Source organism: Monodelphis domestica, chromosome 6 (genome assembly GCF_027887165.1).
Source record: "Monodelphis domestica isolate mMonDom1 chromosome 6, mMonDom1.pri, whole genome shotgun sequence".
Classification (NCBI taxonomy): Eukaryota; Metazoa; Chordata; class Mammalia; order Didelphimorphia; family Didelphidae; genus Monodelphis; species Monodelphis domestica.
This window is the reverse complement of record NC_077232.1, coordinates 141,750,670-141,894,848: the sequence shown is the minus strand read 5'-3', so window position 1 is coordinate 141,894,848 and position 144,179 is coordinate 141,750,670. Positions and strand designations below refer to the sequence as shown.

The following is a 144,179-nucleotide window of genomic DNA, read 5'->3' as shown; positions in this document are numbered from 1 at the left end:
AAGAGTACATAGTTGAGCATGGTCTGAAAGAATGGGTAGAATTTCAAAAGGTGAGGAAAAGAGAAGGGCATTCCAGGTGTAGAGAAGAGTGTGAGCAAAGGCATAGTGGCAGGGAAGACTAGAGATTATTGGAAGACCAGCTAGGAAGTTATCAAAATAGGCCAGGAGATTCTCAGTGAAGGTTAGAACCAGAACAATGGCAGTGGGAATGGAAAGGAGGGGATGGATTTAAGAGGTATTGTGGAAGTAGAGCCAGCAGGGCTTAGTAACTGATTGTCTCTTCTTGCTCCCTCTTGTCCCATATCAAAACACTCAAGTTTCAAGCCTGAGGAAGAGGGGAATCATTTTTCACCTCTGTGCTTTGCTTGTGTCATTCTTTCTGACTGTATTGTTTTCCTCCCATCTTTGCCTATCCAAATCCTTTTTGTCCTTCCAGGTTCATGTCTCCTCCATGAAACTTTCCCTGATCATCCCAAATAGAAATGCTCTCCCTCTCTTTCCAAACCTTCATTCACTAACTGAACCATTCATACCCTTCAATAATATAGCTTATGAAATTCTGTGTGTGTGTGTGTGTGTGTGTGTGTGTGTGTGTGTGTGTGTGTGCTCTTGCCTGTACAAGATTGTAAGCTACTTCAGGTCAGAGCTAACGCTGTATAAATCTACTGGTATAGAAGCAATCATACTGGACTTCGGAAGCAGGACATCTAGGTTCCAGTCCATGCTCTTGCCCCTATCAGGCAATCTGACTTTAGGTAAGCCATTTAATATGGCAAACTTAATTTTCTCATTTGTCAAATTGGTGAGGGTGGCTAGATGATCTCTTGTTCTTTCTAGCTCGAAAACTCTGATTTTCATTATCTTTGTTCCTTTCAAAGTACTTGGCATAATATCTTGTTGATTCTTAAGGGAGATTTATAAAATGAATTATTATAGAACGTATATACATACATAAATATACACATACACACACTCGGTGTAACAGGAGTGATCAGGGAAATACCCTGATCTTCTGAACTGTGGCACCTTTCCTAGAATTGGGCATGTATATTTTGTCTTTGGGGGAAGAGGAACATCCCTAACCCCTTCCTAAAGGATGTAGACAACCTGTGGTTTCTTGTTAATTCTTTCATAACCTTTAGCAAGGAGCCAAGACATGCCTCTCCTCTCTAGAGGGAAGCTGGTGGTACATTGGATAGAGCACTGGGCCTGGAGTCAGGAAGTTGTCATTTTTCATTCCCTTGGGTCTGAGTATATTTCTTGGAAAAGGTGTTGGAGTGATTTGCCATTTCCTTCTCCAGTATGTCTGGCCTCTAGGTCTAGTGCTATACCCACTGAACTACCCAGTTCCCTGGAGTTAAGAAGACCTAAGTTCAAATCCAGCCTTGGACACTTACTAGATAAGAGACCTTAAGCAAGTCACTTAACCCCTATTTGCCTCAGTTCCTTCAACTGTAAAATGGAAATAATAGTACCTCTGTTACAAGATTGTGAGGTTCACATGAGATAATATTTGTAAAAAGAGCCCTTGGCACATAGTGGGTGCTATATAAATGCTCATTCCTTTCTCTACCTTCCAGAGCCAAAGTGGTCATACACAGCTCCAAGGCAGGGAACAAGATGTTCCCCAAATGACACCTGTGCAATGATTTTAAAGTAGGTTGAGAGTTATCCCATTTTCTGAGCTTCCCTAAATCAGTAAAACAGGAGTATCTCCAGTTTCCTAAGTCAATCAATCAAGAAACACCTATTAAGCACCTACTACATATCAGGCGCTGTGCTTCTCACTAGAGATACAAATAAAAATCTCAATGAGCTTATATAACACATATACAACACATTATAACACATATGCAAGGTGTCCCAAAAATCTTAGTGTAATTTAAAGCTAAATAAAGCTTGTCTCAAGTTATGTGACCTTGAGCAGGCTACTAACTATACTTCCTCCAATTTCTCTTTCCTCTTCTGCAATAAATAAAGCCTAAAATGGCATGAAGACTTTTGGAATATCATTCAAAGTATAAATGCAAAGGAGTTAAAAAGAAGATAAGGAGGGGAGTTACTACAAAATGGGAAAATCAGGAAAATGTCACTGTACAAATGGGAACAGAACATCTTACCTCAGCTACCAAAAGAGGGTAAAACTTAAAAAAAAAAGAATAAAACTGCAACTCGCCCTTCTCATGGATCAGGAAGCCTGTTTTTAAGCCTGCGCATGCTTTCAGATGATTTTATTAGAATCACAAATAAGCATACTTCAATTTCCTTTGTCTTAGATTCCTGTCTGCTTTGACTTCTGGTGATCAGAAGTAATTACATTTTTTTAATTGTTCAAAAGGATGAATTAACTAGAGAAGTAGAAAATATATCTGCTTGTAGCACTATATTATAACTATCAAGCTGACAAAAAGTCATGAAATCTATGAAATACAACATTATCCTGTTGGGAAGTTGTTCAGTCATTTTTTTGTCATGTCTGACTCTTCATGACCCCATTTGGGGTTTTCTTGGCAGACATTGGAGTGATTTGCCATTGCTTTCTCCAGTTAATTTTACAAATTAAGAAACTGAGGCAAACAGAACTAAGTGACTTGCCCAGGGTTATACAGCTAGGAAGTACTGAAGCCAGACTTGAACTCAGGAAGGTGAGTCTTGCTGTCTCCAGGTCTGGCACTCTTTCCACTGTCCTACCTCACTGCCCCACCTATTGGAAAACAGGTGCCCATTTATGCTGTTTGGTGGAATCATGAATTAGCAAAATCTTTTTAGAAAGTAACCTGGCAAAACTGACCCAGTTTTGTAACTGTTCCTTTGTATTGACAGAGATCACGTTTTAAGAATATTGCAACAATCCACAACTCCACCAAAGGGTGTAATGGTTGAAGCAACTAACCAATTACAAGCAGTTATTAAGTGCTCAGTATGTTCCAAGCCCTGACCTATGCAATTTAGATACAAAGCAAAAATGAAATGGTTTCTTCCCTCAGGAAGCTTCATTTTCTAATAATAACCAAAGTGCACACATATAAGACTGTGCAAAATCTAGACATCACTTATTTCACAAGGTAAATAAAATGTACTTTCAGTGTAGAGCAACGAGCTGCTGAGGGCTGGGGAGGGAAAGGTGATCAAGAAAGACTTTGTATAGAAGGTGACTTGGGTCAAACTTTGAAGAACAACATGGATTCTGCGACAGCTGGTGGTGTAGTGGATAGAAATGTCAGATATACGGCCAGGAAGACCTGAGTTCAGTCCTTCAGATACTAATTAGCTGTGTGACCCTGAACAGTTAACCTTACCTCTATTACCTCAGTTTCCTCAATTGTAAAGTGAGGACCGTAATATCACCTACCTCCTAGGGTTGTTCTGAGGACAAAATGAAGAAATATTTGTCAAACATTTACACTGCCTGGTACATGGTAGGTGTTACATAAATGCTGACTATTATTGTTATTATTAAGATGAGGGGGAAAGAAGGGAATGTACTTCAGCCAAGAGAGAGGGAATTTGCGCAAAGACACTGAGATGGGAGATAGAATACTATGAGTGAATAACAACAAAAGGACAAATCTCTCTGTACTGTGGAGTGCTGGGGGAGTAATGTGTAGTTACTGGGAAAGAATTACCATCAATGGAATGGAATATTGTTAGGTCATAAAGATAAAATAGGAAGACTAGAAAGAAATATGGAAAGGCAAATAAAGTAGGAGAATAGCATACTTACTTACAATAACTATGCATAAAACAAAAGTAACAAGTACCTAAATCTACCATGGGCAGATATGAAAGAGATCCAAAGGGAAGACAGAAATGACATCATTGTTATTTTGTTAGTTTATTAAGACTAGCTGGGTAGTACAGTGGATAGAGCACTTGGGCCTGGAGTCAGGAAAACCTGAGAGCACATCCAGCTTCAGACAGGGCCTCATTGTGTAACCTCGGGCAAGTCAACTAATCTCTTTTTGTCTCAGTTTCTTCATCTGCAAAATGAGATGAACAATAGCAGAAGAACTTGGAGATCTTTAACTATCTATCTTTTGGGGAGGGCATATAGAATGGTGTTTGGACATGGTACTTGCCTCAAGTCATATGATCATGAGCCTATTTATTAAACCTCCTTCAATTATAGTTTCCTAATCTGCAGTATTAGAGAGCTGAATTGTCTTGGTACATTCCATGTCCATTTCATCTCTAAATCTATGTACTTTGAAGTATTTGAGGGAAAATATGAGTAAGATGGACATCACATCAGGTGTGGAGGGTTACTGAATCAGTAGTAGCTGAGAAAGGCACCACATCACAGAAATCACGGATCCTTCAAAATAGCAGAATTTCAAAATAACCACAATTTCTGTTTTGTTTTAGAGAGATTTGGGAGATTATGTCTAGAAGGGTTTTGTCTTGAACCTCCGCATCACAAGTTTAAAAGATAATGCAGATAAGCGCTAGCTCACTGACCTAAAATTAACCATGCTAAAAAAAATCAAACATCGTCCATAACATGAGAATGTATTTATTCAGTTTATTTATTTTCATTTATATTAGATGCATTATCTTTATGCTATACATCTTTCCCCTCAATTTTACTTTGCTATTCTGAACTTGATAAATATCAACAAAAGAGGACATTTCTGAATCCAAGGAATGGAAAAGGGTGTATTTTATATGGAATAGTATATAGCTTTATTATTTTTTAAAGAGTATATAATAAGGGTCAGGTAGGTAGCGTAGAGGACAGAGTACCAGGGCTAGAGTAGAGAGGACTTGAGTTTAAATTTGGCATCAGGCACTTCCTTGCTGTGTGACCCTGGGCAAGTCTCTTAACCCCCATTGTTTAGCCCTTGCTGCTCTTCTGTCTTAGAATTGATATTAAGATGAAAGGTAAGGTTTTGTTTTGTTTTTTAAGTATATGATACACTAAATACATTAATTCCAAAGTTGTGATTGTGTATGTTTCCCTCTCAACTTCTTTTGGCTCTTTATAAAAATTTTTTTGTGAATATTCCATTAATACTTTTAAAAATTCTTTTTTTTTTTTTGGTGGGAGGGGACATTACTAGTGCTAACTCCTTCCTCTATCAAAAAGAGATGAGGGGAGGCTCCATTCAACAAATAAGCAAGTCAAGCAAAAAACAAAAAACAATTCATGGACTGATATGTCTGAAAACCTATGTGTCATTCCCCAAATTTAGTCTATCATCTCTGGGCTAAGATGCAGAAAATGTACTCCATCAATTAGCTTTCTGTAGGCATAGTTGATCATTTCTTTGATCAAAGTTCTTAAATCTTTCAAAGTTATTTTTTCTTTATAAAATTATGTAGAAAAATTGTATTTTCCTGCTTTTGCTTATTTTTATTACATTCATGTACCATCACTTGCCTAACCATTCCCTGAGTAACTGGTCCTTCCTTAATTTTAATTTTTTACTATAATGAAAAGTACTGCCATTAATATTTTTGTATATTTGAGTCCTTTCCTTATTTCTTTGATCTTTTAGGGGTAAAATCAATATAGTGGTATTCCTGGGTCAAAAGACATATAAGTTCATTGATTTTTTTATTTTTTTGTGGCATAGTTATAAATGGTTATCCACAATGCCTGGACTAACTCATAGCTTCACCAATAATATGCCCATCCTGCAACAATTGTCATTTTCCTGTTTTGTTTTGTTTTTTGTCATTTCTGCCTGTCTAATGGTGTTTAATTTGCTTCTTTTTTTCCTAGTTATTTCAGGCATATTTTAATATGGTTTTTGGTAGTGTGCTTTAAAAAAAATAGCCATTCCTTTGACTACTTACCTATTTAAGAATGACTTTTGTTTTTATATTAGTTCCTTATATATCTCAGATATCAGATCTTTATCAGATAAATTAGCTACAAATATTTTCACAGTTACCATATTATCTTCTAATTAAATTAAGTTCCTTTGTTTGTGCAAAAAATGTTCAATTTTATGTAATTGATATCATCCATTTATTTTCCTGCAATCCTCTCCGTTCTTTGTTTGGTCAAGAACTCTTCTTCTAACCATAATTGTAAAAGGTATGTCCTTCCCCGCTTCTCTAATTTGTTTAAAAAGAGACCTTTTTATTTCTATGTGACATAGCCATTCAGATCTTAGCATGCTATATGATGTGAGTTTCTGGTCTAATCTTGATTTCTGTCAGAAATTTCTTACCAATTTTCCAGCAAAGCCTTCTCAAGTAGCTGGAGTCTTGGCTTTTATCAAACATTATGGTAATATATTCATTTGCTTGTTTCTGTTGTACATCTAACTGATTTCACTCATTCTATGTTTTAATCAGTGCCAAATAAATTTGTTGAATTCTGCTTTGTAGTATAGTTTAAAATATGGTATTTCAGGGCTCCTTTTGTTACCACTTTTTTCCAAGATGATCTTTGGGATTCTTGACCTTTTGTTCATCTAAAACAGGAATACTTAACCTGGGGTACATAAACTTACTTTAAAAAATATTTTTCTAATGATTATATTTCATATAGTTAAAGAGTTTCCTTTGCAGTCATAAATGTATATAAAATTTTTTATGCACTTAAAACCATTATTAAAGCTCTATAACCAGATCATCAAAGGGGGGTCCTGAAACAAAAAAAAGGTTAAGAATCTCTGATCTAAAATGATTTTATCATTATTTTTTCTATATACAAAGAAATCCTTTGGAAATATAATGATTATATCACTGAAGAAGGAAATTATTTTAGGTATTATCATTTTTATTAACTTGACATGACCTATCTTTAAGGAATTAATATCTCTCCAATTATTTAGTTCTATTTCTGTAAAGAGTATTTTCCAGTTGTGTTCATCTAATTCTCTTATGTGTCCTAGTAGGTGGAATCACATAAGTTTAATACATTTAATCATTATTTTGAATTTAGTTTATTTAGAATCTTCACACAGCCAGCTCTTAAGAATCTAGGCTTGAAGGCTGTCAATCAACCTTTGCAACTTCCCTTGCTACACTGCTAAATCCCTGTTGTTCTTTCAATTAATTGTTGCACTGAATTTCTAGCATTCTAGACTATCGCGTTATCTGTAAAAGCGATCATTTTGTTTGTGATAATAATAATGATCATGATACCTAGCATTTATATGACACTTCTAGGTTTGCAAAGCACCTTACATGTTATCTCATTTGATCTTTATGACTAGCACATAGAAATAGAAGCGGTTGCTTAATAATTTCTAGACTGTTAACTATGGCAGTCTCAAAGGGATTTTTAAAAAATTGATTTTTTTTGTAACCAACAATTGCCTAGATGTTTGTTGTATCTCTTGCCAGATTTCGCATTGTGGAGAATGGGGAGGGTTTGAGGGAGGCTTCATGTTTTACCTTAGATTGCTGTGATTTTGTGAAATGAGCTGGCATCTGTAGAAAGACAAACCACAAAAGTAAAAAAAAAAATGTAGACTAAGAAGCGAGAGACTTTTTATCATCTCTGTTTGTCTTTCCCTCTCTCACTCTATTCATTAAAGTAATTTGTTTTCTATTTTTCTGTCAGAGAGAAATGTCATGCACATATTGTAGGCTTACTGGCCTCAGAGACCTAGTGGAGTAAAAGCCCAGTTCCTTTCAAATGGCCCCACATTGTCTTTCTTTGCTCTTATCTACTTCCTGGCCAGCTAAAACGTTCAACTGTTGCAGTGTTACAGCTGAGGAGCTGGTCTACAAAATACTTCCAAATCTCCTTTTTTTTCTTTCACCCTCTCTTGTACTTTTATATCTGAAGCAGAGTTTTTATTTATTTATTTTTTTTTATAACAGAACAAAAGATAAAAACCACATTCTGAAGTGGTAACAATTAGCCAAGTCTACATTTAGTGTTATATGGCAACTTCCTCTAACATAGCTTATTGTTCAGAGCTTTAGATTGCTATGCCTTCCTTCAGCCCAATAAGTGTGATTTATGCATATGACCATTTCAGTTACTTCACTTGTTTTTTAAAGTGCAGGTTATTCTCTCTCTCTCTCTCTCTCTCTCTCTCTCTCTCTCTCTCTCTCTCTCTCTCTCTCTCCTCTCTCCCTCTGCCTCTCTCTATCTGTCTCTGTCTCTCTGTCTGTCTCTTTTAAATGGTACTTTTCATCTTGGAATTGATACCAAGTATGAGTTTAAAGGCAGAAGAGTGGCAAGCACTAGGCACTAAGCCACACAGCTAGGAAGTATCCCCCTAACTGCCCCTATAGGTTATATTCTGCCTTATTTGCTGACTAGTAAGTAGTTTGGGGATCAAGACTGATGAAAACTCACTGAGTGTTGGGATAGGTAGCCCTATGTAAGAAAAGTTTTAAATTGCATCATAGATTTTGAACTAGAAGGAACCTTAGGAGTCATCAGATCCAAATTCCAACTCATCAAGTCCTCTTTTTTTACAGATATGATACTAATGCTTGGAGAGATTAAGTGATTTCCCCAGTCACAGAGCTACCAAGTATCAGCAGCAGTATTTACATCTATTCAGTTCCATCACATTATCTCCAATTCTTTTGGCTACGCTTTTTCTACTGCCTATTCTGCTGGAAACATAGTAGTTGCTCCTTTAAAGCTCATTGTTAGGAAATTCCTAGACTTCCTTCAAGGCCCCTCTCCAGTGCCATTTCCTACAAGAGACCTTTCCTGATCCTCCCAGTTGTCACGACCTGCCCTCTCTGACATCCTCTCCTTTCCCCCATATGACTTGGTATTTACTTTTATATATTTTAGTTTTTACTTATGTGTTCATGATCTTTCCTCTCCCCTCAGTGGAATGCCATCATCTCAAATACAGGGACTGATTTAATTTTTGTCTGCTGGGCACACAGTATGTCCTTTAGAAATAGTTTTTGAACAAATGAATGGATCCTAATCAGCAGGTTCTCCAGATCTCTAAGCCTTACCTGGCAGATCTCCCTCCACATGGCCACTGCCACCTCCCAGTTCTTGCCTGCCTTTCTCTAGTTTAACAAGATTTCCCTGGGGAAGGGGTAAGACGATGGCCATATCTCCTATCTTGAGCTTGATTGTCAGGGAATTGAAAAAGTAACTTCTCTCTCCTCCTAATACCAAATATCCAGGCTTTAGCATACTTAAAATCTGGAAAGGATATTAGAGTTCATCTAGTTCAAATAATAATTTTAAAGGGGGAAGAAACTGAGGCCATATAGGTAGCAGAGGTCTTCTGACTCCCAAACCAGCAGTTACTAGCTATTAAAGTATAATTTCTGTTATGTGAGATTTTGTTTGAACACTTTTCATTCTTGGTTTTCAAAATAGCTCTATTCATTTTGTCACCCTTTGCCATCCTGACATGGAAGTCATTGTGAAAGGGAAATTGCTTATACTTAAAATGACTAGCAGGCACCCAAGGGATCTTGAGACCCAGCTTACCAATGGAACACAAAGACAACAGTCTAAACATAGACTTCTCCATATCCGAGCTCTTCCTGTGAAAACTTGAAGGAAAAAAAAGCTTCTTAAAATTGTCACCATTCCCATTGTTATTCATAAGCATATTTGGGATCAACTCAAAGGAGCTGCCAGACATCTGATGTTTAAGCAATAGAGTGAGAGGAAACAAAAGGGAGTGGGAAGGTCTTGAATTTGATGGATACTTCCAATTACAATACAAAATACTTTTTATTTTTAAGAAAATTTGAACCCTTACTTTCCTTCTTAGAAGTAATACTATGTATTGTTTCTAAGGCATAAGAGTGATAAGGGTTAGGCAAAGGCAGTGGGTGTGGGTGTGTTAAGTGACTTACCCAGGATCACACAACTAGGAAATATCTGAGATCACATCTGAACCCAGGACCTCCTGTCTCTAGGTCTGGTTCCCTATCCACCAAGCCACCTACAAAATAGTCTTATTTTTAAAATATATGCATATAGTAATACTGTTTATTGAATTTGGATGGTTGTTCTCCCTGAAAGTGATCTCCATTATAATTTACGGGATTGGGAACCTGCATAAACACATACAAAATTAAGAGAGCACATAACTGGACACATTGTAGAACACTAAGCCCCATGTCATCAGTTACTGAGTGCTGTGACCTTGCCTGGAGAAGTCTTAAGTCTCATCCAGGGATCTCCCAGATCTGAACCAGCAGGATGTCCTTTCCCAATTGAGTTCCCCTTTAAAAACCACTGTTTGAAACTGGGCTTGTGCCCCATTCTGAATTTGCAGCCTGTTCATTTATTTTCCTCCTTGAGACCTTTTCCAAAAGGATTTCTAAAAATATTCGCTCATGACACTGAACATGCATTCAAGAGCCAAATGGAAAGAAGGTTGCAATCTTATCGGAGCATCTTGGGGAGGGGTTGTGTGTGGGGGTTTCCCAAGAAGGATGGAGGAAACTTGATTCTATCTCATTAGCTTGACATTTGATCTTCAGAGCCATCTAGTGGCCAGCGTTTCAGGCTAGCCTCTGGATGTGCTCAATGACCACCAACCAAAGAGGGGTTGCTGTCAAAGATGCCTAGCAGTTTGGGTCAGTGATAGTTTTATAGTAAGACACCATTAGCTGCCATTAGTTGGTGGCAGTGGGGGCACCGTTGTTGTTGCTTTAGTTGCTTTATGATCACCCCGATGGTGAAACTCTTGTGCACCAGCACAACCCAGCCATGACTGCGCTCTTCTTGTCTGAGTCTTCCACGATGGTTCTTTGGCCATGTATTAGGCAAGCAATAAAAGATGCTTGATAGTTTAGGAATAGGTGGATAGAGAGATAGCTCATCACAGCCATGACTTTTTTTTTTTGGCACTACAAGCAAAACAAGAAATGAGACCAAATCTCTGTGACACATAAAATAGCTTCTCTTCTCCAACAGCTATAACTTGACTGTAAGAATGAAAAGAAGGAACAGTAAGAGAGAAAGAGGAAGGGCCTGGCACTACTTTAATTATAGAACCAAAGATCTAGAAAACAAGTGAGATGAAGGGAAGGAGGAGGGAGGAGTGGGCAGAGCCTAAACTTGAGAGACCCTGGTATAGTGGGGGAAAGTGCTAGGCTTAGGGGACAGGAGGTGAGTTTGAAACCCAGCTTAAATAATTACTAGTGCTGGGAATCTGGCATTCTCCTGTGATTCCTGGTAGTGACAAAACTGAAGTGGATGATTCTCTTGAGCTTATATACGTGATGGGATTTGGGGAAAATTTTTACATTAAGTAATTTGTCAAAGTCTGAGGACAAAATATAGAGGTAATTAGTATATATTAATATTAAGAACCATTCTTCAAAAGACAAGTAGTCCAAGGATTGGTGCAATTATTAAAATTATTTATTTTTGCATTCATTTTTATGTTAAGTTCCAAATTCTCTCCCTCACTTCTACCCTTTCCCACCCATTTAGAGAGCAAGCAATATATGGTCAATTATACTTGTGATATCATACAAATCATATTGGGCTTTGCAAAAAAAAATTGCAAAAAGTACAAAGAAAGGGGGAAATTATGACTCAATCTACATTCAAATCTCATCAGTTCTCTCTTTGAATGTGGTTAGCATTTTTCAGTACATTGTTGCTGAGCCAACCAAGTCTTCATGACCCCATTTGGGATGTTCTTTGCTAAGATACTAGAATGGTTTGCTATTTCCTTCTTCAGATTGTTCTATAGAGGAGGAAACTAAGATAAACAGGCTCAAGTGACTTATGAAGGGCCACACCAGTAATAAGTTTCTGAGGCTGGATTTGAACTAAGATCTTCCTGATTCCAAGGGATCCTGGATAGAGGATCCTGGTGCTCTATCCATTGTGCCAAGAATTGTCTTGAATCATTGTATTGTTGTACGGTTTCCAAAAGAAAAAAGCAAACCATCAACAACAATTTGAAAACTGTTTAAAGTCATCCCTAGACAAAGAAATGCATATGAAAGTCACCCTGAACTATGTGCCTCACATTCAATAAGTAAATAAATGTGGGACAACTCATTGTTGGGGATGGGGTGCAGGAATACAGACATGATCATTCACTGCTGGTGAAACTGTGAATTGATTCAATCACTTTGGAAAACAATTTTGAGTTCTTTAAATCCTTCTTCCACTTCAACCTAGAGATGCCACTACTGGGAGAGTATCCCATGGTGGTTATTTACATTAAGGAAAGTCTTATAAAGTATACACATATGCACATATAAATGAATACTTCCGTGTTCCTAACAGCATTATTTGTGATAACAAAAATCATAGAAGCAAAACATGTGCAGACAACTGGCTAATAACTGAATAAACTACGATTTATGAAGGTAAGGAAATATTGTATGATAACAAGGGAAGATTATGAAGTCTGAGAAAAATAGGAAGAATTGTATAAAATGATGCATAGTGAAGACAGCACAGGCAAAAACCCAGTATTTGTAATGACTACATCTCGTAAGTAAAGTCAACATTGAGAGTCAACACAACTGATCAATTACACCAGTAAGTGTAGGCACCACGCTGTCAGTGTTAAGCCTGCATCCTCTTTTTGTTGACAACTGATAAACTAGTTTTTTCAGAGCATGCTTTCTAGGGAGGGTATTGTTTGGGTATTTGTGCAGAAGTGTAATTTGTGTTAAAACAAAATATATAATGTTTTTGAACCCTTACCTTTTGTCTTAGAATCAATGCTAAGTATCCATTCAAGTAGAAGAGTACTAAAGGCTAGGCAATTGAGGTTAAGTTTTTTGCCCAGGGTCACACATCTGGAAAGTGTCTGCGGCCAAATTTGAACCCAGAACCTGCCAACTCCAGACCTATTGCTCTACCCACTGTGCTACCTAGCTGCCTCTGTATTTTTTTTTTTAAAAATCAGTTTAAAGAACACCACCCTGGGGAAACCTTGCTCTAATTATTCCAAGCCATGATGATCTGTCCCACCTCTGAATTCCTGAATTACTCATTTGATACCCCATCAACTCTCCCTTTTAATATACATATCCTCTTTTCCCTATTAAATTGGAACCTCCTTAAGAACTCTGTATTTCCATGTATAACCCAGATTGAATTGCTTGTCAGTTCCAGGAGGGGCAGGGAAGAAGGGAAGGAGACAATACAGATCATATAACTTTAGAGAACTTAGGTAAAAATTTGTTATTAAATTTTAAAAATAAATAAATTTAAAGAACTCTATCTCCAGGGTCTGGCATAATGCTTTGTATCAGCCCAATGTGTATTATACTCAAGCAGTAAATGTTTGCTGCTGGTAATGCACTTTAAGCCTTCTCTTACACACAATATATGTGTTTATTTAATTGTGTGTTTATTTGTTAGTGAATATTGTAACAGAGAAGCAGCTGTGATATACTGTAAAGAATCAGAATTTGCCAATGGAAGTCCTAGTTTCAAATCCCAGCTCTTCAATTTATATTTCTCTGACTGTAGGCAAGTCACAACCTCATTAAGCTGGTCTCATCAGCTACAAAATGAGAGCATTGAGCTGTTAAAGATTCTCAACGTGGGGTCTGCAAACTTATAAATTTCAATGTAAGTGACTTTCTTTGTCATCCTTTGTATTTTATTATACGTATTTAAAAGCATTATTCTAAGAGTGGGGTTCATAGAGCTTCACCAGACTGCCAATTGGGTCCATCCTACACACACACACACACACACACACACACACACACACACACACACACACCCCACTCACACACACAAGATAATCTCCAAATTCTCTTCAGCTATAAATCCCAGAACTCTATGATGTTTGTTTAGCAGTTTTCACAGGGCCCAGAGCCAAAGGGGGTAAAGTAGTATTAAAAAATGGGTAAAGTGGTATATACCTCTAGTTCCTGCTACTGGGGAGATTGACATTGGTTTTGCAGTGTGGCTCCATTGATCCTATGTCCATACTAAATCCAGCACTAATGTGCTGACCCCCTAAGTAATTTAGGGGATGGGGCATCAGACTGCCTAAGAACCAGTGAACAGGATCAGATCAGAGACAGCAGATCAAGGGTTCATGCCAATCAGTAGTGGGATCAGGCCTATATGTGGGCACTGTATTTCCAGCCTGGGTGATTCAGTCCAAGGGGGATGGGGAGACCAAAAGAGACAGAGTCAGAGGCAGACACAGAGACAGAAACAGACAGAGACAGAGAGAGAGATATGAGAGATGAGAGAGAGATGAGAGAGGATAATGATAAATACATAAATGAATAAGTTAATAAAATGCAATATTAACAAGTGCCCCATAGCAATCTTAAAACCCCATTCAAGTCCACTATTCCAGCCTATATTTTGATTGAGGGTGAGAAGGATGAAATTTTGTGTTAAATTTCTTCAATCAAAAGGCAATAGGGCATAGTGAATAAACAGCTGGATCTGGAGTTAGGAATATTGACAATCTGATTAATTTACTATATAGGTGGACTATGATCTGCTTTCATATAGGAACTCTTCATGATGTAGCAACAATTTTTTTATTACTGTCCCCTTTAAACTTGGACATAGAATAGTTGTCTTCCTTTTCCATAAATATGACCTTTTCTCTATCTATGATTATTGTAATCTATCCTAAATGAGGGGGGAAGAGGGTACCAGATCTCTTTTAATCTGCTTGTATGGCTGCTAACACAAGGTTAATCACAAAGAGGTGTCTGGCAGCTTTTTCTGGGTCTTAGCAAAGCCCAGGAGGTTTCTCAAGGCTCCCAGGGTTCTTCTCCTTATAAGATCTGCATTTCCTGCATCTGTAATATTTTCAGGTTTCAGAACACCAAACACCATCATTAGCACTACTTGGCAGCAAATTTCATAAAGTGGTTTCCTTTCCCTCAGGGCCCTGTTGTGTAGACCCCAAAGAACAATTATAAATTGAACTTGATAATTACTCAGTGTTGGCCAGGGTCAAGGTCTTTTCTTAGAATTCATTGTTGGACCACTCTGCAAAATAGATTTCTGTAGATGTGATGCTGAAGGAGAGAGAGAATAGCATCACTTCAGAAAACTTCCAACTCCTATTCCACTACTTGCTAGATGTATGTATACACATGCATATATGTGTCTGTGTGTGTATATTGCTAGTTGTATATATATGTATATCTGTATGTGTGCAGGTGCATATAAAATATATATGAACATATATACCACCAGCAAGTAGTTGAATATATACACACATACATACACACAGATATAGATACATATATTATTTGTGTATGAACATGTACATACATATACATATATATTTGGTTTTTATATAAACTGAATTTTTAAAAATGGAATATTTTATTTCAATTAACTTAACTATATTATTGACTATGCTCTAATCCTCATTTAAAAGTTTCTATTTAAAAGTTATTATTTAATATTTTAAAGTTTTAAAAGTTATTTAATTTAAATGTTTATTTAAAAGTTATTTATTTAAAATTTAAAAATTATTATTTTAATTTTTATTTATTTAAAAGTTATTATAATAAATTTTCTTAGGAGCCTGAACAGGAAACTTCTCTTTCAAAATTCTTTTTTTTCTTTCCTTTCCTTTCCTCTTTCCTTTCCTTTTCTTTTCTTTTCTTTCCTTTTCTTTCCTTTCCTTTCCTTTCCTTTCCTTTCCTTTCCTTTCCTTTCCTTTCCTTTCCTTTCCTTTCCTTTTCTTTTCTTTTCTTTTCTTTTCTTTTCTTTTCTTTTCTTTTCTTTTCTTTTCTTTTCTTTTCTTTTCTTTTCTTTTCTTTTCTTTTCTTTTCTTTTCCTTTCTCTTCTCTTCTCTTCTCTTCTCTTCTCTTCTCTTCTCTTCTCTTCTCTTCTCTTCTCTTCTCTTCTCTTCTCTTCTCTTCTCTTCTCTTCTCTTCTCTCTCTGCTTTGTTTCTTTCTTTTCAGGAAGGAAAGAACGAACTATAAGATAAGATTAAAATATTCAAACACTTATCCTCAATCTGTGATTCCAAATTTTTATTATTGGGTTGAATTTTCAGACCCATTTTCCATTTAAACACTAAGATTCTCCTCATCTTTGTTTTCCTATACTAGTTTTTCATCCCTCCATTTCTCACTCATTTTTGCTTTCTATTGCTCAGATTTCATGCTTCATGTAAACTCTGGTAAGGTCTGGAATCTTAAAAGACTGTCCTTGAATCTATTTTTTCCTTTAATGTTTCTGTTTCTACTGATGGCTTGCACAGGAAGTTTTAGACTAATCAGACTGTAAAACTCTGACCCAGAGGAGCTGGCAATTTCAGCCACAGACTAAAACAGATAAAGGGAGGCTATTCAGTAGTCAGAAAGATAAGCAAATGAGTGTGAGGCCTCATTTTAAAAGTCATTTTGAGACTTAAAAAACAACCACTTTTGTTTCCATAAACAGGGTGAAGTGTCACAGGGAGAGTGGAAAACTCTCAGTGAAGACCTGTAATTAGAAAATTTCCACACCAAGAACAAAAACAATGACTTTGGGCCACTTCCTGACCCCACTCATCCATAGATCAGAAGGCTAAGTTTAACTTCTCATGGAGGGAGTGTAGGTAACATAGATAGCAAAACACCCAGGAAATGAAATATGAGCCAGCTCTGTGTTTTCTCTAGCTTTCTTCTGAGAGGGGCTCTCCTTCATATTCAAGGTATACTCCCTTATGGTTTCCACCATTCTTAAGGCATTATAAACTGGAATAGCAATCTTTCCGTAAATTCTAATGGATAAGGAATACATCTTATTTTCTACTTTTATAAGGGGTGAATAAATATCTTTTTAATGAATGAATAAAAAGTTTTTCTATGAGTACCATAAAGTATTGTAAGATCACTAAAGAAAGTCTAGTTTTTCTCTGAGGGAGACAATTTCAGTGCACATGGGTCATTCATATTCTCTCATAGGTTCATCAATCTATTACCCTCAAACACCATCTAGTCCACATTTTACAGATTAATAAACTGAGGCTCAGAGAGATTGTGACTTTTCCAAAGAAATACATGTAGTGAGTGTTAGAGGCAGGATTTGAATCCAGGTCATCTTTGATTAAAAAAAAATGACTGCTGAACACCATTGCTCATTGGTTCAGGGTATGTTCCATCAGTTGTTAAGCAACAAGGCATGGTGCTAAGCTCTAGGAATGTAAATGTAAATAAAAAGGAAGACAGTTCCTACCCTTAAGGAGTTTGTATTCTAACTGGGGAAGAGAAAAAACATAATAGGGAATTGAATCACCTGGGGCAGGAGAAAAAGGGAGTTGAAACCCCCTCTTGGGGGAGAGGGGGCTGATGGGGAAAAAAAAGGATACTTATGAAGAGATCAAGGTGGAGAAGTCAAACAAACTGAAAGATGAGCACTTTCTGAAATAGAGATTTTTGGGAAGAAGCTCAAATGTGAGAGGCAGGGCATCTTGCAGGGTGAGATGCTTGCTGGGTACAGGTAGACTCAGGAGCAAGGTAAGGGAGAAAATCCTGAAGATTCTTTCTTCCCTGCTTTTGCCCAGTGCAAATGTTGATATAAAGCAAGGTCCCTGTACACATCAATGATTCTTTACGTGACAGCATTCCATCGACAACTCATTGTGAAAATCAGAAGAATGAGACTTTTGCCTACATTTATAGGATCATAGCTGCTAACGCCCCAACGTACTTCCTGGTTACTTTGTACTTACACTGTACATTTTGTATTTATTTATTTTTGTATATTTTGTATCCATCCAAATAAAATGTAAGCTCCCTGAAGGAAAGAACTTACCAGTTTTTATCTTTGTATCCTCAACACTTAATAGTGCCTTACATAAAGTAGGGATTTGTTGAATTGAATTGTAATTTTATCTAGACTAAACACCCTAGTTTTATAGGGGAAGAATCTGAAACTTAAAGGAAATGGTTTCCAAAAGAATCTAATCACATCTTAATATTATCAGGTCTCCTCCATATTTTCATTCATATTTACATATACTAAGGAAGAAGGTGACAAAGTAGAGATACTACTAGGTTTAGAGTTAGGAAGGTCTGAGTTCAAATCCAGTTAGATACATACTAGCTCTGTCCTCCCAAACAAATTGCTTAACCTCTGTCTGTCTCAGTTTCCTCAGCTATAAAGTGGGCATAATAATAGTACCTATTTCCTAGGGTTTTTGTGAGGACCAAATGAGAAAACATTTATAAAGCATTTAGCATAGTGCCTCAACATAGCAAGCACTTAATAAACTTCCCCAAACCTGGCTAGTTAGGGCTAGAGCCATGTGTACAACCTTCAGAGATTAGAATTGTAGAATTATAGAAACATTGAATTTTAAGATCTGCAAAAGAAGCATAGAGATGGTTTAGTCCAATTCCCTCGATTTGTAACAGGCAAGTGAACTGACTTACTCAAGATGGCAAGTCAATGGCAGAATCAGAACTATAACTCAGACCTCCAGGGTCAATTCTATACCACTCTTCTCCCCGCTGAAGCTTGGGTCCCTTGAACATCTTCAGTGGTGATAGGGCTTTTTCCTCTGAAGCTAACTTTGACCTGTGGAAATAATTCAAAATCGCCAAGAGTGAAGTCTTCTGAACATGGTTCACGGGTTTTATTAAAAAATAGCCCTGAAGAGGGGTGGCTAGATAGCACAATGGATAGAGCATCAGGCCTGGAGTCAAGAAGTCCATGGTTCAAATCTGACCTCAGACACTTCCTATCTGTGTGACTTTGTTCAAATCACTTGTCCCCAGTTGTCTAACATTAGACTGCACTCTCCTGAATTAGAATTGATACTTAGTATTGATCCTAAGACAGAAGGTAAGGTTTTTGATCTTTTTTTAAATAGCTCCAAAGGTAGTGCCAAATGAGAGAACTCAAAGATCTCTTCTAATCATTGTCAATGTCTTTTGAATAATGACATTCTTATACCCTCTCTTTTGCCGTGGAATTATACTGAGATTGTCCTTTCAGATGTGTTGGTTTTTTTAAAAAATCAGTTTAAATACTTTATGGTAGACTGTCATCACATCATTTTACTAATACTATTTAGCAGAAGTTGGGATAAGGAAAGAAATCTTCTGTCTTGGATTTGGTTATTGGCCCTCCTTATAAAGTATCTTCAATTAAAGGCAGTCCTAGATGGAGAATTATAGTGTGAAGGAAGTATTCTAGAACTAAAAAACCTGAATTTGAGTCTTGGCTCTACTGTTTACTGGCTATGAACATACGGCCATGCTTGGGGCTTCAGTTTTCCAATATGTAAGATGAGCGAATTGGATTCATTATTTCTAATCTCCTTTCTAGCAACTTGGTGTTGCTGTTCAGTTATTTCCCCAGTTGTGTCCAATGCTTCCTGACCCCATTTGGGATTTCCTTGGTAAAGATACTGAAGTGATTTGCCATTTATTTTTGCAGTTCATTTTACAAAAGAGGAAACTGAGTCAAACAAACACATAAATGTCAGAGGCCAGATTTGAATTCAGGAAGATGAGTCTTCCTGAGTTCAGGCCCAGTGTTCTGGCCACTGGCCACACGTGACTGTGTGATCTAAAGTATCAGAATCCTTCCTTTTCTTCGAGGTGCTGCCTCCTCCATGAAGCCCTCTTTGATTCTCATATGTGATCTAGGGTGCACCTAAATGGATTGGATTGACAGCCAAGCCTAGAGACAGGAAGTCCTGGGTTCTGATTTGACCTTAGATATTTCTTCACTGTGTGACCCTGGGCAAGTCACTCAATCCTCATAACCTAGTCCTTACTATTCTTCTGCCTTGGAACCAAGATTCTAAGATGGAAGACAAGGGTGAAAAAAAAAGATATGTGACCTCTTCCTCCTTTAATTTTTCATATACATTTATCATGTTCTAACTTTATAGATTTTGAGACACATAGAGTTGTAAAGTTAGAGCTGAGAGAGACTTCAGAGACTATCTACTACAAGACTCTCACTTTATGGATGAGTATTAGAGGAAGCAGTAGGTCACTCTGAGGGAGAAACATAGAGCAGCATGTGCCAAGCAAGTCAAACCACTGCCATCACCTTGACTGCCCCTTTTTCTCAGATTCAGCTAGATGGTTCCAGACTGTGAATCCCAAGAGCCCTAGAAAAACCCAGGCCACATGCCCTCCTTTCAAGCTGACCCCCACAGTTGTCACTGAGGGGAGCAATCTCTGTAAAAATCCACCTTCCCCACCACAACTACAATGAACTGCTAACCAACTGCCATTGATGGACAGGTAAGCCCTGGACCCATTTGGCAAATGTATGGCATGCATGCCAGGGGGTGCTGCTCCCCTCCTCCTCTCCATGTTCCTGAGGACATTTCTCACATCACAACCCCTCTGCCTAGCAGCCCAATGGGACTACTTCCTCCCTCCCCTGTCTGGGGTAAGGGGCAGCTCATATGCAGTATGACAGTACAGTTTGGGTACTTGGTCTCTAAAAGGTTCACCATCACTGCCCTAGGCCCTTAGGTATGGCCATCCCCTTCATATCCTACAAATTGCTTTCAGCCAGATGCTCTGGCCATCATCCTGGGAAGCTACCCCTTGTCAACTGCTTCTGTAGGTGCTAAAACCCCTGCCTCCCCAGCCACAGAACTACTAAAGACCTCTGCTCTGGAACAAAGTTCTGAATGCCAGTCTTTGGCACTGTCAGATCATCCAAATTCAGAAAGTGATAGAATTCATTTTAAGAGATGCATTATCATGTGTTTTGCTATTGTACTCTAAGGACCATGGGACCTTGCAGGTGAAATCTCCTGTAATTGTTTTATTTCCATTATAACTTGAACTAATCCAAACATTTTGGAGAGCAATCTGAAATTATACACAAAGAGTTATAAAACTGTGTTTATCTTTTGACCCAATAATACCACTATTAAGTTTATTTCCTGAAGTGATCAAGGAAAAAGAAAAAGAAACTACATTTCCTAAAATATTTAGAGCAGCTCTTTTTATGGTGGCAAAGAACTGGAAACTGAAGGGATATCCATCAACTGAGGAATGGCTGAACAAATTGTGGTATATGATTGTAATAGAATACTAATATACCATAAGAAATGACAAAAAAGATATCACACACACACACACACACACACACACACACACACAACCAAACCAAAACTGGAAAGACTTGTATGAAGTGATGCAAAGTGAAATGAGCAGAACCAGAAGGACACTGTACACAGTGACAACATTAGTGTATGATCATCAACGCTGAATGACTTAAGTATTATCAACAAGGCAAGGATCCAGGAAAACTCTACGGGCCTCATGATGGAAAAGGATGCCCATTGCCATAGAAGGAATAGACGGAGTCCAAATGTGGATTGAACATGCCATTCTTCACTTTATTTCCTTCATGAATTTTTCTCTAGTAAACAATATGTAAGTTATTTTACAACATGGCAAATAGGCAAATATGTATGTATGACTATATATACATATATATAATATATATATTACCTGCCTTCTTGAGGAGGAGGGTAGGGTGGGAAGGAGGAGGGGAAAAGAAGAATAAGGCATGGATTTTTTGACATAGCCAATGGGAAAATTTGTTTCTCTTGAATAAGAATATCTATTATAACTTATTACATATTTATGACAAATCACATGTATTATATTATTATACATATTATCATATATTAAAAAAATAAATGGGAACTCAAAAAAACCTCTTTGAATTCTTTGACAGCAATGAGTAGCTTGCTTTTCTGCTTGTATACTGAGTGCTTAGCACAGAGCTTTGTCCATAGTAAGCATCTAATAAATACTTTTTAATTCATTTATTGAGAAACCTAGGTCTAGAAAACTTAGGTGACTTACTTAAGGTCACAATGGTGGTAAATGACAGTCAGGATTTGAATGCAAGACCTCAGTCTATGTTCCCCACTTTTTCCTATGCACCTTTGAAGGAAAGGAAGCATAATCATGTTTCCCTGTGGCTCCAACACACTGCAACTGTTGCTTAATAAATATTTGTTGAATTAGGGAAAACCACTATCTGTCAGCATCAGGCTTACTGGCATGGCATAAACAACCCACAAGAAACATTGATAGATGGCCTGTTTGGATCGAGGCTAAGGCTAGGGGAGATGTGGAGTGAAAGAAGGATGCAAGGGGAACTGACATACTGTCAGTGTTTTGATATCGTCTCACCCCCAAAGGATAACAGCAGGATTTCTGGCCTCTCTCTTCATGCTGTTTCCTGCTCAAGCTGGCCTTGGTGCTCCCTGAGAACCCCAGAAGCAGCCTCTTGTGGCTCACTAGGAAGCTCTCAGAGGAGTGAGGGGAAAAATATGGGGCAGATCCCTCTTCCCTCTAGCTGACCTCTGATGCTACTCTATCTCATAGTTCCACTATAAAGGTGTTTAGAATGCTTCCTGGTGGAGGGGCCAAAAGGTTGATTTCTGTTTATGCAAAGTCAGCCTGGGCTGCAGAGCTACTCATCTCTCCTCACCTGCCCTTCCTGCCTCATTCTTCCTGTCCCTGTCTTCCTGTCCACTACAATTTACCGATCTGCTTCCTGTCACAGCTGGCTTCTCCAAGGCAGAGCAAGGGAGGCTAATTTAGGAAGAGTTCTTCCAGGTGGACTTATTTAAGTAACTATGAAACTCCATTTCACAAATTCCACAGTCAAGAAATAATTGTTGTGGCATCATTTTTTTTAGTTGCATCTAACTCTTTGTGGCCCCAGTTGAGCTTTTCTTGGCAAAGATAATGGAGTGGTTTGCCATTTTTCTTTTCCAGCTCAATTTACAGATGAGGAAACTGAGGGAAAGAGGGTGAAGTGACTTTCTCAGGATCACACAGCTAGTAAGCATCCAAGGTCAGATTTGTACTAAGGAAAAAGTCTTCCTGACTCCAAACATAGAGCTCTATCCACTGTACCACCTACCTGCCCCTTATCAAGAAATAATTCCCCAGCTTTCTCAAGCCTTCTTGGACCTCAGAGTAGTATCATTTCCATAGATTTATCCCTTTCCATTCCTACCTCTAGGTACATCCTTGAGAGTAAGGAATCAGCAGCCAAGAAGATAGGGAGTTGTTCATTAATCAGTAAACATCTTATGCAAAAATGTATAACTTAAAAAAATCCAAAGTATAAGAATCTAAATCATAAGGATATCCTAACTATATTTCTAAATGGTCAGTTCTATATTTTGTTTTAAGTTGAATCATTTGACAGTATATTCCAGGGGAAAGAGAGGTATTGAACTTAGAAGACTTGTATTTGAATCTGGGCTCTTCTAAATTATTCCCTACATAATCTTGGTCAAATTACTGGGTCTCAGTTTGCTCATCTATAAAATACTGGACCATATGATCCTGGGGATAACTTCCAGTTCTCGCTCTGTGAATCTATGACTCATTGACTTCTCAGAGGAATTAGTACTTTCCTGGCAACTTGTTTTTATTGGTTGATTTACCCACTGGGAAGTATTTCCACTCTTTCTTGCCCTTCCTTCTCTCCCAGGAACTCTTTCGCCATTTTCTGGCTCTTGGAATTTTGACTGGCTGTCCCCCACACTTAGAATGATCTTCCTCCTCATCTCCATCTCCAACTTCCTTCAAATGCCAGCTGAAATCCCACTTTCTGCAAGAAGTTTTTCCTGATCCCTAGGTGCTTCCCTCTGTTGATTAGCCCTAGTTTATCCAGTATATCACTTAGTTGTCTATAGTTGTTTATATATTATCTTTCCCATTAGTCTGAGGGGCTTCTTTTGGTTAGGGACTGTCTTTTTCCTTTGGATTCCTCACTCTTAGCACAATGGCTAGCATTTAATAAATAATTAATAAATGTTTATTAACTAACTTCATATGAAACCTTCATATGAAACACACACACACACACACAAACACACACACACACACACACACACACACACACACACACCCCTACCATGCAGGAAACCTACTGTCTTCATATTTGAATACCTCCAGATGCTAATTTAATTCTTTTTTAAATCAGGTTATTAATAAGGTATTCTTTTAAAAAATATATTTATTTGTTTGTTGCACCAAAATTCCCAGTTAACTCTCTCCTTCCTTCTTTTTTGTCCATAAAAAAGACATCATCCAACATAAAGATATATGTATATATAAAACTATGCCTTCCTGATTTTTATCAGTTCTTTCTCTGCCCAAACAAACCCAGAAACTATATGACCATAATTATAAGATATTTTTATACAAATAAAGTCAGATTAAATAATTGGAGAAATATCAATTATTCATGGGTGGGCAGAGCCAATATAACTAAAATAACAATCCTTCCCAGACTAATCTACTTATCAATGTCATCCTCATTAAGTTATCAGAAAAATTATTCTAGTAAATGAGAAAAAATAATGACAAAATTAATTTGGAAAAAAACCAAAAGGTCAACAACAACAAAAGAATTAATGATAAAAAAGTAAAAGAAGAAGGCTTAGCAATGCCAGATTTTGAACTATATTATAAAGCATTAATTACCAAAACTATCTAATAATGGCTAAGAAATAGAAAAGTAAATCACCAAAGCCAAACACATATCAAACAAATAATTATAAAAGACTCTAGTAACCTCATATTTAATAAAAGTAAAGATCCAAGTTTTTGGAATAAGAATTCATTATTTGGCAAAAAAATTATTGGGAAAACTGCAATGCTAATTTGATTCCATAAACATTTATTAAGCACCTACTGTGCCTGGCACCAAAGATACAAAGAGGAAAAATAAGACAATTCTTTCCCTCAAGGGAAAGAATTTTCCCTTAGTTCTTGTGGAGGACATAGGTAATGAGATACATACTTCCTTGAGATTTCGGTAAGGTATTTAGAAGAAACCAAATATGACTAAAAATATGACTGAAAACATGATAATATTGGGAGGTAATAATTGTAAGAATTAAATTTTAATGGTTTCACTAAAATATCTGAAATTTAGAAGGTAGTCACCAATACAAAGTATTATTGCTTCAAAATTGAAATGACTTTAATACCTTTTATTTACAAAAGAGGTGGAAATTGTGAAAGCAGAGAAATACAAAAGGGTAGAGAAGACATTAGTTTATCTAACTAAATATTGCTCTGGTGCTCTTCTCAGTCAGGACTTGTTGACCTTCAACTAGAATTTAACTCTCTCCAGAAGACACGAAAGGAAAGGAAAACCAGCTATCCATTCACCCAAGTTCCCTCCAAGGGGCAGGTCAAGACAATGACCCAACCTGAAGGTGATTCCTGAGGCCCACTTTCTTTCTTGAGTCAACCTTCTTTTTTTCCCTTCAAAAAATTAATTAATTAATTAATTTAGAATATTTTCCCATAGTTACATGATTCATGTTCTTTCTCTTCCCACCCCAGTCCCACAGCCAACAAGCAGTTCCACTGCATTTTACATGTATAATTGATCAAGACCTATTTCCATATTATTAATATTTGCATTAGGGTTATTATTTAGAATCTATATCTCCAGTCATATCCCTATTGACCCATGTGATTAAGCAGTTGTTTTTCTTCTGTGTTTCTACTCCCACAGTTCTGTCTCTGAATGTGGATTGCATCTTCCTCATAAATCCCTCAGGATTGCCCTGGATCATTGCCTTGCTGTTAGTAGAGAAGTCCATTACATTCAATTGGGCCACAGTGTATCAGTCTCTGTGTAAAAGGTTCTCCTGGTTCTGCTCCTTTCACTCTGCATCAATTCCTAGAGTTCATTCCAGTTCACATGGAATTTGTCCAGTTCATTATTTCTTTTAGCACGAGAGTATTCCATCACCAACAGATACCTTAATTTGTTCAGCCATTCCTCAATCAGAAGGCATCCCCTCATTCTCCAGGTTTTTTTTTTTTTTGCCACCATAAAGAGAGGAGCTGACCTTCTTCTTGAAGCTGACTTTCTTCTTAAAATCCAACTCCTTCTTGAATCTGACTTCTTTCTTGGAGTCAACTTCCCTCACCCCAGAAATTCAGGGTCTTTTTATAGTGGCTTCTCGTCTCTTCCCCTTTTCACAAGGGCCAATCACAGCTTCCAAATTGTCCAGCACTGCCCAGGGGGAAGTGTTTGTGGGAACCACTTCTCACCTTCTGGAGAGGTATGAATTCTCATTTCCTGGCTGATTGAGTTGAAAGGGTGGAGAGCTCCTCCACCTAATGCTAAGTAGGGTGTTAAAGCTTTTGTTGATTCAATTCAAAAGTAGACAGAGGAGAGTTAATCCTGTCTTCACAGTCTTGTGAGGTACTAAGTAGGGGTACTTAATTTATTTTTAACCAGAAAATCAAAATGGACAAAGGGAATAAAGGATTTCCTTTCAGGAGGGAGTATAAACTCAAAGAGAACAAAGAATTCCCTTTTACATTATATACATGTTCTTTGGAACTATGATTTCACAAACAAGAAAATCTGTAACCTTTAAGGTAGTTAGATGGCAATGTAATAGAGCATTATATCTGGAGTTAGGAAAACTCAAGTTTAAATCCAGCCTCAGACATTAGCTATAATCATCTGAGAACATGATATTGGGATACAATCACACACTCTTAGGAACCATGATTTCTAAACAATAAAATCCATAGCCTTAAAGTCCACTAACTTAAAAGCTAGCCTCAACCTGCCTGAGTTTCCAAATCTTTTAACTGGAAATAATATTAATAACTACCTCCCAGGGTTTTGTGAGGATCTTACATAAAGAACTTTTCAAATTTTTTAAAGTGCCATATAAATGCTAGCTATGATTATTATTAGCTTTAAGCACACTATGGATGTTCAAAAGTCAAGCCAATCGATTACAAAACAGTTAAAAACCTGATCCTGGGGTAGAGCCTGATTAAATGTGCTTTTAGAATGGTCTTTATTCTTTCCTTTATGGAAAAAAATGAAGGAAGTAGTTGATGAGGAAATGTAGAAACAAAAGCCTTTTCCTGGAAGAGTGTCTCTGCAGTGATGACTAACGCACTTAGACTGAGTTCATGGAATTGGCAGAGAAAGACTGTGCGAAACTGATCTGTGAGGCAGAGAAGTGGCCATGTGTGAACTCTGTGAGAAATAAGGAAAGACAGGCACGTTACTATTGTCAGCGTTGAACTCATTGATTTTCTGTGGTCAAAACAGTAACGCTTGGCACTTTACCCAACCCATGCAATCCTGTTACAATGAAATAGAAATTAAAGGCTAGTTTAATAGTAGAAACTAGTCCTGGAGACCAAAAAAAAAAATGCAGAATAGAGGATTTAACTTCCTTATTATCAGGCAGAAGCAATAACTCCACATTGCCTCACACTTGCTTTGATCTTGAAGACTTTGGGGAAGCTCTCAGATTCAGAGATGGCCCTGGTGTGGTGGAAGGATTTACAGCCAAGAGACTGAGATTCAAACTAAGGCTTTTGCACTGATTATCTTGTGGAACATTCAGGAAATCACCTTGACCTCTTCAAAACAGTTTCCTCATCTATAAAATGGGGACAGTGATACTTGTTCTGCTTACTTAACTAGGTGGTGAAAAGGATAGGCTGGCCCTGGAATCAGTCACACATGAGTTCAAATCCACCTTCAGACATGTGCCAGCCAAATGGCCCTGGGAAAGTCACTTAACTTCTGCTCTAGTTTTCTCTACTGTAAAATGGGGATAATTAATAGCACCTAAGTTCCCAGAGTTGTTGTGAGGATCACATGAGATAGTATTTGTGGAGCACTGTCCAAATCTTAAAGCATTATTTAAATGTTAGTTATTATTATTACTCTTTGAACAATGTGACCAGCCCATCCAAACTGCGCTCTCTTCGTTCTCTTTGGTAGAGTTTGGAAGCTTGGTGTTCAGTTGGAGAAGAGACCTCAGTGTTCATCCCCTTATCTTGCCAAGCATCTTCAGAAATCTTCCCAAGACTATTCAAACAGAAATGATTCATTTTCCTGGTGTAGAGTCCAGGCTTCACAGGCATATAACAATGAAGTCAGCACAATGGCTTTTATAGATAACTCACACAAAGCTAGCACCCACATGCAGGTCAGAAGAAGTGATACAAAGACAGTCTCAAGGTCTCGATACAGAATTTGCTAGCAATTGTGAGACATGGGAGATATTAGCTCAGGATCGTGCATCATGGCATGCCTGCATCAAAGAAGGCACTGAAGTCCATTGGCAAAGCAGAATGGAAAAAGCTCAAAACAAAAGTATGAGGTGTACAAATTTAGAGGCATCTCTGTCTCCAATGTTTACACGGGCTATTTGTGCCTGACCTGGAGTAGAGCCCCAAGCTCAGAGTGATTTGATCAACCAGTCAGACACACTGTACCTTGACCTGAACATAGTGATCATTTTGGTCCTCTTTGAGTACAAAGGACAACAACCAGCCAACCAACCAACTATTCCTATCATGAGATCAGGCCAACAGGTAACCCCTATAATTCCAACCTGGGCAAGATGAAATATATAGTCTTTTAAAAAAAATCCTTACCTTTCCTCCTTGTGTTAATACTGTATATTGGTTCCAAGGCAGAAGAATGGTAAGGGCTAAGCAATGAGGGTGAGTGACTTGTCCAGGATCACACAGCTAGGAAATGTCTGAGGCTAGATTTGAACCCAGTATCTCTTTCCTCTAAGTCTGGCTCTCAATCCACCAAGCCACCCAGCTGCCACCAATACTTAGTGTAGTAGTCCACCCCTAGCTATGGGCAAGGGAAACAGTGTGTACAGATTGTCTTAGAAGAGAGCATGCTCAGTCTTGAGCATGCTCAGTCTTGCACTTGGCTAGGAAAGCCTCTGACCCTTGACCCCAGCTTCCTCCAGGTTGGGCGGGAAAATAGGTTTCTTTGTGTTCACCTGGTTAAGAGAAACCACACCTATACCTTGTCATTAACCAATGATAATCATTCCTATGTATTGTGTATATTTGCATATCAAAGAGATTAAATACAGCCACAGCAAGCTCTACCTTCTCTCTTCCCTCTCTTCCTCTCTTCCCTCTCTTCCTCACTTGGATCTCAGCTTCCACTAATGTCTCTCCTTGCTGGAGCTTGGCCTCTGGTCAAGCTCCATCTTTAATCCTTCTCTATCTCTCTCACTTGGGACCTGGCCTTCGGCCAGGCACTTTCTTTTCTCTATCATCTCTCTGACCTGTGTAGCATTAAGTTTGGATCACTGGACAGGTACAAGCCTTCTGAGTAGTCCACTGATCGGAGTATTGCTGTGGCTCATTGATAATTAATAAGGCCTGGATTTCTGACTCATTCCTGCCACTTCATATCTATAATTTGGATCCACCATCCCCCTCGTGGTATCCAAAACTTCTATCCTTCATCTATCTTCCTACCTTAAAGCTTCTCTCCCATCGGGAAGCTTTACTTAGTCTTTAAAAAAAAATGGGCAGGGGTTCCATATGAAACTAGTTATACTAATAGCATCTCATTGAGGGTCTACATGATGACAAAACTTTTATCAAGTCAATAACACTTTTTTTTTTAAACCTTTACCTTCCATCTTGGAGTCAATACTGTGTATTGGCTCCAAGGCAGAAGAGTGGTAAGGGCTAGGCAATGGGGGTCAAGTGACTTGCCCAGGGTCACACAGCTAGGAAATGGCTGAGACCAGATTTGAACCTAGGACCTCCCGTCTCTAGGCCTGACTCTCAATCCACTGAGCTACCCAGCTGCCCCCTCAATAACACTTTTAAAAAGATTTGTGCTTTATGCATGGCAACAGCACTGCATATATATGGAAAATAACCTACATCTGTGAAACATTTACTCAGGCTGTAGACAAGTCTGTTTACTTATCTACTGCCCTGGGTCATGCTTCATATTTTGCTACAGAAAAATGAAGATCAAGCAATTGTGCTTGGTGTGCACATAGATTCTCAGCCTTGGACAAACTCTATGGTCCTCCCCAGAGGTCCTAGATCCCCAAGATGGGAAAGATGAATTTAAAAGCAATAAAGGAATCTTCTAGTTATAGAACAGAACTCAATCAAGGTGAATGAAATTTAAAAAACAGTTGTAAATGATGTAAAAATTGATAGACCATAAAATCAGAGAATCAAATCTTGTCAATTTTTCCCGAGTCACATGTCACTTTTCCCTTTAGGGGCATCGGTGTCTTCATCGTTCTAGACAACTTTGTAAAGACCATAAGTAGTAAAGCAGATGATGATTTGCTGTGAAAGGAACTTCCTTATCTGAATTTCTCAATACTAATGAAATCACACATCTGGACCCCAGCATCTTAACTCCATCTATCAGAAATAACAGGTGCTTAATAAATGCTCATTGAAGTAATGCGTGCATGCTTCTCATGAGACACTGCAGTGGGGGAGATACAAAGATAACTGGGATATAGATCATGGGGGTGGTTACTTACCATGAAAAACTTAACTGAATTACTTGTAAATCTTCTTTTGGTGTTGGAACTATTGTATCAATTCAAGTCCATCCCTATCCCTAGCTCCAACAAATTGAAGGTGTTTGCTTAAATGAAGCTTTCTTTCATTTCTATTTCAAGGTATGATACAAGAATCATAGATATTAATAGCTGAGATGAGCCCCAATCACCTCTACATCTCTAACAAGTGGTCTTTTAGCTCCTTATTCCAGATCTCTAGTGACATGGAGCTTGACATGGAGTCATGTTTGAAGTCAGGCACTGAGTGAGATTGCCAAGAATAAAGAGAAAAGAGGATTAAGAGCAGAATTATAGAAAACCTTTATGTTTAGGAGATGGAAAGAAGCCCCAGGGAAGGAAGCAAAGAAAAAGATATCAGAGATAAAGAAGAGCCATGCATTCTCATCAAAGTCACTTTACTTTGGTTTCCAGAACTTTATTATTACTATATAAGTATATAGCCGATGCTGCTTGATTATGTTTTTTTATGAGCTCTCTAGAACTTCCTGATGTTGTTTCCAAATGCCAGCCATTTAACCCTGACCATCCTAGGCTAGTTGTGTACTTCCTGGATATCCTCCATTACACACTGACAACAGGTTCTACCATTTATGAAGCATCTTTGGAAATCTATTTTCATATAGGAACAATCTTTGAGGGCCTTAAAGAGCAAGATTACATTTAAGTAAATAAGAATATAACGATAAATGAAAATACATATATATGTGTGTGTGTGTGTGTGTGTGTGTGTGTGTGTGTGTGTGTGTGTGTGTGTGTATTTCTCTTAGGAAAGGACTAGATAGTTGAAGATTTTGGAGAGCTAGATCAAGAATGAAAGATGCAGGAGTTTAACCCCCATGAGTAAATATAGTATATTTACATAGCTAAAGACCCTGAAAGATGATGTAGACAAATGGAAAATAAAAAAACTATTTGAGTATCATGAGAAGGTTGGAGAGATGATTGTGAGTCTGGGCCAGCTATAGGTTAGACCCTAGGGCAATTAGAAAGTCTATCTGAAAAGTTTTTTGGTCTGTTGACTTGCTTATGTTTAATATTTGAAGTTTTTCAAATTGACTTTACCAAGGAAAAGATGCATTTCCTCCTTCCTTATGTCTGGATTAACGGGAATTGGTCACAATCTTTTAGAGCACCTAATAGGATTTGGCTTACAACTTCATCTAAGCATGTTTAGGAGTAGAACATAGGGCAAATAATTCAGTATTTTTTTCATCATTCTTTAAAAAAAAAAGAGTTCTGAATTCTCTTCCTTCCATTCTTCCTGAACCCACTGTGAAGCCAAGAAATGTGATATCAGTTATACATGCAAAATCATGGAAAACATTTCTACATTAGCCTGTTACAAAAAAAAATTAAGTGAAAAAATTATATTTCTATCTCTATTCAAATTCTTATTAGTTCTTTCTTTGGGGGTGGATAGCATTTTTCATCATAAGTCCTTCAGCATTATCTTGGATCATCATATTGATCAGAATAGCAATGTCATTCACAGTAGATCATCTTGCAATATTGCTGTTACTGTATATAATGTTCTCCTGATTCTGATCATTTCACTTTGCATCACTTCATGTCTTAGGTTTTTTCAGGATATTCCATCACAATCATATACCACAATTTGTTCAGCCAGTCCCCAAATGATAGGCATTTCCTCAGTTTCAAATTCTTTGTCACCATAAAAAGAGCCACTATAAATATTTTTATACATATAGGACCTTTTTCTTTTTCTTTGATTTCTTTGGGACACAGATACAGTAATGGTGTTTCTAAATCAGAGTAAGCACAATTTTAATTTATTTTTATTTTTTAACAATTACATGTAATATCAAATATCCATACAAGTTTTCCTAAGTTATATGATTGAACTTATTTCCCTCCCTCCTTCACTTGCTCCTCCCAGTACTGGCAGGCAATTCAATGTGGGTTATACAGGTATTATCATGTAAAACATATTTCCATATTGTTCATTTTCATGAGTAATCTTATAAAACCAAAACCACTGAATATAACCCAAATAAACAATTGAAAAATTGTTTGAGAGATTGCACCGAGAGATCTTCTGTCAAAGCTCTAAGAGGGGAGACTGACAGAAGCCCCCCAAAACAAAAAAATGAGAGGAGCAAGAGCATAGACAAATATGGGGAGCAAAGAAGGGGTGAATATGAGCAAACAACAGAAAAAGAAGAAAGAAATTACAATAGACAGCTTCTATTCAGCAAATGGAACAGAGGGGGAGAGATCAGTAAACAATAAATCAGAATTCCCAGCAAATTGGATACAGACTGTGGAAGAACTCAAAATGCAGTTCAAAACACAATTAAGAGAGGCTGAAGACAATTGGGAAAAGAACTTAAAAACTAAGATAAGTCATCTGGAAACAGAGGCACTTGAACTAAAATGAGAAAATAGTGTCTTGAAAGCCAAAATCAAACAGCTGGAAAATGAGGCAAAGGAGATGAAAGATGAGGCAAAAAAGATGAAAGATGAGACAAAGGAGATGAAAGATGAGGTAAAGAGGATCAAAGATGACCTTCAAAGAAAATCAGACCAGAATGAAAAGGATGACCAAAAAGCCAGGGATGAAATCCAGTCTTTAAGAACCAGAATATAACAACTGGAATTAAGTGATCTCAGAAGGCAGCAGGACACTATAAAACAAAACCAAAAGAATGAAAAAATTGAGGAAAATGTGAAGCATCTCATTCACAAAACAGAGGATTTAGAAAATCGTTTGAGGAGAGACAATTTAAGAATCATTGGTCTACCAGAAGACCAGGACAAAAGAAAAAGCCTGGACATAATACTACAGGAAATTATTCAAGAAAACTGCCCCGATATCCTAGAACAAGAGGGAAAAGTGGAGATTGAAAGAATCCACAGATCACCTCCTGTACTTAATCCCCAACTGACAACACCCAGGAATGTTATAGTCAAATTCAAGAACTATCAGACCAAAGAAAAGATATTACAAGCTGCCAAGAAGAAGTCATTCAGATATCATGGAACCACAGTGAGAATAATGCAGGATCTGGCTGCATCCACACTAAAGGATCAAAAGGCATGGAATATGATATTCCAGAAAGCAAGGGAACTAGGTCTACAACCAAGAATCAACTACCCAACAAAACTGACTATATTGTTACAGGGGAAAGTATGGTCATTCAACAAAATAGAAGAATTCCAAGAATTTGCAAAGAAAAGACCAGACCTGAACAGAAAATTTGATGTCCAAACACAGAGCTCAAGAGAATCATCAAAAGGTAATTTAAAAAGAGGGGAAAAGAAAAAAAAAACAACAAAAAATTTTTAAGAGACTCAATAATTTAAAATTATATGTATCCCTATAAAAATAGAGGTCATTGGTAACTTAAAAACTGTTGCTATCACCTGGGCAGCTAGAAGAATTACACTTAGAGGGAACAGTGACAAACTGTACTGTATAGGATGAAAGGACAAGACATAAATAGGTATATAGATATATGCATGCATAAATACATATACGTGTGTGTGTATATATATATATATACAATTTGAGATAAAAAGAGGTTAATACTAAAAGAAATGGGAAAAGAAACAAATGGGGGTAAATTTGTGTATCACAAAGAAGCTCATGGAGGGAGGGGGGTGAACATCAATACACTGGAAGGATAAAGAGGTTGGAGATAGGAAATACTCAACTCTTACATGCTTTGAAATTGACCCAAAGAGGGAAGAACAATCCAATACATTGGGGCAGAGAATAGATTCGTGCCCTATAGAGGAGTAGAAGGATAGAAAATGGACTGGTGGGGAGAGAACCAGTACAAGGGAGGGAGAGGGTGGGGGGGAAATTTTAGAAAGACTATAGGGAAAATAAGGGGGGGAATAAGAAGGGAGGGGGGTAGAAAGGAAAGTAAAACAAGGGTGGGATTAGGGGGACTGATTAAAAATAAACATCAGTGTAGAAGAAAATAGTAAAAGAAGAAAAGGCAGGACCAGGAGTAAAAATAAAAATTCTGGGAAATACATAGCTAGTAATCATAACTCTGAATGTGAATGGAATGAACTCACCCATAAAACACAAGCGAATAGCAGAGTGGATTAGAATCCAAAACCATACCATATGCTGTCTACAAGAAACACACATGAGGAAGGTAGATACACATAAGGTGAAAGTAAAAGGATGGAGCCAATTCCATTGGTTGCAATCATGATATCTGACAAAGCCAAAGTAAAAATAAATCTAGTTAAAAGAGATAGGGAAGGTAATTACATCCTCATAAGAGGCAGTATAGACAATGAGGAAATATCTGTACTCAACATGTATGCACCAAATGGCATAGCATCCAAATTTCTAAAGGAGAAACTAGAGGAGCTCAAGATGAAATAGATAGAAAAACTATACTAGTGGGAGACCTGAACCTTCCTCTATAGAACTAGATAAATGAAACCAAAAAATAAATAAGAAAGAAGTAAGAGAAGTGAATGAAATATTAGAAATATTAGAGTTAGTAGACATGTGGAGAAACATAAATAAAGACAAAAATGAATATACCTTCTTCTCAGCAGCACATGGTACATTCACAAAAATTGACCATGTATTAGGGCATAAAAACATTGCAAATGAGTGCAAAAGAGCAGAAATAATAAATGCAACCTTCTCAGATCACAATGCAATGAAAATAATAATTAGTAAGGGTACACGGAGAGATAGATAAAAAATTAATTGGAAATTAAACAATATGATTCTCCAAAACCAGGTAAAGAACAAATTGTAGAAACAATTAATAACTTCATTGAAGAAAATGACAATGATGAGACATCCTTTCAAAACCTATGGGATGCAGCCAAAGCAGTACTTGGGGGGAAATTTATATCCTGTTAGATTTAAAATAGTTTTGAGCGTTAAATAGTTGTAGATAAGAGAGTGGGAGCCATAAACTGTGATAATTAAAATGTTTGGGAGCAAGGGAAATATATAACAATTATTACCGCTGAAATATGTTTTCTACTGTGTCTTGGTTTTATATAAATATAAGATGGTCACCAGGCAATATATTCCCAATTTATGAATATGCTCAAGCCAACCGGGTTTTATAGAGAAATTTAATTTATAATATGCTGATTAATCAATAGAAAAAGAGAGAAAGTAAGAAAGGAATAAGAATGAAGGGCCTCAAGCCAATAAGGCCTAGACCTCAGTCCTAAGAGATAAATCAGTCAGTTGGTTTTATCACTCACCCAAGATCTCTCTAGGTAAGGCTTCTCATGCCAACCTCAGGCTCCACCTTCAAGAGAGCCTCCTTTCAAGAAATGTTTCCAGAGAATCCTCCTCCTGACTCCTCCTGAGTTCTCCTTCCACAGCCTCCTTCAAGACCTCTCCAGGAGCTCTCCCTCCAGGAGCTCTCTCCTCTCAGCCCTCCTTCAGAGCAACCTCCCTTCAGACCTCCTTCAGAGCCAGCCTCCTCAGTCCTCCTTCAGAGCAACCTCCTCTCCTCCCAGTCCTCAGACCCCACTATCTTTAAGGAAACAATCTAAGTTCCCTCCCCTCAGTTCTCACATCTACCAATCACTGTCGATGTCTCCCCTGTGCCAATGGTGGCTCTAGCTTAAACCAGGACCGCCCAGAGGTCTACCCCCTTTGCACATGTCTGTTGGAGGTCATATTCTCAAATAATTAAATCTTGATCTTTGCTGTAGCCCTTCCTAAATCCTGTTACTCTGAGTAGGGTGGAGATTGTAGTTTCCAAGACCTGGTTCTGTCATTCCAAGTATCTCTATTGTATCAATTCTAAAATCAATCATGACTCAAAGAACTTCCTGTTCTATGCTTAAGTATAGGTCAAAGCCCTTTCCATTGTTTAGCAAAAGGTTTCTGTCCTAAAGTAGTCTTAAGTAGGGAGGAGAAGGATCCTCCCATGCCAAGGAGTTTCATATTCCAATAGAGTTCTTACTATCAGTAGGAGATTTTTTCAAGTATGAAATTTCCCAATGGGGAAATTTCCAACATTCATAAGTCTAAGAAATTTTAAGGTTTACAATCCCCCCTGATGATCATGGGAGACCAGTCTCCCCATTGATCAAACAACATAATCAATTTTGTAATTCTGAATTCAATTCTAACTATAGATATACACAATATTCAATTTTTTAAAGAGAATTAGAATAGTGAGAGAGAAAATAGAAAAGAAAAGAAAGCAAAACCAATGTTTTGCTAGGCACATTGAAAGAAACCCAAATTAGGGGCAGTCCCTTTTGGCATAAATGTCTACAATTACAATAAATGTTCAATCAAAAGTTCAGTCCAATCAATCATATCCAAAGTTCATTCTTGATCTTCTTGATGAAGTGTAGGTTTTCGGCATCTTTCTGCAACAGTCCATTCTCTGGATATAAAAGTTTTCAAGCTTCTTTCTTGAAGATCTTTTCTTGAACAGAATCAAAATCTTTGATTTTTTATAACAGTAAAATCTTAAACAAAATTCAAAATTCTTTGATTTTTATAAAAATACAATCTTAAACAAAAAAATTCAAAAATTCTTACAATTTAAATTAAAATACAATCCCCCCTGAAGTAAGTATTAAAAAATATAAAGTTTAGCTCAGAATGCAATGTTCAGTTATGGGGGTGTATGTGTCAATTATCAAAAGAATAGAAAAATAATCAAAAACATAAGAAAAATTCAAAATAGGCCTTGTATAGGTCCAGTTTAAAGTAATTTCTATCCCACAAGTATGTAGGACAGAATGCAGTAATATTTCACTTAGCCATTTGTAGCCAGACTACAGGAAGTTGCCATAATATAAGAAGAAAAGAATTAGAATTATATTTTGATGGGGAAATGTCATTCCCTCGTCTGATTTTTCCCCCCTCAGGGATATAGGGAGCCAGCATGATAGTCAAGCTTTGTACTTGTTTGAGTACTTCGTAAAGAGTGTAGATACAAGAAGTCCTACGACTTAAACATAAGTTAAGCATCGCAACCTCAAGTCTCACTTTAATATTTCTTGTGTGCTCTATTGGCACTATTCAGGTTTAGTCTGTGCTCCTTGTTTTTATCCCTTTTCCTGGAATCAGACACAAACATTAATCACAGTCCTATAATATTTTATCAATAAATGGCAGGTTCCCATAGTTTAAAGTTTTTAGGCATATATTGATATTATAGCAAGAGTATATATATTAACTTGTATTACTGCAGGAAAAAATAATATTAATATTAATTATGTGTACCTTCAGTACAAAAAATGAGAAAAAATCAAATATTCTGATCAAAAAAGAAAAGAAAAGAAATAAGAAAAATAAGAAAAAAATCAGTAATTCAATGTGTTCTTGAAAAAACAGCATCCATTTGTCTATGGATTATTATCTCCAATTCATATGATAAGATATAGTCACAATTCATATGATAGGATAGAGTCAATCAGTCTCAGCAGAAGATGCTTTCTTCACATGTGAGCAGTGAATCCAAGAGTCTCTTTCTCCAATCTTTATAGATGTTGGAGTAGTTAATAACATTTGGAATGGTCCTTCCCATGAAGGTTGAGTTGCTCCAGTTCACTTGAAATTCTTGATATAAACTTTATCTCCTGGGTTCAGGTCATGCAGAGAAAAGTCTAATGGTCCAGCTTGTACTGCAGCTCCGGATTCATGAAGTTCACGTAGTTTGTGCTGTAACTCCTGTATATAGGAAGTAATAGTAATATCTCCCCCCTAATAGTGATGTATAAGCCGGGGAGAAAGGCTTAGCCTGTATAGGCGGATGTCCAAAAAGCATCTCAAATGGTGAAATATGTAAGTCTCCTCTAGGCCTGCTTCTAAGATAAAATAGGGCCAGAGGGAGAATTTCAAGCCATTTTAAATGGGTCTCAGTGCATAATTTGCCAATCATAGTCTTAAGTTCTTTATTCATCCTCTCCACTTGGCCTGAGCTCTGGGGGTGATATGAAATATGGAATTTGGGAGTTATCCCCAAGCAAGAATATATTTGGTTTAAGACAGAATTGGTAAAATGACTCCCTCTATCAGAGTCAATACATGCTGGCAGGCCAAAACAAGGAATAATTTCCTTTAAAAGTATCTTTGCAACAAAATCTGCTGTGGCTCGGTCGTTGGAAATGCTTCCCCCTCCTTCCCCCCCCCCCCCCCCGGTCATTGGCATTGTTATGAAATCTATCTGTAGATGTTCAAAAGGTGTGTAAGCCAGAGGACGTCCCCCAAAGGCTTTTCCATGATATGCATGTTGGTTATATGCCTGGCAAATAGAGCAGGCTGAACATACTTTAGAGGCTATAGTAGTTACACCAGGGGCTATCCATACTCTCTTGACAGAGTCCACGATGCCCTGGGTGCCAAAATGACCATTTTTATGAATAGATTGGCAAATTTGGTTATAGAAACTTCTAGGGAGCAGGGGTTTTCCTTCAGATGACACCCATACTCCATTAATCTGTTTTGCTTTAAATTTTTGTTTCCATTTTTCCACTTCCTTTTCATTATAGGAAAGTGGTAAATTTAAATCATTAGTAGTTGTTAATGTTAAAATTAATTCAGGTCCTTCTATGGCTGCTAGCTTTGCAGCAGCATCTGCTCGATCATTTCCTCTAGAGACAGGGTCAGTGCCGCCTATATGGGCAGAACAATGAACTACAGCTAGGGCTTCAGGAAGCTGGAGAGCAGAAAGAACTTCATTAATGATTTCTGCATTAGCTATAGATTTTCCTGCTGAGGTTAAAAATCCTCTTTGGAGCCATAGCATCCCGACTGAGTGGCAAATGCCAAAAGCATATCTAGAATCCGTATAAATTGTTGCCTTTTTATCCTTGGCAATTATACTAGCTTGTTTTAGAGCTATGAGTTCTGCTCCTTGAGTGCTAATGTTAGAAGGTAGTGAAGCTGACCATTCAGTGGCAAATTCTGAGACTACGGCAGCTCCAGTGTAACGTATGCCATCCCTCATAAAAGAGGAACCATCAGTAAATAAAATCAGATCTGCATTGTCTAAGGGAGTGTCCAAGAGATTATCTCGAGGCTTTTCTGCCATGGACACTAATGTTTCACAGTTATGTAATGGTTCTCCTGAAGTAGGTAAATCTGGAAGCAAGGTGGCAGGGTTAAGAGTTGAACAGTGTTTCGAGGTAATATTTTCACTATTTAATAAGGTTATTTCATACCTTGTAATTCTCTGATCTGAGAATACCTGTGTTCTATGTTTTATCAATAATGCTTCTATCTCATGTGGGCACATTATTGTTAATGGACATCCCAATACTAAATCAACGGTTTTTGTTACTAGTAAGGCTGTAGGAGCTACTCCTCTAAGGCATGGTGGTGCTCCTGCTGCTACTGAGTGTAGTTGGGCAGAATAATAAGCAATTGGGCACTGAAAAGGTCCCAAAGTCTGAGTTAACATGCCAGAGGCTACTCCTCTTCTCTCATGCACTTATAAAGTAAATGGCTTGTTGTAATCTGGGATGCCTAGAGCAGGGGCAGACATGATAGCCTTTTTTAGATCTGATAGAGCTGACAAGTGTTCAGGCTCTAATTTGAGGGGTTCAGGAACCGAATCCTTTATTAATGCTATAAGGGGTTTAGTAATTTCCCCATAGCAAGGAATCCATTGTCTGCAAAACGCTGTTGCTCCTAAAATTGCTCTCAGCTGTTTCCTAGTGGTAGGAGCACTCAATTTTTGAATATTCTCAATTTGTTTTAGAGAAATATAATGAGCACCTGCAGTCAAGATGAATCCCAAATATTCTACTTTTTGGAGACACCACTGAACTTTATCCTTAGAGATTTTATGTCCTCTTTTGTACAATTCTAAAAGAAGGTATTTGCTATCTTCTTGACATGTTTTTGCATCTGTTGAAGCCAAGAGTAGATCATCTACATATTTGATTAATTTGCTATTTTTAAATGTTATATTGTCTGTGTCTTGGCTCAAAATTTGCTCAAATAAGCTCGGACTTTCGACATAACCCTGTGGCAGCCGACACCAGGTATATTGTGAGCCCTTCCAGGTGAAAGCAAAGATATGCCTGGAGTTCTCATGTATAGGTATGGAAAAGAAAGCTGAACACAAGTCTACTACTGTAAAGTATGTAGCTGTGCTAGGAATAGATGAAATAATAGTATGTATGTTAGAAACTATGGAGTGTCTCTTTATAACATGATTATTCACTGCCCTTAGATCCTGTATGAATCTATAGAGGTGCTTGCCATCGGGCCCTCTTTTTGGTTTTTTAATTGGCAGGATGGGCGTGTTGTATTCAGATTTGCAAGGGATTATTATTCCCTGTTCTATTAATGAGTTAATAACTGGTGTAATACCCTCAATTGCCTCCTTTGAGAGGGGATACTGAGGGATAGAAGGAGGTGGGCTAGATTTAGTTTTTATCTGCACAGGAACAGCAGATTTAAGTAAGCCTACATCAGAAGAAGATGTGGCCCAAAGAGACTCCGGTATATCTTTAGGTATTTCAAAAGTGGAAGGCTCTTTTGCCTCCTGGTTTTTCGAGAGAAGTACAGGGAATAAATTTAAAGATTCCTCTGGTACTTCCAATGATAAAGAACCATTTGGTGAACAAGTTATTGTGGCTCTGAGTCTGCATAGAAGGTCTCTCCCCAGCAAATTTAAAGGGGAGTCAGGCATCAAAAGAAAGGAATGTTGTACCTCTAGGGGTCCTACAGACACCATTCTAGGGGCAAGTTTTTCAACTCTTTGGGGTATTCCTGATACTCCCATTATTCTTCAATACAGACCTGGTAGTTCCAGTGTCTAATAGGCAATCATAATAAGTGTTACCCACCTTCAAGGTAACATGGGGTTCATTAGTATGGGGAGGGCAGTGGATAGGGACAACGGGTAGTAGGACATCAGGGTCAGGAAAACCAAAGGTTGTATCCTCTGATTCCTGTGCCCCAGCCCCCACCCCCGGACACCATCATTGTGTTTGGGATATTCCTTGGGCACCCCCCTGAAAAGCACCCCCCTGAAGGGCACCCCCCTGAGGGGCATTTGCGCCTTGAGTATTTTTTGGACGAGCACCATTTCTCATATATTGTTGAGTATTATCATTTTCTTCATTTGGAGCATTGTCATTATTTTCCCAATTTGTATTTCTATAATTCTGGTTTCTAAAGTTCTTATTTCTATATTAATTATAGTTATTTCCATAGTCATTATTAAAATTTCTAGAATCTCTAGAATTCTGGTTTCTATGACCATTATCATCATTATAGTTGTTCTGGTTTCTATGACCATTATCATCATTTCTATAGTTATTATTTCTAAAGCTATTATTAAACAGTGTATTCCTTCCAATTATCTTAAGAAAGGTTCTACATTCCATCATTTTGTGGCCCTTCTTCTCACAGAAGTGGCAAGTTACTGATTTATTTGTGAATTCCCATAAAGGGGCTATAGTCTCTCCCTTGTTTTTCAATTGTCTCTTTAACATTTCAATTTCTTTCTTTAAATCTTCCACTGATGTATCATCTTCCTCAGGTCTTTTTACACTACCTTTATAAATATAGGTTTCTACTCTCCTTAGTTCATCTAGGTCCATAGAGTCCCAATAAGGGCAGCTAGTTTTAAAGTAGTCCTTTACCACTGAACAACAATTCTTAACAAATCGCCTACGTAGTTGTCTAATGTCTCTTTCTCTGGACAAATCAAGGTCCATATATGTATTCCCTACGTCAATAAGTCTGTCCATAAACTGGGAGGGTGTTTCATCAATATGTTGTCGGGTTTTTTCAAATTTTGACCATTTTTCAGGTCTATCAGAGCAAGCTCTCATGGCTGTCAATAATGCTTCTCTGGCCTGGTTTAGTTTTGTGTAATCTAATTCAACATTGGGGTTCCAATGTGGATCTTCAGTTGGCCAATAATGTCCTCTTCTACTTTGTTTTTTATTAGCCAGAGAGACGATATTATTTTTCTCTCTCTTTGTTAATAATTCATCTAATATATTCTCAACATCCAACCAAGTTGGGTCAAAAGTTCTGAATATGTTCTCTAATTTTTTTATAATTAATATTGGTTCATCCTCAAATGGTGGCATTTCTTCCTTCAATTTTTTTAAATCCTCAGGGCTAAAAGGTGTATGATGCCTTATAGATATTAAGTTTCCATTTTTATTAAAAGTGGGTACTTCCCTTAAAGGAAATAAGCTATCTGAATTATTTGGCACTCCTGTTTCTAGGCATCTTGCTCCATTTTCAATTGGGTAAGTCTGAGACATAGAAGGGTTGGGCACATTAAAAGGAGGGGTTTGTTATAATCCCATTGTGCCAGAAAATTCAGAGGTAGGGTGTGTACTTAAAGTTGATTGTGTTGTGTTGGAAGCCTGGGTGGGGTATGAACTTAGAGTTGATTGATTAGAATTAGAGTTTTCTGAGGCCAAGGGGCCAGGGGAAGCAATTGGTTGGTTTGACTGAGAATTGAGTTCTTTAAGGAAATACAATATTAAAATTACAATAATCAAAATTTCAAGGGAAAGTAGTATGTTGATTAGTTTTTGCCATAAGATCCATGAGATGAGCCCTTTCAGAGGGACAAGGAATTCTGTATTTATAAGATTGGTCATGTGGCTGCTGAGCCAGTTGCTAAGCAAGTTGCAGACCAATGTTTGTATTAAGAAAAGAACAAAGTATTTACTGAAGCTCCAGTTGTTAACTAAGTTCTGAACTGTCTGTGACTCCATATTTCTAAAGTAAAAAATGTGGGAAGCAGGACAAGGCCAAAGAAGTTTTCCCAGGTTTTTCTAGTCTTAATTTAGGCAATTGCTAGCCAGGACCTTAGGGACCTGTTGCTAAGATCTAAAACAGCTTAATTTAAGGAGAAAAAAGGTTCTTTACTCACCCATTCTTGCAGCTATAAATTTGAAGTCAAGTTAAAAAAAAAGCCATTCCCCAATTGATAAATGGGCAAGGGACATGAATAGGCAATTTTTAGTTAAAGAAATCAAAACTATTATTAAGCACATGAAAAAGTGCTCTAAATCTCTTATAATCAGAGAAACGCAAATCAAAATAACTCTGAGGTATCACCTCACACCTAGCAGACTGGCTACCATGACAGCAAAGGAAAGTAATGAATGTTGGAGGGAATGTGGCAAAGTGGGGACATTAATTCATTGCTGGTGGAGTTGTGAATTGATCCAACCATTCTGGAGGGCAATTTGGAACTATGCCCAAAGGGCGATAAAAGACTGTCTGCCCTTTGATCCATCCATAGCACTGCTGGGTTTGTACTCCAAAGAGATAACAAGGAAAAAGACATGTACAAAAATATTCATAGCTGCACTCTTTGTGGTGGCAAAAAATTGGAAAATGAGGGGATGCCCTTCAGTTGGGGAATGGCTAAACAAATTGTGGTATATGTTGGTGATGGAATACTACTGCACTCAAAGGAATAATAAAGTGGAGGAATTCCATGGGGACTGGAATAACCTCCAGGAACTGATGCAGAGTGAGAGGAGCAGAACCAGGAGAACATTGTACACAGATACTGATACACTGTGGTACAATCGAATGTAATGGACTTCTCCATTAGTGGCAATGCAGTGATCCTGAACAACTTGGAGGAACCTACAAGAAAAACCACTATCCACATCCAGAGGAAACACTGGGGGAGTAAAAACTCAGAAGAAAAACAACTGCTTGAATACATGGGTCGAAGGGATATGATTGGGGATGTAGACTAAATGATCATCTTAGTGCAAACATCAACAACATGGAAATAGGTTCTGATCAAGGACACAAGTAATACCCATTGAAATTGCATGTTGGCTGCAAGAAGAGTGGGTGGAGGGGAGGGAGGGAAATAATGTGATTATTGTAACCAAGGAATAATGTTCTAAATTGACTAAATAAACTTATTCAAATGGAAAAAAAAGAAAAAAGAAAAATTGTTTGTTTTCATCTACATTATGACTCCAACAGTTCGCTCTCTCTGAAGGCAGTTAACATTCTTTGACATAAGTCCCTCAGAATTGTTCTGGGTTGTATTGCCAATCATAGCTAAGTCTATCACAGTTGATTGTTCCACAGTATTGCTGTTACTGTATATAATGTTCTCTTGGTTCTGCTTATTTCACTCAGCATCAGTCCATGAAGGTCTTTCTGGCTCTTTCTGAAATCATCCTGTTCATCATTCCTTACAGCACAATAATATTCCGTTACCATCACATACAATAATTTTTTCAGCCATTCTGCAATTGATGGGCATCCTTTTAGTTTCCAATTCTTTGTCAACACAAAAAGACCAGCTAAAAATATTTTTGTACAAGCAGGTCCTTTCCAGTTTTAAAAATATCTTTGGGATACAGACCTAGTAGTGGTATTACTGGATCAAAGGGTATGCATTATTGTATATCCCTTTGGGCATAATTCCAAATTGCCCTCAAGAACGATTCAATCAGTTCGCTACTCCACCTGCAATGCACTAGTGTCCCAATGTGCTGCATCCCCTCCAACATTTATCATTGTCCTTTACTGTCATTTTGGCTAATCTGCTAGGTGTGAGGTACCTTATAGTTGTTTTAATTTGGTATGCAGTTTTATAACCCTTTGGCCATAGTTCCAAAATGTTCTGAATGATTAAATTATTTCACAACTTCACTAAAAATGCATTAGTGTCCCAATTTCTCCCCATCCCCTTTAAACATTTGTCATTTTCCTTTACTATCATATTAGCAAGAATGATAGGTGATGAGGTGATACCTGAGTTGTTTTCATTTTAATTTCTCTAATCAATAGTGATTTAGAGCACTTTTTCATATGACTATAGATAGCTTTGATTTCTTCTTCTAAAATCTGCCTGTTCATATCTTTTGACAATTAATTGGGGAATGGTGTATATTTTTATAAATTTGATTCAGTTCTTTATATATATTGAGAAATGAAGCCTTCACAGAGAAATTTGCTGTAAATCATGCCCCAGCTTTATGCAATTTCCTACTTCCCTTCTAACCTTGGCTGCATTGGTTATATCTGTGTAAAACCTTTTCAATTTAATGCAATCAAAACTACTCATTTAAATCTCATGATCTTCACTATCTCTTGTTTGGCAATAAATTCTTCCTTTATCAGGAGATCTAAAAGATAAAAAATTTAAAGCTTCCCTAATTTGCTTATGGTATCACCCTTCATGTCTAAAACATGTACCCATTTTGACCTTATTTTGGCATACAGTATGAGACGTTGGTCTACACCTAGTTTCTGCCAAACAGCTTTCTAATTTTCCCAGCAATTTTAGCAAATAGTGTGAACCCTTATCTCAAAAGTCTGGATCTTTGGGTTTATCAAACACTAGATTACTATGGCCATTTATTGTGTACCTAATCCATTCCACTGATCTACCTCTTTATTTAATATGTAAGAAGTCAGATGGATGCTGATTGGCAGCCTTGGAATCTATTCTGTCCTCCCATTTTCCTATTATCATGAATCATCAAGAATTAATTCTTTTAAAAGTAACAATGGAGGAACTTCAGAACTGATAATTCCTTGTACTTTTTGGCTACTAAAACCTAGTATTTAATAAATATTTTTGAGAGGTAGTGTAATAGCTGCATGTGCCAAACCAGCTTGGGAATCTCCTGGAAATAGTAGGTCTCATGAAACATCTCCTGCTCTTATCTGCTTCAAATAACCCATGACAGGAGATATTCCCACTTTCTTTGGTCAGATTTGGACTATCTCCAGAAATTCAGAAATGATGAAAAATGAAGATCAATGAGTAAGGAGGAGAAGTAACCAACCCCCTGAAAATAAAAACCATTACAGTAAGAATACCCCATATTTGGAGACTAGAGAATATCAGTTCAAAATTTCACAGCTACAGGGAAGGAAATGGTGGGACGGAAATGTTCAGAGTTTTTTTGTGTTTGTATGTGTGTAGCATTGGATATGGAATATGTTTTAGTGATAAGCACTATTTTCCTATTGGACAGCCTCCAAAATGTTTCAGAATGAGATATAAAATTCCACTTATTCTCATTCCCAAAATGTGTTTCTGACATTTGTATTTTGCTCTTGGACTCAGTCTTCTGACAGCCCACAATCAGAGAAAAATCATTCAGTCACTTCATGATTTGTGTGCTCATCTATGGTCCCATTCTCACATTACTAGTCAGCCTTCAATGAAAATTTGAGGAGGTGAAGACAGGAAAGGTATGTAGATGATGGTACAAGGCCCAGATCAAATTGCTTGCCTTTTCTAGGAGGGGGAAGGGAAGGGAGGGTGGGAAACAATTTGGACCATATAATTTCAGAAAATTTCTGTGGGAAATTGTTATTACATGTAATTGTTAAAATAAAACATCTTTATTAAACTTAAAAAATTTAAAATGAACACCGGTCAATGACCAACACACACACACACACACACACACACACACACACACACACACACACACTCACAGAGTTATATAGAGAAACCCTTTTTTCATCTATTTGGTCTTTTCTCTTTCCTTCTTCCAAAGATTGAGTTTTTGTCTATCCTGCCCCCATCCTGACCTCTGTGCTCACCCGTTCTTTTTCTCCATTTTCTGCTTCATGAATTGAGCCCACTGGCAATGTGGGACAAGATGGGGTATAGTTTTCTTATCCACTATGCTTAGATTATAGTTGTATGTCTATCACCCTGACAGAGTAGATATATTCAAAATTGAATTATAGCCATTTATTGAGAATCTGTTATAGAAAGAAAATTATTGTATGCTAGAAAAGATTTTTTAAAATAGTTAAATGAAGTAGTATCATCTAAGAGAATTTTCCTATTAACATATGCATTAGATAGTTTACATATATTATATGGACAGTGTATATATGTACAATATAGATATTCCCCTTGAAACTATTTTTAAATGTTTTATTGATGCTTTATTCACTTCCTAATCTCCTTTTTCTTCCCTCGACTTTCAAGGGTTAGCTAAAATCTGACCTCCTGCAAAAAGCCTTTTGTAATCTTTGTGCCTTCCTTTTGACCCTCTATATAGCTTGTTTATATATAACTAGTTGTATAATGTGTCCCTTATTAGATTGTGCACTTCTTGAGGGCAGGGACTATTTTTGTCTTTCTTCATATCCCTAGCGCTGAGCAATAAATCTGGCTTTTAGTTGTAGATGTTAATAAATGCTTGTTTACTTGTTGGCTTCAGTCTCTTCCCTGCCCCACCTCCCAAACCGAAGCCTCCATTTTGACAAGGAAAAACAATTAAACAAAAAACAGCTGATGCCATGACTGAATGTGACAATATGTATGTTGTATTCTGCACTAATATTCCTCTGCCTCTCTTTCTTATATGGGAAAACTATGTTTCATTGTCTATTCTCTGGGACTTTTTTTTTCCCCAATGAGTTTGCTTTCTTTTAGTGATGTTTTCTTTTATGTTACCCTAGTCATGGTTTATATTGTTCTCTTGGTTTTATTTATTTCACCAGAGGTCATAGAAATCTTTATATTCAACGTTTTCTACTATATGGTCATATATATTCAATACCCAAAGGAATTCCACTAAAAGGGAAAACCCCAACACAAAACTTAATGAAAATGTCAATAGATTTTCACTTAAAAGGATTCCAATTGATCTATCCATTTATCTACGGATATAACAGACAACTGAGATTGTGTCCACTCAATGTGAAAAGGTTCACAATGTTTACAGAATTTGGTGAGGTGTCCTGAAGGAAAGAGTTCCATGTTCTAATAAAAATTATAATCAGATTTGGTGTTTAGCCCTGCTTTGCTTTGTAACTTTGGGTAAGTGCCTTCATTTCATGTAGGATCCATTTCCTCATCTGTAAAGTGAGGCTTTTTGGACTAGAAAGCCATGTGGGCAAGGAGTGCTGGATGCAAAGTTAGAGAATCTGAGTTTAAATTTTCACCCTGTTCTTCACTAATTCTGGAACTGATCACAAGCAAATCCCTTTCATTCTCTAAGTCTCATTTCTTTATTGGTAAAATAAGAGACTTGGACTAATTGTCCTTTGAGAATCTTTCCAACTGTCAATCTATGCTGTCTAATCTCTTTCCAGCTCTACAGTCTATGAATCAATTCATCTTCTTTTTCCAGATTGGTTTTTGGCTACATTGTCAAACCATTATCTCTGCTATTCACTTCTATGTTGCCTGTTACTCATTGTCAAGCTTTCATCTTTTATTTTCAATCCTGGGAAAGTACAGGTGCTAAATTAACAGCATCGTTCCCCAAACACAATTCATGCACATTTAGAACTGTAATTTTAAACAAACCAACCACTAAGCAACAACTGGATAGAAGGGGCTGAGAGCTCAAGCTTAGCCTCTGCCTAATTGAAGTCAAGATCAATGCACAAGAATAAATCATGGGGCAGATGCTCCATGGAACTGTGGGATATTGGAATATGTAGTAGTTGAGAGGAGACACTAATTTTTGGGAAGATAATTTAAAACCCTGGAATAAAATTTATTATTAAAACTGGCATTATTAATACTTATGACAAAAATGTATTTTTTAAAACTGGTAAATAAAATTGAAAACAACATAAAAGAGAAAAATCCATTACATGTAACTATAAGAAAATATAGGGTTTTGATGGGATAAGAATTGTTCTAAGCTGCATTTAATGTACTTGGACCACCAGAGCAATTTAAGGAATTAAACAAACTAGAGTAAATCTCTGAAATTAGAATTGCTCTTGTCAATGGAAGTTTCCAAATCCAATTGCACTGAAATGAATTTCAAGGGATAGATTCTCATTTGTATTTGCAGTTGTCATTGTTTCGGTCATATCCAATTCTTCATGACCCCATATTAGAGCAGTTTACCATTTCTTTCTCCAATACTTAGAGTTACAGACATACTACTGAAGATTTAATTTCATATTCTTTTGTTACTCTCCCATTATTTTACATGTTAATCTCATTCCTCTATCTTCTTACATAGTGAACTTCCTGAAGGTGGGACCTAAAAACATGCACTTTTAGATCATGAGATTACTGCCAGAGAATCCTAGATCACCCAAGGCCCTCATTTTACAAATAAGAAAACTCAAGTGTGGAGAGATTAAATGATCTGAGGCAGAGCTGGGGAAAGAATTCGTGTCTCCTGAATGATTGTCATATTCTCTTTCCATTAGGACAAATTATGTCTTATATGTTTCATCCTCCTCAAATTATCTATCATGCATATACTTATCTGTTTACTTGTTTTACATTCTGCCCTCCTTCCAAAATGTAAGCTCCTTGAGGGTAGAAGTTGTCTTCTTTTCCCCTCTCTTTCTCCCTCCCTCTCTTTCTTCTTTATTTTCTCCATTTCCTTTGTTCCTTCCTCCATCCCTCCTTCCTTCCTTTCCTCTATTCCTCCTTCCCTATTTCTTTTCCTCCCTCCCTGGATCTTATCTAACCTTGTTTGACAAATGAGGAAACAGAGAAGTTAGAGAACTGATCCAAGGTTTTACAACATAGCCAAGCCTCAAACTCCAATTGGACTCTCATCCAGTGCTGACTTCTGAAATAGTCATTTGCTATGGATGCCAACTTTAAAATATTGACCCCTAATTTCAATCCACTTAGAGTCTAACCACATGGCAAGGATGCTTCTTTATCCATGGATCACTGTGAGTCAAAGTATTAGGGCAAAGGTTTTACATGGGTCCTTCATTTACTTTTTTTATACCTTCCTTGTCACTCTTCATAAAACTTATCTTGGAAACCAGGCACTATTTTCCAAATCACAATAAGGTGTGTATAATGGGGCCTGTGATAGGTTTTTGTTGATAGTGCAATTAAATGGAGGTGGAATTGAAACTTTCTATCACAGAGACTATCTTAATCAAGGACTATGGGCCTTGGCTTACAGTCAGATCACTTTATATAGCCTTTCTCTTTTTACATAATCTTTATCTTCATTCATGGGATCTCCATTCCCCCCCACCCCCCTCTCCCTCTCTCATTTTCTCTTCTTTTCTTGGTCATCTTCACTTAAACATGTACTTTATTCTGAGGAAATCCTTTCAGATTTCAGGGGAAAGAGGTCAGAAGAAAATAAAAAAGCAAGCTGTGGAGATAACCCTGGGGGATTTAGGACCCCTTTGTTATAACAATCCTTTTATGTGTGAAATATTTATTGGGCCCCTTCCTAGTCCCTATTTGAAGGTAAATCCAAATGGGTGCCCCACAAGCCACTCAGGAGGACAGAAGAGGGAATGTTTACAGTTTAGATGGTGCTTGATCTCAGAATGACAGGAAATGATTTAGCAAAGCTCAGATAAACCATTTTATCATAGAAAGCATATGTGCCAAACCCAATTTAAAATAAACACATCAGAGTCCTTTAAATGCCTTTGGCACCAAAGACTCCACCATGTCGTCTCCAGAGGGTAGAGTGCTGAGGTGGGGGTTGGGAAGGATTTCTTCAGTTTAGGAATGAGTTTACCTGAGACTTCATGTTGCCAATAAGTGATCGGATGCCTTTGCAGATTTTTTCAGGGTTTTTTCATTGAAGCCAACTCCAAGATTTTACTACCAACAGAGAAGGGGAAAGGGGGATAGCATATAACTATTCTCTAATCAATCTCAGCATTACCAATAGATCTTGTACTAGTAAAAAAGGAGTGATGGGAAAAACTAAGGCAGGAGGGGATGAAGGATATTATCTTTTTATTTTGCCTGGCCCTAGTACCCTTCTTATGCTGGCACAATTAAGTTCTTCTGGGTCCATTCTTCCTATAGCCAATATCCTAGGCTAAATTCTTATCTCACACCTGGACTACTATAATAACTTCCTAATTAGTGTTCTTGTCTCCACTCTCTCTTTTATCACATCCATTCTACACAGTACCCCCAGAGTTATCTTCCTCAATCATAATGTATATAGGAGCACTGATTTAAAATTGAAAAGGAACTCACAGGTTGTTGAGTCCAGCCTCTTCATCTTATACATGAAACTGGTACTTGAAAAACTAAATTACTAATAATGCCAATGGTTTACATGAATAGAAAAGGGCAAAATTAAAATTTGAATCCATGTCCTCTGATTCTAAAGGTAGTGTTCATGCTGACTACCATAATTTTAAGTAGGAAGTTATACTTCAAATATGACAGTTTAAAAACTAGAGGTATCAAAGCTAGTACTCTGAATATGATATAGTAGGAAGAGTATATCAGTAAAAAGGTCAGTCCGAGTTCTCCAGTGTAATTTCACCCAATTTTATTCTGTTCTATCCTCATGGTGACCCCATTGATTTCAGGTCCCCAAATACCATGCTGTTTGCCTATTTGTATTTTCTTTGTCTTTGCATATATGTTCAAGGGGATTGGGGAAAGGAAGAAATGAAGAATTCCCAACTAACATTTCCTATTGATAAGAGGGAAAGTGCAAACATATAAAATTTTTTAAATTTTCTCTTTTATTACTATGAACTTGGTAAGCATTAACAAACATGATCATTTCTACATTCAAAGAACAGAAAAAGAGGACCAATAGAAAATTGTGAATCTCCATTAAATACAGTTTTTAAAACATATTTATTTCAAATTTAACATGATAGCTTCAACACTAGTTGCTTGATTAGGTGCCATTCTGCATTTTCTTTTGCTCTCTTATTTTTATTTTTAAATGATTCATCAATGTTCTTTTATTTCTTTTTTTAAAAATATGATTATCATTAGCCCTATTTCTTTTCCAAACCCTCCTATTCAGCAAGAAAATAATAAATTTTAAAAATTTCCCTCCCTCCCTATTTTTTCCTCTCCTCAAGAAGGCAGGTAATATGATATACATTATACATATATTATAATATAATACTAATTTCCCTATTTGTTGTGTTGTGAAACAAGACATATTGCTTACATTAGAGAAAAATTCATGGAGGGAATACAGTGACAAAAATGGTATGTTTCAATTTGCATTTGAAATCCATCTGCTCCTTCTATGGCAGTAGATAGCCTTTTTCATCATGAGTCCTTGTCTTGTTGACAATAGTTAAGTCATAGTTAATCCTTATATATTATTGTTGTAACCATGTACAACATTCTCCTGGTTCTGTTTACTTCACTTTGCATCACTTCATATAAGTCTTTCCAAGTTTTTTTCCTTTGTCATTTCTTATGGCACAATAGTGATCCATTACAAGCATATAGTACAACTTGTTCAATCATTCCCCAATTGATGGACTTTCTCTTTAGTTTCTAGTTCTTTGCCACCATGAAAAGAGCTGCTATAAATATTTTAGAACATATGGTTTCTTTTCCTTTTTTCCTTGTTCATTTCAGGAAATAAACCTAATAATGCTATTGGCAAGTCAAAAGATATACAGTTTGAAAAATTATACTTTGAGTATAATTCCAGATTGCTCTCCAAAATTTTTGGATAAATTTTGCCATTTTGGACAATCTGATAGGTGTGAGATATCTCAGAGTTATTTTGATTTGCACTTCTCTCATCAAAGATTTAGAGCATTTTTCATGTAATTATCTATAGCTTTGATTTCTTCACCCCCAAAGTGTCTATTCACTTTTTTAAACTATTTATCTATTATGGGATGGCCCATGTACTTAAGTTTTTGACGAAGTTCTTGATATAATTTAGATATGAGATCTCTATCTGAGAAACTGGCTATAAAAATATTTTTAAACCCATAATTATAATTGATGAAGAACCTGTTAATCTACAATGGCAAAAGTTGATAACTAATTCCTTCCATTTATTCAGTTACTGACTGTCAAAAGAAATGCAGAGATTGAAACATCCCTTAGGCATATACACACCTGCTTCCTACTTGCAACCTGCTCTCTAACACATCACTATTTATTTGTTCTTTTCTATCCCACATGTGGAGTGGGGCCTAGATTATATGAAGCCAGTGACCAAGTACTCCAAGAAAAATGCACCAAACAATCTATACATGAGAATGTAAATGATAAAAGAATTAATTGATTATAAAGCAAAGAAACACTTAGGAGCACTAGGTTTGAAATTGGGAAGATTCATATTTCCAAGTTCGGATTTTACCTCACCCACTAGCTGTGAACCTGGGGAAAATCAGTTAACCCTGTTTGCCTTGGTTCCCTCATCTGTAAAATTATCTGGAGAAGGAAATGGCAAATAATTCCAGCATCTTTGTCAAGAAAATCTGAATTGGCATTCTGAAGAATTGGACATGCTATAGACATCTCAACAACAACAACAACAAAATCACCCATATTTTAAACCCAAAATTAGAAGAAAAGATCGATGATTGGAGGCAGGTCTACTTTTTCTAATCAATAAATGAGATGAACTAGAAAACAGTTTGGAATAATGTGAAGGAAGCAACTAATATGGCCATACTCTTTGACCCAGAGATCATATACTTCATAGAGATCAATGATAAGAAAGGAAGAAAGGAAGAAAGGAAGAAAGAAAGAAAGGAAGGAAGAAAGAAAGAAAGAAAGAAAGAAAGAAAGAAAGAAAGAAAGAAAGAAAGAAAGAAAGAAAGAAAGAAAGAAAGAAAGAAAGAAAGAAAGAAAGAAAGAAAGAAAGAAAGAAAGAAAGAAAGAAAGAAAGAAAGAAAGAAAGAAAGAAAGAAAGAAAGAAAGAAAGAAAGAAAGAAAGAAAGAAAGAAAGAAAGAAAGAAAGAAGGAAGGAAGGAAGGAAGGAAGGAAGGAAGGAAGGAAGAAGAAAGAAAGAAAGAAAGAAAGAAAGAAAGAAAGAAAAAGAAAGAAAGAAAGAAAGAAAGAAAGAAAGAAAGAAAGAAAGAAAGAAAGAAAAGAGAAAGAAAGAAAGAAAAGAGAAAGAAAGAAAGAAAGAAAGAAAGAAAGAAAGAAAGAAAGAAAGAAAGAAAGAAAGAAAGAAAGAAAGAAAGAAAGAAAGAAAGAAAGAAAGAAAGAAAGAAAGAAAGAAAGAAAGAAAGAAAGAAAGAAAGAAAGAAAGAAAGAAAGAAAGAAAGAAAGAAAGGAAGGAAGAAAGAAGGAAGGAAGGAAGGAAGGAAGGAAGGAAGGAAGGAAGGAAGGAAGGAAGGAAGGAAGGAAGGAAGGAAGGAAGGAAGGAAGGAAAGAAGGAAGGAAGGAAGGAAGGAAGGGAGGAAGGAAGGAAGGGAGGAAGGAAGGAAGGAAGGAAGGAAGGAAGGAAGGAAGGAAGGAAGGAAGGAAGGGAGGAAGGAAGGAAGTTAGCAGAATTTTTTGTAGTAGTATAGAATTGGAAACAAAGGAGATGTCTAGCACTTGGGGTGTTTTTCTGCATCTCTTCCTACCTCAGTAGTGGCTCTATTACAAAGGGCATAAAGTTCAAACTCTTTGTTCTGGCAAATGTCACTCACCCATGAAGCACCATGTGATGTCTGATGAAATGAGATCAAATGAGATAATATTCGTTAAGCTCTTAGCACACTGCCCAGGCCATTACAGGAGCTTAATAAGTGCATGTTTCTTTCTGTTTCTCCTACCTCTTCTTATATTCCAGTTAGAAATGTTAGAATAATTTAGGAAAGTGGGAAGAGTTTATACAAAGGGAAAATCACATATAACTAACTGAGTTTATTAACAGAGAAGGGAAAAGATAGGGGAAGATAAGGGAAAAGGTTTGCATCTGACTATTTACTGCAACCCACTATAGTTAATTTCTAAGATTAATCCTTTTCTAAACTAAACTAAAGGTTTCTAAGGGTTACTAAAGTTAAGTCGTCCTAACAGGGAGCCCAGATTCTCACTTAGAGTCCTTTCGTGGGTCAGGTAGCAGGAATTCAACTTACAGTGTCCTTATATGATCAAGGCAAGATAGAGATTCTCTTCCCCAGTCAATATGAACACCAGGATGACTGGAGATTTCCTCTCCACCTCTTCTAGTTGATCTTCACAGGCAGGCTGCTTGATAGATGGTTTTTCCAGGACAGTCTCAGATCCACAACTTTAGTCCTTACTTCCAGCTCCAGACTGATTGTTGGAAACCTCCTCCTTCAACAGCTTAGAACTTTTACCCAGCCAGTTCTTGGAGAATTCTAGGCTGTCACTCAAATTCTTGCTATAGTCCCCCCTTTACACAAAGCTGAAATTGTGTTGAAAACACTATTTTGGCATTTGTGCACTAACTTACTTACATATTATTTAAACTAAAATATCTATCTAAAATAACAAGCAACCTACACTCAACTATCCTAACCCATCTAATACTATCTTATTCTAGAGATTTTATCAAGGAAAGGAAAAAAGGGAATTAAATAATGAACAATTACAAATTTCAAACACAGATCAGGCATATGCAAAAGCACAACAAGCAAATAATATCAAAAGCAAAAGATAAACTCAACATTCATGCAAAACATTAAACTTGTAGATACTAGTCTTATCAACCAATATAAAACATTCTACTAGTATTGTAATGCATAAACATCAAACTTAGGGAAAATTTTTTGAAAATTACAATAAATACAACATTGCATAAATTTTACAAAGACAATTAAACCAAACCAATAAACTTACTTATGCAAACTACATGTAACAATAGATAAAATTAAACATAAGTGATCTATTTACATAAATGCTATATATATTCATATAATACATGCAACATATAATGCATGCTATATATACACATATACAATTCCTGTTTATAGATGTGTTATACATATGTTACATATACATATACACACAGTATAATAAATTAATTTTATAATCCTAACCATAATACACGTGTTTACAGTTTTGTGTGATATGTGATGTTATATGTCTGTCATGTTATGTAATGTATGTTGTTATGTATGTTGTAATGCAATTTTGTAATGTAAGTCAGTATCTTACCTATTCTTATTTATCTTAAATTCTAATCTAAATAAATCCTTAACTTCAAAATTCTCCTGTCTACCTATATTCCTATACTTAACTAAGTATCTATTTTTGTTAGTAACTAATTTATAGCTAATTATAACATTGTTAGTACCCTAGCTATACATTGTTTTACTCATTCAAATAGTGAATCAATCTAACCTAACCATGTTTATGTATTTGTGTTTATGTTTTGTTATGTTGTTATTTTTGCTATGTTATATTGCTCTGCTAACGTTATATCAGTACTACTGTTATGTTACTGTTGCATGTGATATACTTACCACTCTTTCAGACTTCTCTTCCCATCTCATCTTGCTTGAAGAATTCTTCTTCTCCAACTTCATGGTAGTAAATGTAATTATGAATGTTTGTGTATATGTGTTAAGTTGTTTTGTGTTATAATACATTACCCAAAAATTTTTAGTCTATTAATTACTTGATCCTCTTCATTGCAAATTTCCCCTAAAGTCTTTGTCTAAATATTTAGAAGTCCTTACAGTCTTTTAACAATGTCCATTAATTTCTGAATTCTCCTCTTCATCTGCATTGTCCTCTTCTATCCAAATGTACTCTTCTACTGGAATGGTCCTCTCCTTACTGATCTTTCTGACTGAAGATTCAATTTGACTGATGATTCTCACTTTTCACAATCTCTTCTTCTTCATTTTCTTCCGCATCAATTTGTACATTTTCATTATTAATACCATGTGCTAATTTTATATGTGAACAATGATACCATGAATCTCTACCTAACACTTTTACTGAAGATGGAGAAACTAACATAATTATGTAAGGACCTACACAACTCTCTTGTGTTGTTGATGTTTTGGCAAAATTTCTGACATATACCATATCTCCTGGTTGGAAATTATGGAAAGAATAACCCAGTGGACCACATTGGATCAATATTCCTATGTCATGTAGTTCTTTAAGACATTGTTGTAAAGCACTTAAATATGAAGCAAGTTGACAGTCTAAGAGAGATGTATAGACTACTATAGAGCTGATCTTTTCTTTCTCTGAATTCCTATAGTATGCATTATATTTCTGGTATTCATATGGTATTGATTTTATACAGGCTTAAGTCACCTTGGTAATACAATGGATATTATGTTGTGCCTGGATTTAGGGAGACCTGAGTTCAAAATCAGCCTTACTTGACAGGATTGTTGTAAGGAACAAATGAAATATTTTTAAAGTGCTTGGAACATAGTAGGCACTATTTAAATGTGAGTTATCAAAACACATCTGTGTGCTTTATACTTGATAAAATGTTTTATGTTCATTGTCTCTCTTCACTTCTACTCCAGTCTTGCTAGGGAGATACAGACAAGTTTAGCTCCTTAAGAGTAAGTGTTTTGTTACTTTTCTTTGTGCTGTTCAATCATTTTAGTCATGTCCAACTCTTTGTGAACCCATTTGGAGTTTTCTTGGTAAAGATAATAGAGTGGTATGACATTTTCTTCTCCAACTCATTTTATAGATGGAAAACTAAGGCAAAGAGGTCTAAGTGACCTGTTCAAAGTCATACAGCTAGTGTCTGAGGCTGGATTTGAACTGATGAAGAGGAGTCTTGGGATAAATGATTTAAAAATAAAGGATGATACTATAAACAAATTAGGGTATTATGGAATGAATAGCTTACCTGTCAGATCTTTGAATAAGGAAAGAATTTATGCCCAAACAAGACATCGAAAACATGAGATATAAAATAGATTAAAATTTGACTACATTAAATTTTTTTTTAATATATTTTATTTGATCATTTCCAAGCATTATTCGTTAAAGACATGGATCATTTTCTTTTCCTCCCCCCCCCACCCCCCATAGCCGACGCGTAAGTCCACTGGGCATTAGATGTTATCTTGATTTGAACCCATTGCTTTGTTGATAGTATTTGCATTAGAGTGTTCATTTAGAGTCTATCCTCTGTCATGTCCCCTCAACCTCTGTATTCAGGCAGTTGCTTTTTCTCGGTGTTTCCACTCCCATAGTTTATCCTTTGCTTATGAATGGTGTTTTTTTCTCCTGGGTCCCTGCAAGTTGTTCAGGGACATTACACCACCACCAATGGAGAAGTCCATTACGTTCGATTATACCACAGTGTATTAGTCTCTGTGTACAATGTTCTCCTGGTTCTGCTCCTCTCACTCTGCATCACTTCCTGGAGGTTGTTCCAGTCTCCATGGAACTTCTCCACTTTATTATTCCTTTTAGCACAATAGTACTCCATCACCAACATATACCACAGTTTGTTCAGCCATTCCCCAATTGATGGGCATCCCTTCGTTTTCCAGTTTTGGGCCACCACAAAGAGCGCGGCTATGAATATTTTTGTACAAGTCTTTGTGTCCATTATCTCTTTGGGGTACAGACCCAGCAGTGCTATGGCTGGGTCAAAGGGTAGATATTCTTTTAGCACCCTTTGGGCATAGTTCCAAATTGCCCTCCAGAATGGTTGGATCAGTTCACAGCTCCACCAGCAATGAATTAATGTCCCTATTTTGCCACATCCCCTCCAGCATTCATTACTTTCCTTTGCTGGTATGTTAGCCAATCTGCTAGGTGTGAGGTGATACCTCAGAGTTGTTTTGATTTGCATCTCTCTGATTATAAGAGATGTAGAACACTTCTTCATGTGCTTGTTAATAGTTTTGATTTCTTTATCTGAGAACTGCCTATCCATTTCCCTTGCCCATTTATCAATTGGAGAATGGCTTGATTTTGTGTACAATTGATTTAGCTCTTTATAAATATGAGTAATTAAACCTTTGTCAGAGGTTTCTATGAAGATTTTTTCCCAATTTGTTGTTTCCCTTCTGATTTTAGTTATATTGGTTTTGTTTGTACAAAAGCTTTTTAGTTTGATGTAGTCAAAATTATTTATTTTACATTTTGTGATTCTTTCTATATCTTGCTTGGTTTTAAAGCCTTTCCCCTCCCAAAGGTCTGACATGTATACTATTCTGTGTTTACCCAATTTACTTATGGTTTCCTTCTTTATGTTTAAGTCACTCACCCATTTTGAATTTATCTTGGTGTAGGGTGTGAGGTGTTGATCTATTCCTAGTCTCTCCCACACTGTCTTCCAATTTTCCCAGCAGTTTTTATCGAATAGTGGATTTTTGTCCCAAAAGCTGGGATCTTTGGGTTTATCGTATACTGTCTTGCTGAGGTCGCTTTCCCCCAGTCTATTCCACTGATCTTCCTTTCTGTTTCTTAGCCAGTACCAAATTGTTTTGATGACTGCTGCTTTGTAATATAGTTTTAGGTCAGGGACTGCAAGGCCCCCGTCATATGTGTTTTTTTTTCATTATTTCCCTGGATATCCTTGATCTTTTGTTCTTCCAAATGAACTTTGTTATGGTTTTTTCTAAATCAGTGAAGAAGTATTTTGGTAGTTCAATGGGTATGGCACTAAATAGATAAATAAGTTTGGGTAGGATGGTCATTTTTATTATATTGGCTCGTCCTATCCATGAGCAGTTAATGTTTTTCCATTTGTTCAAGTCTAGTTTTAGTTGTGTGGCGAGTGTTTTGTAGTTGTGTTCATATAGTTCCTGTGTTTGTCTTGGGAGGTAGATTCCTAGGTATTTTATTTTGTCTAAAGTGATTTTGAATGGGATTTCTCTTTCTAGTTCTTGCTGCTGAGCTGTGTTGGAGATATATAGAAAAGCTGATGATTTATGTGGGTTTATTTTGTATCCTGCAACTTTGCTAAAGTTGTTGATTATTTCAATTAGCTTTTTGGTTGAATCTCTAGGATTCTTTAAGTAGACCATCATGTCATCCGCAAAGAGTGATAACTTGGTCTCCTCCTTGCCTATTTTGATGCCTTCAATTCCTTTATCTTCTCTAATTGCTACTGCTAGTATTTCTAGTACAATGTCAAATAGTAGAGGTGATAATGGGCATCCTTGTTTCACTCCTGATCTTATTGGGAATGCATCTAGTTTATCCCCATTGCAGATGATATTAGCTGTTGGTTTTAGATAAATACTGTTTATTATTTTTAGGAATGACCCTTCTATTCCTATGCTTTCTAGTGTTTTTAATAGGAATGGGTGTTGTATTTTATCAAAGGCTTTTTCTGCATCTATTGAAATAATCATGTGATTCTTGCTAGTTTGCTTGTTGATGTGGTCAATTATGTGGATGGTTTTCCTAATGTTGAACCAGCCCTGCATCCCTGGTATGAATCCTACTTGATCATGGTGAATGATCCTTCTGATCACTTGCTGGAGTCTTTTTGCTAGTATCCTATTTAAGATTTTTGCATCTATATTCATTAGGGAGATTGGCCTATAGTTTTCTTTCTCTGTTTTTGACCTGCCTGGTTTTGGAATCAGTACCATGTTTGTGTCGTAAAAGGAGTTTGGTAGAACTCCCTCTTTGCTTATTATGTCAAATAGTTTGTATAGTATTGGGATTAACTGTTCTCTGAATGTTTGATAGAATTTACAGGTGAATCCATCAGGCCCTGGGGACTTTTTCTTAGGAAGTTCTTTGATGGCTTGTTGGATTTCAATTTCTGATATGGGATTATTTAGGAATTCTATTTCCTCTTCTGTTAGTCTAGGCAGTTTGTATTTTTGTATATATTCATCCATTTCTCCTAAATTGGTGTATTTATTGCCATATAATTGGGCAAAGTAATTTCTAATGATTGCCTTAATTTCCTCCTCATTGGAGGTGCTGTCCCCCTTTTCATCTTTAATGCTGTGAATTTGCTTTTCTTCCTTCCTTTTTTTAACTAGATTGACCAGTACCTTGTCTATTTTGTTTGTTTTTTCAAAGTACCAGCTTCTTGTCTCATTTATTAAATCAATAGTTCTATCACTTTCGATTTTATTAATTTCTCCCTTAATTTTTAGGATTTCTAATTTGGTTTTCTGCTGGGGGTTTTTAATTTGATCGCTTTCCAGTTTTTTCATTTGCATTTCCAATTGATTGATCTCTGCTCTCCCTTGTTTGTTAATATAAGCATTCAGGGATATGAATTTACCTCTGATTACCGCTTTGGCTGCATCCCAAAAGGTTTGAAAGGATGTTTCGCCATTGTCATTTTCCTCGATGAAATTATTAATTGTTTCTATGATTTCTTCTTTAACTAAACGGTTTTGGAGTATCATATTGTTTAATTTCCAATTGGTTTTAGATTTGGTTTTCCATGTACCATTACTAATCATTATTTTTATTGCCTTGTGATCTGAGAAGGCTGCATTCATTATTTCTGCTTTTCTGCATTTGTGTGCTATGTTTCTGTGACCTAATGTATGGTCGATTTTTGTGAATGTGCCATGTGGTGCTGAGAAGAAGGTGTATTCCTTTTTATCCCTATTTATTTTTCTCCATATGTCTATTAATTCTAATTTTTCTAAGATTTCATTCACTTCTTTTACCTCTTTCTTATTTATTTTTTGATTTGATTTATCTAAATTTGATAATGGTTGGTTTAAGTCTCCTACTAGTATGGTTTTATTGTCTATTTCTTCCTTAAATTCTCCTAGTTTCTCCATTAGAAATTTGGGTGCTATATTATTTGGTGCATACATATTGATTAATGATATTTCCTCATTGTCTATAGTCCCTTTTAACAAAATATAATTACCTTCCCTATCCCTTTTGATCAGGTCTATTTTTGCATTGGCTTTATCAGATATCATGATTACCACTCCTGCCTTCTTTCTATCAGTTGAAGCCCAGAAGGTCTTACTCCATCCTTTAATTCTGACCTTGTGGGTGTCAACCCGCCTCATGTGTGTTTCTTGAAGACAACATATGGTAGGGTTTTGGATTCTAATCCATTCTGCTATTCGTCTACGTTTTATGGGTGAGTTCATCCCATTCACGTTCAAAGTTATGATTGTCATTTGTGGACTCCCTGGCATTTTGATTGCCTTCCCTAATTCTAACCTTTTCTTCTTCGGCTCTACCTTTTAGTCCAGTGATTTACTTTGAAACAGTCCCCCTTGTCCCCTCCCTTGATGTTTCCCTTTTTAGTCCCTCCCTTTTTGTTCCCTCCCCCTCCCCCCTCTCTTTCCCTCCCTTTTTGTTCTCCCTCTCCCCCTCCCCCCCTTGGTTTTCCCTTCTCCTTACCCTTGTTGGGTAAGATAGAATTCAAGATCCCAATGGATCTGGATGTTTTTCCCTCTCAGAGCTGATTTCCCTGAGATTGAGGTTTAAGTAACCCCCCCCCCCCTCTCTTCCTCTCCTTCTTATAGGAGTTTTCTTCCCCTCCCCTTCCCATGTGAATCTTTGTGTGAGAATGATTATTCTATTTGGTCTTTCTTTACCCCCTATTTATACATTACATTTTTTCCCCCACATGTTAGTATACATAGGTTGATATAAATGTAGTCCTTATAGAAGAGAGTTTGAGTAAAAGAAAATAACATTTTCCCCTTTCCTTAATATTTACCTTTTCAGGTATTCCTTGCTCTTTGATTTTCGGTATCAAACTTTCCACAGAGCTCTGGTCTTTTCTTTGCAAAAAGTTGGAAGTCTTCTATTTTGTTGAATGCCCATACTTTCCCTTGGAAGTATATAGTCAGTTTTGCTGGGTAGCTGATTCTTGGTTGGAGACCCAGCTCTCTTGCCTTTCTGAAGATCATGTTCCATGCCTTACGATCATTCAGAGTAGAACTTGCAAGGTCTTGGGTGACCCTGATTGGCATTCCTTTATATCTAAATTGTCTTTTTCTGGCTTCCTGTAGGATTTTTTCTTTTGTTTGATAGCTTTGGAATTTGGCAATTACATTCCTGGGAGTTGTCTTTTGGGGGTTTAGTGTAGAAGGTGTTCTGTGAGCTCTGTCAGTGGCTGTATTGCCCCCTTGTTCTAGAATCTCTGGGCAATTTTCTTTGATTATATCTTGTATCACCATGTCCAGTTTGGTGTTTATTTCTGGCTTTTCTGGGAGTCCAATTATTCTTAAATTATCCCTTCTCCCCCTATTTTCCAGATCTATCACCTTGTCGGTGAGATATTTTATGTTCTCTTCTAATTTCTTGGTATTTTGGCTTTGCTTTATTGATTCTTGCTCTTTTACACGATCGTTGTCTTCCAGCTGCCTGATTCTGGCCTTTAAAGCCTGGTTTTCTTTTACAGTTTGGTCAAACTGGTTTTGTAGATGCGTGAATTTCTTTTGCATTATTTCCAACTTTTCCTCCCAGAAGGCTTCCATCTTTTTGGTCATTTCTGATTCAAATTCTTCATAGGTTTGTGGAGAGTTTCCATTTCCTTTGGAAGGTTTTGGAGCATTTTCTTTTATATTATCTTCTGTCTGCTCTGTATTTTGTATTTTGGCTCCATAGAATGTGTCCAAAGTCGCCCCTTTCTTCTTATTTTTCTTGGTATTTTGGGGCTTCTGTGGTTCTGTGGAGTTTGCCATTTCTGAATGTGGAGGATTAGTTTTTCTTGTCTCTGTCTGGTGTTCAGAGGCAGTCCTGGGCAGATGGTTCTATGAGCTTTCCCTGGGTTAAACTGAATATGCCTCACTGGAACTGGAATGGAAGGGTCGGACCACGAGGCCACACTCTCCCCCGGCTCGCTTTCCGGAAGTTGCCTTCAGAATCGCTGGCCGTGAGGCTGTTTCGTCAGCCTGCGGGGGGATGGGCTGCAGCTAGCCCAAGCTCTGAGGGCAAGGACTTTCACTGAGACTTGGATAGCAGGATCCAGCCCGTGAGGCTGTCTTGCCCGCCCTGAGGGTTGCTGTTGTTTCGACCAGCTCTCTGCAGCGGAAGCCCCAGGCAGTAACTTTCACCGGGACTGTAGAAGGCCCTGAGGGTTCTGCTCTCTGAGCTTGGCAGGGCTGCGGCTTCCGGGAGCCTTGGACTCTGCGCTCCTACCCCTGAGGTCCGAGTGATCTCGTGTTCTGGCTTTTAAGGGGAGCCGTACCTTTTGAACCGGGTCCAGGTCCAGGAGGAGGGTTCCCAGGGTCTGTGCTGTTGATCGTTTTGAATTTCGGCGCCTTAGGAGCTTATCGTTTGAGATCGGTCGGGAAGGGTTTTCAGGAGATCTGAGCTTTAGCTTTCTCTAAGCCGCCATCTTAACCGGAAGTCTCTACATTAAATTTTTAAAAGCTTTTTCAGAAACAAAACCAATACAACCAAAATTAGAATGAAAACAACAAACTAGAGAAAAAAAATATGGTAAGTATCTCTAACATAGGCCTAATTTCTCAAATATAGAGAGAACAGAGTCAAATTTGTGAGAATACAAAGCATTCCCCATTTGACAAATAATCAAAGGATATGAAAAGGCAATTCTCAAATGAAGAAATTAAAACTCTCTTTAGTCACAGAAAAATGCTTCAAATCACTATTAATTAGAGAAATGCAAATTAAAAGCACTTTGAGATACCTATCAGATGAATTAATGTAACAAAAAATAAAAATGATAAATCTTGGAGATTTTTAAAAATTAGAACACTAGTACATTGTTGGTGGATTTGTGAATTTATATAACCCTCTGGAGAACAATTTGGAACTATGCCCAAAGGGTCATCAAATTGCTTGTATTCTTTGACCTAGCAATGCCATTACTAGGTCTGTATCCCAAAGACATCAAAAATAGGGGAAAGGACCTACTTGTACAAAAATATTTTCAGCAGATATTTTTGTGGTAGCAAAGAACTGGAAACTGAAAGGCTGACCATCAATTGGGGAATGACTGAACAAGTTGTAATGGAATTGTAATGGAATATTATTGTGCCATAAGAAATGACAAATAAGATGATCACAAAATAACCTGGAAAAACCTACATGAAATGATGCAAAATGAAGTGAACAGAACCAGGAGAATGTTGTACACACTAACAGCAATAAAATCACTGATTAACCATGAATACTTGACTATTATCAGCAATGCAAAGATTAAGGACAACTTCAAGGGACTTATGAAAAAGTCTATCCATTACCATAGAAGGAACTGACAGAATCTAAATGCATATTGAAGCATTCTGTTCTTCACTTTATCTTCTCCATGAATTTTTCTCCAGTGTAAGCAATATGCATCTTCTTTCACAACATGATGAACATGAAAACATATACTGTATGAAACATATGTACAACCTATATCATATTACCTGCCACCTTGGGGAGGGTGAAAGGTGGGAGGGAGAAAACACAGATTGCAAAATGTCAGAAAACAATTATTAAAAATTGTATCACCAATCAATGACACATGTAAAACCCTGTGGAACTGCTCATTGTCTACAGGAGGGAGGTAGGATGAGGGGAGGGAAAGAACATGAATCATATAACCATGGAAAAATATTCTAAGTCAATTAATTAAATAAATTTTTTCAAAAAAAATTATATCACCATGTAATCTAAAAATAAAAATTAAAAAAAAGATGAGTCTTCTTGGCTTCAGTCCCAGCACTTTAATCTCTGTGCCATCTATATGCCTTTTCTTTGTATCCCCAGTACTGGTCTAGTCTTTGGCATAAAAGTAGGTACTTAAAGAATACTTATTGGTTGGTTGAATTATTATCTAAATTTACATAGGAAGGAACTGAGGCAAGGAGCAATTTTCTGATTTGTCCAAGGTCATAGCAGAGTTAAGATTCAAAACCAGATTTTTTTTTAGCACCAAATCCAGTGCTTTTAGAATATGAGCTACTTGAGAGCAGACAGTCTTGACTTTTCTATTTCTGTCCTCAGTGCCTTTGTATTGTTCTTTGCACATATTAAGGGTTTAATAAGTGCTTTAAAATTCTTTCCTTCCTTCCTTCCTTCCTTCCTTCTTTCCTTCCTTCCTTCCTTCCTTCCTTCCTTCCTTCCTTCCTTCCATTCTTCCTTCCAAACCGCAGCTGTCAACTCTTTATTATCTTAATTATTTGTGCAATCATCCTATCTTCTCTATCAATTGTTTATACTTTTTGTATGCCTTATTATATGAGCATAATACTTTGTATACAGTAAGCCTTCAATAATAAATTGTTAAAAAGTGAATGAATACAAGTGTTAGGGCAAAGGTTTCCTTCTAGACTTCACCTCTTTGGATGAATCAAATGGTGATTTCTTCCCATGGATTTTGGACTCTATCCCTTAACTGTTGAAATGAATTTTCCTCCTCTCTTGTCTAGAAAGAATCATAAAACTTGGAAGAATCTTTCATGATAATCGGGTCTTGTTTTTTGCCTTTGGCTAGAATGTTACTCCTAGCATCCCAGAAACAGAGGCTTTTAGCGCTCAACAATAGGCATAAACAACTTCCATCTCAGGTTCCCTCATTTGACCAGTTACAGTGTGCTTTTTCTTGAATGCCCATATTACTATTGTTCTCATTTACTTCCTCTATTTTCTTCTTGTTTCCAAAGGTCTAGACACAATGTTTACTGACAATCTACTACTCACTTTGTTTATTTCATTGCTGAAAATGTACTACTCTCTTATTACTATAAATAACTGGTCATTATTTTGCCTACCTTACTTGACTTTTGAAATTCATAAATTAATTCCACTCTATATATTATTTTTGATTCAATAAGTCAAATTTGTGTTTAAAAACTGTATTGTATGGAACAGATTTGGTAACCAAAGTTCAGGAAAGAAACCAAGATCCAAGATAGTCCAGGATAGAATGTAAGTGATGAGAGCAAGAGATGTAGAAGTAGACTAAGAGAATGAGAAAGTGGAAAAAACACCCTCTTTCTCCCCCAGCTCTAATATTCGAATGAGTAAGTAATTTTCATGATTACCTTCTAGGTAGTCTGAAACTCCACGGGGGGCGGTATAAATCACTGCAAAAATTTTTTATTTAGTATTGTTGATATTGGTCCTGGAGGTGGTGCTATGAAAATCCAGTAATGGATTGAATGTTGCCATTTAACAACCAATGACATTGATTCATAAAATACGGAGGAAATTCAATAGCTGAGACATCTTGGAACCCCAGAATGGTATGATAAGAAAGGGCTAAAAATTTATCTCTTCAGGGTGTAGGGTTGGGGTGTTGGAGAAGTTGGTAGGAAGTTACTGGGGATAGAGTATGATGTTGATGCTGACATCTTTGATTTGGATTGTAAACAGTGTGATAAAATCAACTGGAATCAAGCCATAGCTGAAGGAAAAACCTGTTTATCTATGAATTAAAAATTCTAAAGTGCGCTAGGATCTGGCAGGCAGCAAGACCAAGGTTCTACAAAGGGAGACTGGTGTTTTAGCAGTCCATTAATTCCCAGAGGAAGATGATTAGCCCCGAATATAAGTTCAACAAGAAAGATGGAAAGATAAAGGCTTAAAGAACCAGGTTACTCTGAGACACACCCAATGTAGTGTGAATATGAATAAAATGCAGAAGTTATTCATTATATGCCAGAATTACATTACAGAAAAGGTTATATGTTACATATTTTTTCCATGAGCTAAGATTTTTCTTCCTTTTGATTAGACCTGTGATTTCATTAGAGTAGTAAACTCCTGGAGGGAAACTTCCTCTATCAGTACTAATCACTACTTTCTCTGCATTCAAGAGTCTTAGAGAGTTGCCTAGGGACACTGAGAAGGTCAGTGACTTGCTTGGGATACCAGAGTGAGTATGTGTCCTAGATGGAACCTGAATTGAGGACTTCCTCACTCTGAGGCCTCTCTACAAGTCACAACATTGCTTTTGAGCTATGATAGGACTCAATAAAAAATGTCAACATTCTTCTGGTGATGATGTGCACATTCATGGAATACTACCATCTCCCAAAAATTAAAGTTGAGGAATATCCACAGAGCAGTGGAGAGGGGGCAAAGTGAATGTGTAGAGCTGAAACACATTACAAATAAGAAACTATTCAGGAGAAGCTATGGAAGAAAGCACACCGTTAGAAAAATGAATGACTGAAAAAGATGACCCACAGCCCAGATGCTCCATTGATGTCCTTGTGATGTCAAGGGAATTTGAAGAAGACCCTCATGGTCTGTTAGGTGGGTCATTTGAGATGAATTCCAAGTGGGGATTGTTTAAGATGTGCAGTATCAGTGGGATTATCCAACATGATGAAATAATAATAACTTACATTTGAATCATGATTTAAGGTTTAAGCCCATTATTTCAGTTGATCTTCACTGTGGCAACATTATGAGATGAGCATTACATTTGTCATTCCCATTACATAGATGAGGTTGAATGACTTACCCACAACCGTTGCTATCTGAAGCAGGACTTGAACTCAGATCTTCTTGGCTACATGTCCAGTTCTTTATTCATCCTATGCTACCTTTCTAGGTCCATTGGAATATAAGAGTATATTAGAGGTAGAATTGATGGATTTGATATTGATAGAACATAGGAGTTGAAGAAAGAATAAAAATGAATATAGGTTATAAACATGATTGAAAGGGTCAATAGTGGTACTATTAAAGAAATAGGAAAGTCAGCAAAAGGAATATATTTTGGAGAAAACAAAAGCGTTTTAGATTGGGTCAAGCCACTTGGATTCCCTGAGCCTCAAGTTTTCCTATCTGTAAAATGACAAGATTGAATGACAAGATATATATATATATAAAGTATTTTCAGGCAGAGGCTCCAATTCTGTTCTCTTTGTTGCTTCAGATGAAGGAACTAAAGTGGAAGATACAAAGAGGCAAATTTCAACTGAACACAAGGAAGATCTTTCTAAACATCAGTGGAAGGCACTGTATTAACAAAAATGCTGAAGTCTCCACTACTAGCCGTCTCCCTGAATGTCTGTGTAGGTTATTCCATAGAAAGAATTCCTGGAGTAGGAAGGTTATTGGACTGGATGACCTTTGAAGTCCATTCCATTTCTCAGATCCTATCATTGAATGTATACTGGACCAGATGAACTATTTATTTGGAGCGATATGATATTTCTTAAGTTTCTTGCTCTCTCCAGTCTCTAGGAGATAAATGATTATTTGGCGATTCCCCCTGTCATCTACATTAGCCATATCTCTCTGTCTCATTTCTGGAAACCACTGACCCCATGAGTACAGTTCTGTCTGATCATGGTATTTTGAGCTGGAAAGGACTTTCAAAATTATATATTCCACCCTCTCACTTTAAGATGAGGAAACTAAGGCCCAAGAAATTAGATGATTTGTCCACATCAAAAAGGTAATGAGTAGCAGAATTGGGATTGGAACCTAGGTTTTCTGATCCCCTCCCCCAAAGCCAATGCTCTCCCCTCCCCCCCAAACTGGGTTATTTTTTAAGATCCCAGGATCTAGACCACAAAGAGGCCTTTTGGTTCATCTCGTCCCCTCCGAGTCACATGAAAACACTGAAGCCTAGAGCAGCTAAGAACTTGATTTAGGGCAGATAGCTAACAAGTAATAGAGCTACTGTTTAAACTCGGGTTCTTGATTCCAGAACCAATGCCCTTTCCACCACACCATCCCTTCTCTCCTTCCTCATGGCCTTTTTATAGCTATGTTTAAATTAGGCACTTGGGTGCTATACTTTTTTCTCAGCTGATCAAAAATTTCCAATCCTGGCAAACAATACAAATGATACAGCTTTCCATAATGGGCAAAAATGGTCAAGCCAGTCACGTGCATATGGTATGGATACCACAAGCTGACTGATTTCCAGCAGTGGTGATAAAGAGTCCTGGCCATAAGGAGAGGCAGGATGTCATTATGTGAATTAAGCTGATGCCCAGGTGACTGTCCTCCCAGCAGGGAAAAAAAAGTCAAGGGTCAGGAAACATGTGGACTCTGAGGAGGGCAGAGAAAGTGGTGAATGAAGAGCACTCTTCCTGATTTTCCATGCAGCCAAGAGGAAGGGTAGGGGCTAAATCAACTGACTTTCCCCTCATTTGTGCATCAGCAGCAAGGGGTAACCTCCTGCCCCTTATCTCTAGGTCCTGAACACAACGAACATGTGGTCATCCGGCTGGGCTAGAGTAAGCTCAAACAGGGAGAAATGAGGTTGGAACCTTGCTCGGAACTGGCAGGGGCTGTTCATTTTATTATTAATTAATTAATTAGTTAATTAATTTTTAAACCCTTACCTTCTGTCTTGGAATCAATACTGTGTATTGGTTCCAAGGCAGAAGAGTGGTAAGGGCTGGGCAATGGGGGTCAAATGATTTGCCCAGGGTCACACAACTGAGAAGTGTCTGAAGTCATATTTGAACCCAGGACTTCCCATCCCAAGGTCTAATTCTCAATTCACTGAACTAACTAGTTACCTCCATAAGGTTCTTCATTTTAGATAGCCAGTGAAAATTATATCATGATTAACATAAGACTTGTTGGCCCAGCACATACTTTAATATTTAGGTCTCTTCTATTTTACAAAATTAAATAAATAAATGAAAAGGCACCAAAACAATTTTTGCAGATTTTATATAAGTAAAAGATACTTTTCTTTGTGTTTTAAAATTTTGTTTAAATTTTATGAATATTTTGTTTTTATTTCTTCATTTCTAAATATATTCTTCTCCCTTTTCTCCCCAGTAGGCCACATATGTTATTGCAGAAAACAAAAAAAGAAAAAAGAAATTATATATGTATAATATTGCAGAGAATAAAAAAGAAAAGAGGGAAATACACATATAATATACAAATCAAAAGAAAAAAGAAAGATGAAAAAAATTCAGCAAAACAAACCAGCACATCACCTAAGTATGATGGTTAACACATTCCTCTCATAGTTCCCTACCTCTGCAAAAAAGGTAGGTAGATATATTTTCTTAACTGTTATTCAAGTTATAATTACATATCATACTATTATGTTTTTCTTTTCCCCCACTTATCTTGTTATATTCATATTTTATCTAAGTAAGAGATAATTTTCTTTTTTGTTTTAAAATGTTTAAATTTTATGGATATTTAGTTTTTATATCCCTTTCATTTCCAAACATATTTCTCTCCTTCCCTTCACCAGTGGACCATATACTTTATTGCAGAGAATAAAAAAGGAAAGAGAAAATATATCAATAGAAAGAGAAGGAAAAATTCACCAAAACAAACCAGCACATCTCCTGAGTATGATCGTGTATACAACATTTGTCACTCTACTTGGGCAAAGAAGAGAGGTAATGTGTTTTCTTAACTCTTCTGCAAGTTAATATTCTCCTTTCATATTGTTTTGTTTTGCTTTTCTTCTTTCTATTCATATTGTTGTAGTCACTGTATATAGTGGTTTTTTGGTTCTGCTTGCTTCACTTTGCCTCAATTTCTACAGTCCTTTTCATGATTCTCTGTACTCATCATGTTATCATACCTGACAAAATGATTCCATTCCATTCCATTCATGTGCCATAATTTGGCTAGCCATTCTCCAGTCAAAGGGCATCTATTTTGTTTCCTATTCTTTGTAAATATAAAGTGTATTCCTCCCATAAACATGTTGATGAATGTTGGATCTTTTTATCCTCAACTTCCTTGAGTATTGCCCACCAGTGGCATATCAAGATCAAACTCTATGGACATTTTAAATCACTTTCTTAGCATAATTCCAAATTATGGAAAGGTGTTGTTTTTATTATCTAGGTCTTAGTGTCTGGATTATGCATTATTTAGATCCGTTGTTCCTTCTGGTTCTCCCTTGATATACTGCCTTTATGTCAGAGTTAGAGCAGAGGAAATGAGGCACAAAATCATTTAACTTTGCTATTTGCTCATCATTCTGATAAAGTTTGTTGAAATAGGATAAGATGAGGTCTATATCATTTCTATCTACATCTGTCTCTATATGACTCTATCTCTCCTTGTATCTAGATATACACACACGTACTTCAGACACTTGATTGCTGGATGACCCTGGACAAAGTATCTAACATTACTGAGCTTCAGTTTCCTCACCTGTAAAATTAGGGGGCTTAGACTCAATGACCTCAGCGGTTCTTTCTAGCTCTAAAACTCTTATCCTATGATGTTAGAGATTATTGAAGCCAGCCCCTCATTTTAGAAATAAGGAACTTGAAAAGTTTATTTTTAATTGTCTAAGGTCATGATGGCACCTTCCAGAGCAAGGAATCTCTGATTCTAGTTCCATTACCCTTTCCAGTAGACCATGATCCTTGTCTCTTTCCATACACAAAAAAAAGTAGATTATTTACTCTGCCTTTCAAGGCCAATTTGAAGACCTACCTCCTCCATGAAGCCTTCCCTGACCATGCTAGCCCTTGGTAATTGGTGATTGCTCTCACTTTTGAACTACAATAGCATTTGCTATTGTATCAAGTCTTCTCCTCAGCAACTATGGCATGGTAGTTGATGTTCCATAGTGCTACTTACTCTAAAATCTAAAAAGCATTGACTGGGGGCAGTGAGCTCAGTGGATTGAAAGCCAGACCTAGATATGAAAGATCTTGGGTTCAAATTTGGCCTCAGATGTTTCCTAGCTGTGTGACCCTGGGCAAATCACTTAACCTCTATTACCTCATCATTATTTCTTTTCTGCCTTGGAACAAACGCAGAATATTGATTATAAGATGAAAGGTAAGAGTTTTTTAAAAATAAAAAGCATGTTTGTAATAGGAGTTTTGTTTTTGTTTTCTCAGGGGGAGGTGGGAGGGAAAGAAGGCAGATCTTCATTTATTTTTAAGATTTATAAAGCACTTCCTTCACAGCAACCCTGCAAAGTAGGCAATGTGAGTGTTATTCTCCCCATTTTACAGATGTCACTGAGTCTCTGAGGGGTTGTGACTTGTCTGATGATGTTCAGAGACCAGGGGAAGCCTTGAGGATGTCTACCACCCACCCCCTTTTTTTTATCAGGTTTTGATTCCAAGTATTTCTACCCTAAAACATGGCATTCATTCAGATACTGGCCTTGAACTCCTGTTTTGCTTCCTTTCACCGTTCAGGTGGTTATAGTTGGCATACATGCTGTAACAGATGTTGCAAAGGGCGAGGTGGCATGGTATTGCATTGCCTCAAGTCTGGGAAAAGGAAATAGTTCATGCAGAATAGATGCCACCTGCAGGAGGCTGTAGGATGCCAAATGAAACCAGTTTGCCTGGTTAAAAGTGAAAACCCAGCCCTGTATGTGTGTGTAATCCCAGGGAATTCTGTGTTCTAGTTAGGCATGTTGGCTTGTTCAGGATTCCTTTGACTATCTGAGAGGACAATATTTGCTCTTAAATTTAATGCCTTCTTTTTCAAAATTATTTTCTGTTTACCCTGGATATGCCCCTGTGTGTAATACTTATTTGTATATATATATATATATATATATATATATATATATAAGTATATATATGCTTACATATTGTCTCTTGAATTAGATTATGGGGTCCTTGAAGGCAGGGACTGGCTTTTGTCATTTCCAGTGTTAAGTACAGTGCCCAGAAACTAGTAATACTTTAAAAAGTGTTCATTGAATGCCCAATATGGAAGATGTTTTGCATGATAAATACATATATAATTCAGATCAAATTACTTGCCATCTCTGAGGGGGGCGGGAGGGAAGAGAAGAAGAGACATGATATGGATCTTATAATTTTGGCAAGTGTATATGGAAAATTATTATGTATTGTATAATTATTGTATAATTAGGAAAATAAAATATCTTTTAATAAAAATAAATACATAATGTTCATTGACTTATTTATTTAGCACACATGACAAGTAAATAGGAGAGCTAAGTCTCGAGCCCAGGTCTGTGGTCCAGTCCTATGTCCCTTCCAGTGAGATTGGGGATCACTACATTCCAGGATCTTTTGAGGAGGGGAGATTCATCCCTGAGGCTTCTTTCTGCTATGTTATCCATCTACATGTGAGTTCTCCTTTACTGTAGGTTGTACTGACTGTAGGAGCATAGTACTTACTGACTGTAGAATCTATTGACTACATTATATTGACTGTAGAAGAACCCTTGTTTTAACAGCTTCCCTATTGGGACTAGCACTGTTTCTTGGATTAGTTAATCTATTTAAGTCATCCTGTCTGAAATTCTGTTCTATTTTCCATCCTCTACTCTAACCTCCTGCCTCTTATGGGGTTCCAGGCATGAACTTGTCACTAAGGTATAAAAGATATATTCTAAGAATGACTCTTGTGAACAATATGCTCATGTACCAAACTTCATGACTGATTACTTAAGCCTTGTGACAAAGTGTAACTCTGAGCTCATGGTATGCAGACCACTCCCTAAGCCTTCAGTCCAAAGGTCAATTGGACCTCTGGGAGGGGCACTGAGTCCTAAATTATCTTAGCCCACTCCTCTTTGATCTTGTGGTTGTAAACTGAGCCAAAGTTAAATTCTCTGCCTTGTCACATATTCCTTAACTACCTCCCATCACCCATTCCTTGATTCTCCAATAAAAGATTGGGGACTTGTGTAGCTCTCTCTCTTTCCACCATCAGAGGAGCATGCGTGCTGGAGCCCATGTTGTTGAACTCTTTGTTTCTTATTCTTTCTTCCCTTATTGTGTTCCCTCTCTTTTAAACCCCTTCACCCATTTCCCCTCAGGCTCCAGCTTCCCTTCTCAGGTGTTCACCCACAAAAATATTAATTTGTGACTGCTGATCAGCTACACCTCTCTATCTCCCCAGACCAAAGCAATTCTATTCATCTCTTAGAATCCAGCATGAAAATGCTAGATCCATTGCCTTACTCAATGGAGAGTGATCATAAACTGGTTTTGCAGTGGATACCATAGAGAAAAGATGGCTCTTTAGACCAAGATAAATTGGTGACAATCTATTTGCTCCCCAGAATCTTTTATTTCAACTATGGCCTTCTAAAAATGCTTGATGAATTTATCTATTTGTCTATCTGTTGATTGATCTATCTAGCTTTCTCTCTGTCACCTGTCTGTCACTCTGTCTTTCTGTCATCAATTCTCTCTGTATCTGTTTCTCTGTCTATAACTACCCTCTGTTTATGTCTGTCTGTCTTTAGGTCTCGATGATCATCTCTGTCTCTTTTTTCTGTTTCACTAATTTATATTAAATGATGTAAAACTTACTACTGAATATCAAAGCAACTGCTTAATAACTATTTAAATGTAAGTTGATGATAATTTCAGTTAATAAAATATCACAGCAGTTTTTCAAATACTCTCTTTAAGTCTCCACCAAGATTTTTTCTCAATAACTTTGTTTATATATTCCTCTACTATGTAGACTGTTCTTCTGACCCTGTTTTTTTCTCTTTGAATCATTTCACAAGACCTTCCATATATCTTTATAATACTAATAATACCTGTCCATTTAAATGCCATTACAGTATTACATTGTCCTAATGAACTACAATTAATGGAATCATTCCCTTATTTTTGTATATTTAGGCTGCTTCCAGGTTTTAGAAAATACAAAGAATGCCATTGTGAAAATCTTTGACCAGATAACTTTTTTATATTGTTTTTGACAACACCTTCATTGTATATTCACAATCATGAAATTGTTGTGTCAAAAGGTATGATTTTTTATAACTTTTATTGAGTACAGCCAGAAATTTGTCATTTGACCCCAATGACCATCTACCTATATTCTCATAACTTGTTGGTACTTAATTTCATGGCTTTTCACTTATTTTTGTCAACTTGATGAATGAGAGATGGTGTTTTTTCAAGTGATTGCTTATGTTAAATTCAATTTTAATTCAATAAGCATTTACTAAGCACCTACTATGTGCCAGGTTCTGTGCCAAACATTGGGGATACAAAAAGAGGGGAAAGATAGTCTCTGCCCTCAAGGAATCTAATGTGGTAGGGAAGAGGCAACATGCAAACAAATACATACAAAGCAAACTATGTACAGAATAAGTTAAAAATACCAAACAGAGGGAAGGCACTGGAATTAAGAGGGGTTGGGGAAGGCTTCCTGTATAATGTGGGATTTTATATGGAACTTAAAGGAAGCTAGGGAGTCAGTAGTTAGAGTGAAAGAAGAATAGTATTCCAGGCATGGGGATAACCAGAAACATGCCCAAAGTCAAGAGATGGAGTATCTTGCTTGTGGAATAGTTGTGAGATTCAGAGTCACTAGGTTGAAAAGTTTATGTTGGAGAGTAAAGTATGAAAAGACTGAAAAGACAGGAGCTGGGGCTAGGTCAATAAAGGCTTTGAATGCCAAAAAGAGCATTTTGCATTTGCTTCTGAAAGCAATAGGAAGTCTTTGGGATTTATTGAGTAGGATCTGGGGAGGAGGGGAGATTAGGTTATATGCAATATAATCAAACTAATGTTTTAGGAAAATCACTTTAGTGGCAAAAGATAGGGAGGGCAATACAAGCCTACCCATCCCTCAGGTTCCCCAGCCTAAGAGTTATCCTGGATTCCTCCCTATCTTTTGCCTCCTATATCCAAAACCCTCAAGGTCTGTTGATTTCACCTTTGCAAATCTTTCAAATATGGCCTCTTCTCTGTTCCAACACTGCCACCATTCTGTTTATTCACACTTTGATTGCTGCAATAGCCTGCTGGTGGGTCTCATCAATGTGAACTGAAAATAATCTATGGAGGAAAGACATTAGAATTAAGGGAGATTAAACTATCAATAATCATATGAAAAAGTTTTCTAAATCCCTCCTGATCAGAGAGATGCAAATCAAAACAACTCTGAGGTACCACCTCACACCTAGCAGATTGGCCAATATGATAGCAAAGGGAAATAATAAATATTTGGAGGGGGTGTAGTATTAGACAATAATAAGAAAATTTTCTAGCGTCTGCCATGTGTAAGACACCAGGCTAATACTGGAGGAGTCAGAAAGATGGCAAAGACCTCTCAATCAGAGGAGATAAGACAGATGTGAATTCTCTTACAAAAATGAACAATTTAGAAATGTGTTTTGCATGATAATGTATGTATAATCCAGATGAAATTGCTCGCCAGCTCTGGAAGGGTGGAGGGAAGGAAGGAAGGGAGATAATTTGGATCATATAACTTTGGAAAACTCATGTAGAAACTTGTTATTATAAGTAATTGGTAAAAATAAAATATCTTTATAAAAAGACAGATGTGTACCTATATAACTGCAAACTGATGTAAATTGTAATAAATCTGATAGAAGAGGCAAAAAACAAATGTTGAATGAGAGCACAGAGGATAAGGAGAAAACTTTGCCTTGGGAATCAATGAGGGCACAATGGAAGAAGTATTATTTGAGCTCAATAACCTTTTTGTGTCAGTTATGTTGGTACCAGCTTAAAATGATTTCTGTTTTATTATTTAAAAATATTTTATCCTATTACCTTCTACTTATAATTAATACTGTGTGTTGATTCCGAGGCAAAAGAGCAGTAAGGGCTAGGCAATGAATGACTTGTGTGGGGTCACACAACTAGGAAGTTTCTGAGGCCAGATTTGAACCCAGGATCTCCTGTCTCTGAGCCACCTTAGCTGCCCCCTACCACCAAATTGATTTTAAAGAACCTATTCTTACATTTTTACTATGAACACATACACTGCAGAAACTGGCAATTCTATACATCAAGGCTTGATTTCTTGTTTGGTTAATTGTTTAGACTTAAGAAAGGGATGGAGATAATGTCAATAATGCAGATTAAACTTAAAAAATGTATAATGGGTGTTTTGGGGAGAATCAATTGTTAAATATTTATCAACACTTCTTTTTTTTTTTAAACCTTTACCTTCCGTCTTGGAGTCAATACTGTGTATTGGATCCAAGGCAGAAGAGTGGTAAGGGCTAGGCAATGGGGGTCAAGTGACTTGCCCAGGGTCACACAGCTGGGAAGTGTCTGAGGCCAGATGTGAACCTAGGACCTCCCATCTCTAGGCCTGGCTCTCAATCCACTGAGCTACCCAGCTGCCCCCTCAACACTTCTATCAGTAACTCTCGGGCAAACCTATGTTCAGCTCAAATATCATAGAATGGACTTAGGGGTGTTATAATAGTATCATAGATTTGGAAATGTAAGGTAATGGCCATCTTTTTTTCAACCCATTTTAAAATGTCCAAAGGAGTTTGATGTTTTACCCAAGGTCTCACAGAAACAAAGTGGCCAAGTCAGGATTTGGTATTAAATTTTATTTTATTTTTTCCCAATTACATGTAAAAACTGTTTCCAACATTTTTCAAAGAACGGAGGAGTTAGATTAGAGAAATGCAAAGAAAAACAACACTGAGGTGCCACCTTACAACTAGCAGACTGGCAAATATGGCAGCAAAGGAAAGTGATAAATGTTGGAGGTGATGTGGCAAAATTGGGACACTAATACACTTCTGGTGGAGTTGTGAATTGTTTGAACAATTCTGGAGGGCAATTTTGATGCCCAAAGGGCTTTAAAATAATGCCTACCCCTTGATCCAGCCATACCACTGTTGGGTTTGTACCCCCAAAGAGATAATAAGGAAAAAGACTTGTACAAGAATATTCATAGCTGCGCTCTTTGTGGTGGCCAAAAATTGGAAAATAAGGGGATGTCCTTCAATTGGGGAATGGCTGAACAAACTATGGTATATGTTGGTGATGGAATGCTATTGTGCTAAAAGGAATAATGAACTGGAAAAATTCCATGGAGACTGGAACAACCTCCAGGAAGTGATGCAGAGTGAAAGGAGCAGAACCAGGAGAACATTGTACATTATGGCATAATTAAATGTAATAGACTTTTCTACTAGCAGCAATATAATAATCCAGGACAATTCTGAGGAACTTGGGAGAAAAAAACACTACCTACATCCAGAGAAATAAATGCAGAAGAACAACATATGATTGATCATATAGCTCAATATGGATAAGATTAGGGTTTTGATGTTAAAAGATCACTCTACTGCAAATATGAATAACATGGAAATAGGTTTTGAACAATAATACACATATTATTGTGAAATTGCTTGTCAGTTTGGGGAGGGGAGGGTGAAGAAAGGGAGGAATCATGAAACATGTAACCATGGAAAAATATTCTAAAGGGAAAAAAAAAGGAGGAGTTAGAAAGATGATAAAGACCTTTCAAGTAGAGGAGATAAGACAGATGTGTACCTGCATAAACACAACACATTGTAGATTGTGATAAGTGTGATAGTAGAGGTAAAAACCAGTCTTGAATTTCCTCCCACCTCCCCCCACCCTCCTTGAGATGGTAAGCAATCTCATACAGATTTTACATGTGCAATCATGCAAAATATTTTCTTATATTAATTCTTTTGTGGAAGAAAACTCAGAAAAAAATTAAGAAAGTAAAAAAAGTTTGCTTTGGTCTGAATTCAGATTCAGTTCTTTTTCTCTGAAAGTAGATGACATTTTTTTTATCATGAGTTCTTGGAGATAGTTTTGGATCATTGTATTGCTGACAATAACTATTATTCACAGTTATTCATTGTAAAGTAATCCTGTCACTGTAAAATGTCCTCCTGGTTCTGCTTATGTTACTCTGCTTCAGTTCGCTGTCAGGATTTAAACCCAGATTCTCTTACTCCAAATCCAGTACTTTTTCTCATTTTGACTAGTAAAGATGAAGGGAAATAGAAAGTGTACCAGGTGGATACAAAGTGGAAGCAAAGTCAAAAAGTGGGAAAATGCATGTGAAAAAGTAGAAAGTGGATTTGAGTAATGACAAATATCTGACTTTTCATCAGGAAGAATCATGGCAGATAAGGCTAGAGACATGTGACAGAAGATCAGAGTTGGAATGGACCTTTGACAGCAGTTAATTCAAAATCCTCATTTTACAGACAAGGAAATCGAGAGGGTGAATGAAATCCACAAAGTTAAAAAGCTAAATGACAGGCTGAGCTGAATCTCAATCCCATAGCTTCTGACTCCAGATTCAATGCTTTTTCTTTCTACCATGTCATGTTGATTAGGGTCATCCCATGGAGGATCTTGAATATCATACTTATTCTATAAACCATAAGGAACCACTGAAGATTTTTGAACTGGAGTATGAAATGAACAGTGCTATTTTATTTAGGAAGATCCTCTGACAACAGTGTTTAGGATATTTTGAACTGGTATGGAAGAGATCACTTTAGAAGCTATTGCAATTTTCCAGGCAACATAGATGACTAACTTTTGACCACAGTCATGGAGGGCATCTGACATATTCTTCCACAAAATCTCCTTGGAGATGCCATCACAGATAATTCTGAAGGCCCAGAAAGATCACAAGCCTGGCACAAATGATGACTGCATATTCTCTTTTCTTGTGATTAAAAGTAGCAGGCTATGGAAGAGCTTGGTTGGCTCTGATCTTAAGGAGTGGAATAAATAATATGTCAGCCTAACCAGATAGTCTAGATGTCAGCAAAAAAAGGTTTGGCTACTAAACTGTAAAACAGAAAACTCTAAGAATCCATCCAAAAGAAGACCAATATCTTGGCTGAGATCTTTAATGTGAGAATGAAGACCAAGAGCATATGTGAGAAGTATCACATGGGAAGAAAGGCTAGGGTTAAGTGACATACAGAATGGGAGCAGCAAAAGAGTGCCAGGACCCAAAGATTAATTAAAGATTATCTTCTTGGGGGTTGGATAAACTAGTATCTTTATGCATGGATGGATAAATCATACAAAGGGAAAAAATGTTAAAGGAAGGGTGAAACTGGGTCCTCATAATGTTTAAACATTAAAACACAACTGAGAATAAAAGTCACATACAGGAAAAATAATATTTTTATGTTTTTTTCTTTGTCATCACATTTTGTTATTGAGCTTCTTTTCTCCACAGCTGGCACTTCTATTTACATTAAGGGATCAGACGCATGAAATGCCTCATTTGTGGCCTTTCATATGCCTCTGCCAGCCTGCCCAGCTTTTGGATGAATGTCAACTTCAACTGGACATTTAATTCTTCATTTCATTTGTTATTTAGTAAAGTCTGGCATGTCTTGCTGAGTGGTTTTGTTTAGGTTTATTTTGCACACTAAGGCAGTGATGTTCTAGAAATAAACGTTTAGACATGCTTGTTTGATCCAAGAAAGATTTTTATTTATACTTCAAGGGGAGGGGTTATTCATTGATGTTTTGGAAACTCTGGAAAGCAGCTGATATGCAAAGAAAATAGAGCTTTTCTGCTATCACTGTGTAGCTCTCGAATATCAGGGCAGCAAAATTAGCCAGAAACATGATCATCAAACTGTTAAGAGCATGAATACCACTGAAAACAAATGCAAGTAAACGGATAAATGTATAAATCATTTTCTCACGAGTGACTGATGAGCTCTAATTTGGAACTTCTTTTTGGCCAAAAAAAATATTTTTTGTGAATGTGGTTGTTCAGAACTTTTAAAAAGTGGTATAACTTCATTTATAGATGCAATAAGGCAGAGTGAATAGAAAACTTATTTTAAAGTCAGGAAAATTCATATTCAATAGATCAATCAATAAATACTCATTAAGTACTTTCTATGTGTCAAACACTGTGCTAAGATTAAAAAGAGGCATTAGATTGAAGTCTCTGACTTCAAGAAATTTATAATCTGATGGGGGAGACAACATATAAACAAACATATACAGGGAGCTAACTCTGTACAGGATAAAGAGGAAATAATTATCAGAGAGAAAATAGTAGAATTTAGAGGGATTGGGAAAGATGTCCTCCCTCTGATTCATTTTGACTGTTTGATCATAGACAGTTAACCTCCTAGTGCCAAAGACAATTATGGAAGATGATAATTTATAGCTGAGTTGCTGATCTGCATAGATGGAGGGAATTTCCAAACTGGGAATCCTTTCGTTGATGAAATCATGTCTGAACCACTCCTCTGCCCCTTTTCCCCCATCAGACAACAACAAACCATGTTCAGCCACTAAACACATACACACTTTAAAAGAGAAAGATCGCTGTACATGAGTTTATTATGCAATATAATAACATGTACAAATGACATAAGAACATAGTTTGAGAAATAACCTTATTCACTCTGAATATGCCCAAAGTTCTTTCTGAAAACCATTTCACTTCTTGACCAGAATATTGTAATGTTTCTATTTGGTCTCCTAGAACTGACCCACGCCTCATCCAAGTTATCCTTTCTCTACACAGCTGCCAAGCTGATATTCCTAAAGGTGAGATCTGACCAGGTTCCTTTGCTTAAGAAACTTCCATGGCTTCCTACTACCTATAAGATATAATCCCTGCTATTTGCCATGTAAGGCCCTTTCTAAATGGGCTTCTGTTTTTTCTTTCCAGGATGATTACAAACAAGTTCCTTTCATATAGTCCATGCTCCTTCCAACTAGCGATTTTCCAACTATTCGATTTTCCCTGCATATCACTCTACCTCCTCCCTCCATAACTTTGTACAAATTGTATCCAATTTATACGCCATCTCTGTACAAGTGGCATCCAATCCAAATGAGAAACACTCTCCCTCCCTCTACATTTGGAATCTTTAGCTCCCTTCAGACCTCATATCCAGGGCCATATCTCATAAAACCTTACTAATATTTCCAATCAGTGTTACCTTGACCCAGAAATTCCTTTGTATTTATAATATGATGCTTTCTATTTATTGAATATTCTTTTAAAATTTATTTTTTATAGTCTTTACCTATCTGTATGTAAAAGGGTAATGGGGGAGGGAATTCCCTATATTGATGAAATGACAATATTATTAACAAATTATAGTTTCTTTGTTTTAAAAAAATTATTTTCTCTCCTTGTCTCTGCTTTTCATTCTCCCACAATTGCAAAGAAAGAGAAAAAAGAACAAATCCCCTACAATAAATATTCTTAGTCAACCAAAACAAACTTCCACATTGGTCACCTCCAAAAACTACACATCTCAAATCTGCACCTTGAATTCATCTATAAGGAGGTGGGAAGCATGTCTCATTATGGATCTAATAGATCACAGGATCTTGATGATGCTTCCCCCCCACCCCCTCTAAGATAATGTAATCATATTGTGGTGAACCACCATTTTGTTTTAGTCTTTCTATACTTAGTACCTAATATAGTGCCTGGCACATAGCAGTTCCTTAATAAGTACTCGTTGAATTGAATTAAATTGAATTGTTCCTGGATTCTTAAATATCATATCAGGGGATAACTTTAAACCTGGGCTTGTCAATAGGCTGTGTATCTATCATTCTTGATAGTTTGCACACATATTCATCATCAAAAGTATTTCTATTCATTCATTTTTTTGATTGTTTTTGCAAAAGCAATTCATGAAATCATTTATTAATATGTGGAGAGCACACCAACCTCAATGATATCATAAATCCTTGAAACTGAAATGCAGCTCCTTTGGGAATCAGATGGAATCTTAATTTCTTATTTGCAATATATCAATATAGTGGGACTATGAACAACTTGTTAACTTCTCTGTAACTCAAGTTTTTGGACTAGATGATCTTAAAGTTTCTTTTGGGGTTCAAGTCTTTTGATATTAGATGATATTGTAATTTTGGTATTTCTTTTACATTATTATTCCTTGTTATCGTTGAAAGTGGTCGTAGAGCTCATTCATCACTTTTACTTCATATTAATGTTGTGTGCCTTTCTAGTGGAAAGAGAATAAGAAAGACCTGTGGTCAAATCCTACCTCTGCTGTTAGCTATGGGACTCTGGGTAAATCTTTTTACTTCTGTGTAGCTCAAGCAGCTCCCTAGGATAAAACAATGTGGTGCTCACTACTTCTGAGTTCAGAGGAACTATTCAGAATCCTGCCCATAACATTTGTTACCTAGGGAATTCTGGGCAAATAATTTAGCTTCCCTGGGCTTCAATGTCCTCATTTGTAAAATAAGGAAATTGGACCAGATGACCTCTGAGGTTTCTTCCAGTTCTAAATCTATCATCTAAAGTCAGGGGTGTCAACACAAAGACAATATTATAATGAAATTGGGAAATATTTAACAAAATAAATAAATAAATGAAATAAATAAAATAAAACAAAATAAAAACATGGATAATGTTAATATGTAGTTTTTCTAAGTCACCACATACCAGTAGGGATCCTTAGGTTTAGCAACCACTGTTTCTATTTGATTTGTCATCACTGGACTGTTATACCTGTATTACACTCTGTATTATATATTATTGGTATGGGGAATTTCTCACAAAATCACAGCTTCTTTGAGTATTTGACAATCATGCACCTATACATTTATCTCATCCACAATGCTTTTTGAGGACAAAATTGTGGCATCAACAGAGGAGCATGGATTTGGGAGACAGAGAGAGACAGTGAGAGACAGAGAGAGAGAGAGAGAGAGAGAGAGAGAGAGAGAGAGAGAGAGAGAGAGAGAGAGAGAGAGAGAGAGAATCAACAATGGCAATAGAAATAGAAACCACTAATGATTAAGAGTTTTCATTTCCCCAAAAAACAAATGTTAAAAATCATTCAGAACAATGTCATCCAATTGACAAGAATAAAACATTTAGCTTACTCTACAAAGCTTGGTCTGGTTTGCCTCTGGCAGCCCAAAGCAGTAGTGATATGGTCACAGATGAAAGGGGTTGAGTAGGGGAGAATAGAATATTATGATGATTTAGCTCTTTGCATGCCTCAGTCTAATCTGGTTCTGGCTAAATCCACAGTGTCTGCTCCCATTGAAAATGGCCTCAGGAGGCTTAGAGAAGTCTTAGATCATTCTGGTTCTAAGGACTCTGGAGAATTATGAGTTTCAGATCCTGGGTAAGATGGGAGGGGAAGAATGGGGAAGATTCATTCTTTCACTGATCGATGAACTCAGAGATCTGATTTGATTAGGGGATTCTTGGGACCCTCCTGGTGTTAACACTTATGGAATCTGAACCCCTCCCAGGTTCAGATATAGCCTGTTTATTTTCGGTCAACTACCACAGAGAAAGTGAGCTTCTAGGCTCATGGAACATATATGTGCTCAGTCTTTCAACAGAGTAGGTAAGTGGCATTAACAGGAAAGAAAGTGATTGTATCAATTATATTTTCTTTCCATTCAAAAAGAGCTTCTCTCATCCTAAGTGGCACTTTAAATAGATTATTGGACTTAGAGTCAAGAAGACTTGAGTTTGAATCTTTCCCCAGACACTTACTTTACAATCCTGGGCAAGTTACATTGCTTCTCTCAGCCTCAGTTTCCTCATCCATAAAATGGAAATGATAATAGCACCTAACTTGCAGAGTTGTGAAGATGAAATGAGATAACACATATAAAATGCTGAAAGTATTATATAAATAATAGATATTATTTCAAGGGGGTATTTTTGCCTATAGCTTCAATTAGTTATGTTAACACATCATTGGAGACACATTATCAAGCCATATTGGGCTAATAAAAGTGAAATGTATTTAGTTGAATTTAGCTGTATTTAGCTAAATATCAGATTCTGTATTATTAGGTAAATCAATCAAGAAAAAAATGACCTTCTATTGTATAAAAACAAAGGAATTATAGAGTTTAGAGCAACCTTAGAGATATTTATAGGATTAGGTTTGGATCCGTGATTTTATTGGTATGGAGGACTCGTCAGTGAGGAAACTTCCATGACGAATGCATGTTGGCATCTTCACTGTCACTTGTAGTCTTTTCTTTAAATCCTTCCCTTCTGTCTTTGAACTGATACTAAGCAGAAGAGAGATAAGGGCTGGGCAATTAGGGTTAAGTAACTTGTTCAGGATTCACAGCTAGGAAGTGTCTGAGGCCAGATTTGAACCCAGGACCTCCTGTCTCCAGGCCTGGAACTCTATCCACTGAGCCACCTGGCTGCCCCTGCAACTTGTAGTCTTAAAGATTTACATAGAACTCTGAGAGATTATATGATTTACTTGTTCATGGTGACATGGTTCACAGGTCTTCCTGGGTTCACTATGACACTGCTTCTCAGTGATATTTATGAGTTTGTTAAAATGACCCTCTTTTGAGGTATTCAGATGAAGACAGACAAAATGTTCTCTTTAAGTATGAATAATAACTTTCTTGCAACATATATTTATTTCCTTACAGCCTTCATTGGAGCCACCCAGATCATCTTTCAATTATTTAAGTTTGCTTCACAATTGAAGTATTTTTTCTGATACTACATCTTTCCTGTCATGAAACATTTGAAGAATCTATGTGGTAGTTTCCCTTTGGTTAAGACTTTAATGGAGCCTTGATCTCATCAAGGAGGGTATTCCTTCCAATGATGTATGTCAACCCATCTATGCCTGTCCATCTTATTTGATCCTCATCTATATTCTTCACTATATTCCCAAGCGAGTCCATTAAACAATCTTCTTTGCATTCTTACGATGCTCCATAGATGCCAAAGGAACATACGGGTTATCTAGTAATTGGTCTTTGTTTTCATTGACTCACCTGTCATTACATTTCTTTCTCTTTTTTTAAACCCTTACCTTCCTTCTTAGACTCAATACTGTGTGGAAGAAAAACAACTGCTCAATCACATGGGTCGATGGGGATGTGATTGGGGATATACACTCTAAATGATCACCGTAGTTCAAATATTAATGGTATGGAAGTGGGGCTTGATCAATGGCACATTTAAACCCAGAGTAATTGCACTTTGGCTACAGGAGGGGATTTAGGGGAGGGGAGGGAAAGAACATAAATCTTGTAACCATGGAAAGATATTCTAAATTAATTAATTAAATAAAAAAATTTTTAAAGAGACTCAATACTGGGTATTGGTTCTAAGGCAGAAGAGTGGTAATGGCTAGGCAATGGGGGTCAAGTGACTTGCCCAGGGTCACACAGCTAGGAAGTGTCTGAGTCCAGATTTGAACCCAGGACCTCCCATCTCTAGGCCTGGTTCTCAACCCACTGAGCTACTCATCTGCCCCTGATGATATCTCTTGTACCACTCCTTCTAGGTGATTCCTCATCTGCAATGTGTTTTATTCTGTTCAAGTTCAATATAACCTTGCCATTGGCTTTTGGATAATCTTCTACCTCAGGTCTTCAGAGATGTAGAGTTCAATGACTCAGGGCCATAAATATCCCAGAACATTATTGGTGTTGAAAACATCAGCCTTGGTTTCAGAGAAAAACTTGGGACCATTAAAAGAACTGTGCAATTCTTTAAATGAAATATAGTTTTTCTCTTTTCCTCTTCCTCCTGTTCATTTTGGGCCCAGCACATTATCATTTGCAATGTCCATCCCAGGCATAATGTATGGACTCTGATGAAACATCCAACTGCATATCATAGTATGGACAATAGAAATTTTTCATCCATGTGGTTTTCCCCATGTGTGTAGTTAGGTCAGACACTTTTGAATGAATTTGGATCTCATTTAGGAAATTCTATAATATTGTGGGGTTTGCTTCAATCAGTACAATATCTTCCATCAACAGGAGCATCTGGAGGACCTCATCACTCATGGGGAAATCCTTGCTCCATTTGTTCTCTGCATTGGATCTCCTCCAAGACATAGATAAATATCTTTGGTGAGTGTACATTCCCCTGTTTCATGCTTAGAATCACAATAGCAACCAGGGCATTTGAACAAAGTTATCTTTGTAGTTACATCACTCAAGAAATTGGTGTGATTTTGACATATGCTTGGGAGATATCTTGTGGGAGGAGAATCTTCAAGGTGGCAGTTAGCTTTACCAATCAAGTGTCTTTTATGTAGTCAATAAACAATAAGCACAATGCCCTCTGAACCAATTTTATGATTGTAAATACGTGGCAACTGGCACATAGTAAGAACTTGATGAATGCTTGTTGATGATCACTGGAAGAAACCTATGTATTCCTTTCTAATACCCTCATTAAATTGGTAGATTCATTCTCAAGAAATTTTGTATAGATGGGAAAGTAAGCACAGAGACTGGTCAATACTGATGCTCTCTTGTTCACTATTCCATGGGTATTAATAAGGTGCAAATGTTTTTCCTCTTCTTTGGATTTTCCCCTCCATTCCCCTGCCTTAAAAATAGATCCATCAATGACCTCAAAATTATTTCTTGGACCTCTTCTGAGGATAGTGTTTAGCATTTTTCTCACCCCTGTTTACTTCAGTGCCATTGCCATTTCCTCCAGCACACATGTAGGGCCAAAATGTTAACATTGAAATGTGGTTACTTTATTGTTCTTGATGGTGGAAATGGTTCAACAGAATCTTAATAGATCTTTTCCATATTGTGTCCATTTGTTGTTCTTTAAGTTTGATGTTTAAATGCTCTTGGGATGACTTTGTTTAGTTGGGTCTTTAGCCAAGCTTTCTTTAAAGTCACTTCCCCCTCCCCTTTATGTTTTATGAGGTGATGCTTCTCACAATCTTCCATCATCCTTTTCCATAAAATTTTACTAACAATCCTATATTCTGGACTAGTGTTGATTTTGGCTGCCATATTTCTCTATTTGGCAAGGAGATCAAGTCTTTCCTGGCTGAGGCAGTTTTTAGTTTCTTTTAGTCTCCTCATTATGACAATTGATTTATGGCAGTTAAACTTCTGTATGAAACTATTAGGAGTATCCATGTCCAAATTATCTTATTTACATTTTAATTTTTTCTTTATGTTTTACTACCAGTAAACTTTCCAATAATACCCATTAGAGTCCTCTTTAACAAAGAAAACCAGGTCATCAAACTCAACTATAGAGCAACTGTTTGGAGCAGTATGTACAACATTCTGCATCTATACTCTGCCACCTCTTCACCAAGAGGAAGGAGTATCACTCTATTTAATATGGAGTTTTTAAAAATTTATCAGCTTCATCCAGTGCATAAAAGATGCAAAATCCTTTTCTACAAAGTGTTAGACTTGTTAGAATAATATGGAAAATATTGAAAACTGGGTTGGCTTTGTAGTAATATATCCTTTATCTTTCAAATGAAAAAGCACTACTAATTTAAATGTAAAATACTAGCTATCTGCAGAGGAAAATGCATTAAGTTATAGAAAAAGGGCAGCTCCTAGTGAAAGATGGAGAATAAGCTTGTGTGTTCCCAAGTAGCAGAATAGCTATAAATATAGCTGGGATATTGAGCCAAACAAACATCTGGCAAAACAGTCATATTTTTTCAGAACAGAAAATAAACAAAATATCAGAATAAAGGCAAAGGAAATAAACACCATCCTGCAGGATGAAAATATATAATAAGAAAAGATTCAATAGTTGAAAACCAGCAAATCACTTTAGAAAAAAAAGTAGCTTAACATAACTTGATTGGTTTGGGTTACTTTGCAGTTGGATGGTGAAAAGAAAAATTCAAATGGATTTTTAGAAATTTGGTGACAAATCCTTAATTTAAAAATAATTTGTTAAAAGATGAGGACTGAGAAAATAAATTAGCTGGAATTTACATTAGGGTAATACATTATATCAGTGACCCTGGAGAACTTGGATGGCACCTGTTACCTTCCATCTTTGAATCAATACTGTTCTAAGGCAGAAGTGGTAAGGGCTAGGTGATGGGGGTTAAGTGACTTACCTGAGGTCACACACCTAAGAATTGTCTGAGGCCAGTTTTGGCATCTGTTTTTTAAGTCATCCAATCAGAAAATTTAGATTCTGGTTGGGCATGTGTTGTTTTCCTCAAAAGAATGTATCCTCCTTGAGGATAGGTACTGTTTCATTTTTGTCTTTGTATTTCAAATGCCCAGGTATAGTGTTTGACCATAGACTATGTCTGTTTGTATCCTTTGTCTATTAACCTTTTAGATTTGAAGCCAGATCTCATGTCACCAGGCATGGCTTTCTAAATACTGAGTCCCCTAGCTGCCCCCAAACATTCAATCTTTATCAGTATTAAGGATATTGTTCTCTTGGTGCTATTACTTTATATCAATTAATGGAAGACATTCCAAATTAACGTAAATTTTTTATTTTTATTATTACTTAGGGCAAAATAATAATATTCCATTACATTCATATGCCACAATTTGTTCACCCATTCTTCTAATGATGGGCATGAATCTTGTTTTTATTTTGGGGTAGGGGAAACAACAAAAAGTGCTGCTATAAAAAAAAGGCAACTGGGGCAGCTAGGTAGCTTAGCCAATAGAGAGCCAAGACTAGAGACATGAAGTCCTGTGTTCAAATCTAGCCTCAGACACTTCCTAGTTATATGACTTTAGACAAGTCACTTAAATTACCTAGCCCTTACTACTCTTCTGCCATAGAAGTGATACTTGGTATCAATTCTAAGATACAAAGTAAGGGTTTTGAGAAAATGGCTATTAGATTTTTACCTCTGATTTTCACCTCCCTATATTATAAGCCAGGAAGAGTGTTACTGAATCAAAGGATATGTATAATTTAGTAACTTTCTTAGCATAGTATAAAATTGTTTCCTTGAATTATAGACATTGTCATTTCCAACATTTACTACTTTCATCTATCGTCTTTGTCAGTCTAATAGGTATAGGTTGACCCTTAGCAGTGCTTTAATTTGAATTTTTCTTATTAGTAATTTGGAGCATCTTTCTATATACTGATAATTTGCACTTTTCCTTTTAAAATTGCTATTCATTGTACCTAAAAAAATCAAGCACAAAGGAAAAGGACCAAGATGTACAAAAATGTTTCAGCAGATATTCATGGAGAAGCAAAGAACTAGTGTGGATATCCACCTATTGTGGAACAAGTAAGCAAATTATTATATATAAATGTAATAGATTGTCCCATAACAATTGACAAAATGCAATTTCAGAGGCAAGTTGGAAAATATCTATGAACTAATACAGATTGAAATGACCAGAACCAAAAGAACAATTTGTATGATGCCAAAAATATTTAAAAGAAAAACAACTTTGAAAGATTTGAGAATTCTGATGAAGTCCAAAGGACTAAAAAGTAAATGAACTATCCAGTTTCTGCAAGAGAGATGATAACTTAAAATGCAGAATGAGACATACATTTTTGGATATGACCAATGTCAAAATGTATTTTGTTGAACTCTGAATACTTATTATAATCATTTTCTTTTTTCTTTTATTGGAAGGAGAAATAACAAATGCTTATAATAACTTCTTTTTAAAAAGAAAGTTACCTGTTCATAAGCTTTGCCTATTAACCTTTTAAGAAATACCTCTTGGGGGCAGCTGGGTAGCTCAGTGGATTGAGAACCAGGCCTAGAGATGGAAGGTCCTAGGTTCAAATCTGGCCTCAGCCACTTCCTAGCTGTGTGACACTGGGCAAGTCACTTGATCCCCATTGCCTAGCCCTTGCCACTCTTCTGCCTTGGAGCCAATACACAGTATTGACTCCAAGACAGAAGGTAAGGATTTTTATTAAAAAAAATACCTCTTGTTACAATATATTTTCATGAATCCTCTTTGTCTAAGAATTTATGTAAGGAATTCCTCATGTCAATAGCAACCCTTCTTATTCTATCTTCATTGAGTTATTATGCAAAAGTTTTCAGATTTGCAATATTGAAACAGTTTGTCAGTCTTTTATGGTCATTTCTATTTTCTGTTTGTTTTTGAATTCTCCCCCTAAACAGAATTGTGAAAGGCACTTCCTTCCATTCTCAAAAAATTTTTAACATAACCTTTTATATTTTAATCATTCATCTATTTGGATCCATTACCTCTTATACAATAACCCCCCTCTCATAACAAGAAGTGAGAATATACTTGCAATAATATGAAGGGATGGCATGCATTTTAAAGATGGATCATCATCATTGTGATTAATAAAAAATTTTTTGAGTGCTTATCACCCTTAGAAACTGTGTTAATTCATCTGAACTATTCATACTATTTGTATCAATTCTTAAAAACACTATATTATGGTTGCAACAGTTAAATAAGAGCAGAAAAGTAGAAAAGTCATAATTTGGCGATGTAAAATTTCTTTTTCTTAGACTTTTTCATAGTTTGTGGAACCTGGACATTTTTAAGTGATGTGACAGCAAGTGTGGCCGAACAACCTCAGTTTAATCCCTGGCATTTCTGCCCTTGTCACCAGAGTCAGCATTTCTCCAGTAGTTGTGAGAATGTCTATTTTCATGAGTTTGATGTTTCTGGTCCACATACAGAGGAGCTAACTTCTCTGGCTAGACAAAGAAGGAGGAGTGTAGTAGCAGCATGGATCAAGGGTCTAGGGCTATGGCCTGGAAATTAGTAGACCTGTTTCTACTTCTAGTTTTGCCATTAACTTGCTATGTGACCCTGGGCAAATCAACTAGCTAATCTCTTTCAACCTCAGTTTATTCATCCCTAAAATGGAAGAGGAATGGTTAGCTTAGCCTAGGGCTCCCCAAGTGGTGGACTGTGATCCCTTTGGGACCAAGAAATCATTTAAAGAGTTCTGCATATCCCTACATAAGCATACAGCCGCCTAGCAGAATAAATGCATAATATTGCTCACTGGTATATATTATTCATTTTCACATGTCACCACTGATCTAAATCATCTCAAAAGTTTTCTTGAAGTTCTGGAATTCTATCAGTCTCTAATTTACAGGCAGCAGAAAGGAAGAGAATAACATAGGCTTGGAAGGTGAGATTTATTTAGGAGACAGGGAAGGCAAATCCCAGGTCTATGTCCTAACTACTTCCTACAGACGAAAACTCTGTCCAGTTCTCCCTTCTTTAAATTCACCAGCCATCAGTTTTATAATCTAGTAAATTTTATTTAGAAAGCCTATTCTTAAAGGAATGAGAGCTCCATCAGGGCTGCAGTCAAAATCTTAAGCCTGGTGAGCTAGGTTGAATTCCTCCCTTCTCTAGTCCCAAAAGCAGAAGTGCTCCTTAGAAAGGACCTTCCTCTTCCTATATGTATTTAGCAGCTCTTCCTTATTATATTTAAATCTTCTTCTCGGAATGAAATTTGTCCTCCTTTTCTAGAGACGAATTCCTCCCCAGATTCCTCTAGGCTTCCTGAACCCCAAAGGAACAACAGTTAGGACTCTTGTAGGGAAGATTGCCAAGAGGATCCGGGTGTTAATTCACAGTTTGTGGAAACCGTGGAGGCCATCTCATCCTTTGCCTATCACCTTAGCATCTCCAAGGGGAGGGTCACCCAATGGAATCTCAAGGGACTCCAGATCCAGTGACATATATTTTTTAAAAGAAAGAGAAGGAAAGAAACATTTAGAACCTGAAGAAATTTTAGATTAGCTAGTCCAACACCCTCATTTTAAAGATTCGAACCCAAGAGAAGTGCGTTGCTAGGGATCACGCAGGTAATAGCCAGTCTGCAACTCTTCATCAGGGCACTTTCTGTTATGCCAAAGCTTTGTCTGTGTTAGTGCAACGGGGACCCCTTTTGGAGACTATCGCAAGGATCAAAGACTGGGAAATGTACCCTGGACTGGGCCTATCCGAAAGCACCATGTTATCAGGGACCCCTCTTCGCTAGGTCCAGTGAAATCTTAGCCTGGGCAAGGTAGGGTAGAGGGGCAAGGAGTGGGCGGGACGGGGCGGGTCTGGCGAACTAGAAAGGACAGCTCCGCCCCGAGCGCTCACAAGAGGAGCTGGTGGAGGGGCTGACCCAACTCAGATTCCCCGGCAGGCCCCTAGGAGCGCAAAGCTGGCTCAGGCCGGTCCATTTCCTCTTCCCTACTCCTTCCATCACTTGTACTCCTTCGCGAGCTCAGAGTCCTTCCGTGAGCCAGGGCAATATCTCTCGGTGGATGAGGAATCTTCGCTGCGCTAAGTGAGCGGTGCTTTCCCCTGCCGCCAGTGAGGGGCACCAGCCCGGGCACGGAAGCCGGAGGCATCTGCACCCGGCGCCTTCTCCCTCCCTCCATCCCTGACTGGCAGCTCCTGGTACTGGAGGCGGAGGAGTGGCTCCCATAGCGCCAGTAACTGGTAAAGAAAGCCCCCAGGACAGGAGTCGGCGCCGGAGCATCTGGATGCTGGAGCCTGCGTCCTGCGAGAGCTGAAGAATGGAAAGCGCCCCGATGCTTCTTGTCTTCTGGTGGCTAATTGGGAAGAGCCAACTGGTCTCAGGTAAGGAGTCCCGAGCACGAGGGAAAAGCCAGGGGCCAGGCCAGTGGATGCGGCCAAGAAGGTAAGAGGAAGTCAAGTGAAAGGCAATCTTGCCTTATGATGAATCCGAATTAGGAACCAAGGTTTCATTCAGGCGAACCGGGATAAGCCCATAGGTTACGCTCGCGACTGGAACGGATTAAAGGGTGCAGGGGAGCACGCAACCGGGCAAACAAACCCAGAGCTGGAAGGGACCTTCGGGCTCATCATATAAACAAGAATACCTGGTATTCATTTAGTGCTTCGAAGTTTTCAAAGCACTTAACATAAAGGTTTCCATTTGAGCCTCACGATAACCCTGTGAGGTAAGAGCTACAGGTTTCCTATTGACCATTTTACAAAGAAGGGAACTGAGCCCCAGAGAGGTCACTTGCCCATCGTCCTAGAGCTAGTGAGTATAAAAACAGGAATTCGAACCCAGGGCTTCCCGATTCCAAGTACAGAACTCATAAAGATGCCATTTACTCTCCAAATCTATTCCAACCAAGCCCTGGGGTTCACAGAGACAGAGTGTAAGTAGCGGAACTGGGATGCTTATCTGACTCCCACTCTGCTTCAATCCGGAGAGAGGCCCAAGATCAAAGACAATTCCTTCAGCCCCCTCTCTAAGGCTGCTGGGTGAGTAGGGGGAGAGATATGGCCCGAGGCTTGGGGTTCAGGACTGGCAGGCTTAGCCATGAACAGTAGGGGAAAACTTTCGATAAGAGCCAGGGTAGCTACTGGGCCTAGAACTGCGGGACAGAAGGAGATAAACGGTCCTAGCTTGCCTCCCAACCCCACCCCTTCACATCCCGGGACGTCCTAGGAAAGAGGCTCTTTTCTTCTAGCCGCTGCGGGAAGGAACTCTGACCCTCAGTTGGAAACCTGCGGAGCAGGCAGGGACCCATGAGCAACTTCCTCCGGCCCGGGCATCTCGAGCTGCCTTCTTCTTCGATTGGGACTTTGCACTTGCAAAAGCACTTCTCGCTTTGTCAAAGCGCCCCCTTTCCGAGACTTAAATCCCTTTGTTTGCAGTGTAAGCCCCGAAAATCGGCCCCACCGGAACAAGGCACCTTCCATCCCCGTTGCCCCGTTTTGGCTCCGAAACCGCATTTTCCGCAAGATTAAGATTACATACAAGCTCGATGCATTAAACTCCTCTGGGGGCTTCCCAGACACACACGCTGGGAATGTTGTTTCCCTGCAGCCATACTCTATCGATTTCTATAAAGTAAAAAGATACTTCTGTGTTTACACTGAGGCAAAAGGATACAGAGAGGTGAGGCAATTATCTGGATAATTCCTGCTACTAGGGAGTTGGGAGATTTTTTCTTTCCATTTGAAGAAAAGGCTCCTATTCCTCAATTATCCAGACTGTCTACATTGATTGAATTCGCCTTATAATTACTGGACTCTCCAGCCCTGAGAACTAGGTCAAACGGCCCCGTTTGTTGCTAAGGCACCCTCCTCCCCACTCCAGTCTCTCATATCTAGCGTCAGGTTCAGAAAGTGGGGAGGGTGCTTGGATTTCAGAAAGAAGCGTTTCTTGTAAACCTAGAGGAAAGGACTTTTCCCTTTATGAAGGGCCCACCTCAGTAATGGGAGCAATTTGCCCACCAAACAGTGGGGAGGGAGCTTTTGGAGAGGATTTGATTTAGTTAGTGGCATTGGTTTATAATTGCTGCCTTCAAGTTCTTCAGACAGAAGCACTGTTGTCTTTCCTTCCGTATTTGAGCAGGGAAGAGTAACAGAAGAATTAATTAATTAGCTTTGGTTATGGCTTTGAAAATAGAAGCAGCTTTCTAATAGTATAAGCATTTCTTACTCTAGATTTTGTCTTGAAAATGCAAATCTATAACTACCAATCCCCAAAATGAGTGTTGACTCTAATGGAAACATGTATTTACAGTAACAGAATGATAATATTAATAAGTTAAATCTCCATATTATATTGAGCAGCATGAAGTTCTTTAATGAAAAAGCTAGCCTAGACTCACTGTCTTAATTTTTTCTTGGATTAATTACTTTTGAGTTGTGTGTGTGCATGTGTGTATATATATATATAAAACACTGCCTAGGTGATTTCTACATAGGCAATAGTTTGTATGAGGTCTGAATAACTTTGATCAACCCAGTTTATCTTTGACCTTTTTTTGGGGGGCGCTCCTTCCCCCCACTTTCATCACATTACTCCAAAGGTATATCTATAGAATAGATTATTCTTCATTGCCAACACCAAATTGTATTTCTCAACCTAATGGAATTTTTAAAAAATGTATGGATTTTTAAAATTTTCCCTCCTAATATCTTTATACCACAGAACCCTCCATAGAAAAGAAAAATTGCTAAGCAAAACAAACAAGCAAATCCACAGTGTTTGCAATATTTCACATGCCTTTCAGAGATCCAGCCTAGTGTTTTTTCAATAAACTTTAGAGATGCTATATTAACCTTAATTAATTTTTTTCTGCTATCTTGAGTACAAGCAAGCTACTAACTCATTTGTAAGATTTTACATTGCTTTTGAAAAGCATTATTATTTCTCTATACACTTGGTCACAAGCAACTGCTCCTTTCTTGATGAAAACTTTTGTAATATCAAGCTGATAATGGATGTTGAGATCACTGCTAAGTCAATACCTATACCAATGCCAAATGCATTCTGGGACCTATTAACAGAATCTAAGTTCCTTTAAAAAAAAAAAAGAACATTATTATTCTAGAAGAAAGTAGAGCAGGGAGTTGAAGGTTAATCCAAAAATCTAGGCAGAAATGTGCCTTACCTCCAGAATGGAAAGAAGGGGAAGGATAAGGAAAGGGATTATTTAGCCTCAATTATTCACACTGACTGTGCCTTTGAATCAGATGAGATGGGATAAGATATAAATGCCTACCCTTTCTGCTTCACTTTTCTTGTATTGCCACCTACTTATGTTAATAAGCACCCAAATAATGGATTCTTTTTTCAAGTGATTCATTTGTGGGGGATCATTTTAATGGACAGACATCATATTGATAATTTCCAATAAACTTATGGCCAGTTACACTCATTAAAACAGTACCAATTTTGTACTCAGTTGTTGTTCATCAGATAAATTTCCAGGAGATTATACATAAGAGCATCTTGCAATGAATGTAGGATTTGATTCTTCTTCTGCAGAACAGGATATAGTAAACAAACTTTCCTATGGAATTGTTCTGATTTCAAACTTTGGACAACCTTGTCGTATTATCAATTTGTGCCCAAAACTGTGAGTCATTGGCCCTGCATTCATTAGTTGGAATTCTTGTCTGTGTCTCTAGGGAGCTAATCTGTACATTATTCAATAATGTGCAAGTTTCCCCCTGAACCCTTCTTTCGGGCCCCCTTCCACTTCCTTCTCAAAGACAGTTACCCTGAGCCACATTTTCAACCTAGTTAAGAGAGGAAATATTTTTTAAATGGCATAAAGGAAAATGAGACAGGGTCACAGATTCCCCAGATTGCATAAAGGAACTCTGCTCATACAACACAAAATTCCTTCAGAGCAAGATTCATTAATCAGCAGTTTAGGCAAATGTGTATATCCTACATTTTATAAGAAATGTAGCCCAAGACTTTCCCAGGGGAGTGAGCTCATCAAATGAAGGTTCATTTTATTTCAATGTCCCATATCCTTTTGTAAGACCTTGAAGTTGGCAAGGCAGGAAAACAGGAACTCCACCCTCGCTCCATGAATCCCTGAGCTGCTCTCCTAGTTTATGACCATCTGCCCATTCTTCCTGTTATGACAAAGCTTGTGAACTTTTACTAGAAATGGTGAAAAGTAACTTTTTAGTTTTGACACAATGAATTGCTAAAGGGTAATCAGTCCAAAAGCAAGAAGTTTGCTCTGTTTGGGGGAGCCTTTTCCTGTTGAGTATGTTCTGACTACATTTTTCTCTCTCTAGGTTTGCCCATTGCTTCACCTGATACCCCAGTTATCAGCCCACAAAAGGACATACTTACCATAACAGCAAATTCAAGTCTTCAAATTACTTGCAGGTAAGGACTTTATTTAAATACAATCCTCTAGATTTCATGAATTCATTGTTCCTAATTTGTTTGTTAAAGGCATTTGGAGATCCCTTTCTAAAAAGTCATGAGATGAAAATTAACCTAGACTATCTGTGCACTGGCTGCTTGCTGTGAACAGCAAAAGATGTGGATATTCTTAGTTAGACACTGGCTCAAATGGATATAGAAAAGTCTTGGACCAAACACTTGGGTCAAATGACCCCATAAATGGTCCCTAAAGTATTGTGAATTTTCCCCCAAACCTCACAGCTCATATTCCCTTCTCCCTCTCAGAGAACTTGATCAAATTCTGGTTGTAGCAGTGAAAATTCAGCATTTGTACATGAGTATTCTTGTGTAAACACTCTTCATAGATAAAAGACTGTTCTTTGGCAGTCTTGGAATTCCTGTCTTTGCTTTCTACTGTACAAGTCGTGTTGTTGATTTGGCTAATTGGGTAAACAGACTTCTTTACTGACAGAAGTGGTATGTTCAGGGAGTTTTTAAGCCATTCTTCAGCAGGGAAGATAGAAGAGTTTGGGGATTTCCCCCAACATATATCAATACAAGTGTACTTTCTAAGGAAGCAGAGAATGGTGCAAGAATTGTGCCATGCCACTTTGGGTTAGAAATCTACAAAGAGTCTTATTAAGCACTTGTTGAAACGGTTCTTGTTTCACTGAATAGCAAACAGTTGCTATATCTAGAAAAGCCATATGGGTAAATCCAACCTTAAATCACTTGAACCAGATGCATTCCTATAGTAAAGCCTTTGGGACACTGATCCATAAATCCTTATTAAGCATAAGTCTCTGTCAGTGTGCTCTATACTTTAATACTCCCACTGGAGCAGTGATCTTATTAGTGTAGATATTCACTCTAATGATAAAGATCTAGGAGGGACAAGTCTATGGGGGGAAAATTGTTTGACATTCTTCCTCTAGTCCTCTCTTCCTGGCTAGGCCAGGATATACCTTTTTCAAGTATCCATTCAGGAAAAGGATTCCATAAAATCCCATCTACTAAGCTCTTTGTAGAAGGTCAGATTTACTGGGGCAAATATACATAGTTTTATGGAAATGGTGGGGGGATAGGCAATAAGGACAAGATTTATGATTTCATTGGTGTAAGGTGTTTCCAGTGAAGAATTTCCTTTACCAATAAAGGTCAACGCTTCTCTGCAAACTGTATTTTCAGCACTAAGAGGTTAAATAATTTGTTCAGAGTTACAGCATGTTTCAGAGGCAAGATTTGAGATCTTCCTGGCTCTGAAGCCAGCTAGCTGCCTTTAAGCAAATCTAACTTTAACCCAAACCCAAATGCGAAACTTTATTAGAACAGACACAGATACAAGGACCATGCCAGCTTCCTCTTTGAATCTTGCACAGATAGGGCCCTCGCTTTTTTGAGTAGGTAAATGAATGAATGAAAGCAAAGTTGTCTGAGGGAATTTCTGAATCAGTTCCTTTGGCATTCTCTTGCATGAGAATTTGGAAAGGAAGCCTTGAAGTAATGATGACTTTATAACCCATACAATATTCAGGCACAAATACTTTGTCTCTGGTTAGCAGAAAGCTTTGTAGTGAGGGATTCCGTAGTCTAATCCTGAGCCATTGATTTTTTCAGGGGCCAGAGGGACTTGGACTGGCTGTGGCCCAACAATCAGAGCACTTCTGATAATCGGGTAGTGGTGACTGACTGCTGGGATGGTCCCTATTGTAAGATGCTCACAATTACAAAAGTGATAGGAAATGATACTGGAGCCTACAAGTGCCTGTACCAAGACAATGATGTGAGCTCAAGCATTTATGTCTACGTTCAAGGTGAGTGGTTATGATTGACTCGTGTATGATTTCCCAGCCCCAGGACAAAGGGGGAAACCAAGAGAACTAAACAGGACAAAAGCCTCCCTCTAAAAGCTATCTGCATGCCAGAAACTATAAAATTCCTCTCATGCAAAATAGTTTCAGTGACTGCAGGTCTCATTCATTTGTTTCAGTTTGGTCCATGCAATGCTCTTTTCCTTGACTACATTGGTTTTTCATTCTTGTTCCAAAGGCAGAGGCTAATCCATGTTTATAATGTTCCATGATGACACTCCCACCTTCCCTAAGAGCTTTCTGGTGTGCAGCCTAATTGAAATCTTATGTCTAGGAAGATTTGGGGTGAAGTTGAGGGAGAAAGTATAACAGCTGAATCAAGAGCTCTTCCATGGGAGCACCATGTGCATATGTGTATGTTTCACTTGTATTTTATGAGAAAAAATTTTAATGATCCTATTTTTTGCTTATTGAGTAAATGTTGTCACTGGACTTAAGGGTAGTTTAAAAAGTTCCAGGCCATATAAGAGTTTAGCTTTTGTAATATCAGAGACAATGCATGAATGAAAAGATCTTGCTCTATAGGACTCATAACTCAAAATTAGATTCTAGATTTATAGCTAATTGGTACCTCAGGCATTATCTTGTCCTACTCCTTCATTTTACAGATAAAAAAAGTGAGGCTCCAAGAGAAGGATCTTGGTCAAAGTCACATACTAATAAGAAATAGAAAGGATGGAATTTGAACCCAAGTCCTTTAACTCCAAATCCAATGCTCTCTCCAATGTATCATACTTCCATGAACTGTCATACTCAAGGATTTCTGTTACTGAGACCCAGGGTGGCCCTAATTCCCTTGTTGCACACACACAGCATCTAAGTGCTGTGTAATCTGCTGGTTTTGGTTATGCCAAGAAGACATCATCAGCAAACTGTTTCAAATTAAATTTGAGGCACAGTGACTAGTGTTTTGCTTGGCTATATTGAGGATTTCCATGTTCCCTTAATATGACTGGGTAAGATTTCCCCTTTCAAAGAAGCATTTCATTTGCAGAGAAAGACTCCAATCAGCCCTTCAGATCTTAAGAGTGTGTCTCATTTGCATTTCAATTGTGCAACATTCGCCTTTCTTTGAAGTAATGGGAATTACCACAAAATAACATATGCCACCACTGGATTGCACAAGACTTAAGAATGTTCATTACATTTACCAGGTGTAGACATAACTCATGCATAGAATGCTTCTGGTAAGATCTCTTGGGCTCCCTGTACCAGAGAACCCCTTCTCCCTGCATACCTCCCTAGCCCCACTGCCTTCTCCTAAGTTAAAAGACCATTCTCTAAATTGCCATATCAGGCAAATTTCAGGAGGGAGATGCTTTAGTTCTTTGTGAATCTCTGGCTTCTTTTGATCTGGCAGGCTGAAGAGATCAGCCTATCTCTAGAGACTACAAGGATTTCCTGCTCTCAGCCTGGCTGGAAATGTTACAAGGAGAACCTCTCCTATAATATTTTGATATTTCCTTCTCTCAAGTCAGGAAGTGTAGAGACATGTGACAATTCATTTTGCAAAGTAACAGTAAATATTTTGTTTGGGGAGGATGGGTGGTTGTTTGGGTCCTTTTTGTTTATTTCCTTTTGTGGGGAGGAGGAGAGACATTGAAATAGAAAATGCTTGCCAAAGAAACTTTTAATGGCATCCAAGAGTTAATTCAGCTCCCAGGGGCATGTCCTTTATGGGTAAGGGAAGTCATGCCATATTTTTGTAGCATACAGATGAAAGGTAGGATGTTATACCAAGAAGGTCAGTATACTGTTTATTTCAAACTTTCCTCCTCTTTCATGGATTCCTTCAAATGCCGTGTCCTGTCCAAGGTGATGAATGTTCTAGGAGTTGAGCTGTCCAAACTTGGGGTCATGAGGACTTACAGTGGGAAAAGTATTGGCAGGATGCTCCCCTTGGACAGCTCTCCAAACCTCTTGCTTTGGGCCTCGGGTTGTCTCCCCACCTTTGCTTCCTCAGTCTTCTGACCCAATTCCTCAGCACAGTGGGTAGAGCTAGGAAGTGGGGCCCTGGCCCCATCAGATCTTGCTATGACATGTGTCTCATTGAGAGGCAAAAGTCAGACCTCCTGCTTTTCTGTCCTCTGCAGCTGCAGAGGAAATAGAGCTTCTCCAGTTTGGGGGATGGGGATGGAGAAGAGTGCTGTCCTTCCTCTCACCCAGATTTTAACTGTTATTTCATCAGTGTGGCTTGAAATACATACTGCATCAGGTCTGAGAAGCAAAGCCATTCATCAATTCGCCACTGAAATCAATGGCTGACTTTGTCTTTCCTCTAGACCAAACCATCCCTGTTTGAAGGGATAAGAGTGGTTTTCCACCAAGGTGTTTTGTACATTTTGTTCAGGATTGAAAGACTATTAAAATCTTTCTCTACTCCTTTGCTAAAATTCTGAAGGATTTTCTTCCCCTTTCTACTGGGTATGCTCCAAGTTCTCTGGTCACAGAATTGCTTGTGTGAGTGGACATTTTCTGGGTATCTGTCATCTATCGGATAGAAGCTCCCTTGAGTCTGAATAGAATACTTCAGTCCTAAGATATTCATTTAGTATGAGGTAGGCATTTAGCCTTCATAATCTTACAATGTAATTTTATGGCATTCTTCTATATTATTGACCTTAAAATTTTAATTTGAAATTTATTCCCTCATATTTTTAGGTCCCTACCCTTAGTGGGCATTATTTACCTGAAGAGAGCTAGCTCAAAAGTTTCCTTTTAGTAGAATTAAAAACATGGTATTGATTATCTTGTAGACACTGATGCCCACATATTTAAAGTAACTCACTTTTATGGCAAAACCATATAGTGATTAGTTGGTAGCAGACATAAAGGAAGGGAAAGGGGGGGGAGGCAAGGAAGGGAAGGGGAGAAGAGGGGATGGAAGGAGGGAAAGGGAGGGAAATGGAGGTGAGGGGAAAGAAAAGAGATTGGGGACTAACTTTACCCTAAGGGATAAAGAACAACATGTTGCATATATCAATTTATAAAGAATAAATACCGGGAAGTTTTGTGAGGGAGCTTACTAACAGTTCCATTTTGTCCTGGTTCCAAATCATAAGCAGGATATTCACAGTGAAAGTTAGTCCCCAAGTTTTGTTCTATCTTCACTGTGCCATTCCAGAACAAGTTGGGGTGGAGGTGGGGAAGTTGGGGAGGGATCAGACAAGACTTCATGTAGAAGGTAGAAATCAACTGAAGTTCAATGTCTTCATTGCTTGAATTCATGGAAGAAGGACTAGTTCTATCCTGGCATCTTGAAAATGTAAGCTCAAATAGCTATGACACTAATTTCACCATCTTTTAAATAGGAAGAGGAATGTCAGTATTTGCCAACTGGGGGTGAAAGCCCAGTAGTATTAAGAAATGATAATAGAGATGACAATGAAAATGGAACGTTTTATTTGACAGCATCATAATGCACTATAAGTGACATTCACTAATAGAATGAAACATTTCTTTAGATTACAGATCTCCATTTATTTCATCAGTGAGTGACCAACATGGAGTCATATACATCACAGAAAATAAAAACAAAACTGTCATAATCCCATGCCTTGGATCCATAGCAAATCTCAACGTGTCACTTTATGCAGTAAGTCAAAGTTTCTCCTTTTGTCTATAGTTTTCTATAATGTTAGGTACAAACACTTGATCTAGAGCATTTCAGGTTCACATGGGCAATTTTCAACAAGGAATTTAAAAGCCAATTTAGTTGGATTAGGTAGACAATTTGTAGGTTTCAAATAGGAAACAAAATGAGAAGAGCTTAATTAAAATTCATCCAGGTTATAGTTGTATAGTTTTCGCTTTGAGATGCCAACTAACCATGTCCTTAATGTTTTCCCAGAAGTATCCAGAAAAAAAGTTTGTTCCTGATGGTGAAAAAATTTTCTGGGATAGCAAAATAGGCTTCACTCTTCCCAGCTACATGATAAGTTATGCAGGCATGGTCTTCTGTGAGGCAAAAATCAATGACGAAAGCTACCAGTCTCTTATGTACATCGTTGTAGTTGTTGGTAAGATGACAATTACTTTTCATATTGTTCCTACCTAATGATGACCAAATCATAGATTCAGAGATGAAGGAAACCTTGTAAGCTATCTAGTTCAATCCTCTCATTTTATAGATGAGAAAACTAAAATCCAGAAAGGCCAAATTGCCCAAGGTCACATAGCCCAAGAATCTATGGTGGTGGTGGTGGGGGTACTGGGTCCTACAGTACTAGCTTTCCATGGGCCAGCCTGTGGACCTGATTCGGGTTCCTGGGAGAAATTATGACCCGGAGAAATCCCTCAGGAACAAAGCATCAATAAATTTTAAAAGTTAGTGTGTTATTACATAAATTGGAAAGAACATGTACCCAAGCTTCAAATTGTTTTTTCTCTTGCATTCTTTTTTTTCCCCAATTTAATTCCGGTAGGATACAGAATTTATGAGCTGGCTCTGAGTCCTCCCCACAGTGTGGAACTGGCTGTTGGAGAAAAGCTGGTTTTGAATTGCACAGCAAGGACAGAACTCAATGTAGGGATTCACTTTCGCTGGGAATCTCCTTCTTTGAAGGTAATGCTTACAAAGCAAACCAGACCTCCAGATACCTTGATAAGAATCCTTGGGAGGGACTCACCCTGGTGAGATGTGATGGCCTCTAGCCAGATCAGCTCTAGGAATCTCTTTAAATTTGAAAGAGACTATAGAACATATAGTACCCAATGTTGGGAGTGAGAGATAGAGAGGAAGAGAGTGAAGGGAAGTTGACAGAAATTGTGTTCATTTCTCTGTTACTGTCAGGCAATGTTCATTATTTTTTTCCTCCTGAAAAAAATTCTTTTTGCCCCTTTCCATTTTGTATATTATTTTGCTGTCTGTCCAAGTCATGGCTCTGTTTACTACTCTTGGGAGTTCTGAGGTGGGGTAGGGGTGACATCAACTCATACTGGACTCTACTCTTCTTGGCTGGGTTTCTCTTCATATTGCACTCTTGGCTAGAGCCTTTGTCTTACTTCTAATTCACCTGCTGTTGTCTAATCCTTCTTGCTCCAAATACAATTGATGTCTCATTAATATTAAGGGTTCAAGAGTGAATCTTATTAAATAATATTTTCTAAGGGACAAAATGCCTAGTGGTAGGACAAAATATGTTATTACATAAGTAGCTGGAAGCTTACGAGGGAATGTTATTCTGAGGATGGCAGCTGAATTAAAGCATCAAGAGCCAATTGTTAAATTTTTAGTGTGAACATTTATACATCGAAAAGCAGTGTGAATGCTAGGAATCAAGGGTCCACTTATTGTTTCATTGATTGTCTAGAGTTAAGAAAGAGATGGAGAAAATATTAATAATGCAAATTAAGCTTAAAAGTGTGCTAAGTAAACCTTATTTTAGGAGAAGGGGGAGCTCGCTATTTAACATTTATCAGCATGTCCCTGAGTAAACCTCTCTCTTTTCAGCCTGAAATACGGGATCTGAAAGCTCCATTTGGAAGTGAGCTCAAGAAATTTTTAAGCACCTTGACTATAGAACATGTAACCCGGAGTGATCAAGGCTGGTACATTTGTGAAGCTTCTAGTGGGCTGATGACCAAGAAAAACAGTACATATGTCACTGTCCATGGTAAGACATTAGTCCCCTTGAATCAATTGAGTCTTTCCCAAAAAAGCTTGTGGCTTTTGTTGGCTCCTTCCCCTACTGGCAAGTCATTATATGCTTTCGAGGCTGTTCCAATCCTATTAGTGCTATCTAAGTTGGTGATCTCATAGAACACCATGTTACATGTGCTCAACTTGCTTTTATAGACTCTTTGCCATGCTACAATCCTCGGTGACTAGTCCCTGGAAACTAGAACTTAAATTCATTTAAATTGGCTAAAAAGCTGTGGCTGTGGATTACCTGTATGGTACCATACCATGATGTACACTCTAGACCTGCTTGTCCCTTCTGAGAAGGCATCTCAGACTGTCACATACTTGGCTTTTCATGGAAGTAAAGAAAAACTAAAACTAAACCAAAACAACCCACTCCAACCAATTGACATTTAAATTTCTTGCTGTACTGGGAATGCTGAGGGTTTTCAACTATTTCTACAATTGCTTTCTTACAGAAAAGCCTTTTGTTGCCTTCCACAGTGGAATGGAATCTTTGGTAGAAGCCAAATTGGGTGAGCGGGTCAGAATTCCGGTGAAGTATGTGGGCTATCCACCACCCGAAATAAAGTGGTAAATATCAGAAATTGGTCCCAAGTATTTTTTCTATAAAGGCACCCTGTTATCCCATAACAGGGACACAATTTTTTTTCTCTTGCAGGTACAAACATGGAAAGGCCATTGAAAGCAACCATACAGTTAAAGTTGGCCATGCTCTGACAATTACAGAAGCAAGTGAAAAGGATGCAGGAAATTACACTGTTCTCCTCACCAACCCCATCACAAAGGCGAGACAGAGCCATGTGGTCTCTCTGGTGGTGAACGGTGAGCCCCAGAGCTTTGACTTCTCTCTTCTTTTTTGAAAGTTACTGTAAAGAGCATCTTTCTCCTTTTGAGTCAATTCCCTCATTCCCTCTGCTACCCTTTCCATCTGTTGTTTGACTGATGAAATGACTTCTCCCATTGCACCAATCTACATCTAGGAAAGATCAAATAGTTTGAATTGAAAGCTTACCTAGGGTAGTGTGAAGTGAGTATAATGAGAGGGAAATGCATATTGATTGTATTCATATCAGTTTCTAGCTTAGAATAAGTAAATGATCTTTTGGGACAGTAGTACTCTGTAAAACTTAGAATGACATCTGACAGCATAGTGAGAAGAAGGAGGCTGGGTACAATTGTCCAGGATAATTTTGAACAGTTGTACATGGCATTACAAATATAGGATGGTGGGGTTGGGGGGAGGGTCAGGCTTCTCTCTATAAATTTATTGGTGACCTTTTGCTGATCTTACTTCTTATCAGCCATCCTAGCAACAATTCTGTATTATGGAAGGTTTCATAAGTTGTTGTTTCCATATCAAGTTCAGTGTAAATCATTCCTTTGTCAGGAGTAACTTTGAGTTTGCAGAAGGGAGAGAAGCTTGAATTTTATTTGAGGCTGTGGTATTTTCTGTCTTCCTTCCCCTGGCATTAAAAATCTCTGTTGTAATTTCTTCTCTCAACATCCTAATCCACCCTAACCATCCCTTCTGTTGCCCTCAGTCTGTCTGCTGTGTTGTAGTCCTGCTGGAGAAACCAATTTCTGAGAGTTTTCTAAGCTAATATATTTCGTATGACTTTAGGGTCCTTAAGTATATCAGTAGTTCAGATGACACTGCCATAAGTGTGAAGTATATAGAGCCAGGACTGATGGGAAAGCCGGAAAGATCTTAGAATTCAGTGGCAGTGGTGGTTCTCCATTTCACCAGGAAGAAGGGGAGGTGGACAGTGAATTAAATTACATTATCAGTAGTATGCAAGAAATAACTAAATTTATGTTCAGGTTATGAACATGTCAAAGAGGCAGAATTTAAAGAGTCTGAAATTTTGGATTGTTAATAATAGGTAAAGTGTTTCTCATTATCACCTCTATCTGAAAAAAGACATCGGACATGGGGAAGTTGAAAAGGAGAATGAGGATGCTATGTTGCATTTATGTAATGCTTTCTACTTTTCACATCCATTATATCATTTGGCCCCTTCAACAACTCTATAAAGAATGTTGGGCAAGTATCATTATCATCCCAATTTTACAAATAAGCAGATTGGGACCCAGTGAGTTAGGTGACTTCTGAATTTGTACCACTAATTATGAGCGATCAGAAGAGTTGTGGTTGCCTACATCCTAGTCCAAGAGTAAGATAGTTTTGTATGTACGTATAAATATATATAATACACATATGATAAACATACATATATACATATGTGTTAATTTAGTCAATTAATCATCAATTAATTTAGTCAATTAATCAATTAATTGTGTTTCAATTTCCTTATTTATTATAATGTCCCAAAAGTCTTACAACAGCTTTAAGCTTTAATAACTTCAGAAGTATAACACATTTACAAAAAACATTTGAAGGACCATTTGTTTACATTTTAAATAATTGTTGTGTTTTTAATTAAAATTCAACATAATCCTCATCTTCTGCCATAAATGGCTCTAGATCATAGGTGTTAAATACAACCCACAATGCTCCCAAGTGTAGCCCAAACTAGATTAAAATGTAATTGGGAAATATTTAACAAAATAAATGCAAATACAAAAGAATGTAGATAACATGTGGTTTTGAAGGCAATGTGACCACAGCATTAAACTTTAATAACTTCAGAAGTTTAAATGCTAAAAACAACATTTGAAAGGCCATTTGTTGAAATCATAACCTTTTTTTTTCATTTAAATTCAACACAACCCCCATTTTCTGCTATAAATTTCTCTAGACCAGAGGTGGCAGACACAGACCATAATATCCCCAAGTGTAGCTTGAACTAGATTAAAATGTAATTGGGAAACATTTAACAAAACAAATATAAATACAAGAAAATATACATAATATGTGGTTTTCTAAGTCTTTATGTGGCCACAGGGATATTTATGTGTGCTTTAGTGGCCTCCATTTCTTTTTGATCTTGACATCACTGCTGTAGGCAGTTTTCAAACTTCATAGATGCTTTTAACAGCTTCTGTTCAGTGACTGAAAGGACTGCATTTATAATTTTGGCCCTCAAAGAAACTGAAAATTAAAATTTTATTATTTAACATTCACAAAACCAAATAAGGATGTAAAAAAACTTAGCCTTTTAAGTGTTGGGGTTTTTTGGGGGGAAGGGATTAAGTTTATAGTATTTATACTTCTGAAATAAAGTTTAAAATTGCACTAAGATATTTGGGATACCATATACATATGTATGGATTAATGTATGCATGTATGTATATGAAGGGCAAAATCAGTTACCTTAAAAAAAAAAAGAGCCATTAGTCATTCAGAACCTCTTCCTTGCCTTCCTAAGGTCCAATGAGCTGCCCAAGACATGCATTTTCTTCCTTTCTAGTTCCACCCCAGATCGGTGAGAAATCTCTGATTGCCCCTGTGGATTCCTACCACTATGGCTCAATGCAAACCCTGACATGCACTGTCTATGCCGTTCCTCCACCACTCGATATCCAATGGTATTGGCAATTGGAAGAAGCATGCACTTACAACCCCGGGTATGTACAATGCAGATATGCATCCATCCTTTGGCTTTGTGGTTCCCTTGGCTAAAATTGCCCCATCCTAGCAGCTGGCAAAATTGCTTTTGAGATTTGTTTTGCTTAGTCACTGAGCCCAGGTTCCCCCCACCTTTCCTTGAGCAATGCATTTTATTAATTGCCTTTGTTTACTGAAGAGCCTCTGCCTCTCTGGGAAAATCAAAACCTTTCCACCTCCCTTTTCAGGCCATTCCTGTTGCGTAGTGGCTGGGGACTCTTACCTCTTTGCCAAACACAGGATATTTTCTATTTATGCTATTTCTATTTCTCCTTATGCCAATAAGTCGGGGAATATGAAGCCTCCTCTTATCTGTGAGAAGGCCCATCTCCAAGAGGAAGTGTGCTGATTGATGTCAGGGAATGATGGAAAGAGCTCCAGCCCTCAGTGCCTGAAACCTTGCTTATCAGGCTCCAACACAAGGCCAGACATCCTTAGGAAAATAAAAAAGCTCAACAACTCTACCATCACCCTAAGTCTTCCACTTCCTGTTGTTGTTTTTAAAATGACTACCACTAGCTTCTTCCTCAGCTGCTTGATCATTTCCTACACAAAGGCCACTGTCCTCAAGAAATTCCTATATGGAGCCCGGTGGTTTTCAGTCTCCCTGCCTTCCTTTGAACTAAATTAACTTGAATTGTCCAGTCTCTCCAATTTATGAATGAAGGTTTGTTCCCAAAATAGCCGCTTCCCTCCAGTATCCTGAATGGATCAACCTCGGCTGAATTGCTAGAACACTTTCCTCCAGTTCTGGAAGTCTGATTTCTATTTGGCACAAAGGTCTTGGAATATGATGGGATCCATTAAAAACACTTCTAGGAACATGCCAACCAAACTCTGGCTCTTTTTCCTGTCCATTGATCATGACCTGATCTCAATTTTGTCTCTCACAGGCAAGCTGGCTTAGTGACAAACCCCTACACCTGCAGGGAGTGGAAAAACATGGAGGACCTAACTGGGGGAAATCCCATTGAAATAGTCAAGAATCAATTTGTCATAATTGATGAGAAAAACAAAGTGAGTTGGAAATGTTTGGATTTGAGTAACTGCGGCCATCTTTTTTCATTGAACTCAGTTCAACACACATTTATTAAGTGCCCACCCTGGGCACAACAATCTGATGGGCACTGGAAAGTCAAAAGTGTTGTTGCCCTCCAGGGTTTTACATTCTACTGGGTGAATATTGCAGCAGTGATATATGGGAATTTTAGAGATTAGCAATCAGACATGTTGGAAGATTCATTGCAGTTTTAAGTATGGTCTTATTCTAAAACATTATGTTTATATTTCTACTGCTTTTTTGATATAGTAGAGATAGTGCAGGAGTAATAAATAAAGTACTAGGCTTATAATAAAGAAGATTGCACTCATATCCTATCCCTGCCATTTCCTACCTGTGTCACACTGGGCAAGTAATTTCATTTCTACATGCTTCAAGGGCAACTAGGAGAGCCAGGTCTGGAGTTAGGAGGACCCAGGTTCAAATCTGGTCTCACACACTTCCATTTGTATGACTCTGGGCAAGTCACTTGACCAAAATTGCCTACCCATTGCCATTCTTGTCTTAGAATTGATACTAAGATAGAGGGTAAGGATTATTAAAAAAAATTCTATTTTATTATATTTTATTATAAATTCTATTATGATATGTCATATAATATATAATATATAATATGGAATATAATATATTATTATATTTGTTATTATACATTATATATAATATTAATGTTATAATATAATAAGTATATAATATGTTATATATAATATAATATATAATAAATAAATTCTATTATAAAAATGCTTTCTGGAATTTATATATTAAGTTACAGATAGGTTACAAGTTTCATTGGAGAAGAGACTTTTTAATACTGGGGGTTCCCTACCGGAATGAAATAATAAATTCTTTGAGTCTATTTTTTATCGTGATCTGCCCTAGCATGAATTGGAGTCCTCTATGATGCCCAGCATGTATATTTGGGTAGATTGTATAGTGGTCCTAGCATCGAAGAATACATTGAGGAAGAATTTACAAATATGTCTAGATCTGCCTTTTAGTCTGAATATGCACACAGAGCTATTGGCAAACATGGGACGTGTAATTGTTTGGTTCTCCTACAGACTGTGAGCACCCTTGTGATTCAGGCAGCAAATGTGTCATCTCTGTACAAATGTGAAGCCATCAACAAAGTAGGACGCAGTGAGAGAATTATCTCCTTTCATGTGACAAGTAAGCATATAGCATGCACCGATGTGTGTGTGTGTGTGTGTGTGTGTGTGTGTGTGTGTGTGTGTTGGAGGGCGAGGAGGGATCTCCTTCCATAGAAAAGGAGACACTCAATTGTGTTACACTTTTGTCACTTCTCAATCATAGATCTACCATTGAAGGGAAAATTAGTCATTTTTGCAGAGATGAGGCTTAAAAATAACTGATGTTGTCACCTAGAAAGTAACCTATCCAGTTCAGTCTACAAATAGCAAATGTAGAATTTGTGCATGTACATAGATGGACATAATATTGTCACCTTCATCTTATTGTGATGTGATAATGAAATTCTTAGAAATGTATTCTCAAAGGGTTTGTATTTCATAGCAAAAGTAGAGATTTGGCAAATCCCTGGTAAATCAAAACTGGGTAACAGGTTCCAAACTCCCTTAGGGACTTGGGGCTTGAATTATTCTATGAAATCTATGATTTCATCATTGTTACCTCTCTGACCACTGATATAAATCATACCTCATAAAATGCAGTTCCTTGTGAGTGGCTGTGGTTGAAAAATTCTTTGAGGCCAAGTTGGTAATGCTCTGAATTTTGCCAGGCTGGTCTTCGAACAATCAGTTCAGAGTTTGTCACTGGCCCATTCCATCTTGAAGAACCTGCCACAACTTGTGCTCCATGGAATATTCAACCTTCAAGAACCAAGGTCACTTCCATATCACAATGAAGTAGTGAGGGGTTGGTTCCCTTTCCAAAATTAGCTAAACAATGGCCAACTCTCCACTGCCTTTTGTTCTGTGTGGACAGTCTGAAGCAATAACATTATATTAGTCTAGGTTTAAATGTGTTCGCTAGTGACATTCTTTTCCATTTCAGGGGGTCTCGAAATTAATTTTCAACCTGGCAATCAGCCCACTGAGCAGGAGAATGTGTCTTTGTGGTGCACTGCAGAAAAATCGACATTTGAGAACCTCACCTGGTACAAAATCAGCCCAAGGGCTTCTCAGGACCACCTGGGAGAGCTACCCATGCCTGTCTGCAAGAGCTTGGATGCCCTTCTGAAAATGAATGCTACAATGATCTCTAATAGCACAAGTGACATTGTGATCTTGGAGCTGCAGAACATATCATTGCAAGATCAGGGGGACTATGTTTGCTTGGCTCAGGACAAGAAGACTAAGAAAAGACATTGTGTCGTCAGGCATCTTACTGTGCAAGGTAATGTGCCTATTGGCAGCCACATCATGCTCAGAGAGGTCTAATCACATATGATGCTGCAGTAAGTGCCTAGACCAGACCATCTAGACCCATTCCTTACCATCTAGAAGCTCCCCAGATCAGACCACTGTATGTTTATCCCATGGGATTTTATTAGGGCTCGTCTCATTCCACATGCTCCATGTTCTGACTTGATGACATTAACTGATGCTAGTGATAAAGCAGGAAAGTCTCTTCCCCCTCCCTGGGAATGAAGGCTCCTATAACACCGTAATGATTGTCATCATTGGCTTAGACTAGACTTAGATTGCCACAACTTGTGCTCCATGGAATAATCTTCAAGAACCCAAGTTTGTTTCCTTGTCACAATGAAGTAGCAGGGGGTTGGTCCCTTTTCAAAATTAGCTAAATAATTGCCAAATTTCTACAAGAGAATTGCTTCCCAGGGCATAAGAAGAGTGACACTACTCTGCTTGTGACCTAGAAGACTTCCTTGGGAATGTAGCCCACAGTGGGATGGGGGGAATACACTGGCCATTCTGGGTGCACTGAGGAATAGGTGTACTCCCCTTGCAGAGGACTACAACTTTCTGCTAGGGAATCTCCACCTGCACTATTGTAAAGTAGGTGAAAACTGTCTTTATAGCCTCTGGTGTCCATCTTCCCTCACCATTTTTTTTCTTTAGTGACTTAAGTACTCATTACTCTCATACATCCCTGATCTCTGTTTCTAGCAAATAGGTTCTGTGGAACCCATTAACACTAGTGTTAGTGTCTTAAGGTGTTAGTCTAGGATGAGGAGGCTACTTGCATTCCCACCCACCTACTCCTGCCCCAGAGAATCACCAGAGAGAGATAGCTTAATACAAAAAGACGACTCCTTAATGGTAGAATCTTGGGCATCATCAGGGAGATATTTTAGGAAGAGAAGCTTTCCTTTGGTAACCCTAATCAAAATGTGCTGTCTGCCAGCCCTAGTCTGGATAAAGAGGACTACAGAAGGGCTGAAGGGGGAAAAGGGGGAAGAGTCTCCTCATTTCTTGCCCAAGGACACACACATAGGAAGGAGTTATACTTTCCTAGAGACAAAAAGATATTCTTTCTGACTTAATTTCTCTTAGATTGCCAGAAAGGCTAGTGCAACTGAATATATTCAATATAATACATGACCAAAGTGACCTCGTTTTTCTGAGCTTTGAAGTGAGATTGTTTCCACCACAATAGTGCCTCATGTTTCATTGTTTAGGGTAGATACTTCTATACACTTAGGCAAGACAAGGCTATGATCAGAAGAGGACCAGACTGTTTCAATGGGAAAATCTTCCAGTTACAAAGACATTGCACACATCTGTCTTTCAGATTTTGCTGTACACTTAAGCAGAGACTAGCGGGTTCCCATTTTTCTCATACAAACATTCCCTCAGCTCTTGGGTTCTCTGGTTAAGTGCAGATGGAGATCCCAAGTGAAGTTTGTGTTTGCCTGGGCAAGATGCCCTCTTGTATGTTGCTCTCCACTGGAGGCTTTGAGACTCTACTCACCTACACCTATGACTTCCCTGATCACAAAATGAGTACCCAAGTCATCCAGACTGGGATTTTTTGTCATTAAACATGTGCATTTATAAAGGTATTATTAAAAAGGACCTCTGATTTTTGCTTCCATTGGGTTGTGGCCCCAGGCAACTGCCAACTTGTCCATGCTGGACCCTTGATCTATTGACATAGCTTCCCTCTGTATATGTGCAGACCTCTTGGAAGGTTCCATGGGTGGGTGGGTGGGTGGGGGGCTTACTGTAGATTTCCAAGAAAACTCACAGGAGAACTTTCCTAAGGACCAGTAAATGGTTAGAGATGTGCATATGGACAAAATTGGACACATATAATGCCAATGCTGTTTGAACTCTTATTATTCCTTACTATATCCAAGCCATTTCTATTAACACGGTTTATTATTGGTCAGTCTTTGTTTAGTAAAAAATCTCAGGGCATATAGGTGTTTCAGTGGATAGAAAGGTCCAGGGTTTAAATCTGATCTGAACATTTCCCAATTCTGTGATCTTGGGCAAGTCACTTAACCTCAATTGCCTAGCTCTTAGTGCTCTTCTGCCTTGAAATTGATACTTAGTATTGATTCTAAGATAGAAGGTAAGGGTTTAAAAAAAACTGATCAGTTGTATAGTCACCATATGATGACAGCAATGCAATGCCTTGCACAAAGTAGGTGCTTAATTAATACTTATTAGATTGTATTGGAAATATGAAAAAAAGAATTAACATGTAGCTGAAAGAAAAATTTTTGACATAAGTATGTAACTCAAATATATATGCAATTTATATTAATAGAGCAATTTTATGTCTATATGTATGATTTTTTTTATATCAACAGAGCGTGTAGCACCCATGATTGCAGGAAACTTGGAGAACCAGACAACAAACATTGGTGAAACCATTGAAGTTTCTTGTCCAGCCTCTGGAATTCCTTTACCACAGATTACATGGTTTAAAGATAATGAAACCCTTGTAGAGGACTCAGGTGAATAGTGACTTGTGGCTCTCATCTTTTTTTTGTGATTTTGTTCTTTTTTTTATCATTCATTAAAGGCAAACATCAATCCTAGTGGCTCATTAGGAATCACATTCTTTAGACTGACTCCTGACATCATCAATGTCCAGATTCAAAATCTGAACTTACCTAGAGGAGCTAATACTTGTATTTTTGCTTCTTGGGGGAGGAGGGGAGATATACAGCACTAAACATGAACACAAATACGAATGACAATTTCATCCTGTCCCCCAGGAATTATATTAAAAGATGGAAACCGAAACCTAACTATCCGCCGGGTAAGGAAGGAAGATGGAGGTCTCTACACCTGTCATGCTTGTAATGTCCTTGGATGCACAAAAGCAGAGACCCTCATCATAGTAGAAGGTCAGTGGGAAATTACTGCTATGTTGAGAGTTTTTTCTCCCATTCTTTCTAGAATTAACTAATTAATCTTATGATGTTCTCTAAGCCTTCCTAGTCTCACAAGGGAACAATGTTAACTGGACCAACTGGAAATTTCTCTTCCCATTTTGATATCTCCTTTCAATAGTACTAGATACATACTTACTTGGGAGGAGAAAGAAGTTCATCATCTTATTAGGATATCCATAAAGATGACACTTTATATCCACAAAGATGATGTAGCTCAGAGAGAGGGGCTTTTTATGGTTCCCATTGGGTTCAATCTTATTAAAAGTGAATTATAGAGGTGATAGGCCAGAGATTCCAAAAGAAACCCAGAATTTCAGACAGATTTTCAGATATTTGTTTATTTGTTTTCCTTCACTATATGTATGTAGTAAGGGAGTATTTTCATTTATTTGGTGGTGAGGTGAAATCGGGGAGGATAGTGGTAATGACACCAGAAAACAAATGAAAAGAAGAAAAAAAATTAATGAAAGAGCTAAAAAAATACACAGAGCAGAAAGAAGTCCCAAAAGGAAGACAGAAAAGAAGAACCAGTGTTGGTATAGCAATGTCACATTGAATATATACTTGGAAAAAAATACCCAGAGAGATTCATAATTTCATATACAATTTTGGGGTGGAGAGATTCATTTTTGCATGTGGAAATATTTATGTTTGTTATGTTTTTATGCTTTTAAATAGCTCTGGTATATGTTTAAGATAATAAGGACAGATAATATTTCAGATTAATAAGTTCACTGATGCATCTCTTTATAACCCACCCAATGGACAAATAATTATTATTAAATAAGTGTCAAGTAAATTAAAATTATTAAATAGATACTTGTATATATGTGAAGAATTATTCTACAAGGATTGGCAGACCAGAGTAGTGACAGATAAGTCATCAACTGATTTTGTCTTTGGATTCATCTTAATTTGTAGTTTAAAATGGTTCTAAATGGCAGACCTGAATCATTGCAAGGCATTCCCAAATTGAGAATTGCTTACCCTAATGAAATCTTAGGCCTGGACCAAAACATTCCAACCAGAAATGAAAAATGAGAGTATCCACTAGTCTTCCAGTGATGTTTCACTTTCTCATATCAACAGTAAAATATTTTAGTTAACATAAACCATACTCCAAAGTGTACATTAGCCATGTTGCCATTACCTATCAGTGTTTATTTTGCTAACTACTTAAATTGTTTATCTTTCAACCACATCCATGTTGCCCTCAGCCATTTTCATAGCTTATGCCCCTGTTTGTTTTCAGTCTATACTTAGCTGATAATAAAAGTCATAACTGACTCCTTATCACCTCCTTCCTAATTACTCTTAGGCTGAAACCTTCAACTAGCTCTTAAATTTTCCATATCTTTAAGGTTTTTCATTTTATAAGTAGTCTCTCAACTGCCTTGATGAGACACTCACATCAGTGCAAAATTTTTGAGAAAGAATGATTAATACATATATATCAACTTATTTATAAATTGTATATAAATTCTAGCATATAAATTATATATAACAATTATATGTGTTAGAAAACTTTTCATCAAAAATAAAATTTAAAAATGCGGAGCTAAAGATGAAATGTTTTAGCCAAATTAATAGGAAGCTACAGAAGTTTATGGAGTAGAGGAGTGATGTGGTCAGATCAGTGTGGAAGGAAGGAAAGGAGGGAAGGAGGGAGGGAAGAAAAAGAAAGAAAGAAAGAAAGAAAGAAAGAAAGAAAGAAAGAAAGAAAGAAAGAAAGAAAGAAAGAAAGAAAGAAAGAAAGAAAGAAAGAAAGAAAGAAAGAAAGAAAGAAAGAAAGAAAGAAAGAAAGAAAGAAAGAAAGAAAGAAAGAAAGAAAGAAAGAAAGAAAGAAAGAAAGAAAGAAAGAAAGAAAGAGAAAGGAAGGAAGGAAGAGAGAGAGAGAGAAAAAGAAAGGAAGGAAGGAAGAAAGAAAGAGAGAGAGAGAGAGAGGAAGGAAGGAAGGATGGATGGAAGGAAGAGAAAGAAGGAAGGAAAGAGAGAGAAATATTTATTTAGCTTCTACTATGTCCCAGGCATAGTGCTAAACACTTTGCAAATATCTAACCTGATTTTCACAATAACCCTGGCAGATAAGTGCTATTATAATCCCCATTTCACAGTTGAAAAAACTGGGGCAGGCAAAGGTTGTTACTTACCCACAGTCTCACAGCTAGGAAATGTCTAAGGCCAAATTTGAACTAGTTTTCCCGACACTAAGCCTAGTCTTCTATCCACTGTGCTACCTAGCTGCCTTTAGGAAACTCACTTTTGCAGTTGTGTGGAATATGGGTTGGAGTAGGGTGAGACTAGCAATTAGAATAGAAAGTGGGATAAGACAGAGAGGTCAGTCTAGAAGCTTTTGCAAAGTACACGTGAGAGGCAAGAGCACCTGAACTAGAATAATGTCTGAATAAAAAAGAAGGTATAAATGAGAAATGTTATAGTATCAGAGAAGGCAATTATTTTTATTAGCTCTGTAGTTCGAATGAGAATCAAGAATCAAGAATGACTTCTGGGTTTGGGTCTGGGTAATTGAAAGAATGGTACTCCCCTTGACCAAAATCAGGAAGCCTAGAAGAGGAGTGGGTTGGGGGGAAAGGATATATTTACACTGTAAATGACAATCCGTCTCTACCGGCTCATTCTGTGTAATTCACCTTCCACCTAAAAACTTAAAAAGACCATTCTTTCCCCACCTTCAACACCTCCCCAGCCCAAGTGATCAGAGTGGGGGTAGATGTGCACAGTTTGGGAAAAGATTTCTGTCTGCATAGGTGTCTGGGTGTTAGTTAGGTATTAACCAACCTAACTGGCCAAGATCTAGAAAGAAGGGAAGAAGCCAGGAATTGGAGACCACAGCAATGGGAGGAGTAGGGTAAGGTTGGGGGCAGTTATAATGGATGAAAGGGCTGGGAGAAAAGTTCAATGATTGGTTATCACAGGTTGGTTGGGATGTGATCTATCTTCCAAATTTCCAATTGGTTGCTCATTAACCCTTTGGGGTCATGGTGTGCCCCCCCTCTTTGAAGACCACCCTCGAAGAACACCCAGATGGTACCCGGACGGTCCTTTACAACCATCTCTCATCTAATTGTCTGTTTTTCTTTTGGAGGCTTCAGTATAAGGAAACGCTTCCTAAGAATTAGAGTTTCCTGTTCAGTTAGCCAAATATGGAATGGGTTACCTGAGGAGGTAGTGGGGTTTTCTCCTCAAGCAAAGTCTTAGCTCACTTTTTGGAGATATGCCCTGTAGAGGTTAAACGAGATGATCTCTGAGGGCTCTTCCATATTTAAAATTGTGTAAGTTCTGAATACCTATTTTTTAGGGATGATTAATGTGTTCCCAATTGTTTCTGATCTATTCATTCAGACTCCTACTCTCCCCCATTAGTGACTCTGTTCATTTACCCCATGCCCTGGTTTCCTAAAGGAGTCATTTTTTTTCTGAAAATTTTGTGTCACAAAAATCAAAACATAGATTAACAAGTAAAACAGATTTCTTCACACAATTAAGAACTTTTTGTTCTATTAATTTTCCTTTACTCTTTGATTTGGTGTAAGTCTTTTCAACATTTTCTATATTTAAATCTTTTGTGATATTTTACATTTGTCATTAATCACTCTATGGCTTCATCTTTGGATTTCTTAGACAGTTTCCTTAAACAATTAATGTCTTTTGCCATCATTAAAACTAACCAATTTTGTAAACCATCTCCTGGGAATTACTTGCTTAGTTTCTGTTCAGCAGTTCACTATCTTTATTACCATTAAACTTAAAAAAATTAAATACTTCAAATAATTCAGTTTAATAGCCTACATCAGTGGCTTTCCAGCTCTTTCTGACATATCCAATTGTTGTTGTGGGGTTTTTCCAGGTGCTCAGGAGAAGACAAACCTGGAGCTCATTATTCTGGTTGGGACAGCTGTGATTGCCATGTTCTTCTGGCTGCTTCTTGTCATCATCCTCCGGACCATTAAAAGGGTAACAAAACCATTTTCCTACTGTCCCATAGGCATTGGTTTTCCTTGACAAATGGAAACTGACTGGGATTCTTTGTGTTGTTTCTTCCCATTGTCCTTGAATCAACAGGGACATTTTTCTTTCAATGCTATGTCATTCTTGCCTGGCTTTCTAAGGACCTAGCCATTGGACTTTAATTGATAGAGGCCAATAGAGGGGAAATGTGCTTGAACTGTCTTCAGTTATTAAGATTCAAGTACTTAATTATGAGCCCTGTGGGAGCAAGAGGGCACTCTGGCACTGCGGTGCTAGGGGTGCATTGTGATGGCTTTCAATCTCAGTGAATTTTAACTGGGAAATGAAGCACTGGGAATGTGGCCACACACAACTCCTACCAACACCCTCCCCCTCAACCCGATGCACACAACAAAATGTGGTGTATGTGACAGAAAAGGGTAATGTCTTCCAGGCCAATGGAGGGGAACTAAAGACTGGATACTTGTCTATCATCATGGATCCTGATGAACTGCCCTTAGATGAGCACTGTGAGCGCCTTCCCTACGATGCTAGCAAGTGGGAATTCCCCAGAGACCGGCTGAAGCTAGGTGAGTGTCCAAATGACATTAATTGGAGATGAAATGTACCAAGTCACATTCTTTTTTAATGAAGCGAGATAGAGGATACTAGAGGCTAAATCTATGAAATGTCAAGTGAAGTTTAAAAAAAAAAAACAGGTAATATTCAGATCTGGATCAGAGATATTTGTCTCTTTGGGCGTTAACAGTTAATCAAGAAGCATATATTAAATTCCAGTCATTATATTAAATGCTGGCCATACAAAGAAAGGAAAAAATATAGTCCCTTCCCTCAAGGAACTCATAGTCTAATGGAGATGACATATAAGTAACTAGGTACATTTACAAGATATATACTATATCCTGAAGGTCACAGGGAGTCACTGTAGTTTATTGAGTAGGAAGGATGACATGGTCAGACCTACATTGTAAGAAAATAACTTTGACAGCTAAGTAGAGGATAGATTCCAATGGCAAGAGTCTTGAGACAAGGAGACCAATTAGAATAGTCCAAGTAAGAGATGATAAGGATACAGGATCAAGATGGTGGCTGTGTGAGCAGACAAGGAGAAATATATGTGAGAGATGTGAAGGCAGGAGTGACAGGATTTGTCATGGGATGACCATTCATTTAGTGTTGGGAGGACTTTTATTCATTAAACCATGCTACATGAGAGTCAATTTAAAGGACTAGAGGTGACCGGGCTGAAGAAGAGAATGCTTTAGCAAGCAAGTTTGCCACTTTCAATCAATAAGCATTTATTTTTTCTTTTTATAAAAACTCTTATCTTCCATCTCTGAATCAACATTGTGTATTGGTTCGAAGGCAGAAGAGTGGTAAGGGCTAGGCAATGGGCATTAAGTGCCTTGCTCAGGGTCACATAGCTAGGAAGTGTTTAAGGCCAGATTTGAACCTGGGATCTCCTATCTCTAGCCCTGGCTCTCAATCCACTGAGTCATCTAGCTGCCCCATCAATAAACACTTCCTTAAGAACCTGGCACACTACTAAACATTGAGGTACAAATACTAAAAATAAAATAATCTCTGCTCTCAAGGAACTAGCATACACTTATCTGAAAGGCAATCAAGTAGAAAAAGGATTAGATTTTTTTTCTGAAGCAGCAAAGATTCAGACTTTGGGTTAATATAAGCTAAAACTTCCTAATTACCAGGAAAAGTGGAATAAATTACCTCATTAGGTAGACTCCTCCATCACTGGAAGTCATTATACAGATGACCAGTTTGTCAGAGGTATTGTGAAGGGATTCCTTTCTTAGATATGGGTCAGATTAGATGGGATCCTTTCCATCCATAACCTTTGCATTCATTCCTTGAGCAATTTGATCCAAATTTGGATTTTCTTTTAATGCTAGGCAAACCTCTTGGTCGTGGTGCCTTTGGTCAAGTATTGGAAGCTGATGCCTTTGGAATTGATAAGACAGCAACATGTAGCACAGTCGCCGTCAAAATGCTGAAAGGTAAAGGCAAAAATAACATTAGAATGCTTCCTGCCATTTGCTTCAAATCAGATGACAAAGTGGGAACCCAAGGTTCCTGCAATAAAGGATGGTGGGTAGCCATTGGTGCCACTTAGGGGAAAACCATCCAGGGGAACGTTACCAACATTCAATTAGAGTGGTCATTTCAGATTCTTCTGATACCTTACAACTTAACTTTTTTGTTTTATATTTGTAGAGGGGGCAACACAAAGTGAACATCGAGCTCTCATGTCTGAGCTAAAGATCCTCATTCATATTGGCCACCATCTCAATGTGGTTAATCTTCTTGGTGCTTGTACCAAGCCAGGAGGTAAGAAGATGCAGGGGGTTCTGGTGATCTAATTTTGAGATGCCCTTCACTACAAACTGTATGCATAATAGAAGGTACAAATGATGAGAAACAACTATTATGGAGTGGAAAAAACATTGGATTTGGGATCAGGAGATCTAGATTCAAAACCCAGGTTTGCCAATGACCTGGGACAAGTCACTTAAACTCTGTGAGCCTCAGTTTCCTGCCTTCCTTCCAGGAGAAGACCAAACGAAACAACTTGGGTAAAATGTTTAGCAAACTACCCATGTTCATCACTATAGATTGTCCAGTAGGTGATAAATGGTTTGTTGTTTGGAACACCCATACTAATTAAATAATGTATTCTCAAAGTGTTATTATTCTTGCTGTTAAAGATACTATAATTTATAGATTTTTGGTTTCATTCTTAAATCAAATCAAGTATAACCTCTTCAAAGGAGAGGCTAAACAAGGTGTAAAATTTTTTCATGTAAATTTATTTTTTTCTATTATATATTATGGATACTTGTATATACATCTTATTTTTTCCCATTTGATTATAGACTCATTGAGGGTGTAGACTTTGACTTCTAATTGCCTACTAAAAAAGAACTTAGGCAATAATGGCACCCCACAACCTGGTACCATTTGATCTAGAGAAACTTTCAACGAAGGACCCTTTGCCTCTCTCAGAATGCTATTTCAGAAAAGGTTACCCCATCATATACCTTTCCCCACTATCTTCCCAGTTTTGAAACCAAACTCTGCCATTTTTCCTCTCTGGACCCACTCACTCTCCCAGTAACTTTCAGATCAAAGTGCCTCTCTCCAGCTACCACTCCCCTTTGTGTATGGCATCTTGCCAAACAAAATGGAAGCTCCTTATGGGCAAGAACTATCTGTCCTTTTGATACTTGTATCACTATAGGTTAACAATGCTTAGCACATAGTAAGCATTTAATAAATACTTTTTCATTCATTCATTTCTATTCTTATCTCTTTTCCCTGTTCTTCATTCTTCACATGTTTCCCTTTCTCAGTTCTCTATGCCTTACTTCCTAATGTTCTTTATGTCTTGAACATCCTTACTGACCCTCTTTTGTCTTTTGAATTTCTGCCCATCTTTTAAGTCCCCGTTTAAGCCCTGCCTCCTCTAATCTCACCCTGATGATCTCAGTCAGCAACGAATGACCATTAGGGATATCACATAACACTTTGTTCATGCTTTTTGTGTGCAATTATCATTTATTAGAGTGTTTTATGGTTTTCTTTGTATCTTAGCCCACTTTTAGATTATAAGTCCCATATGACAGAGACTTTGTCTTATCAAATATTCTGACTCTCAGGCTCAGCACAAAGGAAGTGGTTAGTCAATGTTTATTGAATGCAGTTATTCACCTTCTGTCCCCCCCCCTCAAAACTATGCGCCTTTCATTTAGATTGAGCTCTATAGAGATTTTAGAAAGGAAGGAAGAAAACAGGGGGAAAGGAAAAGGATGGAGAAAGAAAGATGACAGAAAAACATGTGTCCTTTTTAAATATGTTTTGCCTTCCGTAGGGCCACTCATGGTGATTGTAGAATACTGCAAATTTGGAAACTTGTCGACTTACTTAAGAAGCAAGAGGGATGAATTTGTCCCCTACAAGGTATGGCAGGGGCTCAATGGAATTAACTAGCAATAACTTGAAATGGATAAAGAAACATAAAGGAGGGATAAGTGTTACTTTTCCCATTGAAATCTGTGAGAAAATGATCAGATACAGAAAATTCCGGTATTGGGCTAGAAACTCCTCACAGTCTTCCTTGGATGCTCTAGACTTTCCTTTTCACCTCTAGGGAAAATAATTCTCAGGCTTTATTTAGGTGACATCAATTTACTAACCCGTTTTAGATGGGAAAAAGACTTGTTTCAGGAGTGACTAAGGAAAGGGAAGAACAGTTCCGGATTATTCTTCCACCATCCCAGGCCTATTTAGCATCTCAGGGGAGGATGCCAATTCCTTTCCAAAGAGCCCTAGAATGCTGGGAAGTATGACAAAAAAAGAATAGGAGATGACAAATCATTCCTTCCTTTAAATGAAAAAAAGAAATAAAACTTTAGGAAAAACTATCCATGGGTTAGAAAAATAGATTTTCTCAAACCTTTTACCAAAATTACCACATGTCTACAAATCATCATCCATTTCTTCTCGAAAAATATGCTTTTGTGATTTAAGTGCCTTTTTTAATGTCTATAAATAATTTCTTGGAAATTCTGTCCTATATGGTGATTTTAACTTTTCCTTCCCAGACCAAAAGTTCACGGTTCCGACAGGGAAAGGACAACTATGTGGGGGAAATCCCTGTGGACCCAAAACGCCGATTGGACAGCATTACCAGTAGTCAGAGCTCAGCAAGTTCAGGGTTTGTGGAGGAGAAATCCCTCAGTGATGTGGAGGAGGAGGAAGGTAAACTAGCCATCGATTCCATTTTGCTTTTACTTATGTGCCTTTGGGGAAAGATAATGGGGAAGTTAACTCCAGTAAAGAATCTCTAATTATAAACAGATCACTGACCCTCTGGTGTACTTGGATTTCTGCCTCTACTCAGCCTCACTAAAAATGTAGATGTGGAAGTAGGTAAGGTTATGAGATGAGCTAATCTCTAGCATCCCTTTCTGTTAAAGGGTGGCAAAATGACCCTGTAGTTTTCATTCTGAATTTGCCAGAATGAAAACCTTTGCCCTGGGAAGGAGACACATCCTTGCTAGTGCTGTGGTCCCTCTTTTGATCTAAGGAATCAGATTAGTATTATGACGATTTTAAGAGAGTGAGGCTTCCAGTTAGAAGGTTCAGCTCAACATCAACCCAGCAAGATCTCAGATGACCCAAGTCCGTAGTCCCATAGTCTATATTTCTAAATTATCAAATAATTGACATTAATTAAGAGGGTGCTTGGGAGAAGTGGATAGAAAGCTGACAACTGAGTTTAAGAAAACTGGAATTTAAGTCCTGTTTCTGACACAAATTAGTCTTATAATTTTTCAATATTCCAGCAAGCTCTCAAAGACTACAGTTGTGAAAAGGTGGTCATTTTCAGTTTTAGAGGGAATTTTCATGCCAGAATCCTCCACACGACTAAAATCACAGCTTTCTGAACTGCATATGCAAAATTCATTAGCAAAATTCTCCCACTCTGAGGTTTTTTTTTTTTTATCAGAGACACCTCACCAGTGAGAAGGAGAGGGGAACTCCCAAGTTCTCTTCTCTAGGAATAAAGAACCTTGGGAGCATACTAGAAATTCTTTGGGGCTGGGAGGGAGGGGTTTGCATAGAAAGGAAGTGCTATGAGAAATGTTGGTGATTGATGGATGACTCAGATCTGACTCCTTTCCCTCAAGGAAACAAAGTGCTAACAATACTAGGCTAGGGCTTACCCCAGAGACAAACAAGGAAGAGGTAGGAGACTGCCCAGACATATCAATTTAAAGGGTTTTAGAAGCCCCCAAAGTGCCATATAAATATTAGTTGTCTTAATTATTATTATTATCATTATAAGCCCAAACTTAATGGCATTCTCTCTGGAGTTTCCTGGCATCAATTTCTTTATGAGACTCCCTTTGTTTTCAATATCTCTTGTAGAATCCATGAGTCAGAAACAAATAATTTGGGGTACAATGTGGTAACAGGGAAAGAATATTTACCCAGGAATCAGGAGAGCTAGGTTCTAATTCTTAGCTTGGCTGATAAATATCTCCGTGGCCAAAAGCAAGTCATTTTCACTTTTTGGCTTCAATTTCCTTATCTGCAAAAGGAAGTGGTTGAATTAGATGATTTCTGTGGTCCTTCCCAGGTCCAAAATTCTATAGGATTTGAAGTCTAACAAATCTCTAGGAACATGCATTATCATGGAACTCCTTTGAAATATCTATATAGGTAAGGGATATCAAGCCCATTTATGTCAATCAATCAGCAACCATTTATTAAGTTCTAAGGGGTGTCAATCACTGGGTTATGCACCAAGATACAAAGAAGAGAAAATGAAAAAGTTCCTGCCTTCAAGGAGCTTACGTTCCATGAGAGGAAAACCATGCAGTTTATACAGAACAGATACAAGGTGATTTTGAGAAATGCACTAGCAGCTAAGGTAGGAAGAACTTGATGTAGAAGGTAACACAAGCTGAGTTTTAAAGAGAACTAGAGATGATAAGGGGCAGAGGTGAGGAGAGTAGGAATTTGCCAGTATAAAGGCATGGAGGTGGGAAATGGAGTGTTTATATGAGAAACAGTACCTGTTTGACAGGACCACAGGAAATGCAGAAACTAAGTTAAGTTGGGACGAAGTTGTGAAGGGCTTCAAGAACCAAATGGAAGAATTTATATTTGATTCTAGGGGTAATAGGCAGTCACTGGAGTCACTGGAGCATGGGAATGACATGCTCAGACCTGAGATTTAGGTAAATCACTCTGTCGACTGTGCAGAGGGTAAATTAGAATGAGACAAGAAGCAGAAGGGAGATCATTTGGGAGGTTATTGCAATAGTCCAGGAGAGTGGCTTTACATGCAGAGGGAAGGGGATAGAGGTGAGAAATAGTGTAGAAATAAAAATGGTAGCAAGACTTGGCAACTAATGGGTATGTAAGGTGAATAAGAGTGAGAGGTCAAGGATGTCACCAAGCTTAAGAACCCGGTGACTAGAAAGATAGTGATACCCTCAGCAGTGTTAGAAAAGTTCAGAAGAGAAATAGTTTGGATGTGGGGGAGAGACAGTGAGTCCTCTTTGGACATGTTGAAGCCTGTAGGGCATCTACTTGCAAGTGTCTAGGAATTGGTGATGTGATTCTGGAGCCAGTATAGAAAATAAATATTTGAGAGTCATCTGGTAGACATGATCATAAATCTTAGGGGAACTCATGAGGGTACCAAGTAAGGTATTATGGACAGAAGAGAAGGGGCTCCAGAACAGATATTTGGGGAACAACCACAGTTTCAGGGCACAGTCTGGGTAATAATCCAGTAAAGGATACTGAGAAGGAATGATCATGCAAGCAGAAGGAGAACTAGGAGAGAATAGTGTCCTAAAAGCCTAGAGAAAAAACCCAGGGGGAAAAGGAGGTTAAGGGACCAAGAAGGATAAAGACTGACAAAAGGCCATCGGATTTGGAAATTAAGAAATCCTTGGGAACTTGGGAGAGGGCAGTTCTGTCAGCAACCAGGCTTTCAATGCATTCTCTTCTTTCTTTGGGTATCTCTGAAACATGGCAACTTTTATTAAAGGGGACGCTCTAAGGACAGATTGATTTTAGCTCTCTCTAGAAGAGGTATCATGCATGGACCTCTGCTATTTTCATCTCTTAAAGTTTAGGAGAGACAAGTGGGAGTAGTGCATTGTAGTTTTTAATTTTCACTTATACCCATTTACAATAAACAAAAATGGAATTAATTATCTGAACTCACCCCTTACTTGAAGTTTGGGGCTGCTGAATTGTTCTTTTGAAGGAGGAGACCCACTCTTAAGCCTTAAAAATAAGTCTAAAAATAAGAAAGAGAAAGCAAATACTATTGTGGTCATTTTTCTTTTGTTCTTAGGAGATTCTCTCTTATTCCTTTAGTTTTCCACTTAGCCCTAGAGAGAACAAATTTCATAAGCCAAGACTGTATTGCTTTATTTTTAACTTCTCAATAAGATGCTATTGTTTATCATTCTAGACACAGAAATAACAGGAAAGTATCCAAAGCAATAATCTACCAGAAAAAAAGTTATTCCCAAACTCCCTATTTCTTATTCCAATCTTCCCGCTCACCTCTTTTCCAGTTTCCAAAATATGAGAACATATTATTAATTCCATACTCTACCCTGAGGACACAAAAAGGATAGTGTAATTCATTCTAAGAATTACTGCTGCTTTTAATTCTTTGAGTGTAATTTTCAGGGCTGAAGTTATTATTATTGCACTACTAATCTGGGGAGGAATAGTACTGTTCATTGACCATCGTCATCTGTCCTTCCAAACAGCTGCTGAAGATCTGTGCAAGAACCCGCTAAGCTTGGAACACCTCATCTGTTACAGTTTCCAGGTGGCCAAAGGCATGGAGTTTTTGGCATCACGAAAAGTAAGCCACATCATGGGGTACCAGGACTAATTAGGCCAAGTGCATCATAACCACAGTAGCAGTAGTAGTGGTTGTAAGGGCGGGGTCGCAGCAGTAGCAGTGGTAGTGGTGGTAGATAGAGATGATGATAGTTATGATGGTGGTGATCATGATGGTCATGGTGGTGGTAGTAGTAGTGATGATAGTAGTGATGGGTTGGTGGTGGTAAATTAGTGGTAGTAGTAATAGTAGCTGTTTTTGCTCAGACCTATGATTAGGGAACTTCTAGTGAGGAAATCCCCTCTACCACTGCATATAAGTTGAATAGCCATGACTTATCATCTTAGGTCAGGTTCACTTAACTTGGAGTCCAAAGGACCCAAAGGATTCTGTAGATAGATTTGGAGGAGAGGGGAAAGAGGGGATGGTTCATCAACTTGGTTGGGGAAAAGATCTCATATTAATTTTTACTATCTTCTAACTGAATTTTAGCCTTTCATTCAATCATTTAAAAACATTTTTCTTTGAAGTAGCATTTGGGCTTCCCCCGAGAGTCAAAGGAACCCCAAACTCAAAAAAGGGCCCCTGTCTTAGAGAGTTTTCTGGGGGGTGGGGGAAGAAATTCAGTTTTTTGCCCAGGGTCACACAATATTGGATTTCAATGCACACTTTCCTGATTCCAAGGCCAGTTCTCTATCCACTATTTCTACATATTTACTCATACTACTAAATAAAAAATGAAGAGGTGCCAAGTATTCTATTTATAGCCTATAATTTATTCTTGAGTCTTAACAACTCTGAAAGAAAAAATGAATAAGGAAAGGGGCTTGACTTGGAATGTGGTTTCACTAGACATCAAGGACTTTGGGGGGCTATTTTTAATTTCTCTATAGTCAATACTACCTTCAAAAAGCATTTATTTGTAGTATAATTAAAAACTAGGAAGGACAGATTTTAAGATGAGAGATTAAAAGAGCTAAAATTAGAAATCCAGGCTAAACAATGACTGAAGTGGGAACGTGCTAGTTTACAAATATCCAAAACAGTGCAAGCCATTGATTGAAATCATCTCTCTTGGAAACGACCACAAGGAATGCTTTAAAATTAAACAAAGGAAAAAATCAATTGAATATCAGGGGAAAATTGAAGGTCATCAAGGTCTCTGACTACAGTTGTCTCCCAAGGGAATAAATAGACTTAAGATTTTTTTTTTTACCTTTTCCACCCACAGTCTCATGGATGAAGGATGAAATCCCTAACCCAATTTATTTTTCTAAAGTTTAAAATACTACAGAGCCTTCTGATCCCATTGCTTCAGACACTTCCTGCTAGGCAACCCATGTTTTCTCCATGTCCTGGAGACAAGACAGGAAACTGGGTGTCTTGTGGGGTCCCTCTGAAAAGGAATAAGCTGTTCCCCGGGTCCCTTTGCCCTAGTGGAGGAATTGAAAGGTGTTTTTTTTTTGTTGTTTTTTTTTAAGACTGGAGAGGTCAAATTATCTAGGCTTCTTTTGGCTACTAAAAGGGAAAACAGTGACCCCTGACTCCCTTGGCATCTATATACTGCCAAGTATCAGGATAAACAAGGCAGCTCTTGAACTGACTGGCAGACACTATCAATTCCTCAGATCCTTTGTTTTGTTCCATCATTTTAGGAAGCACAATTGAAAGCTCTTCAAGCAGCAAAAATATTCTGTAGTAATTCAGAGTGGTGGGATTGTTAGGGTGACAGTCTCTCTGACCTTATTATCTATGTACACATCTTTCTTGTGATCCTTTGTTATTTATGAAACTTCCTTGAGGTATAATGATAACATATATAATATGTAATAACATCACATATATTCTATAATACATAATATCATATTATCTATAAATATAACATGTAAATATATTCTAATACATAATAATATAATTTTATATCACACTTTAAGGTCTACAAAGTTTCTTGCTTATATTATCTGGTATGATTCTCATGATCATTGTTTGTAGGTTAGGTTTTTGATTTGTTTTGTTTTGTTTACATATTGCAGACTTGAACGTGAAAGAGCCTTAAGTCATTTGCCTAGGGTAACACAGCTATTAATTGTCCCAAGTAAGATTTGAATCCAAATCTTTCTGATATTAAGTCTAGAGCTCTTTCTAATATACCAGTTGCCTCCCACAGTCCTCAGTTTTTCTTTCAAAAAGAGAATCTTCTCTGTTCCTACATTTTCCTTCTGTTAAATTGAACAAGAACTATTCACAGAGATAGCTTTGCATAGAAAAGTATTGAACTGGGGGTCACAGAGATACTATATTAACTTTTGGAATTTAGTCAAATCAATTAATCTTCCTTAGTTTCAATTTCCTCTTCAGTAAGATGGGTGTAATAGTTGCACCTATATCTCAGTGTGGGGACAGCTAGGTGGCACAGTGAATAGAGCTCTGGGCATGAAGTAAGGAAGACCTGAGTTCAAATCCTTCCTCAGACACTACTTCTGGACTAGTGACCCTGAACAAGTTACTTAACTCTGTTGGCTTCAGTTTCCACATTGGTAAAATGAATTGGAGAAAAAATGGCAAACCACTCCAATATCTTTACTAAGAAAACCCTAAATGGGGTCACAAAGAGTCAGATAGGACTTAAATGACTAAACAACAACAAATGTCATGATATTGTTGTAGGGATCAAACAAGATAATTATATGGAAAATACTTTGGAAACTTTAAAGTTCAATACAAATAGTGACTTATTTTGAATTCTTGAAGTTCCATCCTCCTTTCTACCAGCAGGGAAATAAAATTAAAAAGCTAAAGCCACTCAAAGCAAAAATTTAGATGATTGTAAACACTCCTCAGAGAGAAGTTCAAAATAGTGGGCTGCCCTCCCCTCTTCACCAAAATAAAAAAGAAGAAAAATGCAAGGCTTAGTCAACGTGATTGTTTTTAGTGTATTAAGAATTTAACTTCTAACAGGTTCCATTTAGCTTATTAAAGCTTTCTGAGAGTGTACCACTTCAGGATGAAAGGAGCTACTCTGGGAAATACCTTCAGTGGTCCACCAAAGCATCAGTGGGGCATGGGATGAAAAACAGACTAGATGAGCTAATAAGGCTGATATCTGATGCTTGTGTACTCATTCAGAAATAAATCCCATCCTGGTCTACCTGGAAAGAAAACTGTTAGCTATATATGGTTCTTTGTGCCCAGAAAAGCAGCTAGCAGAGGGAAGGGGATGTGTGGATGTGACCAGAAACACATTCTTCATCGTGGCCAAAGTAAATCTATTTACATCTTAACCTGCTCTGCACCATCGTCATCATGTAATTTGATTACCTAACTCCAAAGGCTCGGAGTGATTATTTAATAAGCAGATGTGTGGTTAGACTCAGCTTATAAATGCGCTCTCTCTCTCTCTCTCTCTCTCTCTCTCTCTCTCTCTCTCTCTCTCTCTCTCGATAAAAACTGTTGACACTGCCCTTGGTAACCAGTCTCTTTTCTGATGTGAGATGTGAGGTGTATGGAATCACCTCCCCCCTTCCAAAAAGTCCCAGATTTTTATATGATTTGACCTCAGCATGTGAGGTCCCAGCAGATGGAAAAGAGATCAGCTGTGCAGAGACAAGACCTAAAACACACACACACATGCTTTCTTCTCATTGCAGTGTATCCACCGGGACTTAGCAGCTCGGAACATCCTCTTGGCAGAGAAAAATGTGGTCAAAATCTGTGACTTTGGCTTGGCCCGGGACATTTACAAAGACCCAGATTATGTCAGGAAAGGAGATGTAAGTTTGAAAGATGCATTCTACTGCTGCAGCCAGGAATGTTTCAGAAACAACAGAGATCTTTCTGCTTCTTTTAAGTGGTTCTCTAATTCTTCCTCTTCTTATGGTCTATAGGCTCGACTCCCTTTGAAATGGATGGCCCCTGAAACCATTTTTGATAGAGTATACACAATTCAGAGTGACGTGTGGTCCTTTGGAATTTTGCTCTGGGAAATATTTTCCTTAGGTAAGTCACTTCTTTTCAACCCATCTGGCCTCCAGATATGAAAGCCAAGAGATAGAAGCTAGTGGGACCAGTAAGCCTTTTCCTTGCTTGTGTCTCCATTTTTACACTTCGTTAGGCAAGGCTCTATTTCATTATTACATGCTAATAACTAGAGATAATAATAACAATAATAATAGAAAGGGTAAGATAATAGAAAGAAGAAGAATAACTTACAGTCACACAGTATTTTATAAGAATTATCTCTTAGTGCACTAGAAAGAAATTTGGCTTTGGAACCAATGGATCTGGGTTTGAATCTCTGCCACATACCACCTGAATGACCTAAGTCATATAATCTCAGGTCTCTGAACCTCATTTTGCTCATCTGTAAAATGAGATGTTGGACTAGATGGCTTCCAAGGTTGCTTCCAACCCTAAATCTAAGTCATTTAACATCGTTTGGCTTCAGTTTCCTCGACTACAAAATGGAGATAATAGTAGCACCTTCCTCTGAGAATTTTTGGGAAGATAAAATTATATAATATTAGTGAAGTGCTTTGCACCATTCCTGGCATATAGTAAATAATTAATAATGCCTGTTTCCTTCCTTCCTGTGATCTTCTACAATAAAAAAAATGACATATACTTCTGTAGGATTTTACATGCTTAAGTATGCACACAATTTAAATGCTTAAAAAGTATTTAAAAATGCTTAAAATAGTGACAAAGCACTAACCTCACAATAAGCCTGTGAGAAAGTTTGTGCAAATATCATTGCTTTTTTTATAGAACAGGAAATGGCAGTTCAGATAGATACAGACCTTTAAAAAAAATCATTTTAGCATTAGGTTCAGTTCAGTCATTTTCAGTTGTGTCCACCTCTTTCATGATACCATTTGGGATTTTCTTGGCAAAGGTACTAGAGTAATTTGCCATTTCCCTCTCCATATCATTTTACAGATGAGGAAACTGAGTTCAAAAGGGATAAGTGAATTGTCCAGTGACTGGGGCCATATTTGAATTCAGAAAGATGAGTCTTCCTGACTCCAGGGCTGGCATTCTATCCATTTTGCCACCTAGTTGCCCTGGGACTTGTATATAAATCCATTATGACACAGCCTTTACATGTAGTAGGGAGGGTGAGAGGTAAAGAGATACAGAAATTTGCTTTTCCATTCTAGGTGCCTCCCCATATCCTGGAGTAAAAATTGATGAGGAATTTTGCAGAAGATTGAAAGAAGGAACTCGAATGAGAGCTCCCGAATATACTACCCCTGAAATGTAAGACTTCCTCAAAGACAGGCATTCCAGGGTTCTCCACAAATATAATGCCCATTTCCCTTCCTCTTCATAAGTGGAATGGGCTCCATGGGGAGGAGTGGGGTGGGACAGGCTCCTCCTCATTGGAGGTCTTCTACCAGAGGCTGAATGACCCCTTGTTGGGTATATTGTAGTGGGGATTCTTTATGAAGTTGAATTAGATGGCCTCTGAGATCCCTTCCCACTCCCAAATTTGATAATTCTGTTGTCCTGTGTTAATCCTTTAAAGACCAGCTCAGGTCCTGCTTCCTCTACAGAGCCTTTCCTGATCATCTTTGCTCAAAGAGCTCTCTCCTTCCTTGGATTTCAATAGCATATTTTGTCTAAGCTATTATATGCTACTTTTTGTGATTCATTCTCTGGCTACAGCTCATCAGTCCTCTTAGAATGTCAATGAAGATTCTGTCTCCTGCCTTTTTGGGTTCTCTTTGGTGCCCAACACAATTTCTGTCATAAACTAAGCATTCAATAAAAACATTATCACACTCCCTCCAGACAAAGAAGATCTGAGAACATGGTCCTCATTAGTATTTTCTTCTAGGTACCAAACCATGCTAGACTGTTGGCATGGAGAGCCCAAGCAGAGACCTACATTTTCAGAACTCGTGGAGCATTTGGGGAATTTGCTGCAGGCCAGTGCTCAACAGGTATGTAAAGCCCATACGGGATGGAAGTGATTCTAAATCAGTGTGTGTGTTTGTGGTCATAGCCTAAACCAAAATTGAGAATGAGACACATTCTCTCAGGGTATAGGAGGTAAGTTAATCCCTTTTGATGTTCATCTAAGTCACAAGGATATGGAGTCATGAACTGATACAGAATTAACTCTAGATAATTGGAGTAAGAATAGTAGAAAGAACACTTATCTGGAGACAGCTCAGTAATAATGTGTTTGAAAAATATTACTACTACTAGTACTAACATTTATGTAGCACTTATATGTACTTGGCTGATTAATTTATAAAATCATTGTCTTTATAATTATCTTTATAATTTTTATCTTTATCTTTATAATGATCTTTATAATTTTGTAATTAAAGATAAGAAAGGTTAAGAAAAATAATGCATATTTTAAGATACATCTATGTAATTACATAAACATATCTGATATATAGTTACCTCATAGATAAATATATTTCATATATAATTTTTATATAGAATCATATATCTCACTTTGTGATTATTATCTCACTTGATTCACACAAACCTGGAAGATAGGTGCTATTATTATCCCCATTGTATAGATGAAGGAACTGAGGCTATGAGAGGTTCAGTGGCTTTCCCAAGGTCACCCAGTTAATGTCAGAGACCAAATTTGAATTTGGGTTTTCCTGACCCCTTTGCCCTGTGCTCTAGCCACTGAGCCACCTAGCTAACATTTCTATAATAATCATAATAGCTAACATTTATGTAACTTTAAAACTTTAGGGCACTTCCCATGTGCTATTTTATTTGGTTCTTATAACACTGAAAGGTGGGTTCTATTATTATCCCCAATTTATCTATGAGGAACTGGAGAAATAAATGATTATTTAGGGTTACACAGCTAGTAAGTAAGAGCCTTAGGCAGGATTTGAACTTGGGCTGTCCTGTCTCTAGATCCTAGGTTCACTGTCCATGGTACTACGTCATTGGACTAGACTGAATTTGGGGTCTGTATTTCATGCCTCTGTGACCTTAGTGCAAGTCTCTTCACTAGCCAAAGCTTTGGTTTTTGTCATCTTCAAAAAAAGGGCTGGACTAAATAGTGTAAACCCAGCCCTAAAACCCGTAAAGTCACAACCTCTGGATCTCTGTTTCCTCCCCAGCAAAATGGGACTAGCAGGGGTAGCACTACGTGACTCTGCGCAGTTGTGAGAAAAGCATGTAAAATACTCTAGAAATGTGAACTTCAGTGACTGACAGTGCTCATCCTCTTTCCAAATGAAGCCCAAGTAGCAGCAAAAGCTGAACCATTCCAAGAGTCTTTCCAAACTGACCTTAAAAGAGCATCCCCAATTAAGCCTGAATCCAGGGTATCAAATTGGACAGAAACATAAACACTTATTTTTAAAAAGTTTTTTTTAATTGATACTTTGGTTTTTGCATGGACTTGGTTTCCCTCCATCCCTTTCGTCCCCTACAGAGAGCCATCCCTACCCATAGACCCTTAAGGTGTGAAAGAAAGCAGAAAGGTTCTTCTACTCTTTCTTTATCTCTCCTCTGGCCAGAGCTTGCTTAAGCAATGGAAAAATCCATGATTCTCACACTCCTTCTAAGCCTGGAGATCTCACAGCCTCATGATTCTACAATCTCTATGAATCTATCTGAGGATTTTTTTTGGTCTTCCCCAGAAGTTCCTTAAGACTTGAGGGGGCCTTCCAAGAATTATCATCAAAAAGTCTGTTCTGTCCCCCAGACAATGTGCCGTACTAAGATGGAGCCTTGTTCTGTCTTGTGAAACACTAAAGGTAGATGACTCAAGACCAGCACCTTTTTTTAGCAAGAATTTATTGCCAAGTTACTCTTTGTATTTCTTGACCAAAGAACTGCCATTATTTTTTTCTTCTCAAATGACCTTTCTGTCTGTCCCTTTGATCATTCTTCCTGCCTTTTTCTGAATTCTTTTTCATTGCTCTGTAGTCTTCTCAAAGCATAGAGGTTAAACCTGAATTCAGTACTCTCCAAAGGATGTAATCAATGTTGAGAGTCATCAAATTCATACCCCTATTAGGAAGTGCCTGCTATGTGCAGGGCACAGGGTGATCTATGAAGGAATTACTTCTCATTTCTTGTATATTATTCCTTCATGTCCCAGGAACAGTTTTCTTAAATGGTAGCTAGGTAGTATGTTGGTAGAGTACTAATCCTAGAAGATTTGCATTCAAATCCAGCCCTAGAAACATACTAGCTATATGACCTTAGGCTAATCACTTCACCCTGTTTGCCTCAGTTTCCTCATCTGTAAAATGAGCTGAAGAAGCAAATGGCACACTACTCAGGTAACTTTGCCAAGAAAACTCCAGATGGGTTTTGGTTTTATAAGATTACTCACTTGCAAAAATGAATGATATGGAAATATGTTTTGCATGATAATACATATATAACCCAGATTGAATCACCTCCAAGCACTCAGAGGGGGAAGGGAAGGAAAGGAGGGAAAGAAGTTCAATCATATAAATAGGAAATTTAGTGTGGAAATCTGTTATTACATGCAATTGGTAAAAATAAATAAAAGAAATGAGAAAAAAAGAAAACCTGAATGGGGTCATAAAGAGTCAAACATGATTGAAATGACTGACCAACAATAACAAAGCATTGCTTTGCAGAATAATATTCTACTTGTGCTCCATTATGACCTTCATTTCTTTTTCTGGTATTCTTGTCCCTACCTGATTTCTCTGTATGGGTGTATAATTATCCATATTGTAGATAATCCTGATTTTGACAGACCACTTCATTGTATCTTTCTAAGTTTTACATTCTGCTGTCAGAGCAATATCCTCTTAGCCAACAGAGACTCTATGGCTTTATTGAGTTTGTTTGTTTGTTTTTAATTTGTAAAAAAGGATTTTGATGCACAGAATGCATAACAATAACATTCCTCTTTGTCTATATTGTTACAGGATGGTAAAGACTACATTGTCCTTCCTATATCAGAATCGTTGAGCATGGAAGAGGATTCTGGACTCTCTTTGCCAACCTCACCTGTTTCCTGTATGGAAGAAGAGGAAGTGTGTGATCCTAAATTCCATTATGACAACACAGCAGGAATTAGGTACAGTATACGGTGAATATCCCACTGGGGCCTCAGGACAATCCTGGGGGGCGTGGGGAAAATGAAAGGAAGACCTTTCAGCTGCTGCATTCTGTTTCCAAGTTCCCACATTTAACCTTGACCATGGGGCTAATAATAAAGCAGGAGTACTTCTTTAAGACGACTTTATAGGTTCCTGCAAGTTTCTAATTCCTGTTTCAGCCTTGGGTCTTTGTCCCCTTCCAGCATCCCGGCCCCTGCAGCTGCAACAGCTGGAATGTCACTGTTGGCCGGTCGCTGGGAAGAGAGATGGGATCAGAAAGAAAACTGTATTTTTATTACCAACTCATATTTTGGTGAATACTAAGTTAGGGAAAGGATCATAAGGAAAAGTTTAATGTATATCAATGGGTGCCTAGATTGTAAAAACTTCTCTAGACAAGACCCCCAACAGAATACTGGGGAGAAGAATCTTGAACTGGACAGGACTTCTCATAGCCTCTCAAGTCTTTCCCAGTCTGATTTATAGCATCTATATTTTTATGTTCTGTGTTATTTACCCTTGGACATATTTTTGTTGTTTAGTCATTTTACTTGTGTCTGTCTCTTTGCGACCTCATTTGAGGTTTTCTTGGCAAAGATATTGGAATGATTTGTCATTTCCTTTTCTAGCATATCTATATACATGTATGCATACATACATATTTATATAGCTATAAATTCCATGTATGTGTATATATGCATTTGCACATACATATAGACACATGCACACACACACACAAATAGACATTTGTTTGTTTCTCTATTGATTTATGGACTGGTCCTGTAATTTCATTGATTTAGGACCTCATGATGAGGAACTTTTACCACTGTAGAGAGATGTCTTCTCTGAAACTTTGAGTCTTAAGAGAGTTTCTCAGCTCACTGAAAGACCTTTAGATTTTTTCATGGCCATGGGGACATTTTCCCTCTTTAATTTCTATGACCAAAAGGAATGAGAATCCAGCTTACTATTTCTCAGCTTAGTCTGTGGTTTTGCATATGGTCTTGCACTGGAAAGGAAGTCACATTTGAGGGGAAGGACCAAATGTGCTGTTGGTTGGTTGAATCTAAAATGGGGCTGCTAACAGTTACGTACAGAATCATGGGAAAATGTGATATGGCAGTTTCCAAGCAGACCTGGCTCTTATTTTCTGCCTGAAGGCTGTCTTATGTTCTTTCCAATCCAGCCTTCCTGTTAAAAGACAAAAGGAAATCAAATCCTTCAAGAAGATCTCCTTCTATATCCCAGTCCCTGGCTATGTACCTTTTCCTTTCTTCTTTTTTAAAAAAACAAACTCCACTAGCAGCTTTGAAACCTTCTGGGTGGAAATAATATAAAACCAAAACCAGCTGTAACTCAGCAGAGTTCATTGGGACATAAGGAAGAGTTGATAAATTAGTTCTTGATTCTTCTCTCCCAGCTTTATCTAGATCTGGGGGCTGGGAGGGGAAGAGAGATGACTCCCGGGCAGTCTGATTTATAACTTACTTCACTGGCAACTTTCCTCTTTTAGGAAGATGCCCTAACTAGGCAGGAGGCTGGCCAGTGAGAGAGTAGTCTTAGGATGGCAAGAGTCAGGACAGTGCCCATTCATTAATGAGTACACTGTAAATGGAGACAAGGAGCCTTCAGTTTCTTTGCTGCATTTCCTAGTGCTTCACTATGACTTACAGGTGTTTCCTCTGCCCCAGTGTATCACTGAACTGTTGGACATTATTTGGAAAAAGAGATACTAGGAGATGCTTTAAAACAGGAACAACAGTTCAAGAAAGGAGTTCCATAAAGGCAGGAAGGAGAACCAAAGGAGCCTGATTACTTAGCTTGCTGCTGTTTTCTTTAGTCCGGCTTTTGACCTCAGAAATACAACCCAAAGAAACAGAGACTCATCCAGACCACTTGGTTCTTATTATACTTTTAAATGTATGTTGCAGGAAATTAAACCTCTAGCATTTGCTGGGAGATGTTTCTCTGTTTGCATTGGGGGGGGGTATTCCTTCTTTTGTTACAAAGGATGTTTTGAAGGTCATTATTAGCCTTGTGGTTAAAAGATAATGGACTTAAATATTACCTATGGCATTGACAGTCAAGGAAACCACCCCTAAAATACAAATATTTGCTCTTCTACAGTCAGTATCTGCAAAGTAGCAAGAGGAAAAGCCGATCCGTGAGTGTAAAAACATTTGAAGACATCCCATTGGAACCACAAATAAAAGTAATCCCAGATGTAAGTATAGCTTTTAAAAACAGCTTCAATGAATAATACATGAGATGCAATTTCAGATAGATAAATATTGGTTTAGGTATTCATATCCTGGGACCCCACTGTACTGCTGTCCTTGGACTCCATAAGGCATAGTGTAGTCTGATAACGGGGGATAACCTTATAACTGTTTCTTCACTTATTAAGCCCCCTTGTCAGGGATATAAGACAAGCTAGCCAGTGTTAGTTATCCAGAATTCTAGGACAGAGCAAGTAATACTTACTGAGCTACTTCTTCCCAATAAATGGGGGGAACATGCATTGCTCAAACAGAGGAAATTCTCTCTTCCTTACCTGGGATGAGTGACTTCCTTGTATTAAAACTTATACTCAGTACAAGGAGATGATCCCCCTTTCCTCTCAACCCACCATTATTCACACACACACACACACACACACACACACACACACACACACACACACACACGAACATGCACATATCCAAGACTGATGCACAGCAAGATAGCTCTCCTGGCTCCTGGCTGACTCTCTGATCTTGCTTTTAAAACAGTGTCAAAAGTGTAGGGAGCATGGGTGTAGAGAGACTTCCACTCAGAGCAATGCCATCTCCACTTGTGAAAAGACTCTAGCAAACACACCAGGCTCTGACTTCCAGGCTCCTGGAAGGTGGAATTGTCTGAGGAAAGGTGCAGAACGTTAATATCCATCTCTGGGGTGTCAGATAAAAGTTTTGCCATCATCAAACATTGGTTGACAATTGCCCTCAATCAATAGCTGCCATTTTGTTGTCTCCTAAAAGGACAACCAGACTGACAGTGGGATGGTTCTTGCTTCAGAAGAATTGAAGACACTGGAGGACAGATCCAAACTAGCTACACCATTTAGGTAAGGCTCTACCAGATAGAAAGAAACATTTTGACTAGGAACTTGGTGCTATTTTCTTTGCAAAATAATTCACCACAGTTTAAATGGTAAATAGTAAGCTACCTAAAGTACTTTAAATGTGATTCAAGGTAGAAGAAAAATTTGGCTTTGCATGCAGTTTTCAGTAACCCAATTGTGGTATCAAGTAGAACATTATTGGTTGAAAAAGACACAAAGTGGACCATAAAAAGTATCATCATGATGTCTTCAGGTAGTGGCGATGAATTTAAAAGCCTCTTAGGTATGGGTGCTTCTGGCACTGATGTAGTTTCACTAGGGGAGATGATGCCGAGCTCCTGAGAAGACTGCAGATAATAGATTTCTGGAACAATTTTGTCTTGAACAATTTGGATTATACACGCCTAGGTTCATATATTTAGAGGCTATATGGTCCTTATGTAATGTTTCCTGTATGTAACTTTGACTGTCCAAAAAATAGGAACAAACTGTAAATGACAGATGAAAGTACAATTCATCCTATTTTAATTCAGTATGGTTTATGCTTCTAAGTTTCATTATATTCACCATGTTTCATGAGTCCAACTCTTTGAAGACATTTTCTAATTGCTTCTGAATGATTCTTCTCTTTGGTTCCTCCAAAGAATGTGGTTTTGATGAGTCAACAGCAGTTCTGACATAGCCTCAATTGGCATATTGAAGGTTATTAATGCCTAAAGTTGCAAAAGGAATTAATTAACATCATTGCTGTGTTTTCTACTCTCATCTCTGTGAGTGTAGGGGAAACACAAATAAACTCTCAGAGCTTCTCGATTTCTTTTAAGATCAGGAAAGAGCCCCCTAAGCTTGGATGATTATCTTATAAACAGCTGGTCAATCTTTAAGGCCATAAACATGTTCCATTGGCAGAAACCTTTGCGTCTCTATGGATAAATGTCTTTCATCTAATCTGGCTCTTGAAAGACTTGAGCCTGAATAAGAGGGCTTATCACTGACAACCAAATTCATGCTGGTACCTGAAAATAGCCATTATTCCAAGCAACCCGATATGTTGATTAGCAACAGAGAGAGATAGGACTAGGTACCATTGCTCCCTAGGGAGATTACAGGGCCCATGGGGTTGGGGCTATGAGCTAGGGAACAACCTTCATTTGATCTACTCATTTTGTCGTCATTTCTTCCACAGTGCACTAATGCCCAGTAAAAGCAAAGAGTCTGTGACGTCTGAAGCTTCCAACCAGACCAGTGGCTACCAGTCAGGGTATCATTCTGATGATACAGACACCCCTGTTTACTTGAGTGAAGAGACAGAACTCTTAAATCCTGGGGAAAGTGAACCCCAGTCCTGCAATGTACAAACACTTCAACCTGACTCTTGGATGCCGCTGAACTCACCTCCTGTTTAAAATCAAGGAGTTGCCTCCATCCCCCCACAACTGGAAACCACATGGATTGTCCTGGAGAGGCACTGCTCAAATATTGGAATGCTATTGTTTTCCTATCAAGGAGATAGCACATATTTGATTCTTGTACCAAAAAAAAACCAAAAAACAAAAAACAAAAAAAACAACCACAAAGAGGACCTCAGTTACCAGGAAGCCAGATGAACAGTAGTGAATGACAAAGAATTTTGCTGGGAAGAAGGTGGTGACTCAACAATGAATGTTTTAAAGGCACAAATCTGCCTTGGCTTTATCTTCTCTCTTCATTCCTTTGTCCATTCACTCATTCCAAAAGCATTTGTGAAGCCTCTACTTTGTGGCCAGCTTTGGTCAGTACACATGAAGTAGAAGAAATGGTCCCTGCCTTCAAGGAACTTGAAAATTAGTTGGGAAATCAAGATGCATATGTGACATGGCCAGGGCATTCAAGGCATTACAAGTGCCATAGAACTTTGAAAGGGAAGGGAAATTTTATGGCTTACTGTGGTTAGTCTAGGGAGGTTTTTAGAAGAGATCGGTCTTGAGCTGAGCCTTAGAGAAAGTATGCTGTATTTGGATTGGTAAAGAAGTAGCTGGTGATATTAAGTTGCTTTAAATAAATATGGGAGCCCCTAAGTGAAGCTGATTGACAAGGAGCTGGGAGGGAGATGTACTGGGAAATTTTAAGATCTCAGATGAGGGTATTGTGATTAGTGGGTGGTGCGCTCTTTCCTAACTGTGCTAAATGAGAGTCCCTGATGCTGTTTCCGACTATGCTAAATGAGAGCTCCTTCCGGACCTTTATGTATTTCCAGGCCAAACTAACTCCAGGAAGGAAAAGATATGACTCTGGTTCCTGGTCTCCCAGGCTAATTCTTTATTCAGAACACCACAAAGAAAGGGAAACTTTCAGGCTAAAACTCCCAGCCATTTATAAGGCGTCAGACCCAGAGTCCTTTGGGCTTTTGTTGGTCTTCCCTGAATGAAAAGCACATGTGGCTTTGTGGAATGTGTTCTGATAGGGGCTAAGCATCATTTGACTCAAGGCAACACCATGAAGAAAGAAATTTGTCTTTGCATTTCCCCCCAATATTTTAGTTATTTGGCCACTCCTGCTCCAGGAAATGGACTCGGGTTTGTTCATTGTTTGAAAAATTGTTAGCCATGCTTCCAAACCACATCTTTGTAGCCAGAGATCTAATAATATCCATTGTACATTTAGATTTTTAACACATAAAGCTATTTCTACTGGTTTTCTGCCTTCTTATCCCTTTTCTTAAAAAAAAAAAAAGAAAAGAAAAATGTATTTTTTGTACCATAGTGTGAAATGCTGGGAACTTTGACTATAAAACATGATATGGCAATACAGTATTTATATAGCCTGTTTATGTAGAAACAAATGTAATATATTAAAATATGTTCTATATAATGAATTTTGTATTATTCACATTTCTATATCTGTGTTATGCAGCATGTCAAGGGAAATGATGCTTTAGAAATGAATGTCATTTTATTAAAAAAAAACAAAAAGATTTGTCCCTTTGTGAGGCTTCAGACTATACCTGTTATTTTAAAATTCATTCATGCTATCTAATCTAATGTTACCACATTGAATTTCTACCTTTTTCACATGTATTATAATTCATGCCATTAGATGAACATGTCACTAATTCTGAGTAGTGGTACAGCATTGGTCAGAAAGTCCTGGACTTGGAAGGGACCTCAGAGGTTATCCAGTCCAATCGGTACCCAAAGCATGAGTCCTCAACAAGTGGTTATTCCACATTCTGCTGGAAAATCTCCATTGTCAGAGGACTTCTCCCTTCTGAAGCAACTCATTCTATTTTTTAGGTAGCTCTAATAGTTAGGAATAGCTCTATTCAAAAGCCGACTTAGGAGGTAAAGGGATTCTTCTTCCTTACGGTCTTCAAGCTAAAGCCGAGTGACCATCTGTCATGTGTGTTGTAGAAGGAATTCTTTTTTAGGTATCAGTTGGGTTGTATAATTACTGAGGTCCCTTCCAAATCTGAAATCCTTTGATTCTATTGCTCTGAAAGAGGAAGCGAGGCAACAAAGACAACACCGGTTCTGAATTCGAAGGGTATGGGCTTTAATCCTAATTTGACTACGTACTTACTACCTGTGTATGTGGAATGCAAAAATTTAGAGACAGCTCCATCCCCAATGGGCTATTTGTGCCTTATCTGTGGTAGAGCCTTCTGAGTTCATATTGGTCTGATCAACCACCTGTACACTGACTCTGACATAAAGATGTTGTTTTGGTTCTCTTTGAGGATGAAGGATGACAGCTGACCATGTAACCTTAGGCAAGTCATTTCTGGGACTGAGTGTTATCTGCCAAATGAGGACTGGCCTAGGTGAGCTGAAGGTCTTGTCTAGTTCTAAATGCCTGTGATGTTCATAAAGAAACAATCTGGGTCAAAAGGGAAGGGAAGAGAGATACCAAATTGACAGCATGCTTTAACAGTGGCTATTCTCTTTGACTAAAATACAAACTTCTAACTCCCTCTTCTCTTACTCTGCTGGCTTCCTCTGTATACCTGACCATCTAGTTGCTAAGCATTGGGTTGTTGACTGAAATAAGTTCATGACTCAAAGGAATGGATGAGATTTGACTGTGGGCCAAAGATAGAAGTCCTGGATCCCTTTTACCCTTTGAAATAACATATGAGCATGAAACTCAAATCCCTTCCCAATGCCTTCCCTCCCTTATTGATACAGAGCTGCTAACAGATCTCTCTTCTTAGTAGCAATGTGAAACTTAGCAAAATTATGGATTAGGAAACTGGAGATCTTGGCAGGGTAGACACAATCAGGGTTTGAACCTAGATTCTCTGACTCCAAAGCTGATGATCTTTCACTGCTTTCCTTTCTGTGTCATACTCTCTTTCCTAGACTATAAGCTCCTACAGGACAGACATAAAAAGAAAATCCTGTCTTGAGAAT

General features: G+C 37.7%; 1 protein-coding gene across 2 annotated transcripts; it reads left to right on the top strand.

Moving 5' to 3' along the window:
• The first annotated feature begins 93,154 nt into the window (after positions 1–93,154).
• On the top strand, positions 93,155–142,755 carry KDR (kinase insert domain receptor). Of its 2 annotated transcripts, none has more exons than XM_007496447.3 (30): positions 93,155–93,661; positions 97,610–97,703; positions 99,342–99,538; positions 103,060–103,190; positions 103,446–103,614; positions 104,020–104,159; positions 105,048–105,210; positions 105,698–105,812; positions 105,901–106,064; positions 108,614–108,770; positions 109,704–109,827; positions 110,929–111,037; positions 111,902–112,243; positions 114,630–114,776; positions 115,041–115,172; positions 119,089–119,195; positions 119,644–119,779; positions 121,124–121,228; positions 121,446–121,559; positions 123,100–123,188; positions 123,833–123,989; positions 127,538–127,635; positions 131,262–131,384; positions 131,499–131,610; positions 132,771–132,870; positions 133,451–133,556; positions 136,515–136,666; positions 138,816–138,912; positions 139,709–139,794; positions 140,978–142,755. In XM_007496447.3, the coding sequence occupies exons 1-30, from the start codon at positions 93,598–93,600 to the stop codon at positions 141,195–141,197; spliced, it is 4,050 nt and encodes a 1,349-aa protein (XP_007496509.2). In that variant the 5' UTR covers positions 93,155–93,597; the 3' UTR covers positions 141,198–142,755. The 2 variants fall into 2 exon arrangements, with proteins under 2 accessions (XP_007496509.2, XP_007496510.2); XM_007496448.3 differs by having other exon boundaries at positions 93,173–93,661; positions 103,449–103,614.
• Positions 142,756–144,179: the final 1,424 nt, after the last annotated feature.

What these genes read in the sequence shown, in the direction of transcription:
- KDR (XM_007496447.3), top strand. Translation starts at nt 93,598, where the DNA reads ATGGAAAGCGCCCCGATGCTTCTTGTCTTCTGGTGGCTAATTGGGAAG. An exon ending in TCAACGTGTCACTTTATGCA is followed by an intron (nt 103,191 to 103,445) that starts GTAAGTCAAAGT and finishes ATGTTTTCCCAG; the next exon opens with AAGTATCCAGAAAAAAAGTT. An exon ending in AGTTTTTGGCATCACGAAAA is followed by an intron (nt 127,636 to 131,261) that starts GTAAGCCACATC and finishes TTCTCATTGCAG; the next exon opens with TGTATCCACCGGGACTTAGC.